Source organism: Molothrus aeneus, chromosome 9, assembly GCF_037042795.1.
Source record: "Molothrus aeneus isolate 106 chromosome 9, BPBGC_Maene_1.0, whole genome shotgun sequence".
In the NCBI taxonomy this organism is placed as follows: Eukaryota; Metazoa; Chordata; class Aves; order Passeriformes; family Icteridae; genus Molothrus; species Molothrus aeneus.
In genome coordinates, this window is record NC_089654.1 from 8,982,009 (window position 1) to 9,114,899 (window position 132,891).

General features: G+C 48.1%; 8 protein-coding genes across 8 annotated transcripts in view; 5 read left to right on the forward strand and 3 right to left on the reverse strand.

Annotated features, from left to right (window-relative positions):
- Nucleotides 1–11,853, forward strand: part of DMBX1 (diencephalon/mesencephalon homeobox 1) — a 20,271-nt gene extending 8,418 nt beyond the window's left edge. The window contains 4 exon segments of the mRNA XM_066556048.1: nucleotides 5,358–5,523; nucleotides 8,916–9,094; nucleotides 10,283–10,637; nucleotides 11,453–11,853. Coding sequence (XP_066412145.1) covers nucleotides 5,358–5,523; nucleotides 8,916–9,094; nucleotides 10,283–10,637; nucleotides 11,453–11,853 — 1,101 coding nt within the window.
- A 31,034-nt stretch (nucleotides 11,854–42,887) lies between these two features.
- Nucleotides 42,888–51,583, forward strand: LOC136559938 (fatty-acid amide hydrolase 1-like). The gene is made up of 15 exons (XM_066555481.1): nucleotides 42,888–43,103; nucleotides 44,430–44,543; nucleotides 45,228–45,371; nucleotides 45,698–45,831; nucleotides 46,854–47,060; nucleotides 47,467–47,507; nucleotides 48,026–48,150; nucleotides 48,412–48,537; nucleotides 48,755–48,852; nucleotides 49,224–49,323; nucleotides 49,602–49,642; nucleotides 50,027–50,066; nucleotides 50,597–50,705; nucleotides 51,001–51,146; nucleotides 51,238–51,583. Exons 1-15 carry the CDS (start codon nucleotides 42,939–42,941, stop codon nucleotides 51,364–51,366), a joined length of 1,719 nt encoding a protein of 572 aa, XP_066411578.1. The 5' UTR covers nucleotides 42,888–42,938; the 3' UTR covers nucleotides 51,367–51,583.
- Nucleotides 51,584–54,337: 2,754 nt separating this feature from the next.
- Nucleotides 54,338–65,640, forward strand: LOC136560131 (vitamin D3 hydroxylase-associated protein-like). The gene is given in 16 exon segments (XM_066555802.1): nucleotides 54,338–54,547; nucleotides 55,526–55,639; nucleotides 55,971–56,114; nucleotides 56,459–56,592; nucleotides 56,867–56,901; nucleotides 56,904–57,072; nucleotides 57,591–57,631; nucleotides 58,226–58,350; nucleotides 59,332–59,457; nucleotides 60,182–60,279; nucleotides 60,758–60,857; nucleotides 61,398–61,441; nucleotides 62,064–62,103; nucleotides 64,179–64,287; nucleotides 65,104–65,249; nucleotides 65,493–65,640. Coding segments are annotated over 16 exon segments (1,764 nt in total). The 3' UTR covers nucleotides 65,622–65,640.
- Nucleotides 65,641–72,892: 7,252 nt separating this feature from the next.
- On the forward strand, nucleotides 72,893–83,835 carry LOC136560139 (vitamin D3 hydroxylase-associated protein-like). Its single transcript, XM_066555813.1, has 15 exons — nucleotides 72,893–73,105; nucleotides 74,906–75,019; nucleotides 75,313–75,456; nucleotides 76,630–76,763; nucleotides 77,131–77,337; nucleotides 78,626–78,666; nucleotides 78,882–79,006; nucleotides 80,638–80,763; nucleotides 81,144–81,241; nucleotides 81,413–81,512; nucleotides 81,613–81,656; nucleotides 82,104–82,143; nucleotides 82,542–82,650; nucleotides 82,900–83,045; nucleotides 83,710–83,835. Exons 1-15 carry the CDS (start codon nucleotides 72,893–72,895, stop codon nucleotides 83,833–83,835), a joined length of 1,767 nt encoding a protein of 588 aa, XP_066411910.1.
- A 980-nt stretch (nucleotides 83,836–84,815) lies between these two features.
- NSUN4 (NOP2/Sun RNA methyltransferase 4) lies at nucleotides 84,816–88,463 on the reverse strand. Its single transcript, XM_066555773.1, has 6 exons — nucleotides 88,326–88,463; nucleotides 87,330–87,751; nucleotides 87,032–87,186; nucleotides 86,715–86,869; nucleotides 85,937–86,061; nucleotides 84,816–85,242 (listed from the first exon to the last, which is right to left on the reverse strand). Exons 1-6 carry the CDS (start codon nucleotides 88,461–88,463, stop codon nucleotides 84,969–84,971), a joined length of 1,269 nt encoding a protein of 422 aa, XP_066411870.1. The 3' UTR covers nucleotides 84,816–84,968.
- A 980-nt stretch (nucleotides 88,464–89,443) lies between these two features.
- On the reverse strand, nucleotides 89,444–90,680 carry UQCRH (ubiquinol-cytochrome c reductase hinge protein). Its single transcript, XM_066555340.1, has 4 exons — nucleotides 90,568–90,680; nucleotides 90,458–90,478; nucleotides 90,065–90,226; nucleotides 89,444–89,704 (listed from the first exon to the last, which is right to left on the reverse strand). Exons 1-4 carry the CDS (start codon nucleotides 90,589–90,591, stop codon nucleotides 89,672–89,674), a joined length of 240 nt encoding a protein of 79 aa, XP_066411437.1. The 5' UTR covers nucleotides 90,592–90,680; the 3' UTR covers nucleotides 89,444–89,671.
- A 226-nt stretch (nucleotides 90,681–90,906) lies between these two features.
- Nucleotides 90,907–99,191, forward strand: LRRC41 (leucine rich repeat containing 41). Its single transcript, XM_066555338.1, has 10 exons — nucleotides 90,907–91,033; nucleotides 91,119–91,205; nucleotides 91,500–91,570; nucleotides 92,347–93,478; nucleotides 93,887–94,132; nucleotides 95,002–95,166; nucleotides 95,507–95,605; nucleotides 96,071–96,193; nucleotides 97,070–97,145; nucleotides 98,274–99,191. Exons 1-10 carry the CDS (start codon nucleotides 90,907–90,909, stop codon nucleotides 98,506–98,508), a joined length of 2,361 nt encoding a protein of 786 aa, XP_066411435.1. The 3' UTR covers nucleotides 98,509–99,191.
- RAD54L (RAD54 like) lies at nucleotides 99,189–117,680 on the reverse strand. The gene is made up of 18 exons (XM_066555339.1): nucleotides 117,602–117,680; nucleotides 117,388–117,477; nucleotides 115,742–115,861; nucleotides 114,951–115,011; nucleotides 113,236–113,371; nucleotides 112,397–112,466; nucleotides 110,044–110,332; nucleotides 109,498–109,622; nucleotides 107,970–108,120; nucleotides 106,682–106,808; nucleotides 104,433–104,507; nucleotides 103,902–104,032; nucleotides 103,690–103,800; nucleotides 103,423–103,546; nucleotides 103,060–103,138; nucleotides 102,775–102,954; nucleotides 101,196–101,359; nucleotides 99,189–100,074 (listed from the first exon to the last, which is right to left on the reverse strand). The coding sequence occupies exons 1-18, from the start codon at nucleotides 117,602–117,604 to the stop codon at nucleotides 99,873–99,875; spliced, it is 2,238 nt and encodes a 745-aa protein (XP_066411436.1). The 5' UTR covers nucleotides 117,605–117,680; the 3' UTR covers nucleotides 99,189–99,872.
- Between the last annotated feature and the right edge of the window lie 15,211 nt (nucleotides 117,681–132,891).

Sequence of the window (132,891 nt, forward strand, 5' to 3'; positions counted from 1 at the left end):
CAGTGGGTTCCTGTGCTTTGCATAAACACCAGCAGTGATTTGTAGCACCTTTGAAGGTGTTCAAGCTGAGGACCATAACTTTCCTTTTACCTGACATGGGGCTATTCCTATTTTTTTCTGTCACCTACAGAACCCTGAACACCAATCAAGTGCACCAGACTTCTGTTTCATGGCTTGATTTTTTTTAAACTGATCTTTTCCTTGTGCTCAAGCTGTGCCTTGTATCAGGGCACAGACCCGAGACTGTGCCACGTTCTTCCAAACTTTAAATGCATTGGTGGTGAATCTCTCCATAAGCAGTGAGTTGTACTGTTGAAATTCCCTTCTGAAAGTGACTTCCCAAAGTCCAGATTTGACTCTTTTTCTCTCTCTCTCTCTTTTTTTTTTTTTTTTTTTTGGTACAGCTTATTTCCCATATTTAAAGAAAGCCTCATATACCTTCTCTCCCATCACCAGCCCTCCCATTTGGGGGACAGCTTTGATGAAGTGATAAAAAAACACCCCATGGTGCCCACCAGTCAAAAGCAGACTGGCATCCACTTCTTGCAATCTCTAGGAATTATTCAGTATTTCTAGCTCATGGATTTTATTACCCTGTTCTTTATGATGGCACCAGAGTGTCTCGTGTAGATCAATGAATTTAGTCTCAGTATTTCTTTGGATTTGGGATGACTCACTTTTTAGAGGGAAAAGAGACAATGGTCCAAAGCCCCTGCAAAGCTGCATGTCCTACATCCAGCCTCATTTCACCTGGCAGAGTTTGCTTGAGAAGGGCAAATGTCTTGTTTGTGATTCTGGTTTTATGATTTGTTGGGTTTTGGGGTTTTTTTTCCTGATAGAAGGAGAAATATGGATGTTTTCTAGCCAGGTATTTTTCAGAAAATTTCAATACTTCATTAAATTGTTCTCAGATATGCCTGAATTCCACATACACAGAAGCCACTAGGAACGGGGTTTTCAGCTGATGAGGAAATGCATGGATCTCTCTTCACATCTTCTCTCAGGACAGAATTACATGCAGAATTATACAAAATTAGTTGCCAGCTAAATAGGGAAACTTAAAGTCTTGTACAAAGCTGAGAATATTAAAACCCAGGGTCAGATCTCCCCTGTATGCCACGCTGTTACGTGGTGCACCATAAATTGCAGCACTTTTGTGCTGCATGGCTTCAGGGGAACCTGAGGTTTTCAAGGCCAGTGATGGAAGGGATGGATGGGAGCCAGGCTGGCTGGAGCAGTGCAGCTCTGCCCTGGGATAACAGGGTTCCTCCTTCTGGCTGGTAAACGTGCAGATTGTTTTGCATCAGACTGAACAGCAGCAGCTGAATACAGAGTGGTGGGGTCCCTGAATTAGTCTGGGATGGGCAGAATCCTGGCCTCAAAGCAATGCAGGAATGGAGAAAGCTGGGTTTCTCATAGACAGCAGCAGCTACAGCTAGGGGAAATCCCACGTGCTGTCTGTGAGGCTGGATCCTGGCAGGACACGGCTCCTGAGGTCTGAGAAGTCTGCAGGCTTGGGAAGAAAAGTAGGCACAGCATCCATGAGCCTTCCATAGTGAAAACACAAGTGAGAGGTGCAAGCCATAGGAGGGATTTTGAGCCTGGGGTAGCAATGATGCCAGGATTGTACAGACAGGAGTGGAGCCCCAGCAGGGTCTGGTGCAGGGCATGTGAGGAGAGCTCACAGCCAGTGCTGAGCAATGTGGGGAGCTGGGAGAGGGCTGGATTGGGATGCTGGGGGTGGGAGAGTCTCTGCTGCTGCCCTGAGGGGCCGTGCAGGGAGAGACCACCAGCCCAGGAGGTGCCAGCCCAGGCACTGCCCACAGCCTCCACCCCCTGTGCTGAGCAAACGCTGCAGCATCAGCCCACAGGCCCCTGCCAGGGGCTTTTTTCTCTCACCTCTTGTTTTCCTGCACCTTTCCTCAGCTTCTACCTCCTTTCTTCACTGCTCCTAACTCTTCATTGATCTCTGATGCACAAAATCAGGATGAGGAATCCCCTGTCTTTCAGGATGGACCCTGTAACCCTCCCAGCTTATCCACAGCTGCTCAAGCTCATGCCCTTCAAGAAAGCAGGAGTTCAAACTTTGCTCTCATCCTGCTCCTGGCTGTGGCTGTTCCTGAGGCCCTCCAGCCATGCAGAGACATAAAAGATGCATTTGTAGATTTTGAAAATTAAAACCATCTATACAGCCAGTGGGAAGGGATCAGCTTATTTGGTTGCTTAATGAAATATAAAGATTATTTTAACCAGTGTAAGCACTATTCGACAGCTTGTGAAACACAGCAGTGGCTTGATGAATGGCTTTCTCCATTAAAAAAAATTGCTGCATGATGTCTTTTAAATATTTAATTTATTGGGGTTGGAGTGAGCTGGGAGCTGCCAGTTAAACAGGAGCTATTTGTGGTCTCAGTTAACTTTGCTTACCCGGCTGAACTGTCTCGCTCAGTAAATTCCCTCATTTTTTACACAGAATCTGGGATGATACATTTGCTGCACAAGTGAGTAGAAGTTCTGCCTGTTGTCTGCACTGCAGCTTAGCAGGCAGTTATCACCAAAGCTGTGATGGGCATTGACTCCCATCCTGAGTCCACACCTACAAGGTCCTTCTCTTTTTTCTTTTTTCTTTTTTTTTTTTAAGTACACTTTCTTCTAGGCCACCCAAAAATGTACACATAAAATCATCTTTTAACAATCAAAACCACCAAAATATTCCTGGAGCAAGTGTTTCAGTGGAAACACTGGGCTCCAGACACACCACCACTGGCAGTGTCCTTGGAAGACTGTATGGTATGGGAAAATTCCCCTCCTCTCCCTCTTCCTTTTTCCTTTAATGTGCCAGCTTGCTGCACAGCCCATGACATGCAAGGGGGATTAGAAAAAAAAAAACAGGCATTTCTGTGAGTTGGGAGTCAAAGACACTTGGCCTCCCACGTATCTCCTGGCAAGGCTGAGCCCCGGTGTGGATTCTCCAGCCTCTATTAGGGACAGAGGCCTGGCAGCAGCCCAGGGCAGTTAATAGGTTTTGTGTCCTCAGATGGTTTTCACGAGACACGCAGGAACTTAATAAGCTTTGAGACCTCTACCCCGCTGGCCAAAGCTGGTGCAGCCAGCCAGCTGGTTCACAAGTGAGGTGGTGAGAGGGGAGGAGGCAGAATGAAGTTGCAGATCTCTGTTTTGCTGCCTGTGTTGTCCAGAAAAGCCAGTCCTGCCCTTGTCTGTGACAGCAGAGCAGTGAACAACTGTGTTGGGTGTCATGATGCTCTTGGGAAATGAACCACACCAAGGACGGGGTGAGGCTGCACCACAGGTCAGTCTTTCCCAGCAGATGGGAGATGTCCTCTGTGGCCATGTCAGTGGTACATGTCCCTTAACATGTGCCACCAGCAGCAAAACTTTGCAGTCCCAGAAAGCAACATCACAGCTGTAATTTCGCTGTGAACCCCGTTGTGAGGAAAATAGATAAGAATGCCAAAAATCTGTTGGTGTGTGAAGTCCATCACCTTGATCAGAGAACCAGCAAACAATTTCATCATTGCTTAAATCTTCCCTAAGCTCCATTAGAGCAGAGCTATGGCATCCTTGTGAGCTTTGGAAAATGTCCATTTTCACATTTTATCTTAGAAGAATGGGGAGCCAGTCCAGAGTGGGTGAACAGGCATGCACAAAGCAGAAGAAGCTGGCATCAGGGTGTGTGTCAGATCTTTGTGATGTCACCATACCTGGACCTACCACCCTCCACTGGCACTCAGTGCTGAAATGATGCAGTGGCAGAGCACGAGGGGCTTGGGGGAACAGGAGTGAAGCAGAGTGCTAAATTCCAAAATTACAGGTTTATAATTTCTGCAGCTTCTTTGAGAAGACAATCCCAGAACCAGAACTCACATTCGTGAGGGTCATCCTTGGGCTGGCAGAGTGTTTGACCAAACTGAGCTGCATGTTTCCTTCCCCTGTTCCTGGGCACCACAGTGCAGAGATGTTTGTGAGGGTGAAGCCATGAGATGCCCCAGAACCTGTTGTACCAAATTCAGCTGCTTTTTAAGGAACTCCTGCTTGGTCTCTGGCTGTTACACAAGGTCACTTCATGTTTGTACTTCTTACATCAAGGTGGAATGAACAGGAGTTCAGAGCAGGAGGGGCAGTGGCACCAACTCATTTCCATCTCTGCCTCTTCACCATGAGTCTGTCTCTCCATGGTATAAATAACTTACAGACAAATACAAAGGTCTTTTCCCAGTACAGAAAATACAGCAGATAATTGCTCTTCCAAATTTTCACTGTTCAATTCATCGCATTCCTCCTAAAACCAAGGGCATTTCTCCTGAAATCATCACCTCCCTGCAGTGTTTAAATTGTTTTCTAAGAGGCTGCCTGAAAAGATGTCTGCTTTCCTTAAGTTAGTCCGGCTGCCCCTCTTTCCCTGAGCGTTTGTTCATTGCACTGACTTTCCAGATGGTGACTTGCTGATGTAAACGGTGGTTTAAAAAATTTATTTTGTGGCTAATGTTTCACAACTTCCTTTCTGATGTCTTACAAACTGCAGAAACGACATCCTGGAGGCCCTCAGTCATTTACAACAGGGATGAATGAAGCATTGCTTGGCTTTTGAGATCAATATTAGCTCAGTTTTACAGATGGTCTGTAAGGAAAAAGAGCTTGAAGTCTCACGCAGACCCCACACTAGAAAAAAAAAGCCATTAGTTTTCTGAAATAATTTCCTTGCTATTGAGCTATGAAGTGTCAGTATTTATTGCAAAACTTATTCCCTCTTTAGCCATAACATTTTTGGTGCTATTATGGTGCAGATTTGTCTTCTTTTTCACCACATGCCCTTCTCCCACCCCCCCTCCCCGTATCCTTTGTGTTTTCTTAAGAAGACCTGTTAGGAAAATAAATAATGAATGGAAACAAATTATAAATGAGTGAGTTCAGATGAGAAACATTATTTGACATTCCAGCACTGGGGTTACAAATAGTCCACTGTAGGCAGTGATAGGGGCAAAATCCCAGCTAGCCCTGGGATAGAGCTAGACAATGCATTAAAAGTCACTGTAATATGATAAACTGTACTGTGGTATACAAAAAAATGAATTTCCCATATTTTGATCAGCATGAGTGAGATACAGTCAGATTCTGGGCTTCAAGTTTGGAAGCTGGACTTGTGTTGATGGTGCTTCAGGTGTACAGAAGATATTTCCATTCCTGTCCCAGAACCTGCTGGAGCTGAGATGTCAGCCACGAGCCTTGCATGCAGCACTTCAGTTCTGATCTCCACATTTCCAAAGCTCTGCTGAGCTACCAGGCAGCTGGAGCAGCAGGTCTCTAAGCCCCTGACTCCCCTGGGTGTTGTTTTTCAGGTTGATGTCAGGATGCAGCACTATGGAGTGAACGGCTACTCGCTGCACGCCATGAACTCGCTGAGCGCCATGTACAACCTGCACCAGCAGGCAGCCCAGCAGGCCCAGCACGCCCCTGACTACCGGCCCTCCGTGCACGCCCTCACCCTGGCTGAGAGACTGGCTGGTAAGAACAACCCATGGCAACTGCCCTTGCCTGGCTCTAAAAACTCCACCCCCCAAAAAAAAACAAAAAAAAAAAACAAACAAAAAAAACCCCAAAAAACAACAACGAAAAAAGCCGCGCGCACAAAGAAACCAAAAAACCCAGCACAAAAAAAGAATCCTTGTTTCTCACATTGAGTGGAACCCTTCTGGAGTGTGAGAGAGCCAAGGGGCATGGTGTGCTCCTCAGTGCTGTCCCTGTGGCCAGGCTCTCAGGTGACACCTGCCCTCCAGTGTGTGCTGGCACCTTGATTCAGACTGGACTCTGGCAGCTGGGAAGCTCAGGGGAGATGGGATGTGGCTCCACTATATGGGATTGAAAAGAGAGGATTAAAAAGACACTGAAATGTCTTTTAACAAGTGAAAAGAAAACAGCAAAGAATTTCCCTTTGTGGTTCGTAAATAAGGGCAGAGTGAACGTGATCACAAAGATTGGAATTATCTCCCCTGACTGTCTGAAAATGTGTATCTGTTCTAAGATAGCTTTCTAGTTGTCTGTTATTAAAGTTTAAAAAAAAAAGTTGTAGAGGGATTCCTTCCAGTATAGAGTAGGTGGGAAAAATTACCTGTCCAGACAGCTTTGGTGGGCTAAATTTCATAAATAACGGCTTAAACCAAAATAAGGATGCAGAAGTTTCAGGAAGGTCCTCCCAGGTGGGCAGTCCACAAAGGCATGATGATAAAGGTCTTGGACTCTTTGGATCAGTGAGCCACAGCTGCCTGTCAGATCTTTGTGCCAGCAATGTTCCTTTACCCAGCTGCTATTTGTGACCTTCTTAGCATGGTTCTAAGTGGCCTGTGGGATCTTTGGGGTAGCACAGGGCAGAGCAGGAGTCACTGTCCTCACCAATAAACGACCAGACTGGAATCAAAGAGACCTGGACTCTTCTCCCTGCTCTGGTGCTGGGCTGCAGAGTGATGAGAAGACCGCTGTCCTTGTCCTGGTCATCCTCCCCTTGTTCCCTGCCCCTTTCCACTATGCAGGTTTTAGATGGGAGCAGATGGCTCTGAGCTCTGCAATGTATCTTGCAGACCCTGGGTCTCAAGGTGGCCCTTTTTTAACTGCAAGAATCTCTTGAAAGATGTTTGTGCTCTCTATCTTTTACAGTAGAGCATGGAGGACTTAATGTCTTTGGCCCTAACTGGGCTAAAGCAGAGGAAGATAAAAAAAAGAATTAAAAACCTATTCTCATATTCTTGACCGGAAGATTCAATTGGTTTCCTGACCTCTTATCTTTAAAATTAATAACCCACGTGGAAGACTTTCCAGATTAAATCCCACAGTCCCCTTGTCTGCTTATCATTGGCAGTGTAGGCATTATATACCTACGAGCTGTTTCCTTTGCAGTTGCCTCACATTCTGTTACTTCTGAATATCTTTCAGTGCAGGTTATAGATCTCATTTGCCTTCCAGGGACAGTCAGAATAAAGCAGCACAAAAGCAAATGACCTTAAGTCAGAAAACAGAGGTTTCTGGTGGTAACTGCAAAGCCTCACCTGCAATTTATATTCTCCTTCTTGCACAAAGCCTGAAAACATAGTTAAAATATTAAGATAATTGCTGGTTGCCTCTCGCTGGAGTGGCCAAACTTAATGCATGAGCTGCTGCCTCTGGGGAGCTGGTAGGTCTAACCTCTACTCTAGAAATTTGGGAATATTCCAGCCTGCAGGTAGGGTGTTTAGGTAGGGTGTTTAACCAGTGCCCTTTCTCCTGTTTCTGTGTACTTGAAACACAAATGTTGGCTTTTTAAAATGTTTTGAGGCTCCTTCAATTTCATTTCTTGTGCTGGAATATCCCTTCTCCTTGCCTGGCTGCTCTGTCAGCTGTGCCTGGATGCACAAGGATGGTCCCTCTGCCTCCCCAGGGGCAGCTTTATCACCAGCATTTGAACTCCCCAAGGAGCTCTGATTCCTCAAACACAAAATTCTCTTGTATGCAACCAGCGCTATATTGTTGAAGACCTTTGGCCTGATCACATCTCTGCCAGGTTGCCAAAACCACGCAGCTTTGTCAATCCCCCAGAAGGGTGCTGCGAGTGCTGACCTAGAATGGAACAGCTGGAAGTTTTGGAAGAGGAATGTTTGAGCAGTGCAAAGCTGATTTGCTACGCTCGTTAGCCAATGGGTCTGGGGCCTGGCTCTGTGGTGCTGGGGGACAGCAGGTTTTTGTTTGTTGTTTGGATTCGTGTCACGACGCTCGTGACAAAAGCACAAACAAACAGCAGCCAGAGCCTTCATCGGGCTCCGTGTGCTGATAGTGCCAGCTTTGCTCCCTGCTCTGTTGTTTTCTTGTGTGTTCATTCCTCCCTTCTACTGGAAGTCACATTCTTAACCGAATTAAAAATGATACCAGACACTGCTCTTTCTGTATTTCCTCTATGAGAGCAAACCTCTTGCCAGACTGTTTCATTCCAGGGCTGTAGCACAGCATGTCCCAACTTGCATAATAAAGGGTGGGTTTTTTTCATTTTCAAGTAACTTATTTTCATTGATTTAAGATCTTTGTACTCCCACTAACTGTTGTGCAATAATAACCCCTCTGGTAAAATAATAAGCCCTTTACGGTTGGCCTCAGATTTTCCCCAGTCTGAATTTCTTCTCTGCCCTCAATTTTCCAAGCTTGGTTTGCAAAGTCAGACCTTGTGAGTAGGTGCTCTGCTGAGAAGAGTTCAGCACATGAGCGCTGGGCTTGCAACCAGTGGGGCTAGACGTGGCCTTGGCTGCTGTTTCCACCCCAGATGCTGGAGAGTGTCCATGCTCAGTAAAGGATGTGCTTTGGAGCAAAATGCACAAAAGCATATGAGATTAAATGCTCTCTGAACTGGAGCCCAGAACAGCTCTCCAATATCATGACTTGAAGACTGCAGCGAGCTACGCAAAGACATTAAAGAAGTACAAGAGTGAATGTTCCCACATAATTTTTAGTTGTGTTTCTTAATGGAAGGTGCTTATGCCATGGTAGGGTCTGGGCATCTGCATGTCCTGCCCCTCTGATGTTGGAGCAGGTTGAGTTATTTCAGCCAAATTCAGCACTGGAGTCTCAACAGCTTTCACAGCTGTCACAGAAAGAGGTTCTCTCTCCAGAACAGGCTTTTAGAATCATAGAATGGTTTGGGCTGGAAGTGATCTCAAAGGTCATCTAGCTTTAACCCCTCTGCTATGATTTTATCTCTTTGGACACCTCAGCTAACCAGTAAAATCCATATGTATGTGTTTCACTAGCTCCAAAGCAATGGAAAAAACATTCCATAGTTTTGTCTGATATTAGCAAGTGCTTTATTCAACTGTCAGCGTACAAATTCCAATAATTAAATTGGCCACTTTCCTTGTCTTCCAACGGCTGTACATTTCAAGACATCATTTTGGAGGCACGTTATGGATCCCAGCACCGCAAACAGAGGCGGAGTCGCACGGCCTTCACGGCCCAGCAGCTGGAGGCCCTGGAGAAGACCTTCCAGAAGACTCACTACCCAGATGTGGTGATGAGAGAGCGGCTGGCCATGTGCACAAACCTGCCTGAAGCCAGAGTCCAGGTACTGATACTCTGGGGGTTTGCCAGCGGGGATGTTTAAAAGAACACAGCCGGGCTCCCAGAGGGCTGACAGCTCCCTTGACTTTCCAGGATTCTTGCAGTGGAAGCGAAGATTTTGGGGCAGTAAAGTTGTGAAAGACAGGGGCAGGGAGGATAAAATTATCCGAAGTCACACATCTGCTTAAGAAACTTCTAATCCACGCGCACATTTTTTAAATTTAGGATTGTCTGAAGTGTACGCTGGTTTTCATTTGTTCTTTCACATTTCTTTGAGGGAAATTTTAAAAACAGCAACAGAAGTCTATTTATTTATTTATTTAATTGTGAGGCTTTTCTGGCTTTCTCAAAAAAGTAGAGACCCAAGTAATTCCAGCTGCTCTTTTCCACCAGTGTCAATATTTGTGACATCTCAGGCCAAGGTTTGGGTTTGCTTTTTGGTTTTGTTTGCTTTTTATTTTCAATTTATGAAATGTGCTTGTTCATAACCTGCTGGCGAAGCAGTTCTTGCCTTTTAAAAGGCAAATATTTTTAACCGTGAAGAGAAAAAGTTATGGAAAAAATTAGTTCTTTTATATAACTATCAAGACATTTTGATCTAAAATATGGTTTGTCCCCTTATCTAACCAAGCAAACAACAAACAAGATTTGCTAATATATTTCTTCTAATACATGTCTACTGATTTAGGTTAAAAAAGTAATAGATTCTCTCCTCCTTTCCTAAATGCAGGTCCTAGACAACAGCTTATACCTGTAATGACTTACTTTGAGTGTTGCCATCGTAGTTTTGATACACTTATAACCAAATGGTTTTAGAAACTTAACAGACTGTGTAGTGTAATCAGACAAGCCAGTGTAATGTCATCAGACATTACAGCTGCAAGACATTCTTTTTGGATGAGGTGCCTAACCAATTTAGGGGAAAAAAACTAAAAAAAAACCCAAAAAAAGCAGTGGAGGCTGTAAAATATAGAGGCTGGATATTTTTTTGTCTGTTTGAAATGCTATTTGTAGATTCACTGAAAACAGTCAAGCTCTAAGGTCCAGCAAAGTGGAATGGCGTTTGGGCACAGTGGGCTCGCAGCAACTCATTATTTGGGATTTCCTGAAGCTCTGAGGCTGAGTGATGTTGAATTTGGCCCTGAGCAGGATTCTCACTGTTTTTTCTCCCTTGCTGTTTGTGGCACGGAAGGTCTGGTTCAAGAACCGGAGAGCCAAATTCCGAAAGAAGCAGCGCAGCCTGCAGAAAGAGCAGCTGCAGAAGCAGAAGGACTGTGAGGGGAGCCACAGCGAGGGAAAGATGGAGCCCCCTGTGCTGGAGACCCAGGCTCCCACCCCGGACACTGAGAAGGTCCAGAGCCTCCCCAGCGAGGTGGGCACTGACCTCAACCTGACCCTGTCAGAGCAGTCTGCCAGCGAGTCGGCACCCGAGGACCAGACGGACAGGGAGGAGGAGTTCAAGAGCACCTTGGATGAGGCCAAAGTGGACAAGAGCCCTGGTGTGGACAGCAAGGCTTTGAACTGCAAGAGAGCGAGCCCAAAAGCAGGTGAGGGGCAGCTTCTTGGTGGAGGTTGGTGTCGGGACCTGGCAGGCTGGTGGTCAGGACCCCTTTCCAAGGGGGATGCTGGTGATTGGGTATGGTCCCATATTCCCTGTGGAGTTGGTGCTCATGGATAGGCTGCCCAGGCTTGTCCTGTTATCCTCAGCACAGAACAGCCCCAGAGAGGGCAGGATGTCCATTTACACCTATGAACATCACACCAAAGTGAGCTTTTAGCTCATGTTGAGTGGGGGGTGTACCCAATGAATAGAGGGTATCAGTGGGTAAAGCCTGCTAGGATTGCAAATACTGCCCCTGTTGACAGTATGTAGTGGAAGCAGGCTACCACATAGTAGGTGTCATGTAGGGCAATGTCTAGTGAGGAGTTTGTTAAGACAATCCTTGTTAATTCTCTGATGTTGAATCAGAAGATGAATCCTCGGGCTCATAGTATTGGGGGATCTCATTTGATTGTGCCTCCATGGAGTGTGGCTAGTCAATTGAACACTTTGATGCCGCACTGAAAGAGCAAAGACCTGCTCCAGTTAGATCTTGGGGATGGAGTGCTGAAAGAGCAAAGAACTGCTCCAGTTAGATCTTGGGGAGAGCAGTGCCCAGCAGCAGAGAGCTCAGCTCCATTTCTACACTCTGAGGTGCCAGGTATAGGAAGGGCACACATTGAGCTCTCGTGAGCTGTCATACCCTCTCTCATTTGCAAGAGACAAGCCCATGCTGCTGCCCAAACCTTTTTGGGGTGTGAATAAGCACCAGCTTATCCAGCCTGCAGGAATAACCCCCATCCCCTCTGTCTCCTGCTGCAGAGTCCCCTCTCAGCACGACTGTGACGCCTTCGTCCAGCAGTGGCCTGGCTCAGACTCACTCCTACTCCTCCTCGCCCCTGAGCCTCTTCCGCCTGCAGGAGCAGTTCCGCCAGCACATGGCAGCCACCAACAACCTGGTCCATTATTCCTCCTTCGAAATGGGGACACCGTCTGCCATGCCCTACTTGGGCATGAACGTCAACATGGCCCCGCTGAGCTCCCTGCACTGTCAGTCCTATTACCAGTCGCTGTCCCACGCTCAGCAGGTCTGGTCCTCCCCCATCCTGCAGGCCTCCAGCTCCCTGCCAAGCCTGAACAGTAAAACCACCAGCATTGAGAACCTGAGGCTCCGGGCGAAGCAGCACGCGGCGTCCCTGGGGCTGGACACCCTCCCCAACTGACTGCCCCTGAGAAGGTGCACCAGGGGCTGGCACCACACCTGGCACTCCTCGGATCCCCATGCACCCCCACCTGTTCCTGGAGTGAGGTGCTCCCTTGCAGGGAAAACTTGGCGTTCATTAACGTCCTTGTTAGCACCACGGTTGTGTCAGACATTGCTACTGGCCTGGTCTTCACTAAATATTTAACGAGGAAAGGGGAGAGGATCTGTGTTTAGACAGATGAACTGTGCTCTGGACCGCCATGAGTTCAGCCTGTAACGTTCAGGAGGAGCCCCCTCTCCTCATCCCCTCGATAAGGTGCCAACTGTGTTTTATTCACCTTTTGTTTTGTTGCTGTTGTTATGTTCTTTGGGGGAAGAAAGAGTCCTGCTTCGTCTTGTATATAGTTTATAATGTTGACAGCACCCATCATCTGTGTGTTACTGTCAGTGTTACAGAACTGTGACCTCTTTTGCTTTTATTCCCCTTTCCTTTCCAATTTTAGTAGCTAGGATCAGAGTTACAAATCAACCATCACCTTGACCTCAGCTGGTAGCTAGTTGCTCTTCTTGGGTCAGCATCCTAAAGGTGTTCATGAGAAAGCGACATGATCGTGCACTTCACCACTCCACTTCTCCCTTCTCTGCTAAAGCTAATTTTTTAACAACTGGGAAATGATCTGAAGGTGAATTTCCTGTTTAAGCACTTCCTATAAGGCAAGAATTTTTCTTTTTCTTTTTAATAGCACTTGCTCGAAGAGGACAAAATATTGGCCAGACGCTGCTGGCTGGGAGAAAACGAAGGCCAAATTTGCAGATTATTTTTATCTATATTGTTTCCTCTTTGATCTTCAGAGAAGTGTAAACTTTATATACAAGTTACAGGGTTTTCTTTTTGGAGAGCATTTTGGTCTTACTTTGATAATAGTTAGTAATAAAAATTTCATATGGACTTATGGTGTGTTCACACACCATGAACTTTATGGTTCTTTGACAGAAAACTTGATAAATGCAAGCTGTGTCCAGGAAAAAAATCTCTGATCACCCAATTCTGTTCTCAAGCCCTCAGTCCAGAAAGTGGTTATCAAGTGAAAATGTAACAAGCGAAAAATGCTGAACTGCTGGAGGCAGAGCAGGTGTAAGCAGGGGCTTTATATTCTCTAGGGAGCTGAGGGGGGATAGATGAACTTGCCAAAAATGCAGAGTTTGCAAGTAACCAAAATTCACCAGCTTCAGAATTACTGCACTGAATAGTTTCAGTCTCATTTCATTGGAATTATCCATCATTCACCCTTGGGTGGTTTTCCTTGTTTAAAAGGAATGTTTCTGCCAATTTAAATCACTTTTTTTTTTTCTTTTTTTGCCTAACCAAATCCAAATAAACAGTTTGGACTCGCTGCTTTTCCTCTGAGCATTGAGGGATGATGTTCAGATTTCATCTCTAATATTTTATTATTTTATTTAGGCAATAAAACTGATTTTATTGCCTAAAATCAAAACATCCACAGTGACTCTGGGGCAGGTGGTATGTTTGTGTCCCAAGAGTGTCGACTGGGGATGTCACTGACAGCCTGGGCAGATCTGTGCTGTCTCTCTGCAAATAACCGAATTGATTTAACCTGAAGTGTAGACCCATAGCCACCCAAGTGTGGCCCCTCTCACTCCCACCTTCTTCATACTGGGGGTCAAATTACCTATTTAAACGTGGAGGGAAATAGTGCTTTCAGCTACATTATTCTTTTTTGAAAAAGCATCCAACTCCCACAAATAGAGACGTAAGAACAGCTGTTTGATGGGAAATAATGGTTTATCCCTCATAAAGTTGTAGCAGGAGCAGACCTCGGGAGGGGGCAGCTCATCAACTGCACCAGCTTCCAAGGAAAATGGAGTGTCTTCCATAAATACTTCTGTTGTGCCAAACACTTCAGTCTGGGGCTTTTCTCTCATGCTTTAGTTTTCCTGACTGTGTCAAATCAGCCACCGTGACCGGCAGAATTCTCCACTTTGCCAAAACCAAATGCATTTGTAGGAAGCAGATTTTTGGCTGCCGCTTTCAAAGGAGCCTGAGCAAATTAAAACCACCAAAGCACATTTACTCTGTCCAGAAAGAAAGTCCCAGCTTTCATTTTTTGCTGTCTGTCACCCAAGCCAGGGACACCCAAACAAAGCTTTAATTTTCCTTCTCCTTCCTTGAAAGGCTTTACTCACCTATATTTTTTCTGTGCCCTGCTGACCTCTGCACTGCTCTAGGCTGTGGAGTTGCTTTACCAGAGCAGGGCAAACACAAATTTAATGAACACCCCTTCTGATGTTGTTCCCTGGTGAACAGTGAGGTAATGGGGTGTGAGATCAGATCTGCACTTGAGCTTTTTTTTAATTAATTAAGATTCCCACGAAACTGCAGCTCATGTCAGTGGGTGTGTCAGGCAGAGAGCACAGGGTTGCAGCCACTCTTGCAGCATCCCAGGTAACACAGGCATCTCTTCTGTGTCCTTGGGGCTGGAAAGGGAGGCATCAGCTCCCACCAGGGCACACACAGCCTTACCCGGGCTCATGATGGTACCACAGCATCTGCCACAGCACAGTCAGAACACCTGGATTTATGGCCTGCTCCTGCAAGGCAAGGGCAGAGAGCACAGGAGATAAGCTTGATCCAGCACTAGATTTGCCATGATCCTCTGGAGGGAGGCAAGACCTTCTCCACTGAGCCAAGGAGTGAAACTCCTCCTTGTGCCTCAGTGCAAAAATTCATTTTAACATTCACAGCCTTCACACATCTCAGCTGACCCTGGAGCCTGACCCCCTTCATCCCTGTGTTCTGCTGATCTCCTTCCTCACAGAGCCTTGGAGCTGCTGCCTGGGACTTCCCCAGTGGAGCATCTCTCACGCCATTCAAAACCAGCATTGGGGTGAGGCCAGCACGGCTCAGGGAGCAAACTGGGAGAGGAGACACCTGGATCTCCATCAGTCCACAGGGGTATTTGTTCAGCACCCTCCTCATCTGCCTCTGCAAGGAGCAGCAGCTGGCTGAGGTGCAGCTGGTCCTGGACCACGGCAAGTGAATCATTCCCACCTGGAGATTATTTCTCTCATTCTGAATCAGGGTGAAAATACCTAAAATTTAAAAATAAACAGAAAAAATAGGAGATTTTCTTAAATACAGATGAGCCCCTGAAGTAATTTTGTGCCAAGTTTGGGGTTTACCTTCTTACAGTCAACTTGAAACATCCATGAGGGGAGTGAGCTGACCTGAAAAGCCAAAATTGATTTGGAAATGCAAAAATGCAAGAATCTAGGCTCTCAGCTTGTAGAAGTATAATAATTAATTATCTGTCAAAACTGAATCTTTCCTGCATATTGCTGTAAGGTGTCTGAGATCTTGGGCTATTTCTGACCAAAAAAAAATTATGAAAAAACATAGGGAGAAACTCCCCCAGCAATATAATCCTGTGTATGTATTGGGAAGGCTGAAAAGACTGATTCTGCATCATTCCTCTTTGAATTTAGCTGGATGTTTCTCCAGGTGGGAAAAAGCCCTGCAAATGTCCTGATGTGGGATGTGAGCTCTGCTTGTCCCCTTTCCTTCCACCAGCCCCAGCTATTTAGGAAAATGAAGTCACTGATATCAGAGTCAGAATCAAAACAGATTGAGGTTCCCCTCCTCACTTCCAGACAGAGATCTGGCACTTCTTAACAAACATCTTAATTGGATATAACTGGCTTCTTCCATCACAGGCATAAAATGATTGGAGTGTAACACAGAGACCCTACAACTGAGCTGTTAGAGGGGAGAAAAAGAGTTTCCCATCCCCTCTGGGTGCTGTGCCAACCTGGTGCAGGGCAGGGCGTTCCTGGGACAGCTCCACCCACGGGGAGGTGAAATGTAGAAAGGGAAGCAACCTTTTGTGTTCTGTGGGGCAGAGGACCAAGTTGATTTTTTAATGTGTGAAAGGAATGCCAGACATGGCACACAGGCCAGGAAAAGAATTTGCCAAATCCTTTAAAAACGGTGGTGGAAAATCTGGCAAAAGTCTCCCTAGTTCTGTTTGGAAACAGGTTCTCCAGATTCAGATACTTCCTCTGCCAATCTTTTACCCTTCTTATGGCTTTTTTTTTGCTTTACCTCTCCTTGGTGAACCAGCTACAGCTCCAAACCCTCCTTAGCAAATTTATAAAGGTTTTATACATGGTTCTTGCAGGACCAAGTCCCAGGAGAAAATCAGTCATGATATTGAGTGCAAAAGTTTGCAGTTAAATGTCTTCTACACTGCAAGACAAGTCTAATAAGTATTAATTAAAGAAAAAAAAAAAAAGGAAATTTTTAAACAGTGCAGGAGAAATGCTAAATGAGAAAGTATCCAGTAATGATGCTGGAAGGCTGAAAGAAAACACCCTTTTTTCCTTTTTTTTTTTGTCTTTTTAATTTTTTTGGCTAAGAAGGGGAAACGTCCTTGATGGCGAATATGGGAATAAAGAGAGATACTTTTCTCCCTCTATTTCCTCCAAGAAAAATCATCATTTTCTGTGTAGGAAACACAAAAAATGCTGCCAAATATGAAAATAACCATCAGCAAACAGATCCCTCCACATCTCCTCTCTCATTTAGATGTTTCACCATGTGAAGAATTTTAATGAGCTCTAGGTATGAGTTGCCACTGCAGCCAGCAAGAGAGATGCTCATTTTTGCTGAAGAAAAACCAATGTGGGAGGACACAGACATGGGAACTGTAATTATTTCTGTCCCTGTGTTCCATGTGCAGTACTTCCACTGACATGACAATTTTGAGCAACATCAGGAGATTTCTGAAGAGTTCATACATAAAAGATTAAATAAACCTCTCTAGAAAAGGAATGCAAATTAAAATCCGCCATATTCTATTAGTTTAATTACAGTAGCTATGAAACATAATTCAATTAAGCTTGAAAAAAGTCAATTACAGAACTTTCCTGCTGGTTTTTACAAGCTGTGTTGATTTTTCTTTTCCTCCCTTCTCAGCCCTCCATGTGCCCCTTGCTGGGTTTTTATGATCTGTTCTAAAGCAGCAAAATACATCTAATTTTTTTTTCTTCTTTTGAGTGAAAAAAACCTACTTCTCTGCGTAGGTCTGCTCTCAGCCCAAATCCGTACTGGAAGGATAAGAAGAGGTTGGTGCAATAAACAACAAAAAGAAAAACCCCCAAAAATGTCAGCAATGCAAGATCAAACAAACAAAAAAAATCCCCTGCTCTGCAACTCTCCCACCGTGTTCCACACCAGCCCACAGGGATGGAGGTTCCCTCCCCTGCTTCCCACAGAATTTGGGGGTGCTCTTTGCTTCCCAGCTGCTCAGGCAGCAGCATCCACACCATCCCTGGCTGTCCCAGGCTCCTGGGGAAGAGATGCGAAAGCTGAGGTGCACAAATTAAGACACTCATCACTTGCCAGAGTGGAATCATTGCACCAGTTTCACTGGGGCACAGCTGGGAACAGCACTCTACCCCCACATTGATTTGTAAAGAATATACAATTTCCTGTATACTAACAAAAAAAATGCCATTATATTTTTAATAGTCTGGGTTCCAGGCTGGAAGCCCTCTTCAAAACCTCTGTAAGACACACATTAAACCCACAGCAAATTAAATGGTGCAGCTGATGCCCTATGAATCGCCAAAGCCTTTCCTAACTGCTCTGTCCATTGAGTGGGGCCATCCCATAAAGCAGAACGTTAGATGTGTCTGTGCAATGGAAAATAACTTTTTTGTTTATTTTGTCATGCCAGGAAGCAGTCCATTTATGTTTTTTTCCCCAGGTTCTGACCCAAGGTATACAGTTAGCTCCAAAGTGTACCTGTGTTTGTATGTCAAACCCATCTTGCAAAGGAACAAAGGCTTTTAAATTGCAAAAAGGAAATCAAAGTAATATACTGTACAGATCGCTGTAAAATTGAGCTGTAGTGTAAGACCTTGTGCTTTAGAATTCACTATTGAGGAACTCAAATGTGTATCATATTTATTTATTCTGGTAGGTAAAAGAAGAAGAAGAAGAAGAAAAAAAAGAGTTTATATTCATTTCTGAAAAGCTGCAGCATGATGCTATGTACCAATTGTGCCAGTCCTGCTTTCTGTAAAATTATTGCCTGTTTTCATACTCCGCTAATAAAAAGGAAAAAAAAAACCAAGAAAAATGCATTTTGTGAATCATTCATTAACCTGAGGCTGGAGCCACACAGAAAAAGCTGCACAAAAAGGTGCTGTATATAAGCTCCTTGCTGTTGGGGTGGCAGGTGAAAATCCCCCCTGGCCACAAGACACCACTGCAGTGGCTGCAGCAGCTCTTGTCACCTTCCTGCACAGCCCAGGGGAAAATTCCCGCCTGGTGAGGTGAAGATAGGAAAGACCTGACCAGACAGCCCATCTCTAAAGACAGTGGAGCACAATAAATGTGACCACTCTCAAACAACTGGGGTTTCTGTGTGATTTTGAGGATGTTTCTGTTCCTTTGGTGGAAAACCTGTCCCCTTTTCTACACCTAGCCGTGGGGGGCTGTGCTCCAGGAGATGGCAGAAAAGCTTCTGCAAACTCCTTCCTGTGCCTCCTGTTCTTTCAGGCTTAGTTTGAACCTAAAAGTTGAAACTACTTCTTGGGCAGGAAGCTGGTAGTGATTTCATGGGCTTTTCACCTTGGGTATAGGCACAATTTGATGCCTGGTAAAGCAGATGGAAAAAAATATTTTTCTGAGTTTATCGATATTTTCCTGAAGTCATCTGATCATCAAGCTCTTTTTAAAAAAATCAGATTGTTCCATTTCAGAATGTCATCCCCCATTAATATGATTTCCCAATTTCTTTTCTCAGCTGTAGAAATAATGTAAAGGGAAACACATAGAAGGGAAAAAGAAATCTGGAAGGAAATGCAAGTGCATTTGTAACAGTGATTAATAAGTTTTTAAACATTCTCAAGAAAAGTGGCTTTTTCTTAAGCCAGGCAGAGAACCAGAACAGTGTGAATGTGGGCAGAGACTGCAAAAATTTTAGTGCTAATAGTTTTGACCCAGTTCCATCAGTGCCTTTGAAGACTGTTTGATCACATGCACCCAAAATATCAGCCAGCCACAACTGCCCTACACTGCAGCCATTGCTATTTTTTTTAATCCACAATAAGGGAAATATTAATCATTAGATCTCCTTTTCCACTACAGTTACAGGTCTGCTTTGAGTATTAAAAACCAAGTGGGTAGGGAGTGTCCGTGACCATCAAGGACACCAAATTGCTCAGTAAATTCCTGCCTTCACAAAGAGGGAAATAAATGGATGAACTACGATCACGTCCTTGCACGTGGTTATCTTCAATTAATAACCCAAATTTTCCCTGACACAAGGTTGATGAGGTAAAGTCAGCCACCAGCTAAAACTGAAACCCAAACTTGCAGGAAGTTTAAGGTGGTGTTTTGGCCTTGAAGACCATGTCCTAAAGTTATCAGGAGGTTTGTTCCAGAAAAATACAATGTGAGGGGAAAAATAAGATTTGAAAGAGCTCCAGAGCTCAGTATTAACTGCACATGTGGCATTTTGATCCATTTCCATAAGGCATAACATAATATTTGCTAAAGAAGGAGGAGGAGGAAGGGGAAAAAAAAAGACCAGAGTTAATATTCTCCTTCAGATTCCCCATTTGCTGATTACTCTGCAAGCTGTGTAATTGGGTGTCTCTGGCAATATGATGAAATGTGCCACAAACATCAAAAAACGGTGCTATATTAAATCTGCTTTTCATAATCTCTTCTCATTTCCCAGACCTGAGACATTTTATTCAATTTTTCCTGACTAAGTTGATATGTAAAGCCATATAAACATATCAATGCAAATAAATACATATATATTTTTCAAATACTCATCGGAATGCACTCATTACAAAGATTTCCATCAAGGCTCTCTCACATGACTGCTAGCCAAAGAAACCGATTTTTTTTTTTTTAACATTGCATTATTTTTAAGAATAGTTTACAAAGGTACAGGCTACTTCTTTGTATTTCATTAACAAACCAAACTCCAGCTATCATCTTTCAGCCTAATCTTACCTGATTAGAAAATCATTCCCCTATTTGCATTAAGGGCAAAAAAATCTATGCAAAGTCACCATAATGTTATTCAAGCCCCAGAACAGCAGTGAAGATCCTATTATACACTGGGGCTGCCTCTGTTTTCAGGAGCTGCAAGTCCAGCAGGGACCGTGCTGGTGTTTTATTTTAACCTGCTGCAAGGCACACGTCAGACAAACCCAGCTGTTAATAGTGCCTAAGTGGCTTAAATACCTGCAGCTTTTGTCTGTACATCACCTGGGGCTCTTGCTTAAGTTTTACCTGGTGTCTCCATGCTTTGCAGCCCCCTTTTGGGTTAAAGCTGCTTTTAGCTCAGCCCTGGCAAATTCTTCAGTGCTGACCCTCCAGTCTCTGCCAGCAGGACCCCCAGGTGAGGATGGAGGATGATGGGGATGATGGGGATGATGAATCCCAGCCTCTCCACTGTCAGACTGCAGCCTGTTCTTTGCCTTTTGCAGCTGATGAAGGAGAATATTTCCTTTCCCATGGTGCAGGGAGAGTGCCCAGCTGCAGGAATTGTAGGATTGCATCTCTCCTGCACCAGGCTCACCAGATTAGACACAGAGCCCAGAAGGTGTTTAACTCTCTGACTCCCATAAAAATCAGCAGATGTCAGGGAAACGGGTTCCTCCAAGTGCTGATTTACCAAAGACCCATCCAGGTGGCTCAGCCAAGTCCAGATGGTCCCAGACTCAGGTCCATGTTGCAGGACTAGGAGCAGGGTGACCCTGCTGCCCCTTGCAGCCCTAATCCTGCTCCTCTTTCACAAACCTGCACCCCAAGTTGTTTTCCTGCTGGGAAACAGGAAAACAACTTGACTTTCCAAGCCAAGTCCATTTCTCAGCTGTGCTTTTGCTGGAAGCCACCAGAGCAGAGATGATGTTTACAGACCTTTGAGCTTCCAGCAGCATCCACTCTTTTCCATGGTTTTCCAAATCACCATCCCAGCAAGTCCTGAACAGGGAATGCAGTGGCCTAAAGCAAAGTTAGTTCACTCACACACAGATGCAAAAAGAGAGGTACAGATTTCCTTCAGCTTGGCTTTCTTTCCAGCACATTCTCTCTGCATGAGTAAGGTGAAATATCAGTGTGGGATTACAACCTGTCCACAGGGAAACACATGGGCAAACTGATGCATGGGATGGTGAGGTTATTTCAGCAGAACACACCACCATCAGGAAGCCCAGCTGAGGCACCTGTGATTCCCAGGCTGGCTTTTTATCCATCATTTTTGTGCAGTAAACTTTACACCACCCCTTATTTCGAAGGCAGCTGCAAGCAGTTTGGTCTGACATGCAATACTTATGCTAATTTTCCAATTTTTTTTTTTTTCTTATGGAGTCAATGAGTAGGTCGTGAGCATCACAAGGGCTCTGTGAGTTAAGCCAAATGTCATCTCAGTGGTTTGGTGGCCATGGCCAGTGTGGCTGCTGGGGACAGGAGACCATCTCTCCAATGACACCATGAGAAGAAGCAGAGAAACACAAAGCAGTTTCAAAGCCACCTTAAAATCTCCATGCAGGTCCTCACAGCTGCCCTGGGAAACATGAGGAAAACTGAAATACACTGTGTTAGCCTGGAAAAACCTTTGCTGATGGATTTTCATGTGTACAGTCTCATTCTTTAGTTAAAAAATGAACTCTCCTATAACAAGATAAATCACTCGCCTGGTGGAAGCAGCTCAGCTCCCTCCAGCTCGGCCTTGGTGAAGACAAAATAAAATACTCAGAAATTATTTGTCAGCTTCAGTTTTGCTTCATGTCACAAAAAAAAAATAAAAAATCTTATCTGATATTTCACATAGTCCAGTCCTCTCTTCCACGGGGACTGGAGCTGTTTAGTAAAAACTTCTTGGGATTACCCTGTGGAGACCACCAGAGGTGAAACTCTTCCCCCAGGAGATTACCTGCATAGAGGGACCCACACGTGGAATCAGTGTCAGGGGAAGAGAGAAGCATCACAGCTTCCTGAAGACCAACCCTGCTTCACCCCAGCAACCCATACACCATATTTACTTAATCTCCCCAAAACAGACACCATAAAGGGAAAAAAAAAAAAAAAAGGCCTCTGATCCACTCTGAAACATGAGATATCTCTCAAACCTTCAATAACATCTTAATTTCCTCTCTTTGCTCCCTGTGCTGGAGATGATTACACAGGCAGGAATGTTTCTGAAGACCAAAAAAAAAAAAATTACATTAGTGGGGAACAATAGAGGGCAGACCTGGTGGAGCAGAAGTGAATTAGTTTTGCCTTCAGAGACACCCATGGAGAAAAGAAAGGTGTCTGAGTTACCTCAAAGTAATTCCTCTGCACACAGAGCTCCTCTAAACAGCTTAGGCAAAGAGAGACGAGAGATGTGCTTTTGATTTCAGCTCCATTTCCCAAATTTTATTTGTTTGCTTTGCTTCCACCTGGGTTTTGAAGTCCCTGCACCTCCCAGGATGTTTGCAGGGCTGTCACCTGCAGGAATGTGTTGTGGGCTCAGCACAGGAGCCGGGAGTGGGAGGGGGCTTCACCTCTGCCCACCTTCCTGCAGCTTTCAGCAAGAACAACTGCACTTTGCAAATAAAATTTATGGACAAATCGACCTGGGGGATCCAAAAACAGCAGGGAGGGATGCAGGGCAAGCAGGGGAAAACAGGAAAGCAAGGAAAGGAGAGGAGCCTTTCACACAGGGAATCTGGAAGGGCTGAAATCCCAAATAGTTGGAATTTTATCTGAATGCATTTTAGGTCCAAACACATTATCACATACTTTTCCCCATTTCACTTCATTTTTAACTTTAAAAAAAATCAACCACATACTTCTTTTTAGCATGAAGTAGAATCTTGCTAGTGGACCAATATTTTTTTGTTTTAATTTCCCAAAAATACCTGCAGAAATCTCTCCCCCCCAAAAAAACCCCAAACCCCAAAACCTAACAACTTGCTTTTCATTCATCTTCACTTGAAAAAAATGCTGAGGTTAAGCCTTCAAAGGTTGAATCAGGACCTGAGCCTAGGCCTTCCAGTTGGCCTTTAAAACACTGCTTTTTTGGCACATTTCTGGGGCCACGAGGGGCTCCTACCTCTGAACTTTCAGGCTGTCAGGCCAAACAAAAGTGAGCACTGCTCTCTTTTTCTTGAGGGGGAAGTGGAACACACACCAGCCAGGACATTGCCTCCTACATTGAAAAATTCCTGTGCTGTCACGCTAACTCATAAATTATCGAGCTGTGTAAACAGGGCCAGGGATGCTCTTTATTTATTTGTTTGTTTGTTTGTTTGTTTGTTTGTTTGTTTGTTTGTTTGTTTAAAGGGGGGGGAATAAAAGGTAGCTTGTCCATGGGTTGCTTGCAAAATTCGTGTCAAGGGGTGGGGGGAGGAAAAATCAACAACAAAGGAGCTTAAAGAGGAAATATTAAGAACCCCAAATTGGGTGAAAATTGCTTTCTGACAGATATCACCTACTGCAAATGAGACAGAAATACAAGTAATCTTGTAAAATGAAAGCCAAGGACAGACTTGTACCTGCCTTAGATGAATAAGTATCCCATTATCTTGAAGAATGAGGGCCCCAGGCTGTGATTATGCCACTATTGTATTCTAAACAGCATGGTTTGTCAAAGGGAATAAATCCTAGCAAAATCAAATAAATAAAAAAAAAAGGGATCCAATTTGAGGGCCAGCACACGATTTATTATTTTGTTTGATGTCACCCTCTCGATGTTACTGATTATTGGGCAAAAAGCGCCGTGTTTAAGCATGTGCTTAGAGCCTGCTGTCCCCCTCACAGGCTCCCTGCTGTCCCCCTGAATGTCACCCAGCACTGGCCTTGTGTTTGCCTCTGCTGATTGCCACCACCCAGCTCAGCAGCCCCAGAATGGCTCCAGATGGCCACAGCCCAGCATCCTGGGGAAGGAAACTCAGTTTTTGGGTTTCTGCTCGGATGAGTCTCGTGGTGACACTGAGGGATGGGGGGAGAGCACTTTGCACCGTGCTGGCAAAACAAGCAGGAGCTAAAGGCAGAGGGTTGCATCAAAAATGTATGAGGTAAAAGGAAATTTCACACCCATCTTCTTGTCCTTTATGGATTTGGGATTACAGTCCATCTCCCACTGTATCTTGAAAAGGCTTCTCCTCTTCCAAAAGTGCCACTTCTTGTTTTATGATGTCTCAAGCTTGATTAAAAAAAAAAAAAAAAGAAAAAAAGAAAGGTGATTAAAAAGACCAAACAGGTTACATATGTTATGAGGTGTTCTGTGAAATTCTTGATGTTGCTTTACCTGCTTGAATCACAGGGAGGACTGGACATGAACCTGCCTCTGCACAAGGGGGAGGCATTGCTGTAAAACTGGGATTATGAGTATTAAGGAGCCAGATCCGGAATCACAGAATCATTTAGGTTGGAAAAGGCCTCTAAGATCACTTGGACCAACCATTGCCAAGTCCAGCCCTGCTTTGCATTCAGCTGACTTCCAAAAGTTGGAGAAAGTTTCTGAAAGTTGGAAAATTCCTCAGAAAGCTGACCCTGACATGTCCCACTTGCACTCAGGAGTGGATGTTCAGGAGAAGATGGTACAATCACAGGCAAATGCAAATAGGAGGGAGGCTCTTGGAAATATTCCTGGGCAGCAGTTTGCTGAGGAAGGAGCATTCCTGTGCCCTGGCTCACTCCAAGGAGTTACTGCAATTTCTTGGCTTTTCTTTGGTGGGGCTCTGATTTCCTCAGCTGTGAGAGGAAGGTTGCAACACTGCCTTTAACAGGCATAATCTATTCACTGTGTATAAACCCCGGGGTTACATAAAAAACACTGAGCCAGGAGCAGAATGGGAGATGGAACATGAAAGTGACCCCTGTGGACATGGACCTCAGAGCCCCCTTTGTCCAAAGAGCCCTTGTGATGATCCCTTCTCCTCCCATAAACCCTATATCCTTCAACTCTCCGTGAATGAGCAGTGGTTGTTCATATTCTGGTTCTTCAAAGGAACAAGGGGGTTTGGAAATGTAAGTTTTAAATCCAAAAATGCAGCAGTTTGTCAGGTCCTTAGGGTAGGAGCTCTTAGGGTGTGAGAGTAGATTGCCCTCACACAACAAGGGCTGATCCCAGCAATGAGTGAGCAGACAAAGTCTAGGAATAATAGCAAGAAATGATGGATTTAAAGAGTCAAAAATAAAGTGGATGCATTTTATTTAGGCAAAGTTACAATTGAAATCAATAAGAACTACAGAATGTTGCCTTGTAATTTGACTTGAAAGCATTATTTGTTAAGGACTACAAAAACCAGAGGAATTTTAAAAGTCTTAATTTATTTTAAGTCATTTTGTGTGGACTATTTAACTTTCCTGAACCTCATTGCTTCTGGTAATGTCACTCAGTCTCTGTTTCTCTCGAGTTTCATGGAATTGCCAGCCACAAGCATAAAGAAAGTTACTCTCAAGTTTCTAAAATAATTAATTAGATTTTGTCATGTACATCAAGGACAACTTGATTTCTGTAGTCAGCTGTCAAATTTCTGTAAACCACGAGGGAAAAACTCATTTAAAAGCAGAGTTGTTTTCATATTCACAGGTGTCCAGGAGCTGAATTTTAACTCCTTTGGCTTTCACTCAGTCCCCAAACAGTGCAAATTCTGGGCAGTGAGTTCCTCTTGCTGGATTTCTACAGCTTCTGCAAAGTTCTTACTCATCAGCAGGTCTCTTGACAAAGTTTTCCTGATGCTTTCAATCAGGCAAGTGCTCTAGAAAAACACAAATCCTCATTATAGAACAGCTACAGGTGGTCATGATCCAGAAGGTGAAAAAGACAGAAGTTGCTCCTTTCCCCAGCTGTTTTGAGCAGCCCAGAAATGACATTACCTGCAGGACTTCCTTTTCCAGCACAAACCAGAAGCAATGGCAAGGTTTCTGTTTGCTTTGTGCAGAACAAGTGAAAAACATTCCACACCCACAGAGTCAAACGAAATCCAGATTTTCCTAAATGGATCTGAATATTTTACCAGAAATGCTTCTTTTCTACTGAAACATACAGGTCTGAGAGGGCTCACACAGGTCCATCCATCATGTTTCAGGCTGGGAAAAGTGAGGACACTGGACCCTTCAAAATCTTCTCCATCACAAGGTTCTAAACTGTAAAAAGACAAAAGCATCTTCCAGGTGGAAACATCAAAAGCCTGTATGTCCTTAGCTTTCTGAAATGAGCACACAGGGGAATTTGATCCTGATTCCATTCCCCAGGAAAGCTCTGTGTCTTTGTGGTTTTTGTTTTATATGAAAGTAGCTTCAAAACTTTCCAAAATTTTTTCTCTTTCGCAACTATTTTTGCCTCTTGGTTTTCAAAACACACTTTGAGTTTTCAAAACACACTTTGAGTTTTCAAAATACACTTTCTGGTTTCTCCCCACACTCCCCTCCTTATTTCAGAATTGTTCTACTTTTCTGGAACTTCTGTTTCCTACCACCTGGAATGTTCAGAAGCAGGCCCCAAATATTTCCAATTAAGTTCTCACCAGGACTCCAATTCCACCTTAAGAAAAGAAGGAGAAAAAGAAGGAAAAAAACCCCAACAACCAAAATGCCCAGTGAAAGCCATGAAATCCCATGCTAAACAAAAAAAAAGAAAGAAAAAAAAAAGAAAAAAAGAAAGAAATCAAGAAACCGAACTTGGAACTTTCAAAAGGGAATATTTTCCTCTTACTATAGAGATTCGCACCTAAAAATCCTCCAGCCATTTCAGCATTACCATTGAGTTTTGCAGGGTTTTTTGGGGTTTTCTGGTGGTTTTTTGGGGGGTTTTTTGTTTGTTTTTGTTGTTGTTTGGTTAGTTTTTTGGGGGTTTTATGGGGTTTTTTTGGGGGTTTTTTTTGGTTTTTTTTTTTAGTTTTTTGTTTGTTTTGGTTTTTTGTTGTGGGGTTTTTTTTTTGTTTGTTTGGGGTTTTTTTTGTTTGGGTTTTGGATTTTTTGGGGGTTTTTTGGTTTGGTTTTTTTTGGTGGGCTTTTTTTTTTTTTTTTTGGGGGGGGGTTTTGGGGTGGGGTTTTTTTTGTTTGTTTTGGTTTGGGTTTGGGATTTTTTTTGTTTGTTTGTTTTTCTTATTTTTCCCAGGCTGCTGCGCTGGCTGCCCATGAGACCCAGCACTGCCCTGAGCCCCTCTGGCAGCTCCTGCGCCATGGGGCGATGCTCCCCAGAGCCCACCTCCCCACTGAGGGCCACGATTGTGCTCTCCCCAGCAGGCCGAGAGCCCCGTGAGGAGGAGGAGGAGGGGAGGGAAAGAGGGGAGAGGAATCCAAAGGCATTCTGGCACCCCGGGCCGATAAGAAACTTTAGCCCCATTCAGCGGCTGACAGGCGCTTGTAGAATATGATCTTAATCCTGTTCCCAACACTCCCTCGCCCCTCGGCCGCCCTAGTCCGGGCTGTATTCTTCTAACGCCGCTCCAGCAAATCCCCCAAAGAGAATTACTGCGGGGAGATAAACATCAAAGGGAAATTCAAGAAATCTACAGTAGGTTCACACACTGGGGGAAAGAGGGGCAGGTGGGGGCTGCTGGAGAGGCTGGCTCTGCCCTCGCCCTGCTCGCATTCCTCTCTGCAGAGCAGCCCCCCAAACCTGCTCAGCAGAGTGCCAGTTTTAGGATTTTGGTGGGGTTGTTTTATCCTGTTTGAGGCTTTTTTTCCCCCCTTTGGGAGTAAGAGAGCCTGGTCATGCAGATCTCTGTACACTGTGTGTAAATCAACACCCCTTCCCCTCTCACCTAAACAGAGAAGATGGAGGTGGGAGGAGGAAGGGACATTTTCCTGGTAGGAAGCAGAAATGGGGAGAACCAATGGATTTGTCCAGCAGCACGTGAGAAGTCTGCTGTAGAAATTAAATGAGTGAACATCATTTGGGAGCTCCCAGTAATGGCCATCAGGTGCAGGAGCCTTCAGCACTCAGAGACACAGCCTCAGGGTCTTCCCTGAAGAGCTTCCAGCAGGTTGCCAGCACCAGCTTGGAAGGAGCTTCCCTCTGAGCCCATGGGAAGCCATTCACATTTATCACAGAACTGTGGGTCTCCTCTGATGTGTAACCTCCAGGACGGAGGAAAAGGTGGGATTTTGAGGACAGTGTCAGTCTTTCCATCCTGTCTCACTTCAGTCCTCCAGAAATCAGGGTGCTGCTCTCTGCTTACTGTGCAGCTGGTGGAGAAGGATGAGCTCCTACCACCCCCAACTTCACATGCTGCCTCATGACCAAGGTGACACCCGGACCAGATGTCCTCCAAAGACCCCTTCCAATCCAAATTACTGCTCTAAACACTGTGATTCAAGAGGAACTGACTTACAACAGGGCACAAAAAAGTCAGATTGTTAAAGAGAGTGCAGAAAATTGAGATGGCTCACTTATTCCCAGCACTGCAAAAGCATCCCCTTACAAACTCCCCTGAGCTCTTTCCTTCCTGCTGGCCCTAGTTCACAGATATGTTCACACAAACTCCACCAGCCCTTTCTAGCAGCTGTGAAACTTGGGTAAACACAGCCTTGACCTGGTGTTGGCAACAGCCTGGCCCTGGGCAGGAGGTGGGTTTGAGTTGCTCACAGGTGCCCTAACCCCACCCAAATGTGCTCCTCAGTTCCCAAATGTTGAAAAAGAGATTTTATCCTGGGGAAAAAAGAAAAAAAAAAAAAGTGCTGTCTCAAGAGGAGCACTCTGAGGCTGTGTAGCAGCTTCCAGGAGGTAAAAATCTGATGAGCTGTAAAATAATAGAGACACCTAAAAACAGAGCTCCCACCACCCAAACGAAAGGATTAACTTTCTCTTAGGAAACAGGACAGCCTTGACCTTGAGCAGGGCAGAGATGCCTGGCTTGCTACTGCTGTCTTTGCTGCCCCATTACATGTGGTTTGGAGAAAAAGCTTCACATTCTTGGTTCTGGTTTTCCTGTTTGTCAAAGGAGGCTGAATGTCCTTGTACATTTATTGATGCTGTAGATTCACAGCTTGTCAGATTTACCCCAGATTTCAAGGGTCTGCCTGGACTGTGATGAATCATCTCCAGTTAACAGGGGAGGAGCAATGGTGGAGTCCTTTCAGCTCTTTTCTCTTGCAATTCTATGTCAAAACCTATTTTATTTGATGCAGAAAACCTTTAGCTGTGGAACAGTGATGAAGACATCCACCTTACAATAGTTATTTTGCTTTCTTATAACTCATTCCGTGGTTTTGGCATCTCACCTTTGCAGAGAAAGTTGGGGGCGGGGGTGGGTGGGAGGAGACACATTCCTCATTTCCATCACATTCAACAGGAAAGAAAAAGTCACAAAAGAGTGTTCCATTTCCAGCCTACACAACCCCTGTCACAGATTTTTGGTGTAACTGCTTGGTTAAAGCCATACAACACCCATGAGGTACTCTTACAGACATGGACAACCCTCAGAGAGGCCTTAGGATATGGGAATGCATCTTCTTTCTGCTCGTCTCTGGTCAAACCTGAGATGGAAAAACATGTCTGGTTCTGAGAACCAGTTCAAGAAAGATGTGTATTAGCTGGAGAAAGTCCAGAGAAAAATAATAAGAATGACTGGAAAACAGCATCCATAAAGGAAAATTAAGATTGTTGATGTTGTGTAACCTGGAAAGAGAAAGCAAAGGGAGTTTCAGATACACAGGTGCTGTAACTATATAAAGGTCTGTTAAGGGCAGGAACTAGTCCCTTTACTATGTTCTCACAGAACAGGGCAAGATCTAGGCATAGAAATACAATATTTGAATTTTGCTGATCAGAATACATCCAGGGCTTTCTGCCCTGTTAGCATTTCCTAGGTCTTCTATCTCCCTGGGATGGTCTCTCTCTCCCTCATGTCATTTAATACTTTGGGAATAGTTATTTACTTCTCACACGTTGTGTGGCCTGAGGACTCAGCTGTTGCTAGATTGGTCCCCAAACCTCTGTTTCAGCCTCATAATCTAGTCTGTCACTGCACATCACAAACAAAAGGACATCAGTGAATTGACTCCCCCTTGAAACAGGGAATCCATCCTCCAGTCTAAAGTCGGCCAACAAGGAGGTACCCCCCACCTCACCCTCAGCAAATAATTACTGTGGTTAATTACCCTCTCAGCCCATGTTAATCTCACTATGAGATCCTGTCTCATCCTAAGGTTCATACCTCCTTCTCGGGTTGCTTGAGATTTCACCCCTGATTGCTGATGGCATCCATGGTCCTGATGGATATGAAAAGCCCAGATAGATCAGTTGCACAGGGAGGCTTAAGTGTTTCCAAGGCCATAATGAAAATTCCTTTCAGTAGAAACTGTGACCCAGACATGAAACCCAACCCTCCCTCAGTGGGAGACTTCTGATTTCACAGGAGACAAAAGCCAAACATGCTAAAAAAAAATTGTCACTCCCTCAGAGAATGGGAATTTATCATTCAGGTGGGAAGTGCTCCATTAGCCTCCACACATTGGTTTACTTAGGCATGTTTTTCTTGGGATTTATTTTAAATCAACAGAATGAGTTTGGGAATACTTGGTGTTTGGCTTGTGTGGACAACAGAACAACCAAAACATTGTGCGGTTTTCAGTGTTCAAGGCTCCTTGAACACAAGGCATCCAGAAGTGTTTATTTGGACTTGAGGACTAGTTTGTTGAAGATTAGGGAGATGGAGTGGTGGCTACACATCACTCACTGAGATGGTGCCACTAGGCAGAGGAAGCAGCAGGGGCAAGCTCATCCTGTCCATAGGGATGGGTAATCCATCCACCTCAGCCTTGAATCCATGGCAACTGCATTCTCCAGAGTCTGCTCTACAAGTCCAAGAACCATATCCATGCCCAGCTTGGTGTCAGGGTGTAGGAGCCCAGATCCAGAAATTCCATCACATGGAAAAGAGTAAAGATATCTGGGTATACACATTGTTATTTGATTTCACTCACAACAATGTTAGCTCTGATTTAGATTTAATAATCCCACAAAATCTGTGCTTAAGGGAAAAAGACCCCATGGAAATCCTCATCTCCATCCCCATGGGCTACCATGGTTTTAACAGAGAGAAGAAGAATCAAGTCAAGGGGTGTGGTGATGCTGTCCCCATATTGGTACAGCAGCTTGGTGATTTAGAATCCCAATTCACTCAATTTCCTTGAATTTGTCTCGTGACCTTTCTGCTTTATCCCTCCTCAAGCAGGGCAAGCAGGAATGTGCCCATGTTCAAAGTGCTGTAGAAATGGGTTACAAATATGGGCATTCTCTGGGTCCAGTTCAAGAGATGCTTCTGTATGGCCAAGCTCAGGATTGATCCTGCATGTTCAGGCTGAGCATCACTTCCATGGCCAGATGAGTGCCAGGATCCCACCATATTCCTGCTCCCCTTTCCCAGGGAATGCTGTTGAAGAGGAGAGAGCTGGAGGGGCAGGATTTGTGAGCTGCAAAGTGCCCGCATGCCACACAATGTGATCACAGCCACAAGGATATGCTCATGCTGGGGAGGCTCTTGCCCTTTCTCCATGCCAGACCATTGCAAAATCAGCTTCTGGGAGGATTCTGCTTCTCATTTATTTCTCCTGGGTCTGTCCATGCTTCCCCCCATTAGCTTTGCCAAGTTTTAGCTCATTCTGCATTCTGAAAACAGTTCCAATTAAATGGCTTTTCAATCAGTTTGATCACAAGCGCACTTGCCAGAAGTGCGGCACGTCCATGAAATCAGGAATTTCCTGCAGGACAGCTACTCTCTGAAAAAAAATATTTGGATTTTTTCTTGGAAAATGATCAGTTCAAAAACTATTTAGCCTCATAGCCAACATTTTTCTTTTTATTTCTTCCAGAATTTGGAGTAGATTCTCCCCCTTCCCCAAAAATTTTGTTCTCAACAAAATATTTCATGGATAAAAAACAAACCAAAAGCACTCTGTCCTGGCTCGGAGTTCAAACAGGCAGGAATTTGCACACAGCCCAGACCTGGGGCTTGGAAATACTCTGGCTTCTTGACAAAACTCATTTGGTAAAGAAGCTCAGAGTGCCCATGTCTGTCCAAGGCACACCTCCAACCAGTTTAACACCAGAGAGGCAAACCCAGTTTGAATAATTCCTAATACAGGCCTGCTGAGACTTCCCTTTCCAGTAAACATTTATTTTTGTTAGCAGCAACTGTGCAAGACACAGACTTTTGGGGTTGACTCTTTCCCTTTTTCTCAGCTTCTTGAGGACCTAGTCATGCTTTTATGTGTTCTTTTCTCCCTCGTTCCACTCTCACCAGTCCAGAGGATCGCTGTGATTTATTCAAGAAACAAGGGAGCACCTGGTGGTTATTCCCTGGACCAGACTGCTGTGAGATAGCAGAGCTGGGCTGTGCTCCCCCCCTGCTCCTGATGAGGAGAGATTAGATGGGGAAGCCTGATAGCCTGGCTCTGGAAGCAAATGAGCAACCCTAAATACCTCTCTGGACCCGCTGACCGTAAGTCCTTGCCGGTGACTGGTCCTTGTGGGATAATGCCAGGAATAGGCATATTAAGCACATGAATGTCAAGTCCTAATTCATCTCTCTAATGTTGTACAGTAGCAGGACTGTACCCCCCTGCTGTGGTGTAATTTCACGCTGAGGAGTCTGATGGGGCTTCCTGCAGACTGATCCTTTATGGATCAGAAAACTCACTTTCTCTTTGTGTTGGAGGGTCCGCAGATTATCTTATTAACCACATCCATGCCAGCTCTGATAAAACACCAGGCTCTGCCTCTGCTGAGGATTCCTTTTCCTGCTGCTTTTCCCTTCCTGTGGGTTCACATCACAGAGGTGAAGAACATTAAACTCAAGCCTCTACCAGCAGCTCTCACACTTGCATCACCAAATGGAATATTTTGCATTTTCTCAGTTTAGATGCAACACTGACCCAGCTTGAACCCTAAACCAGTTTAAGAAGCTTGGTGCATCCACTTTAGGGCTCCTGTATCTCCTTTCCAGGTTCCCTTCACCTCTCCTTTCCCCAGAAAAGTCAATGTTTAAACTACTTTGGGTGATGCCCTGCAGGTACCACCTGCTCCATAGAAGCAAGTTGGAATTCAGGAGTGGGTCCACCTCAAGTACTGCTCTCTGTAGGACCTGGCCACCTGGAGGAAGGGCTTCTCTTCCACCACCTCCATCCACCAGACTGCCTCTTCTCACCCCTCTCCAGACCACGCCATGGGGACAGCAGGACATGGCAGTGAGCAGCTGGGATGCTCTTGTGGCCTCTGAAGGTGTCAGGCACTGCACACAGGTCAGGAAAAGGCTGCAGGAGGGAAGGCAGGACTGCATACATTCTCAGACACTCCTCAGGATGTGGGCTTTTCCAATCTGACAAGACAAAAGCCTTCTGCTTTCAACTCCAGACCACGGCTGCCTCCCCGAATGATGCCAGAGGGCCACCCTGCAGCCACGTCCCAGCGTGTAACAGGGGATGATAGTTTATAATCTCATTTTCTGGGCTGGCTGCCCTTCTGGTGCCCCTCATGCTCCATGTAAATCATCTGGAGTCTGATTTCTTTGGCTTGCAGCGCTGTTCTTTCCTTGTCTGCTTCTAACAGGCTCCTGGCTCGTCAGGGACCTTGTCAGTGAAGACAGTACCAGGACACTCCCACCAGAAAAACTTCAACTCAGTCTTGCTTGGACAAAATGCTGCAGCCAGGGCCAGGCTCCCATCCACATGCAGTTCCAGCAGACTGGGGTGGCTCTGGCATGCTCACATCTCCTGTTCAATGTGTGTACACTTCCCAATCCAACAGCACAACTTCCTGAATCAGGGTTATCCCACTCCTTTTTGCTTCACCTGATGCACTTTGAAAAGGCAGTTCAACAGAGCCCTCAGTGGATCTCAGTTATTTTTATGATTTTGTTCCTCTCTGCTCATGTTCTGTCGAGCTACAGACCTGGTGGCAAGTTTGCCACCACCAACAGCCTTGTGCAGTTAATGAAAAATAACCTGCTTTTTATCTGCAGAAAATAGCATCCCCTGGGTCCTGCCATGGAAAACCATTTAATGGCACTCCAAGAAAAAAAGTCCTTCCCTGTCTATAGGGCTGTGCAAGTCTCCCCCCAGCTGTTATCTTGCTGCATTGCTGAGCACCTCAATTTGCAAATCAGAGCTACAAACTGTCCCATTTCTAGGCAGGGAGGCAGAGTTCCACTTGTTTGTAGAGAAGGGAAAGCCACTGATCCCACCCCAGCACCTTGCACAGAGCCAGAGCATCCTCAGGGGAGCCCAGGGCAGGAGCCCAGCCTGCAGCTGCCTCTGCCACAGAGGTATGGTCAGAAAAAAAGGATCTGTCAGAGGGATGTTGCTCACTCAGGGCTGGTTTTAAGAATTTGATCATTAATAGGGTGATTGGGTTTTCTTCTCTAGTGCAGGGAGAGCAGTGAAGAATTTAATTTGTTTAATTGCAATATTCTTCTTGTTCTTACTTTATTTTCCCATAAGGAAGAAACAAATCCTTCTGTTCTACCCCATCTTCCCTTTACAGCATTATGGCAAATGGACAGTAGTAAGAAATATCATCAAATTCTCCAGGAAGACTGATTTTTGGGCTGGTTTTTTTGGGGGTTTTTTTGTTTGTTTGGTTTTTTGGTGGTTTTGTTTTGTTTTCCTTTCTTTTCCTTTTTCTTTTTTTTTTTTTTTTTTTTTTTGCAAACAACCTACTTAAGAAACACCCTGAGGAAAATTTATTTGAACCCTGTATTTCCATATTTACTCTTGAACCCTGTATTTCCATATTTACTCTTGAACCCTGTATTTCCACATTAACTATTTGGCAACTCTCTCCTTTGCCCACATGAGCTGGGTCAGGTTTGGCTTGGACTTGGGACGTTAAGGCTTTTTCCAGATAAGCTTATAAAGGTGACAGGGAAAGGCTGGGGAAGGTGACAGGGATGGGCTGGGGAAGGTGGTGGGAGAAGGCTTATGAGGTGTATGGGGCCTGAGATTCCTGGATGGGAAGCAGCTGGCAGCTATGAGGAAAGCTCTCCAGCCACAGAAGCAGAGCTGGAGCCATCACTAGCAGAGATCTGGGCAGATCACAGGTGAAGCTGGAAGGGAGGTCCCCAAAGGACATGCCAGAGTGATCTGGAGCATGAAGAGCTGCCCACTTGCTGTGGGACTGGAGCAAAAGCCATGGGAGAACTTTTCCCACCCTGTGCTTTTTCTGCCCACACAGCTGCGGGCAGAGTTAAGGGGACAAGTGGGGATGGAGCATCCCTGTGGCACAGACCAGGGAGAGCCTTCATCCTGCAAAGGGGAAGATTTTCAGCCTGAATAAATGCAAAGCCCCCTATTCTGCCTGGCACAGTAGGTTTCCCTGAGACTCAGCCCATGCCTTACCGAAGGACCTTTTCCAATCCACAAGCCGACAGATCCCAGAGCAGAAGGGAGGACTGTTTGTTTAGACCTATGTGGGTTAGGCAGCTCAGACTTTATTCTTGCACTTTGATAGGTTGCTAAATGAAAATCCAATAATATTTTAAGCAGAACGAGTTCCCATGAAAGTCATTTCTAAATCGCCCGGCTCATCCTACCTGTCGGCTGGATTCTCCATCCCCATGGCCTAAGCCCGGTGTAACTGCTGTCCCTCTGCCAGCACTTTACTCCAGGGGCTGAGTCTGGCCCTGCTGCAGAGAGCAGCACTGCTGCTGCCTTTAATGAACATGTAAATAGACAGGAGGCTTCGGAGCAGAGTCACCCTGCAGTCAGGAAGTTCTCCAAAGCAGCTCGGCAGAAATAATACTTTATTCCTGGCGGTGCAAATAACTGATAGGGACTGGCTAAGAAGGGTTCATGCAAATACTCCTGAATTAAGCTCCGTCTGAAGTTAGAAAGGAAAGATGATAAACACACCCGGCTTTAAAACTGCAAAATATGCTTTGCAGGCATGAAACCGGAGGAGTAACAAAACTATCTGACATCACATTTAACAGCAAAGCATTTCTTATTCTCAGGGATGCAGTTACCTAAACTAGAGTCACACTAAAGAGTCCTACCTATTATTTACATTTCTAAATCTTAAAACCATTAACAAAAGCCACTTAATTCAATTACTTTCCCTGAGCGCTGCTGTTATTACATTATTGTCACGAAGGCGAGTTTTGGCTCTGATTTTTCTCTTTTTTTTTTTTTCCTTTCTTTAAATTCATTCCTCTTTTCTCCACGCCGAGTGGCTCCCCACCACCTCCCCGTCTTTCTCTCCCCCGATGTCATTGTGTAGAACTAATGGGGTAAACTGAAATGGTATCTGTCCTCATTGACACGTTTATGAGAATTTAATAAAGCGTGGCGCGGATAAAATGAGATATTACAAGGCCACACAAAGCTGATTGACTTCTCCACGTCAGCATTTTTATTTGGTTATTTATTTATTTATTTGTTTTCAGCACAGGGCTGATCTCATCAGCCCTTTGGTGGTGCTGGCCCAGGAGGGATGAGAGGGGAAGGGAAGATGCAGGCAATGGGAGGGGCTGATCAATCCATTGAGGTGTTTGCTGTGCCCACCGGCCATGATGCTTTGTGGCTTTCCAATGGCTTTTCCAATGGCTCTGGGAAGATGACAGGGCAGGAGTCACCAGGGGCCTCCCCAGCACTGCCCTGCACATCTCTGCCCCTCGAGCCTCCACGGTGATGGGGTGAGCTCACCAAAACCAGCTCGGCATGGGCAGGGCTCCCCACCACTGCTCCGTCAGGGGGCTGAGCCAGGGACCAGCTGCTGCTTGTACAGACCCTGCAGAGACTCGGCATGGACAGGGCAGGGGGTCCACTCCTGCTGTGCCCTGAGTGTGCCTGCAGAGGTGACATCTGTGGTGATGCTCAATGGACCCGCACAGACCACCTGAGAACCCACCTCAGACCACAGGGATGTTTGCACTGATCCACACAGAGCAACCCCAACCTGCAATGGGGCCCAGGAGGTCAGCACCAAGATGCCACCAACCACATCCCTCCAGGCATGGCCCTGCCCTGTGCCTCAGCTTCCCCTCCTGCCCTGTGCCTGTCTGGCTTGTGTAAATGTAAATTGCAGGTCAGATGAAACCTTCTCCCTCGGAAAACCAGTGTGTATATCCAAAGTGTGCTCCCTTCCATCCCAGGGCAAACAGGGAGAGCTGGAAATCTGGGCTGTGCTGTAACTGACTGCCTGTCTCCCTCTCCTGGCCTGTTCAGAAAGTAGGAATCTCGAAAATGAGAGAAAGAGAAAGAGAAAGAGAAAGAGAAAGAGAAAGAGAAAGAGAAAGAGAAAGAGAAAGAGAAAGAGAAAGAGAAAGAGAAAGAGAAAGAGAAAGAGAAAGAGAGGGAAAGGGAAAGGGAAAGGAAACAGAAGAGGAAGAGGAAAGGGGAAAAGGAAGAGGAAGAGGGAAGAGAAAGAGGAAGAGAAAGAGGAAGAGGAAGAGGAAAAGGAAAAGGAAACCTCAGTGTCTGTGTACTTTTTTTGCCAGGCAAGTAAGCCCACAATGCCAGTGGCCAAGGAGCTTTGGCTTCAGCCCAGTCACTCAGGGCTCAGGACCCTGCTGTGACTCAGGACCCCATTTGAATCCAGACTCCACACTAGAGAATAACATCACTTCTGGGGAAGACAGTCAGGTTTAAACTTGGGGCAGCCCCTGTTAGCCTCAAAACCTGGGCCATGGGGCTTCAAACACAAATAATATCAAGTGTTTCCCCTTCTCTGCAATGTGCATTCAGAGAGGGTGGAGATGCCCTTGCTCATTCAATTCATTCCAGTGTGAACAGGCTGCCCGGGGAAGTGGCTGCATCACAAAACTGGAGGCCCCTAAGAGATGTGCAGATGTGGCACTTGGGGACGTGGATTCGTGGTGTACTTGGCAGTGCTGGGTGAAGGCTTGGGGTCAGTGACACCACAGGTCCCTTCCAACCCAAATGATTCCATGGTTCCCCTCGAAAGGGCAGGCAGCCTGCCAGACTTGAGGCATGGTCCTGGCCACAGCAACAAATCCTGGAAGCAGCAAAGCTGACAATTTGCAGGATCAGGTTCTGCTGGGATGCTCCCCTTAGCAAAAACAACGTGGTCCCAAAGGATCAATGGCAGAACTTCCAGCACTTCATAAGAGCACTTAAAACCACCTGAAATCAAAGTGCTGCTCTCCACAGATGCTCAGGCTGTCTCATCACCCAAACAGCCCAAAAAGGGCTTTCTGCTTTGCACAGTACTCCAAGTTCAAAGCATTTACCACAGGGTTTAGGGTGCAGAAGTCTGTGTACAAGATTTCTGCCAGGCCAGCAGCTCAATCCTGCTCTCTGGTGGCTACAGCCGAGAGGCCAAACGCATCCAGCAGCGATTTCTCCTCGGTGCTGCAAGGAACCTGGTGTTCCCCCAAAGGCCCTTTGCCCTTTATTCATTTGGGTCAAGGCTGAGCTCAGAAGGCAGCTGTGCACAAGGAGATGGAGGCTACGGAAGGTTTCACATTCCCTGCTTGAGCAGAGTCCATCACTGCAGGGGGCCCATGGGCTCTGTAAAGGGGCTGGAACCATCACACTTCTTTTAAAAACCCTTCCAAAGCCTTTGGATCATGGAAAGCATCCTGCTGCTCTGCACACACTGCCCACAGTCCCTGAAACAGCTTTTCCTGAAATGCCCCAGCCTGTAAACATTCCCTTCAGTATCATGATTCCCTTGAAGGGCCACAGTGTGGGGAGCAAGCTGGGGAGCATTTCCTCTGTATTTCTTCACCCACCCCTGCTGAGACATGCCCATGCTCCAGCTCCACAAAAGGGCAGCACAATGGGCTGTCCCAAAGCACATGGCATGAGCAGATGTCCCTTGGGGACAACACCTCTGCCCTTCCCACCATCCCCATCAGTCTCCCAGGGCTGGGCAATGACTGCCTGTGACCCCAGGATTGGTTTTATCAATTGATCACACCATGAAGCAGCATCCTTCAAAGACTGGACTCATCCCTTGATACTCTGAGGAGCATTTAATCATCTTCTCCATACTGGCTTCACCCTGTAAAGTTTTAAACAGCGATTACCCCCACTCTTCACTCTGTAATGCACAATAAAGTAAAAGGATGTGTGAAACTTGTCTCCCTGCTCACCAGCTTTGCTGCCCTGGCTCTGCTCCCCCCTGCCCCAGCTGCTCAGTGTGTCAGTGTGTGTAAATCTGAGGCAGTACACACAACACCCCCACCTCCTGCTCTCCTCCTCTGAGCACACAGAGTAATTACAGTGCAGCAGTGCCAGCACGAGGCATTTCTGCTGATGAATGCACTCAATCTAAGCACAGTTTTATGTATCATTAATTCCTTTAGCATTCAAAAAATAACTTTTTGATGGCAGATAATACTGTAATCACTCATGATTGCCAATAAAATTATCTTCATTGAGCTGTGTAAAACAACTACAGGAGTAAAACAACTGCAGGAGTAATTTTACTCACTTAACTTTTTTTTTCTTATTTATTTTTTAATGCAAAGCTGTTTGGACTCAGATCCCTGTAACATGGAGACACTGTTAGAAATAAGTCCCTACTCCCTCCATTTATATAGAAAGGAGCTTTTCAGAGACAGTTGCTTAAAGTGCCTTCAGCAATATCAGGGATATCCCAAGGGGTCTTTCCCACCTTAGGGATCCCTCTGTTATGATCTCTTCAGCTTTTCCTTCAAGCTACCATGCAACAGCTGCTATGTATACAAGGAGCAAGAGAGTTTGTGCAAATCCTAGTTGGCATGTGCAAGTCATGGTCCTCTCCCAGGGCAGCTCCTCCTCCACTCTGCTGGTGGAGAAAATGCATGAGCACTTCCTAATCTGCTTCAGAACAGAGTCCACAAGGCTGGCAACAAACCATGTGTTCAAACTGATTGGGGTAACTCACACACTCCAGCTTGAAGAAGTTTTGGGAGTAACAGGCCCTCACAGTGATAGAGCTCTGGGGAGCAGGCAGTGAGGAGTTCAAACACCTTTATGTTTTATAACACATCATAATAAAAACATCACCGAGTGAAGAACTTGCTTGAAACATACAGTTTTCTGGCAGGGACAAAAGAAATCACTCCCACAGGGCACTGCCTCTTGCCCAAGCTGCTGAACAACCTTCTTGCAGGGGTTACACAGCTCTGAGTGGAGCTGCTTTACCTTCTTTCTCTTCATGTTGACTAACTCCACTCGAGAGTCAGGAACCAACAAGGAGAGGAGAAATGCAGCAAGAAGGACTGCTGGCTGTTGTAAATGTAGCTTGGATCTTTTTCCAGAGAGCAGGTGACTGGCAACTGGAGGCAGGAACAGGTTGTTAATTTCTGGGAAACAGTCTAAAAGCAGCAGGGTGACCTGGAAGAACAGAAGTGTAAAGTTCCTGGGTGAATAGCAAACAATTTCTTATTTCCTCCTCGGAAACAAGAAGAGTAAATGAAATCAGCTGTGGGAGGCCAACAGGAGATGCTGCTTCCCTACAGCACACAGATAAACCATGGATCTCCCTGCTCCAGGATGCTGGGAGTGTCAGAATCAGATTGCTTCACACAAGAAATATTTGTATGAGCACACAGCTATTAGTCACTCCAATAGAGCCCCTGGCCAAAGGAGCCACAGCATTCCGGATGCTAGGAGACAGTGCTAAGGAAAACACCACTGGGTGTTTACTGGGCTCTGAGCACTGCTCTGGTGTCAGGTGAGCAGGAACAAGCTGGTCCTTCAGCCCCAGCCAGTCTGGCTGACCGTGTGTGATTTGTCACAGACAGAAGATGACAGCTTTGTGCCCCTCCTTTGGTAACTGCAGGGTTCCAGCATCTCGGGGGTGTGGTGGCACCCACCCAGTCACAGCTCTGTGGACAAGGGAGGTGTGTGAGCAATGGGGAAAGAACCCTTCACAGATCCAGCAGATCCTTTCATCTTCCCTTAGCCACAGGCTCCAGCCCTGCCAGGCAGTGGAGGAGGGGCAGGAGTAGGATCAGTTCTCCATTCCAGCTCTCCAAGATTCAAGCAGTAGCATACAAGCAGCCCTGTGGACATAACAGCAGGAAAGTGCTCATCCAGAAAGGAGACACCAGTGTCCCAAAGGGACATCAGGGCATCACTTGGCCCACAGGCCAGCAGCTGGCCACCACCCCAGGCCATGGTGAACAAGAGCAGACCCATTTTAGCTCACTTAGCCAGTGCCAGGCACATCATCCTGGGCAGGGCATCACCAGCCAGCACCTGCACATGCTGGAGCTCCCGTCCTCTGCCCTGGCTCCTGCACTGGCTCGTCTCTGCTGGCAGCTGGGCCGCAGCTGCACCTGCTGCATTTTGGGATTTCCCATGCCCTGAGTCACCCTCCTGGACCTGGCTGGCCCCAGCAGAGAGCCATGCCTTACCACTGCCCTGACTGATGCTTCAACCCCACTTATTCACCCACACACACTTCTCCAGGAAAGGGGAGAAGGCGTCTCCAGCAGCAGCTCCTGGAGGTGCAGGTGCTCCAGGCATAACTCTCCTACTTTGTTTTCTTCCCTTTGCACAAACTGAACTGCAGAAGTTGAAAATTGTTCTTGCATGAGAGATTTTAAGCAGGACTTAAATTAGGGGGAAGAAGCCTGGAGAAGTAATTTTGCCTTCCACAAGAAGTAGTTTTAATTTCTGTTTCTCCAAAGTCCCCCACCTTTCTTGTTCTCATCTTGAAAGACCTCAGTGCACATGGTTTTACAACCTGCCAGGGAACAGCCCCGTTTTGGGATTGGGTTGAGATCAGTGCAGGGGATTGGAGCCTCCAGGGTGAGAAGGAAGGAATGGAGAGATTGGGATCACAGCCATGGTGTGCTCTGCCAGCTTTAAGGTGATTACGTCCTCCTGATTCATGGGAAGGGCACTCCTGCTAACCCATTTCTCTCTTGTGAGCCAACTTCAGTGACCTTGGGAGTTTGCAATCTTGTATAACTCTCTGAGCCCCATAATCTGAAAAAGGGCAGGGAGGGGGAAGGAAAAAAAAAGAAGTTAAAGGGGAAAAAAAACTGCTGGGAAAACTGCTGGTCTTGCATGTGATTTCCTTGACGCAGACAACAGGCAGCTGCTTATTCTCAGAGTAAGACATGGAGTTCATGAGGACTGAGTATTTTTGAGGCTTCAAAACCCTTCAGCAAAGAGCCCCAGGATATGGAGTATGCCCAGCACACCCCAGGACACTGTGGATGCACAGCACAGCAGCTCCCTCCAAGGGTGCCAGGCTCTGTCATGGGTGGCTCAGGTGCTTCCAGAGGAGGCCTGAGACCCTGAAGACTGAAAGAAATAAAGCCAGTGGCCTGAGCAATAATGCCAGGAAAATCAAGTCTGTGTGCATCTAGCTCCATCACATTTTCTAGCTCAGCATCTGCCCAGGGTCGCTTGGGAACACCTCATCCTGCTGGGAAGTGAGAAAACATCCCAGATTCTTCCCAACAGGTTTTCCACAATCCTACAGGCAGTATCTAAACTGCTTGAAATATTTTCCAACAGACTTTTGTAAGTCGTGGAGGGTTTTTTTTAAGGACAGACCCCTTGTGGGGCTGGTGATGAAGAAATTCTTCTGGAGTTTCACTCAGCACGGAGTGCAAGGCCGCAGAGAGCAGGGATGCCAGACAGCGCTGTTGGAAGCCGCGGCGCTTTGCAGAGCACAGGCACACCCGTGCTCTGCCAGCGACAAGTGAACTCCGCGGAGCGAGATTTATCGCTCCTTTTTCCCACGCAGCCGCTTGGCTCCAGGAAATGCAGGAGACTCGGGTACCTTTGGGTGCTGCCTCGCTCCTCCAAGCCAGGACTGTTCCCAGAGGGGCTGAAAAATTACGGGCAGATCAAAGCCTCCCTGGGCGAACGGAAATAAAACCCATAAACCTTATCAGGCAGGGACCACCCAGCGCAGGGAGGAGCGAGCTGTCATCCCGCAGCTTTTCCTGCAGCCGAACCTCCCCCTCGCTGCCCGCCCGGCGGCCAGCCGGTTAAATCCCTGTCCAGCTCCCAATCCCGCCCGGGTTTTGGCTCGCTCTCCCCGCGGGCGGGTGCCCTTGGCCGGCCGGGCGGGGCGGAGCGGGCTGCGGCCGCTCGGGTGCCGCTGCCGCCGGTGCCGCCGCCGGTGCTGCCGGTACCGGTACCGAGCCATGCGGGTGCCGCTGCCCGCCCTGCTGGGCGGCTCGGCGCTGCTGCTGCTGCTGCTGCGATGGCGGCGGCGCCGGGCGCTCTGGAGGAAGGTGGCGGAGGCGCAGGAGCGGCAGGAGCTCAGCCTGGTGCGGATGGAGGCGGCGGCGCGGCGCTTTCGGGAGCAGGTGAGCGCCAGGCCCCGCTCCATCCCCCGGGGGCTCCGCACCTGGGCCCCCTCCCCACGGCCTGCCCCGTGGGTTCCGCACCTGGGCCCCCTCCCCATCGCCTGCCCCGTGGGTTCCTCACCTGGGACCCCTTCCCCATCGCCTGCCCCGTGGGTTCCTCACCTGGGACCCCTTCCCCATCGCCTGCCCCGTGGGTTCCGCACCTGGGACCCCTCCCCATCGCCTGCCCCGTGGGTTCCGCACCTGAGCCCCTTCCCCATCGCCTGCCCCGTGGGTTCCTCACCTGGGACCCCTCCCTATCGCCTGCCCCGTGGGTTCCGCACCTGGGACCCCTCCCCATCGCCTGCCCCGTGGGTTCCTCACCTGGGACCCCTCCCTATCGCCTGCCCCGTGCTGCCCTCCCTGCGAGGGGCGGCTCTCGCCCGCCTGGCAGGTGCTCTGCCGGCTCCTTGTATGGACCCACGGGGATTTAGTGTTGTTGTTATTATTTTCGCTTTCTAAGTCGATGTGTGTGTGTGCAGCCCTCAGCATCGCGGCGATGGGGAGCGGGAGATAACCCGTTATCCCGATAGCAGTCACGGGCAGTGAGGAGGGGAAATCCCTGTCGGGAAGCTCCCCGTGGCCGTGGCGGGAGGCTCAGGCTGGCTGGGGAGGCAGCAGGAGGAGGCGACAGGCGATGTGTCATCAGCAGAGGCCAAAGTGCAGCTGCGGGTAGGGCAGGGATGCAATGCAGCCCCGCGGTCCCGGCCTCGGGCTGGGGCAAAGTCGCTCAGGTTCAGAGTCCAGCTCGGACGCGTGAGGTTTGATACGTTTTCCATGATGGTGAAAAAAACTCTGCTGACCCAAAAATTACCAGCCCAGGGGCCTCCTAGATTTTGCAATTCTATGTGCAAATATCTTATAGTGCTAGGAGAAGAATTGGCTCAGGTTCTGGTTTCATTCCTTGATGGAACCATTTGTATAAGCATGACACCAGCTCCCACTGTAATTCAGCATTGCAGTAAGCTGTTCCCCCAGGCCTGGCCGTGACCTGTCTGAACAAGGCTGTGTGAATGGCTTTATTTTAATTACTAGGTTGTTGGTGTTGCTGTGACTGGTCTGAACAGGAAGAAAGGCTGAGAAAACTAGGGCTAATATTGGCCCTGAGGGTTTCACACGGTGCTCACAGGTGTCAGGTAGGGCAGGATGTGGTCTTGAGGCAGAGACCACCTTCAGTGACTAAATGGCAGATATTTTTTGGGTGAGTTACAGAGGAGACCAAGGAGAAAGGAGGAGCCCATCAGCTGCAGTAGAAGTGTGACATTGCCTGTTCCACATTTCCCGTAGAATCCTTCTGTGAAGGTGGCCTCCATCCTCTCTCTGCCCCTGCCAGAGCTATCCAGGAAGCTCCAAGATGGCTCCCTGCCCCTGGACCACGTCTTCTATGCCTACGTGGGCAAGGTGAGGAGCACGGGCAGCACCTCATCCACGGTGGGGCTGGCTTCTTTTGGGAGGAGCACAACACAAGGTTTAAACCTGGCTCAAGTGCTGCTGAGCTGGCACTGCTCACTGGCCAGTGGTGAGCCCTTCTGTGGCTTTCTGTGAGTGGTTAGAGAGCTGGGTGTCTGGCTGCCATAGCTCCCAGCTTGGTTTGGAGGAAAAAGGAGCAACGAGCAGCATCTGCAGAGCCCATGCCTTCCTGGGAGAGCCCACAGCTTCCCTAGGGCAGGTACACCTGTAGGGAAGTGGCAGAGTGCTGCTGTTGTCTTCCCTCCATCTCCAAATGGATTGTTAAACCTCAAAAAGTCAGTTTTCATGCTCATTCTCTACTTTTGCCCTAATGTTCTGATCACTTCCTGGATTCCCTCTTAGGGACTATCATTTATGCCATCCCAGAAGCTCAACAAGAGAACAGTCTGTGGTATTCATCTGAGCCGAGTACCTCCCTTTAGCACACCCAGACTGGTACTATGGCCCCACTGTGTCCATCTTGGAGTTTGGCTTGCAAAGCAGCAGCAAGGGCTGCCCTGATACCAGCTGTGCAGATGGGGAAGAGGAAAAAGCAGGTGTCCTTTGCAGAACAGAGCTCATTGTGCAGCACCGTGGGCTGTGACTAACCTGTGGGCTTGTCCTGCTCTCGCCAAGGCCCTCCAAATTGCCATAGAAACCAACTGCATCACGGAGTTTCTGCAGGAGAGCGAGACCCAGCTCCGCAGAGCCAAGCTGATGGAGAAGCGGGGTCTGCTCTACGGGGTGCCCGTCAGCATCAAAGATTCCATCGACTTCCAGGTACCCCCAGCACAATTCCACATGTATCCCGAAATCCCTGTGGGTTGAACTTTGGGGAGGGGGGAGCTTTGACCTCAGCACCTGGCTTGACTTTGTCATAGCTGGTGTGGAATGGGCTGCCTGGACAGGGGAGGGGCTGTGCTGCCTGTCTCCCATGTGAGCCAACAGAGGAGTGTGGTCAGGTTTGCCATCAGTGCACCTTTAAATGTGTGTGTGATGGGTGAATTGCTGGAGGTGCAGAACACACTTAAATGTGTAGATAAAAGTGTGGGGGCAGAGAGAATTGCAGTCCTCCAACTGGAAACCTCATTGTCCTCTGTTCCCAGGGTCATGACTCCACACTGGGGTTCATAAAAAACCTCAATAAACCCGCAGCAGAGGACAGCGTGGTGGTGCAGGTGCTCAAGAGACAGGGGGCAATTCCATTTGTCAAAACCAATGTTCCCCAGTCCCTCATCAGGTAGGTGGGTGCTCCATTCGCTCAGCATAGCAGCAGTGCTCTCTTCCTCCTCTCAAGGGAGGGTTTCTATCTGGTCTCATTCTCATTTCCCACTTCTTTTTATATAACAACACCTGGTCTCCATTCTTTGTGTCTATAAATTTCACTTTAAAAAGTAAACACATTTACGCTGAGGATAAAAATTATCTCTAGTTCCACTAGAGAAAAAAAAAATTATCTCTAGTTCCACATGGAATCAAGAAGCAGAAGAGGAGGAGGAGAGGAGAGAAACTGTTTTTATCTTTTTTTAAATTAACCTCTCAGAGATGTCCCTATTAACTCTAAAATGCAAACACATATTCAGGGGAAGGGGAAGCTAGTTAAGCTAATGGCCTTAAATTATTCTGCCCCCAAACTTCCTGCTCTATCTGACAAGACCACCCTTGGTGTCATTGATATGTGGTGTGCTCAGGTGTGCTCTGGTGGACAGCCACCCTTCCAGTGTCCCTCTGTCCTGCCAAGTGACTCTGGCAAAGCTCCTCTGTGGGTGACCGTTGCCCAAGCCCTATGAAATGCCTTCCTTAAGGTTATGTGTTAATGCCTGGCCACAGTTCAAAAAAGCCACAAAAAGAGGTTGCCCCAGGGATTATCAGACTTTGCGCCACTTTCTGGGGAAGTCTAGTGTCAAACATCTCTGCAGTTGGCATTTGGCCTGTGCTCAAGCAGGGGCTCAGCTTTGGGTGACCTGTGGCACTTGGCTACCTGAACAGGAAGACTTTCCAGGAGGGTTGCTGTATTTGTGCTGCCAGAGGTTCTCTCTGGAATAGGTTTAATGTCAGTGAAATAAGCTGTCAGTGAATTCAGGTCCTGGGACCACCAGGAAAAGGCTCATGGTCTTCACAACCACAGTAAACCATGTCAGTGTAACAACTGGTGAATTACCTGATTGCCTTCTCAAGGTCTTTTAGTGGTGACTGGGCTCCACAGCAGCAGATACCTGAATTTTTCATTTGCAATATGTCTCTCTCTCTCTCTCTTTTCAGCTATGACTGCAAGAATTTAATCTTTGGTCAGACCCGCAACCCTCTGATGTTCACCAGAACCCCCGGAGGCTCCTCTGGTGGGGAAGGAGCACTTGTAGGAGGTGGTGGGTCCATCTTGGGCATCGGGACAGATGTAGGAGGGAGCCTGCGTTTTCCTGCTGCCTTCTGTGGGATCTGTGCAATCAAAACCACAGGGAAGAGACTCAGGTACTGTGAGAAATGCAGCGACGTCTCTGGGTGACACCCACTCTACCAGCCACTGTGCTGGGATGCTCCTGCTCCTGTGGGCAAGGGAAACTTGGGAAGATCTGGGAAGAGCTCGTTTATCCCTCCTGCCTGGGCAGTATCTGAGGCCTATATGGAGGGAAGCATTGGTTCCCCCAGAATGGAGGTGGGGAAGCCCCTTCATCTGCATGCTGAGGGGATGGTTCTTCCTGGCTGACATGGCCTCAATCACTTAGGCCTAGACTTTGTCTCTTGAGCTTTTTCTTGGCCCTTCCTTCATCCAACCTTCATATCTGCAATTTTAATTAATACTTGCTTCTGCTTAAAGCCTTTCCCTTCAAAGCAAACCACTCAGCTGCTGTATTTCATGTGTCTCTTTTCTCTACAGCAAAAGAGGAGTAATGGCTGGAGTCGTTGGGCAGAAGGCAGGTAGGAGCTGATGTCTGTCCCCCAGCAGCAGGGCAGGGGTGAGAAGGACCCTCAGCTGGTTATGGGGCACTTTCTCCATTACCTTTAGGGAGAAGCATGTTCCCTTTCAGGGATTTTTTTTTTTACATGAGCTGAGAGGAGCTGTTTGTTAGCATAAACCACAATAGAGCTGTTACCCACAGGGTGTGGCCTTGTCTGTCACTGCATTGTGAGGGTGGCATTAGCAGCCAAAGGGAGTGTGTGATGTTGTCCTCATGTCATGATTGACAAATCTTTTTGTTTATTTTTTTAAAGTCATGAAATGGAGATGTCAGGGTGCACATTAATGGATAGCAGCTCAGTCCATAATGATGGACCTGTGGGTGGGAAGACACTTGTGGGCGTCCCCTGCCCAATTCTTAAAGAGGAACTGTTGTCAACACTGCATTAAGACAAAACAATGCCAAGAGGTCCTGGTTGTGCAGAACATGCCCTTGAAGGACCCTCAGCCATGAATGCTCTCTTGTGGTCTCTTCCAGTGGCTGCAGCAGTGGGACCACTAGCAAAAGACGTGGAGAGCCTGGCGCTGTGCCTGCGGGCGCTCCTGAGCGAGGACATGTTCAGCCTGGACAGCACAGTGCCACCCCTTCCCTTCAATGAAGAGGTACAGAGCCTACAGAGATCTCTGGGGGGAGCTGCCATGTTCAGCCATGGACAGCACAGTGCCACCCCTCCCCTTCAATGAAGAGGTGCAGAGCCTCCAAGGGGCCAGAGATCTCTGGGGAGAGCTGCAGGCTGAAAACACCTGGCCCACGGGTGGGCGCCTGGGCAGAGCCAAGTGCTGCTTTCCAGACTCACCCCATGGCATGGCTGTGCTGCTGGCTGCCCTGGCACCCTTCCAGCCAGCATCTCCCTCTCCCTGCAGGTGTATTCCAGCACAAAACCCCTCCGCATAGGCTACTATGAGACAGATTTCTTCACCATGCCCAGCCCGGCCATGAGACGCGCCGTCCGCGAGACCAAGCAGCTCCTGGAGGAGGCTGGCCACACGGTAGGGGATAATGGATGTCTCCTGCTTGGACAGGGGACAAGCCCATCCCGTGTCTCTTGACTCAGCAGTTGTTGCTCAAAGGGAAAACATTGTTCTCAGGGAAGAATGGAGGTTTTCCTGTGGGCTTGTCAGGAAATCCTCGGCCTGCTTCAAGCCCTCTGTGGCTTCTCCCAAGCAGTGCCTGTGCCACTGATACCCTCCTCCATTGTCCCTCCAGCTGGTGCCCTTTGAACTCACAAATGTGGACTACGTGATGTTTAACTACTGCGTCAGGGGAATGTTCTCAGATGGAGGCAGCTCCTTCGTCAGGAAATTGTAAGTGTGGCCTGGAATGGTTTGGTGGGATTGGTGCCTGGCTATAAAAATCCTCCCTGGGGTCTGGCTGGGCTCGGGATACAGGTAGCAGATCTAGTGGATGTAGGTAGTGGCTGGTAGGCACTGGGGGAGGCTTAACATTAAGTGATTCAGCTGTACCTTAGTTCTCTTTGGGATTGTTACCAGCCTTGGAAGGAGGCTGGGAGCTGTTAGCCTGTAAATGCTGTGAGAATCAAGTGTTGCCTAGCAGAATGGAGCAAACCTCTTTTTGTCACTTAGATATGCTGTTCAGAAGGGTTGGCCTGGGAAAAGCTGATCTGCTGTGATTGCTTCCTACCACTGCTCAGCTAAACCCTCCCTCTCCCTTTCAGCAAAGGAGAGATGGAGAAAGGCAGCTCAGGGCTGTTCTTCTGGCTGGCAAAGACACCACACTGGCTGAAAACTCTCCTCTCCTGGATTTCCAAACCTTTCGTAAGGTCCATTTCTTTCTAGTGTAGACAGAGTTAAGCTGTATGTGAATAACTTGTCTCCCATTGCAGTAAGGCTTTCTCATAGAGAAGTCTCTGGGCATTGTTTTCTGGCTGTGGTCAGACACATCTCCAAACTGGAGTGATGCTATTTCTGTTCCTTTTCTTCCCACTTTGGGGAAAATCCAGCCTGAACACTGAGGAAACAGCTTCTATTTGTGACTGAGCTGTCTCAGGATAGAGCTGGGATTAATTTTTTTTTTTTCACTTTCTCCTGCTCAGGTGCCTCGATTTTCAAGTATCATAAGAAGTATGAAAGAAAAGTGAGTAAATCTGAGCCTGAGCAAATGTGTGAAGATTTGTTTTGCAGCAGCGCTTGCTACGTTATTGATATTGCTGCAGCTGCATGTGCCTGAGAGAATGCAAGGCGGAAAATGCAAGGGTGGGAGCAAACAGAGCAATTTGTGTCAGCACCATAACCCTGCTGGGTTTGGAAGACTTTGGAAATTGAGGGTGGGAATGGGAGCAGGGTCATAGCCTTTTGCTTAGGAAGAGGATGAAGCCTGTGGGAATGAAATATGGTGTTGGCTTCAGCAGTGGTTCATGCATCCATCATGCTGAGAGGTAGGGATGCCATAAGGCAGAAAGAAGGGGTGCACAGGGAAGGATGCCTTTCTGCCTTTCATTGGGTTTGTTTCCTTTTACAGCACAGTGGATGAAGTCTGGAGCCTTCATCATGAAATCGAGGTAAAGTATTATGGTTTGGGGTTAAATAGTTTTTGTTTGCGTTCTCTTTGGGGAGAGGCAGATTCAGCACTCACAAGGTTAGGAGATGATCAGGTCTCTGGTGATGTAAGACAGGAACACATCACTCCTCAACAGACCTCACTTGGGTGTGCAAGTTCTCAGCACATTTAAACACATAGGCAAGTTTATGATGCCAAATCACACCTGAATTTTTGACACCTGCATATAAAAATGTACATCATCAGACATGCCTTTATTTCCCTTCTGGTCTTCCGAAAGTCACCACGTGCCTGTGCACTCATTCTTTGCCCGCCTCCAGTTTACCAGGAAGAGGGTGCTTTGTGAGCTGGGAGGAATGTTGTCCAGGCAGCAAAGCATTGCTGGATTTTAGCAGGATCAGGCCTGATGTAGCCTGTTGGCTGCTACCAGAGAAGAGCCAAGAGCCCAGCTGGATGCCCAAGGAGAGCCTCAGCCAGCAGCTGTGGGACAGTACATCCACCCCACTGACCACCAGCACATTTCCTCCTCAGGACTTTTGCCACCAGTTCATTGCCCAGTGGAAGCAGCTGAATCTGGATGTGATGCTGTGCCCCATGCTGGGCCCGGCTCTCGGCATCGGCTACCCTGCCAAGCTCTCAGGTAGGGCACTGCCCTTTGCTGTGGCGCTGTGCCAGTGCCCATGAGCAGCCTTCCTGCTTCCCTCACATGCCCAGGGTGCTGGCCAGCAGCAGGAAGAGCTCAGCTCTTGGGACAGCTGCAGCCCAGCCCAGGGGGGGCACCTGGAGCAGCCCCCGGTGCAGTGGGAGCCAAAGGGCCGATCTCCATCCCTCAGCCCCTGAGCTCCCAGCACCCCATTAGCTGCAATCCTGCATACACAGAGGGGTGAAGGCTCTCCCTGTGCTGGCTGGCACTGGAAACTCCCATTCTCCCCCAGTGGCAGTCAGCTACACCATGCTCTACAACGCCTTGGACTTCCCCGCTGGCGTTGTCCCTGTCACGCTGGTGACGGACGAGGATGAGGAGCAGCTCAAGGGCTACAAGGGATACTACCAGGACTGGTGGGACCGGACCCTGGCGAAGGTGAGCAGTGCCAGGCTCTGCAGGGGCACCAGCTCCCCCATCTGTCCTTCCTCTGGCCATGCCCAAGCCTCTCCCTGTCTCTGTGCCCCAGGCTTTCCGTGGCAGCGTGGGGATGCCCGTGGCCGTGCAGTGCGTGGCCCTGCCCTGGCAGGAGGAGCTGTGCCTGCGCTTCATGAAGGAGGTGGAGACCCTCAGCCTGAAGAAGAACAGCTTCTTCTGAGCCCCAGGTGCTCAGAAGCCAGAGCAGGATGCCAGCTAACAGCAGCGTGGGCCATCCTTTGGTGTGACCCAGAGGACTCTCGTGCCCCTCGGGGAGGACGGATGCAGTGGTGGCTGGGCTGGCTGCTGGATTTGGGAGCAAGGGGAAAGCAAGGCGAGCTCTGATGTGGTGGAGCTCTTCCAATAATTGTCCTAACATAGTACTTTTTATTATCTGAGTTATGTCTGTTATTTCAAGTCCGTGTTTGTGTTTGGGGTTGGGGTGGGTTTTAATGACCCCAGGGAAATACAAGAACGTGAGCTGTCTCTTACAAATGGGGAAACTGGGGCACAGGCACTGGTTCTGTCTGAGATGCTCAGACTACTCCTTGGAGCACTGTAGGAGCAGGGATTTTCCCCTCTGTTCTCAGCTCCCTGGGGATGAAATCTGGCATTTTCCCTAGCACAGACCAGCAGAGAGAAGGGAAAGCTGAGCCTCCATGCAGACTCTGGCAAGCAGGGATGGAGCTGGCCCACTTCCCACAGGGCTGCTAGCACCCTGCACAGCATGAAGGAGGAATCATGGAATTGCAGAACAGTTTGTGTTGGAAGGATCCTTAGAGATATCTCCTTCCAGTCCCTTTCCACGGGCAGGGACACCTTCCACTAGGAGCAGTTTGCTCAGACCCTCACCCAGCCAGGTCCTGAACACTGCCAGGAATGAGGCATCCACAGCTTCTCTGGGCAACCTGTGCCAGGGCCTCACAACCCCCAAGGAAAGAATTTCTTATATCTTACCTAAATCCACCCCCTTTCAGTTTGAAGCCTGTATTGAGCAGCATGCCAAGGTCAGATGGAGAGCAGACAGCCTGCCCTGCACATCTTCTCCTCCCCTTTGGCCCATCCCAGGTTTTCCAGCAGGATTTTCCAGCCACTGGCAGCCCCTGTCGCTGGGGTTGGCAGCACTGGCTGTTCCCAGCAGATTTCCAAGTGTGTTCCAAAAGGAATACCACAGTGCAAAAGCGTTTTCCCAATGTGGGAATGCCAAAAGCAAATTGCTCTGGCAGGATTAATGTTTGGGTTTTTAATGATTGTCGTAGTTTAAACCATGCAAAAGCATGGAGTGTTTTCAAGGGCTTGGGATAGTGTTTATCACAGCCAAGGAGAAAGCAGCCCCCAAGGACCCCCATTCTTTATCAGCAGGCTTAGGAGGGAGGGAGCTCCAGGCATCCCATGACTGAATGCTATGTAAAGCCAAGCCCAGAAGAGCCTGGGTGGGGTTACAGGTGCTTTCTTCCCCCACGGAAAATGCTGGGTGAGGTTATGAGTTTGTTTTAAAATTCAAGCCTGGAGGACTTGTCCCAGGAAAGGCAGTGCCACCTGCACCCCTGCTCCTGGAGCCAAGCACCACGTCATTGTTAGCTTAACCCCTCTCTCTGTGGCATGGAGGTGGGCAGGGGGCAGGAGTCCAAACCATGGAGCACCAGTGAACCTGAAGCTGTAATTATTCCTCACTGGAAGCCCTGAGCAAAGACCTCCAGCAAGCCATGCCCATGGGACAGTGCACCAGGCAGGGATGGAGCTGCTGGGGGGCTTTGGGGACTTGAGGCTGCCACACAGGCCAGCTTGGAGGCTGCTCCCAGCCCAGCCTGGGCAGCAAGAGGTTGGTGTGAGTGGCAGCACTGAAGCACTGAAGGCTGGGGTGGGCCAGTGAGGACCAGTCAGTGGGGAGAGGTTGGTGACATCCCCACTGAGCTGTTTGGCTCATTTTGCTGCCTGCCCTGTCCAAATGGGGAGGATCCTCCTCAGTTTTCCTGTCAGCAGTTTCTCTGCAGGGTCTCATGTCTTCCTCAACTTCCTCCCTGCTGCCACAGGAATAATCCCACAGGACATGTCTGTAACAGGCAAGCAGGTAACATGATATAGCAGCACAACCACTGGCTTCAGTTCCAAATGAGACCCCTCCTCCAGAGAGCAGTGGTTACTCTGGATGCTCTCCCCTTACAAGCTGTGCTACCCTGCTGACTGGAGCAGAGCCAGCATCTCTCCAGAATTAGGGAGGTTGCCTTCCATCTTGGCAATGAGCTCTCAGAGGCATGCCCTGTCCCTTCCCTGTGGGCTTGCAGGTGCTTGAGAGCTGAAAGAAGTTAATTAATTTTTTTCAGCCTCTCCTTTTTGCACTAAGCCACAGAACAGTCCCGGGCAGGGGAGCACCCATGGCTGGGTAAGGGGCCACTGGTCTGGCTACATGGTCCAGCTCCTTGGCATTCTGCTGGCTGGAGGATGGGTTAGAAACAGGAGAGCAGACTCTGAATCCATCAGAGGGGATTTCCCAACACTGCTTGCCCTCTGATTCAGGTTGCCAAAATGCTTTTCAAAGGGGCTTTTCTTGAAAATGATACAGAGCAGTCACTCCTTGAAGGCACCTTCAGAGAGTTCCTCCCACACTGCACTTCCAGAGTCACTGTTGCACCTCTCTTGCGTCTCCTGAGCTCCCATCTCTCCACAGGGACCCTTTGGCTCCCTACATGAGGCTCCCAGGACAAGCAGAACACTTTCCCAGGCTCACGGGGCTGCGGGTGATGCTGCCTGAGGGACAGGGATGATGGCTGAGCACTGCTTGCTATTGGGCTCATTAATTAAGTGCTCATTAATTACTACACGTGGGTATAGCAGGGCCAGCCCAGAGCTGGGCTGTGCTGGCATTCAGCTCTGTGTGTATCCAGGTACAGCCACAGCCACTGGCTGGGGGGACACAGCCTTGGGGAGCTCCCCAAGTGAGTAAGCTGAGCACACAGCTCTGCAGCCTGACCCTCAGTGCTGCTCCAGCAGCCAGACCCTTTCAAAGTCCACACTTTGCAAAGTCCATTCCTGGACTTTGTTAAAGCAACTCTGATGCTGCCCAGTAGGCGAGCGCAGTCTGCATTCATCAGCCCTCCGAGGAGTAGGTGGGAGAGCCAGGTGTCTGCAGCTGGGCTGAAGAGACACAAGCCATGACCCAAGAGCGACTGTGGCAGGTCCTGGATCCGTCCTGGGGAGACCTCGGTGCCCTCTCGGCTCTGCTGTGCAGCTCAGCTGCAGCTGTGGTGCTCCTGAGATGGCTGGGAAGGAGGCAGGTCCAGCAGAAGATGGATGAGGCGAGGAGGTCTCGGCACCTGGCCCTGGAGAGAATGGAGAAGGCAGCTCGCAGGCTCAAACAAGAGGTAAATTTGGGGTATGTGCAAGGAAGGGATTCTAATTTGGGTAACCAAGGAAATGGGGGAGCTCTGATCAATCCCTCTGTGAATGGTGGCTGGGGCACGGGCATGTTTTGTAGCATCACCAACCCAAGGTTTTGTGAGGGTCATCACCCTCCATTGCCTCAGAAGGCCTCCAACAAAACACTGTGTAAATTAAGTATTTCTCAATACAGACCCATTGAGGAAATCCTGAGGATGAAAGAAAAGTTGGAGCTCGGGACCTTCTCAGTCAGGTCGCCATCCCAGACCTCCACACCCATTCTCCTCATGCATCCCTACTGCCAAGCCTTTCCTCTCCCATCCTCTTTCCTCTGCCCCTCCATAGGGATCTGTCTGCCCCATCATCCTCTAAGTACGAGGAGGTTCCACATCCTTCCAACATCTGCACATCAGCAACCAAAAGCCATTTCCTCCTGCCCATTCCCAGGTAAAGAAGCACCTGGATTTTAGGAGGTCAAGCCTGTGGTACTGTCTTAAACCCAGAAGAAATACCTCTTGCAATTATTTTCTTGGAAGGGAGGTTGCAAACAGCCCACACGCTTTTTTTCCCCCCTTGTTAATGATAAATTTTGTAAAACTTTAGCTGGTTGAACTGCTCTTCAGTGAGTTAGAGTTAGAAGGGGAGTGAAGGCTGTAAGAGAGTAAACAGAGACAGGTCTAACCACTCTTACAGGTTCATACAACTCTCCAGCCAAGGTGCAGCTTTCTGCCTGTTTTGGTTCCAGTTTTATGAACTAAGACTCAGCAAATTCCCCATCTGTGAATTCCCCACTCCAGCACACACAGTGCTCTGTGGGAGGTCTGCATGTTTACAGGGCATATATCCTAGAATTTTCCACTCAAGGTGACTGCTGGGCAGATGTTAGAATTGGGTATTTGCAGACTTAACCAACCTTTTCTGTCTTTTTCTTCCCTCTGCATCCAATTCTCCACCCTTTGCAGAACCCAGGCATCCAGAGCTCCCAAATCCTCTCTCTGACAATGGTGGAGCTGGCAGAGAAGCTGAAGGAGGGGTCCCTGTCCCCAGAAAGTGTCCTCTACTCCTACATGGACAAGGTGGGTGACACCTCCAGCATGGCAGAGATGCTACAGGGCTCTCCTACAGTGGGACTTTCAAATCAAAAATCAGCTCATTTGCTGAGAGAGCCAGCAATGCTGGGGATTACAATTTATGGTACTGTTATGTCTGAAGGGGGGCTTACAGGCAAACAAGCATGGCAGAATCCAGGGCAGAAAAATACCTCAGAAAGAAATATATTAAATTTATAGGTAAAATCTCAATAATGCCAAAGCTTTGAGAAGGTTAAAAATTCAGCTTGAAAACTCAGTATGTAATGTCTCCTTCCATCCATTCCTCTGTCTTGCTGCTCTTCTGTGTTCTGGAGAGGCTTTGGAGGTGAATCGGGAGGTGAACTGTGTGACAGACTTCATTCATGGGTGTGAGGATCAGCTCCAGAAACTGAAGCAGCAAAAGGAGAAGGGGCTGCTCTATGGCATTCCCATCAGCATCAAGGACCACATTAATTGCAAGGTACATCCCCAGTTCCTCTGCCTTTTGCCGTGGGTCTGGGAACAGGCCAGGATGTCCCATCCTCATCAGGACTGGCTAAGAGTTCCCTCAGACAAAGATGTTCTGGGTCCAATATTGTGGGACCAGCAAACCTGCCTTTCTTATGATTAAAATTTTGGTTTCTCCAGAAACTTGTAACCCGTTCTGATCTGGTTTTCCCTGGGATAGTCAGGTCCTGTTCTGCCTCTGAGAAAAGTTAGGTGGGAGCTTTGCCACAAGAGGCATGATGAATTAGGTCTGGTTTTGTCACAGCTCCAAGCAGCATCTCTCCTGCACTAAAAAGAGCTTTGTTTCCCATGCCCAAGGGCCACATCTCCTCTGGAGGGATGGTGAAATTTCTGGGCCAAGTGAAGGAAGAAGATAGCGTCATTGTCCAGGTCCTAAAGCACCAGGGGGGAATCCCCTTTGTGAAAACCAACATCCCACAGACCATGATAAAGTAATGCCATGTTTGCCTTCATGGAAACACTGCGACACGTGCCTCTTGCTATCCAAGCTAATTGCACATATTAATTGCCTCCTTACTTTGATCTAAAATGATTTCTCTTGTATTTGATGCCTCTTCCTTCTTAAATTCAGCTGTCTCAACAAATCTATTTCGTGCCAATTCCACCTTAATTCCACACGCATCCCCACACGGTGCTCCATGCCCTGCATTTATGGCTTGCAGAGGCAGAAGAACCTCACTCACCTGCTGATCTTCCTCTCCCCAGCTACGACTGCAGCAACCTCATCTTTGGGCAGACCTTGAACCTCTGAACCCCCAGAAGAGCCCCGGGGGCTCCTCAGGAGGGGAGGGAGCTCTGATTGCAGGGGGAGGCTCCATCCTGGGCATGGGCTCGGATATCGCTGGCAGCATCCGCCTGCCCTCCAGCTTCTGCGGGCTCTGCGGCCTCAAACCCACCGGCAACAGGATCAGGTACACCCCAGCTCCTCTCCTCTTCTTCCACACTCTGTGGAGGCTGCAAGGTGTCCCCCACAGTGCATCAAACTGTGGTAGTGCCCATGGTTTCCTCCAGGGTTAAGTTAGCATTGAACTTGCTCTGTTAATAACACAAGATGACTTCAATGTGTAACACAACAAAGACTTATTCAGTTTTTAATAGCTCTGGCCAAGAAGCTGAAAGCAAATACTACAGGGTGATCTCCTTTTCAGATGTTTGCCAGCCCTTGCTTTTCTTGTAAGAGTTTTCTGTTTATCAGAGGTAGCTTACCCATAGATAAGGAGTTAGTTGCAGCAGGGAAAAGAGATTAATAAATACCGTCCTTAGCATCTTCCAGACCATGTAAGTCTTCTTCATAGCCTAGGAAGTGTCAAGTCTTTGCAGGAACTTTTGCCCTCCTAGATTTGGTTGAGGGCAAATGGGAAGTTTGCAGCTCAGCACGGTGGCCTGCCCTACAGCCTGCTGCTAATCTGCTTTCCCATTATATTCCCAGCAAACAGGGAGTCATTGGTGCTCTCATGGGAATGCAGTCAGGTAAGTCCATGATGGCATGTTCCTACATCAAACCTTTGCCTCTTACATCTCCAACTGCTGAAATGCCAGCAAGTGTGCTTGTCCTGCTCTGTGCCTCACAGCCAGCCAAAGCAGTGATTATTAAAGCAGCCTCCTGCTACGACATTTTGCACCATTTTGTTCTGCTCTGTGTGGTGGCTGGTGTTGGCTGAACCTGAGCAGGATGAAATCAGTGCAATGATGGAATGGAACCAGGCAGTGCAATGCCTGGCAGGAGGAGTGTGAGATGTGCATGCCAAAGGCCTGGGATGCCTCACTGGAGATGCTGCCAGGAGGCTCTGACAGCTTCAGCTCCCCCCAGGCATTGGTGGGAAGGCTGCAGCCCTCTCTCCTCAGGACTGCAGAAGCCTGGCCCAGGAGGTCATCAAGCTCATTAGGCTGCCTCTGCTCTGAGACTGACAGATTATTCCTGCTGGACCTCCTTGCTCATTACCCTCCTTCCCCACTTCTTTTCCCTGACCTGAAACTCTCCCATGCTGGAGCCCCACCAGCAGCTCTGTGCCAGCACCAGCCCACCTGGCAGCAGTGCAGGTGACAGGCCCTTTGTGCTCGCAGTGGCAGGGGTGCTGGGGCCCATGGCACGGGATGTGGACAGCCTGGCCCTGTGCATGAAGGCTCTGCTCTGCCAGGAGATGTTCCAGCTGGACCCCAGCGTGCCCCCCATCCCCTTCAATGAGCAGGTAAGGCTCAGAGCCGCTCCCATGTCTCCACCTGCCCAGCAACAGAGAACCATCTCCAGAAATTCCTAGATTTCCAAGATAGCAAAGAACCCAGGGAAGCACACACCTTTGTGGACAGAGGACACCCAGCATGAGTGACCCCAGGAGCAGCCTTACAGCAGGTTTGGCAGGCAGGAGGTGGTGTGAAACGACCACACCAAGGACACTGCTGCAGACCTGTGTTCTGGACAGCACTGCTTTTCACCAGCCCTGCTCCTCCCATCCTTCCCCCAACCCAGGAGAGCTCACCTGGTGCCTCCCCAATGTCGGGGTCTCTCGCTGGTCAGAGTGACCCCGAGAAAAGTTGGAAAGTCTCTTTTCCCAGCCTGGTGCTCGAAGAAGGGGTCAGAGCTCTTCAGTTCTTGGTCTCAAGGTTGTTTATTGTATCTTATCTATAAAATTCTTTCTCCTGTCCTGCCGAGGTCCGTCCAGCAGGACAGTTCCAGGCACTCTGCCTGCCCTGGGGCAGTGTTATCTCTTTATACTAAAAGCTACATGTACAATATTTACAATTACTTTCCAATACCTATCACCTATGTTAGACAGTGAGCTTCTACTCTAAACCAATCTAAAAGTGCCAACATCACAGCAGAAGATGGAGGTCAAGAAGAAGAAGAAGAAAGGCTGGACACGCCCAGATCCCTCCATCTTGCCCCGCTGAATCCCCATTCTAAAAACCCCAAAATCTACTTTTTCACCTTGTGATAAATTCATTCTACTTAATTTGTCATGACTTACAGATCTTCATCTAAGGTTGGTAACTTGCTCCACGGGTCATAATCAAACCCACAGGTGTTTGGGCTCTGTGCCAGAGTGTCTGAGCCCTCTGGCAGGGGTCTTGGCTGCTCGGGACAGCCAGAGGGATGTCCTGACACCCTGAGCCCTGGGAGCAGCCCAGTCGGGCTCTTCTCCTGGATGCAGTCGTGGCTCCCCCTCTCCCAGGTTTACAGCAGCTCGGGGCCTCTTCGTGTCGGGTTCTACGAAGGGGATGGTTACTTCCAGCCCTCGCCCAGCATGAGACGGGCTGTGCAGCTCACCAGGGAGCTCCTCCAGGATGCAGGCCACACGGTGGGTGTCCATGCCTGGGGTTGCCTGGAGCTGTTACCCTGCTCCTAACAAACTCTGGATAAATCACTTTCCGTCTCCATTTTTGCTCCTGGTAAAAGAGAAAGGCAAATGCAACAGCTTGTTTTCTAAACTGGAGTGATCTTGTTTATATTTCTGGCCTAGCAGACATAATGATTATGTTTAGATATTTCCACGTCACCCCAAGCAGTGTTGTTTCCGTCATGCTTGGTGTTCCCATAAATGTGAAACTCAAAACAGTTTCAGTGATCCCTCAGCTGTTAAACACAGCTTGTAGATTTCCTAGTGGGTAAGTGGGAAGGAAGTTGGAGCAGTTGACCCTCCAGGGACTTATTTTAGCCTACGTTTTTCTGTGGTTCCACCAGTGGAAATTTCTATGTGGTAGCTGTTCCAATGATGCAAAATAATTTTAAGAAAATTTAAAACCGGTGGTTTGAAGTTTCTAAGAATTCTTCTCTAAGAATGTGGAGGAGTGGAGCCTGTGCCAGGTCCCAATATGCATTAATGCCTTGTGTGGGGCTAATGGGAAAGGACAGCAGGCAGATGAAAATGAGGCCTTGCTGTCCTGGAGCAGCAAAGGAAGGTGTAAGCCTCCCACCACTTCCCACTGACCCCTGGTGAGGGTTGATGAGGCAGGGAGGCTCACAGAGGGCTCTCTGAGTCATTCACCCTTGCTGCCTCTTGGACAGGGATGGTTTTCTTGCAGCTCGTTCCCTTTGCCCCACCAAAGATTGACTACGTGGTGGATGAGCTGTTCACCAGAGGGATTTTCTCGGATGGGGCCGCCCACCTGGTGGACTGCTTGTGAGTAAAACCCATTGCTGTGTGGGCTGCAGTGAAACCTGCAACTGTGAGGCCACTGGCTGCATCCAGAGCGTTGATATTGTGTGTACAGACTGAGCAATGAGCAGCAGAGGAGCAGTTTCTGGCAGGGTGACTCTAGCACGAGCAGCAAGCTGTTCACACACACAGCTGACACCCAGACACTCTCTCACCTCAGCATGCCCAGGGCTGTGCATGGCCCCACCACTGCAAAGCCCCCCACAACTTTTATGGCCCTGATGACACAGGCAGTAAAGTGATGATTTATCTGTCACTTTTGCCATGACCATTACATGTTTACCTCAGCATTTATTGCTCAGTGTTTTCTGTTGAAGTGGGCAGATTTTTTCTTCTAGCAGCTCCCCTCCAAGACAAACCCTGCCTTGGGAGCAGCACTGTTGTTCCTATTGCTCGGTCTACAGGTGACTTGTCCTGACTTTTTCACTCTCTGCTCTTCCAGCAAAGGAGACATCGTGGATCCCAACCTGAAATCCCAGTACAATACTTACAGGCTTCCTGCTCTGGTGAAAAGGATCTTGGCTATCATTCTGAAACCCATAGTAAGTGTGTGGGGGTGTCTCACCTGTGGTATAGGAGACCTGCGAGGTGGGGAGGCTTCCTTGTGCAGGGAGGTAAATTGTACCACCCAGGAATTCTTGGCTGCTTCATGTTAATTGCCTGATAGGCTTCATAATGAAATACATTTAATTTTTAAACCCAAGATGAACTTATCAAGTGAGTCTGACAGCTTTTTGTGGGAGTTTTGCATGGGGAGCTTGAAATATGATGGGCTGTGAGCATACAGCCCGCCCTTCCAGCAATGAGCTCCAGGAGAAAGAATATCACTAGCAAGGATCTAAGCAGCATTCCCACATACAGAAGATGATTTCCAGGACTACTAGTGTGGTCTAGAGCCTTATTTGTAAGAGCTGTAGTGATTAAATGTGTAAATTACTGTGGGAATAAACCCTCTTCACTGGAACTGGCCCGTCCTTCAGCGCCAGGAGAAGACAGATGCCCAAAATGCAGTCCCAGGGCAGCCAGCTATTCCAGCTGCATTGCTGTTGACTAATCCCAAGTTTTTCTCTTCCCTCCAAAAGTACCCACGCATTGCTCGGGATCTCGGCGCTCTCTGTGGAGTGGGGTAAGGCACCCTGGGGTAGCTCTGGAGAAAGGGGATGTACCTGCCTGTGCCCACCTGCTCATGCAGGTAGATGCCAGCTGTGCAAAGCCCTGCCATGGTGGCACAGGCTGAGCCAGGTGGGGCGTGCTGCCTCTGCACCACCCAGGCTCAGCACCGCCTAATCCAGGGATTCTCAGCCGGGGGTGTTTAAGGGCTTAAGGATCCTCAGAGTAGCAGGGCTGGGATGGCTCCCTGGAGATCAGCACAGGGAGATAAGGGCTGTTTTCCCTGTCTGGGTGGTACCCAGAGCATCACGTGCCAAGTTAATGCAGAGGTCTCTGCCTGCACATGCAGTGTGGTGTGAGGCACCTGCACCTCCAAGAGAGGCACAGACACACACAACTGGTAGCTAATGAATTTAGAACACTGATTTTTATCCAGGTCTTCTGGCATGCTTTAACAAAAGCTCTTTTGATGTACTTCTAAGGGGATCAGCTGGGTGGTACCATTGCTTGTTCCCAGAAGGGAAACATTCTTAAGGGAATGTTAACATTCCCTTAACATTCTTAAAAATGGGCTGTCTGTGCATTTTATTAACTATTTTCTGTTGCCACAAAGCTCATTAATTCTGTCACCTTTCCAGGTCTGCCAAAAACCTCTGGGATCAGCATAGGGCAGTGGCGGTAATGTGATTTTAACTTTATTTTTCTTACTGTAGTGAGAGGTCTCCAAAATTTCTAAGCAGTTACTTTGCACTCAGTGATGGACTTGGGGTTGGAAATTATTCACCATACTTTGCCCTGCACTGTTTAAGCAAAAACAGCATAGGAACAGCCACTAAAGATGAGGTTTCATTTTGTCTTTTCTGTCTCTTGTTGTGAATTCTTCGTTTCAATTATTAGGTGTTACTGTTCTGACCTAAGGCCATACTTGAACTATCAAGCAGAGACATTAGGAGTCAAAAATTTTCTACATGAACTCTGTGACTTAGGTAGCTTCCTTATGAACTCATTTGAGATCAGGAACCTCAGACAGGAAGCTTTTTCCTGGACAACCGCATCCAGTGCTGCCACAAGCTGACCAGGTTCCTCTTTTAAACCAGCTAAGTTTTATGCTTCAATTTGGTTTTATTGACTGCCTCCTCTTGTCTCTTCTCTGATGGTTGGAAAACCACCATGTTTCCTTTGCTCTTTACTCCCTTCCAGTTTATCCTTATTTTATTTTTGTCCTTGGGTTTAAATAGCACCTCTCCTCACTGGTATTTTCCACTGCCTCTGTCTATTTATAGGGAGTATCCTCTTTCAGCTGGTGTTTTGCAACGCTGAGGAGGCTGTTTTGGTGTCCTCCCACAAGGCAGGATCTGTGTTCCCTGGGACACCCTCACAACCCTCCCCGAGGAGCAGCATCCCCCCAGCCTGCACCACCAGCCTCTATCAGTGCCACTCACTCCATGGATGTGTGCACTGTGGTCTGACAAATTATAGGGCAGAGGAAAAACTCCTAAAAAGCTGCCTGGTCACTGGTGGGAGTGTTTGAAATGAAATGGGCATGGGTTTTTTTTTTAAGGTGAAAACAGATTCCTCTCCCATTCCTGAAAAACACCCCACAGAAAACCAAACCAAATAAATAAACATAAAAAATCCAAGACAGACAAACCAACAAAACACACACAAAAAAGAGCCACCACAAAAACAAACAAACAAACAAAAAAGCCAAAAAGAAAACACTTCAGAAGATTTGATGGCTTCAGAGATATTTTGAATTGTTACAGCTTAGTGAAACCATATTCACATGTTTTCATCTACTGCAAACAAGAGCCGATTCAAAACTTTTGGCTAGTGACCAGCTTTTCTCTCAGAAAAAGAAAAAAAATTCAGGTTAGCTGCAGTGACTGTATTTCCTGGAAACACATCTCATTTGTTGAACTTTCAGCAGGAAGGATCTCAGACTGCAGGTGGAAATTGAGGTCAGATTAAAAATAGCCCCAAGGCCAGGCCTTTTGTGAGAGAGCTGGAAGACTCTTGTACAGAAAACTTGCTGTGAAAGGGTTGTGCAGGACAGGGGCTGGGCCATGGCACAGATGTGTCCCTGTAGCCAGAAAATGGCTGCAGAAACGACTGTGGTTCCATCTGTGTCTGTTTGCTATGACAAAGTGGGACCTCTCTTTGGGGATGGATTCATTGCCTGATGTTCAGCAAAGCTGTGCTAAACCAGACTTCAGATCTGGATTTCTCTTGGAGCTGCAGTACAAGCCTGAAGCTGTGCCTCCTGTGTTTTGGGGGATGTCCTGGGGCTTGCCCAAATGTCCTCTCCTTACCTGTATCCTCATGTAGAATGAATGAAGGTTTTTTGGAAGTATTTTGGCTTCGTGTTTTTTAATACTTATACCAGAATAACGAAAGCTTTTAGGAAATGTGACTTTTTAGTCATCCAAACAAACTGCTGTTGATCTCCATTCAATATAATTCTAAAACAAAGCTGTTCATGGAAAAGATTGGGTAAATACTCAAATAAATCAGTTCTGAATCACGCACCTAGCATTAATGTCTAGGTCTGGGCAGCACATGGTATTCTGACAGGAAACCTAAAAATGGAAGAACAAACTCCCTTGACCCTTTCAAAGCACAGTTCAGATTTTTTCTTAAATAATTTTTTTGCTGTATCCAGCAAGACTTTCTCCCTCCTTTTCCTGTGTCAGCACTGATCTGCCACTGCTGTCCAACAGACACCCCAACATCTTCTGTTCCTTTCCCTCCAGGCTTACCGCACAGAGTTCATCACCAAATGGAGGCAGCTGAGGCTGGATGTGATCCTTTGTCCCGTGCTGGGGCCAGCCTTCAACCATGGCTATGCTGGGAAGCTCTTTGGTAACGTCCCTGAGGACACACAGGGCACACAAGTGTCCCTGCACACACCCAGGGTGTGTCTGTGGGCAGAGCTGCAGCAGGACACTTGAGTCCATGGACATTCCCCAAACCATGCTGGCTCTGCCCTTGGGGAGAAGGCAAAGGAGAGGCTCTGGGTGGGTCTTCTCCCACCCCACCTCATCTGAGCTGAAGATGTGTGGGTAATTCTGGGGCAGCCATAAGTGGTCCCTCTGTCCCAGCTGTTCATGGGTGAGTTTTCCCTGTTTTTCTGCCCCAGAGCTGCTCCTGCAGCAGAAGGTGGCAGTGAGGACAGCTGTGGCAGATTTTGGTACAGGACCAGGCTCTTTTGGATGCAGCTGTCTCACATTTCCCAAAACTCTGCAAACAGCAGGAAGGCTCATTGCATGTGACTTGCAGAAAAAGGCCTTTTTTTATAGCTTCCACCAAGTCAGGGTCCTCCACCCCTCTAGCAATGACCTTTTGGGATCCAAAATCCCCACGGTGATGTTGCATAACTGGACATCAGGAATATCTTGAAAAGGTAGCTGGGATTTTCCCCTAGGGATAGATGCAGACTCTGAATTGGTCCCTCACAGAGCACATCTAATCTCCCCACGAGTGACAGGTAAATGCACAGGTCACTGCTCTCTGTCACTCAAACCTCTCCATTAAAGGTCCCTTTGGGGCAGCACGTTTTCAGGGCCTCCTCTGGACCAGCAACTCCAGCCTGCAATTCCTGCAACTCAGGTTACCATCTGGAGGTCATTGCTGACCCAGCACATTAAATTTTGCCATTTTGCATGCTCTGTGTCCCAGCTGCAACCTCCTACACCCATCTGTACAACGTGCTGGACTTCCCTGCCGGGGTGGTGCCGGTCAGCACGGTCACGAGAGCCGACGAGGAGGAGCTGAAGCACTACCGAGGGCACTATGGGGACCCCTGGGACAAGAGGCTGAGAGAGGTCAGCAGCAAAAGAGCTCAGGTCTTGGAACCAGCAGAGTGACACCCCTGGGACGTGGTCCCAAGGCTTGTCTACCTCTCCTAGTGGGAGTTGAGCAGCGCAGCTGGAGCTGGTTTAGCGGCGCGGTTTGCAGTTTGGCAGCCTGGCAGCTGTGCCCTCGCTGGCCCTTCCTCTGCCCTCCCTCCCTGCCCTGTCCCGTGCCTGCCCTGCGGCCCTGACTCAGCATTCCCTGACCTCTTGCAGGCCGTGTCAGGAGCCGTGGGGATGCCCGTGGCCGTGCAGTGCGTGGCCCTGCCCTGGCAGGAAGAGCTGTGCCTGCGCTTCATGAAGGAGGTGGAGGCTCTTGCCCGTGGCACAAAGAGAAGTGTGTGATTTCTGGGAGCCAGCCTTGTCACTGACATATTTTATGAAAAATCCTTTCATCTGGATCTTTTCTCCTGAGAAGCTGAGAAGCCTCAGCTTCTCCGTGTTTTGCTGCTTTGGAATGTGATTTGGAGAATTGTTTACCCAGCATGTGAAATTGTTTTTGCTTGATGACCAAACAGCCACCTGTGTTGAGGCTGTGAGCAGTTACAAGATTTTATTGAAATTCTTTTCTATTCCTTGCTAGGCTTCTGATGAAATCCTTTCTTCTATTCTTTTAGTAACTTTTAATATATCATTTTCTTTTAATATAATATATATCATAAAATAATAAATCAGCCTTCTGAAATATGGAGTCAAGATTCCCATCTCTTTACTTGTCCTTGGACCCCTGCAAACACCACCACACAGCCTCCAGTGGGATGGCTTTTCACTCCCTGCTCTTCACTCCAGCCACCTTCTACCTGATATGAAGCAAAGTAGATAGTGAGTTGAAAACTCTGAGCTAATGTTTTAATAAAGTGGCACTAAATTCTGTTTAAAAATAGCCAGCAGAAATCTCATCTCTGTCTAAATTGTCCTTTGTTGTTAGAGTTTAACTGAGTCAAAAAAACAAAAGAAAGGAGTTAATGCTGGACCAAAGGGATCCAATAACAACAGTTTAATATTATTTATTGTATGGTGTGAGACCAAAGAGCTGTTTATTGCAATATTTTACTTCCAACAGTGGGCAGGAGCAGATGTTTGTGGGAGAGTATAACCTGGTAAGTGCAGGATTCCCCCTCTGGCTGTGCCATTGTTTTGCCAAGAGACTTTTTGGCAAAGACTTGCAGTCAGCCCATGGGTTTAAATAGCTGCCAAGAGAGCTCTCCTCCACAGACTTGTCCCCTTCCTGAACTCATTTGCTGTCTAGATCTCCACACCATCCAGCAGTTTAGCTGTGCAGGGAGTCCTGCAAAACTTCATGTTCTCTGTTTAGCCATAAGCTGAGAGAAATGTTAGCTGGTCTGTCATCACCCCTGTTCCTCATTATTTCTTCCAGTTAAGCAATGGGAAAATATGGGAGTTTATTGCCCACAAACACTACAGGGAAAACTGAGAAAGCATTTCTGTGGCTACACTTAGGCCATTCCACTGCTCGGCGCTTCCAGCACCGCCCTGACAATCATGTGCTGTTTCTTGACCCATCCTTCACTCTCAAGGTGGAAGAAGAGGCTGGAGGACAAAGGGGGAGTGATGAAGGAGATGCTTTGAATAAGCACGTGTGTGTTGAAATAAGGCACTATCACTAGCAATGATCATCAGGGTGATTCCTTCCCCAAGCGTGCCGGGACAGAGAAGGGGTGACACAGCCCTTGGTACTCATCTGCCTCCCCGGGGCTGTGCAGGGATGCTGCAGTCATCCAGCAGCAGCTCTGAGTCACACGGGGAGTGTGACAGTCACGAAGCCTGAGTCACCCCCCTCTGACCCGTGGGGAGCCAGAGAAGCTCCATGGCACACCCTGCCCTGAGGAGATGCTCTGCCCCTGCAGGATTGCTGCTGGGGACAGCCTGTGGAGTGACTGTGACCCTCTCAGGCCTGCAGCAAAGGGTCTCTAGCTGTCCTCTCAAAGGGAAGGTGGTGGGAGCTCTCCATTAAATAAGAAATCTGCCCAGGTAGCATCCCTGGCTGGACCGGAGCAAGCACAGACCTTGTTTTGCAAGGAAAGGTCTGTGTCCTTCACTCCTGTATCCCTCCATATCTTTGCAAGGCTGAACCAAGTGAAAAAGTCCTGTTTCTAAAAGCAATTTTTGTGGCTATTGAGTAAGAAAGTGCACAGACTCACCAGAAGGCTGGTTTGCACAGCAGCAGCTTTAATACCAAAATTCTCTCTTTTATAGACTGTTCCAATACATACAGAGCAGACTGGTCAATCAATCAATACCTGACTGACTAATTAACAAAAACACCTTTCTTATGAACAATCTCTGAGAAAAACAGGAAAACAGAGAGTAGGAAAACACCACCTGCAGGTTGTTCACAGTAACAAGCTATCATCATTTCTCTACAATTCCCTAAAGTCTCACAAGTCAGCCATGAGAAAACTTATCTGATTTTCTCACTCTCTGACCAGGCTGTCACATCCACAAATTTCTCCAGGCATACTTGTGCTCTGCATTCCAGCTGCTCCTTGTGGGTGGCTCTGGAAGGGGTTTGCTGTTCCTCCTGCTCTCCTGCCTCCAGCCAGTCACTAGATCTCAGGATCCTGCAGCACTCACTCCCAGACCCAGCAGCCAAAGGGAATTTCTCCCTGCGATCCAGCAGATGCTGCAGTAGAGAGTGTGGATGCTCAGATAACACTCTCCTGGCACTGAAGTGGGTGAGGTAGTGAAGAAGTCCAGAAGAATGTTGGAAAAGTGTGAGGGAAATAAGATACATGTTTGGACCTGATTTAGGGGTCTGTTCAGTAATTTACAGATCAGGTAAATGCCTCAGCTGGGCAGACAGCAAAGCACATTTCCTGGGTAAAATTTAGGGCCCTTCTCCAGCCAGGTTGTTCATGACATCAGTTGCCATTGCTGCACTGATGTGGGGAAAGTGGGGAGGGTGATGCTGAGAGCACTCTGGTGAGGCCAGGTGCTGCTGAAACACTGGCAGAGAAAAGCCTTTAGCAGGGCATAACTTCAAGTTTTCAGCAGAGTTCTTCCTCCAGGCCTCCTCCAAGCTGGAAAAAGAATGTCAGCCCCTTCCACAGCCACCAGCACAGGGCTGCTGTGTGCAGGCTCGGGCTGTGCAGCCCCTGCAGCCCTGCACTGTGTGTTTGCAGAGTGCTTGTCCAGCTGCCTAGCACTGACCAAAGTCCAGGTTTGGTCTGTCCCAAAGAATTATGTGCAAATGCTGACTGGGACAAAAGGGCTTTGTTTTTACTAGTTTCTTTCATCTTCAGCACAATATCCTGGTTGTGGTCTTTGATCCTTTCTCCTCCTCCCTCTTGATTTTAATAATTTAAATCTGCCCTCCTTAACCCACATTTCATTCTGTGACCAGATAAATTACCAAACAAGGCTGAGAGATTGAGGCATCATAAAATCCAGGGGTTTTATTTGGTTTTACTTTATTTTGCAGGACTTCTTCTTTAGTTTGCAGTTCACATTGTTGCATAATCACAACACCAGGAGCAAATAAAATAGAACAAGAGTGGTTAGAAGGGGTCAGGTGTCCTCTTACAGAATCCAAAATACACAGAGCTCTCTACATAGCAGGCAGTGGCAGAGAAAATTAGGGACACAAACATTCCCAGGATCCCAGATATTCGCTTCAAGGAAGGTGGTAGTTGAAGAAGCTTAAAGCAAATGTTCAAAAAGCAGGTGAAACAAAACACCTGAACATAACAAGGCTCACCCTTGAAACACACACAAAAAAGGCAATAATTAGGGTTGGTAAATCTTTCACTCTGAAACAGCTATTTGCTGCAGAAATCCTCACCCCTGCAAGCAGGGTCTGCTCACTCTTTGTTTTGTTTTCTTTCCTGTCACTGTTCTGCAGCTTCCTACATTCCCTGCTCGCCCCTGGGAAGCCAGTGACAGCCAGGTTCCTGCTGTAAGATTTGTGCCCAGTCATGGAGCAGCTGGGAACATCCCAGCCCCTCACCAGCAGGGCACTGAAGCCACAGCTGTCACTCAGTGGGGACAGACCTGCGCCAGACACCAGACATGATGGACAAAATAGGAATGCTCCTGGACTGCTGGTGAAGAGCAAACAGCTCTCTGCAGAACCCTTTCTGATCATGACTCTGCCTTGCTGGACAAGTTCTAAGTAGGATTCATACAACTTGGCCGTGGAAAATCTGGAGGAAAATAGTGCAATACCCATAAAGTGGGAAAAATGTAGGGATGGTCAGGAGAGGAAGCAGCCTCTGCTGTCAGAGGTCCAAGGGCTGCTGTGGGGCTTCTCTCTTGCCATCCTAACACAGTTTATTCAGGAAAAGCCAACAGGGTCCTGGCTGGGCAACATGAAAAAGGGTTATAAGGGACAGACCCTCACCTCTCTACTGATGTCCTTGGTGTTTGGAAAGTTGCAGCTTGGGTAGGGGAAAGTTTCTTAGCAGCTGTTCTGTGAGTGCTGGTGGAGTTAGACTGGAACTGAGGAAAGTGTTATGCTTCCAATGGATATTCCAGGCTGAAATGAGTCAGAAACTGGAGAGCTCCCAGAAAACATTTATTCAGCCCTCTGAGCCAACTTGAACAAGTTCCCCAGAGTGGTCCAGCCCATTTCACTATGATTTCAGTATTTTGTAAAATGTCTTTAAAATTCTTTCAGAGCAGCATAGTTAACGTGCCTCATCTTGTAAATAGTTTTAAAAGAAGCATCAGAGTGTTTGGTTACAAATACATGCACTCAAGACACAGCTGTCAGGATTTATTCTTTGTCATTTCAACCAAAATGAGGTCAAAGCTGGCAAAAATGTTTCTTACCAATTTAGGGAAAAACCAGTTCAGTTATAGGAATTTCAGAAAAGACCCAGCCTGCCCGAGAGCTGAACCTGCTGAGAATGAATCAGTGCATTTTTGCTCTTGCAAGCAAAGATGGTGCAGGTCTTGCTGGGGACAGGAGGGGACTCTCTGACTTGGTTTAAGTGCCTTTTTCTGGGATGGTCAAGGTGAAGGGCATGTTGTGGATGCCACCATGAAATCCCAGACCAGCTGTTACAGGCTGACTCTCCTTGTGAAAAGGGTCATGGCTTTCATCTGAACTCCACCAGTGGGTTTGACCTTGGTCTTGGATCAGTTCAGGTGACAAAATCAATGTGGAGAAGTGAATATTGACCTGTGAGTCAGGCTGGTCTGTCTCCTCTGCTGTGGAGATTTGGCCTGGGACATCCCTCTCCTTCCTTCCTTTAGGTTCCCTTGGATTTGTGGCCTTTTGGTGGCAGGAGGAGCCACACCTCAGATTCATGAAGGATGTGGAGATGCTGGCACATTGATAGGAGAAGGGTTTTCCCCAGCAGCATCCAGCCATCTGGAAATGCAGCTGTGCCTGCTGAAAAATGTGCCCTTTGAAATGCCAAGTGAGTCCAGGCACAGCTGTGTCTGTCTGGGTTAAACATTTACCAAGTGTCTAAAGGGCAGGATCAGGGCACAGATCCCAGAGCCCAGGAGGATGTGGGAGGATGTGGGAGGCTGATGCCCTGATACTTCCTAGCACAGGGAGAAAACCCTCCCACATCTGCTCAGCCCATCACAGAGCTTGTGGTGCTGTCACACAGGCAAAGAACCCACCTCTGCCTCAGGAAGTGCTTGCATGGATTCCTGGAGGCTGGATGAGGACTGGGAGAGGGCTGGGCACTGCTGCATGCTGGCTCTGCTCATGTGCATCACTCTGCACCTTCTGGAAGCTCCTGCTGCAGCCAGAACCATGGAGCAGGAGCAGGATGAGCAGCAGCTCTTCTCACACCAGCAGTGCCAGAGCTGAGGAGGCTCCCCAAGGAAGGGTGCCACTGGAATGGACACAGGAAAAGGCCAGCTCAATTTGTTACCACATTGCTGCCAGCTCCAGACTGTTTTCTTGAGGACCCCAAAGCCAGATTTGTTCAGAATCCATAAACTTCTCTAGTTAAGAACTAAGATAAGAACATTCCCAGCTGACACAAATTGTGACAGAAAGCAGTAGTAAACACTTACAACTGCTGAGAAGGCATGTGGCAATGGAAAACTGAGCACTTAGGACCACTTAGCCCTGAAGAGAGAGGGCTCTTCAGCCTCCATTCCATATCCAGTTCCACACTCTGCTGGAAGCTTGCAAAGCTGTGTAATGCACAATCCATAGCTGCCCAAACACTTTTCCCACGGAGGGGACCCATAGGGAGGATCCACCATCCAAAAGCAACAGAGGAGACTGCAGACAGACCATGGCTGATGTTGGCTGGGCTGTGGCCTTCAGCTCAGTGTGTTGTTCTTGGTGCTGGTAGTGGGAGCCATCTGTGCTGGAAAGACCTCACACACCGGCTGTAGGAGTGTCAGGGGTGGGACGGTCGGGACGGACGGAGACAAGAGATCTCTGCAGCCAGGTTGTGGAACTTGGGGTTTATTGCAAAGGGCCTGGGGGCAGGGCCCTGCTGGGAGCTGCCAGCCACAGCTCAGAGCAGGCCCCAGAGAAGAGAGGGGTAGAGAGGATGAGAGGGTGAGAGAGTAAAAGGGTTAAGAGCGTAAAAGGGTAAGAGAGTAAGAGAGGCAAGAGAGTGAAGTTCCTGTTACAATACAATAAATCTTCTTCTGTGTTGAATATTCTGATTCTCACTAACCAATCCAGTACAATATACAAATCCTACAGCATTTACATACAGCCTATAAGAATCACTACATTACCATACTGTGTTACATTTTACAGAAGGGGTCTACTATTTAGACCCCTTCTGCCAAGTTACACCCCAAGCTAGTAGGGTCTGCTCAGACCCTTAGACTTGCCTGCAAGGAGAAGGTCTTGTTTCATCAAAAAGAGATTACCTTCAGTCAGCCACACCATTGTTTTCCCATTGTTCAGTAACTAAAAAAATCTCAAAGCTTGCTTTGATTTCAATCTCGCTTATAGTTTCTATATTCTCAAAATCTTTTGCCAGAAAATCATATTTATAAGGCTTTCCTGTTTCATCTTCTCCAACAACCAGCCTTTCCACTGTCAGTTTACTCCTGCCCTGCAAGCCTGTGGGATTTTCCACTCAATACAACGTGCTTTGTCACAGGGTGGAACAGCCTCTCCTTCTGGTGCATGAGGACACCACAGCAGTGCCAAAACATCCTCTGGTCACCATGGCAGCAGCAGGAGGGACTTGGTGAGCCCAGGCTCCCCCACAGCCATGCATTCCCTCAGCATGCCACTCCCCAGCCCTGTGCAGGGAAACCTTGTTATTTCAAGCTGTTTTTTCCTCTTCTCCCATTGTCCTCTCAGGCTTCACAGGAAATAGGAGAGCAGCAATTTCCTTGCTGCATTTGTTCCGTTGATCCTACCGTTCTCCTCAGCAGAGAACTTCCCACAGCCCAGAAACCCCCTATAAACCGAACACCCCAAAGAACACAAGGTTCATTGGCCAAACTTCACCTTCCCCATGTCATGGTTAATCATTCTCACTGCACACTCCACCTACACCTGCTTTGCAGGGGCAGCTTTAGCCTGAACTATCTGAGGTGTTTGCTGACTCGGGACAGGGGGGAGGGATGAGCCTGGGGAGCCAGGGAAGGTCTCCTGCACCTGCCTTGCTTTTGCTTCTCACCGTGTCCTTCCTCAGAGACCAGAGGTACACGTGATGATCCAGCAGCAGCAGCTGAGGCAGCTCCTGCCAGAGGGGAAGGGGGACACCTGTGCTGCCCTCGCCCTGCTCGGTGGCTCTGTGGCAGCCCTGGGGCTCTGGAAATGGCTGGGCAAAAAGAGGATCCAAAAGAAAATGGAAGAGGCTCGGAGGACCCGGGATGAGGGCATGAAGAAGATGGCAAAGGCTGTGCAGCAGTTCAGGGAGCAGGTAAGCCATCCTCCCTGGGGTCTGAGTCCCACTGGGGTGTCTGCTGATGCTGTTCTTCACATCCTCCTTCCAGCTCATGGCCCCATAGCTTTATAAGGAGCAGATGTGCCAGCAGCCCTCAGCAAGAGGAAAGGCTGCCCTGGGAGAAAGGCAGATCACTGCCCTCCTCAAGCTGGATGAGGTGTGGTGGGAGTCTACACCTTGGGGAATGTGAATTACTCACTGAGAAGAGGTTTTTGAACAACACAGGTTATGATGCACTGCATCTTCATTGATCCAAACCCCAATTCTTTAATGATCTGGAAATGTCTCTTGCCAATAATGGGTGGAAGCAAGAAAGCCTTTTTTCCTCTGCTTTACTCTAAGTTTGCACATCTGTTCACACCCCTCTACCTTTGGCTCTAAAACTTGGCTTCTGGACAGCTCTAGGGGTGTCTCCAAAAGCAGCATTCTCAGCCAGGGGCACCTCCCATCAGGCTGCCCAGAAAGTGCCTGCTCTAACCTTACACTGTGAGGGTTTTCAGTGTCCCCTGGGAGCAACCAGGACGTGACATGGGGCTGATTGAGCCAGGCATCCACCCAGCACAGCCCTGAATTCTACTGCAACATCATTTCTAACCCCCTTTCCTTTCTGCTCCGTTCACTTCTGAATACACACTGGGTAAACCAGCTCATGCTTATACAGGTAACACACCTGGAGGTAAAGCATACCAGCTACAAGTAATACATATATTCTTAAATATAGATCTATATAAATATATGATATAAAACCTCTAAAACTCTGGTGGCACTGAGAACTGCCAATCTTCTTTACCCAAGTTGACCACCTGTGAGTCCCTGCTGACTTCTTGCAGTTTGATGGGCTCGAGCTGTTCAGCCCTGAGAGCCCTGCTCTCAGCCCAGGCTGTCCTGCACTGCCTGTGTCTGTTTTGAGGGATGAAAGGACAGCCTGAGACTCGTGTGCAAGGACACAAGTACCTTGTGCCCCAGGCAGTGTTTGCTCAGCTGAGGTTATGTCTTGGCCAGTGGCTAAGTCCCACTGTGCCAGGAGGAAGGCACTGCCATGTCTTCTGCTGCAGTGGATGGACAAAGCCCTTCAGCACCTGGGTTCCTGTGTTTGCATCCTGTTTGTGATATGCAAACTTGGGATAAAACACTTGGCAGCTCAAGGTCAGAGCCCTCACATGCAGGATCTGCCTTTCCAGCAAGCTCTGGTGATAATGATGACAAAACTAAACAGCCTTTATCCCCTGAGCCAAAGGGTAACTGTGGGGAGGCCTTTGAGCCTTTTAGGTGAACTTCTAGGGTAATGTCCTGGAAGAATTTGCCACAGGTTTAGAGTTTGCCTCAGTGCTTGGGGTGAACAAACGGGGCATCTGCAGCACTGTGTTGATCTGCCCTTTCTGCAGCACTGTGTTGATCTGCCCTTTCTGCAGTACTGCCCTTTCCCTGTAGGACATTGCCCTTTGCCCTGCCCTGGTACTGCCCCTGTGCCCATTGGCCCTGACCCCACAATTAACCCAGGACATTGCACTGTTTCTCATCTTCTGTCCCTGTACTCCTTCAGCATGGCTCTATAATAAACCCTGCTGGAACTCTTACAGAGACCCTTTCTGTCCTTCTTGCTGACCTAGCTGTGGTGTGAGTGTGGATTGAGTGACTGTGCCTGCCTGAGCAGCTTTCTCAGAAGACGCTTTCAGGAGGTAGCAGCAAACACCATCCATTTTCCACATTGCTACATAACTGGGGGCTCTGGATAACATAGAGGGGGCTCTGGATCCCCCTCCCTTCCCTCTGCAGGTTCCCAGTGTCCAGAGAGATGCCATTCTGTCCCTGCCCCTGCTGGAACTCACTGGAAGACTCCAGGAAGGGTCTCTGTCCCCCAGGACTGTCCTCTACACCTACTTAGAGAAGGTGAGTGTCCATCCACAGTGAGATGGACAAAGCAAATCTTTGACGTTCTCCATGCCATGGTGTGTGTGCTGGTGGCTGAAAAGGCTCGTTGGAGCTGGATTATGGCCAGCCTTTAATACAGGAAATATTGAGAGAAAAACATGCTCTGTCTCCTGGGTCAGATCCTCTGAGGTGGCTTGAGCTGGGATGCTCTGGGGAGGGGCTTATTCAGTCTGTATTTTGTAAATCAAGGTAGCTGCTGAATGCAGCTGTGCAATGATGCTGTTCTTATCCATCCCCTGTTCCCAACAAAGGCCCTGGAAGTGACCCAGCAGACAAACTGCTTGCGCCACTTTATCCCAGAGTGTGAGGAGCAGCTCCAGGAAATCGAGCGGCGCAAGGAGAAAGGGCTGCTCTACGGCATCCCCGTCAGCATCAAGGACCACATCGGCCACAAGGTTCTTCCCTTTGTGCTTCTGGATGTCCCAGCGTGGGTGGGGAAGTGGTGGGAGATGGACAATGGGGAAGGGGCCCAATCCCTCCCTGCTTGCACCACAGGAAACCTGGCTGTGTCTGAGGCAGCTGCAGTGGGCACTCACTCACTCACTCCCCCCACACCCAGCGTGATGTGGGAGAGAGAATAGAAAGGGTTAAAGTGAGAAAACTTGTGGGTTGAGATAAAGACAGTTTATTAGGTAAACTCTGCACACAAGCAAAGCAAAACAAGTAACTCGTTCACCACATCCCTTGGGCAGGCAGGTGTTCAGCCACCCCCGGGACAGCAGGGCTCCATCATGTCTGATGGTAACTGGGAAACCCCAGATTTCCCAGTTACCATCACCACAAACATCACCCAAACATCTCCCCTTCCTTCTTCTTCCCCCAGCTTTATATGCTGAGCATGACTCCACATGGCATGGAATGTCCCCCTGGTCACTTGGGGTCAGCTGTCCTGACTGTCCCTTCCCTGTCCTCAACCCCAGCCTGCTCACTGGTGAGGCAGTGTGAGCTCTGTGCAAGCCCTGCTCAGTGATAACAATAACAACTTTGTGTTATCAACACTGTTTACAGCACAAAATCCAAAACACAGCCCTGTAGTTGCTACTGTGAAGAAAATAAACTCTAGCCCAGCCTAAAAGCAGCCAAAAGCAGCAGAGAAAAGCCAGGGATGAATAGTTATAGGCACAAATGATTTCTCCTGTGATACATGACACAGTACAGGCTGCACTAGAGCTAAGCCCCAAACACCAAAGGCTAACTGAAAAAGGCTCACACATTTTGGTTACCTGGGAATATTCATTCCCTGAACATCCACTGGTGGATTCACTTGCACAGCAGGATGCTGGGTTTGATCCTGAGCTGGTGCACCTGTGGAGTCTGGAGCTGCATTTGGGTCAGGGGAGAAAAGGAGCAAGGAAAAGAGCAAGGAGAGCTTCAGGAGAAGCTTTAACCCAATGAGTGCTTGGCAGCCCTCTGCCAGGGATGGAAGGAGAGGGAGTCCTTCAAGCAAGGGCTCTCAAGGGAGTGAATTGGTACCAAACACACAACCCCTGAAGGAATGCCAGAGGATCCTTCCAAAAGAGCAAGGGAACTGCATTGGCCATGTCCCTTGTCCTTCCTCCTCTCTGCAGGGGCACTTGGCAACCTGTGGGCTCACACAGTGCCTGGACACTGTGATGGAGGAGGACAGTGTCCTGGTGAAGGTCCTGAAGAAACAAGGAGCCATCCCATTTGCAATGACCAATGTGCCACAATCCCTCTTCAGGTGACATACATCATCAAAAATCTGGTTGTGCTTCTGAAGGAAAATCCCAGCCTGCAGGACCCTGGACAGGCTCCTGAGACGTGTCCTGGAGAGTCCCTTTTCCATTATCTGGCAACAATCTCAAGTGGAAAAGCTGTCAGATAAAAGATAAAGAGGGGGAAAAGCCTCTCATGAGTTAAGAGGAATCGAGTGCACTTGTGCATGGGAGGGAGAGCAGAGTTTTGTGGGAATGAGCTGTGTCCTGAGGGATTTACAGGATGAAAGGATGGGGTTGGCTGTGCCCCACAGGCTCTCTGCAAAGGAAAACAAACAAACCCAAGGCACTGGCTGCTCCTCACAGCCTCTTTCCTTTCTTTCTTCTCCCCAGCTACGAATGCAGCAACCCCATCTTTGGGCAGACCTTGAACCCCCTGGACCCCCAGAGGAGCCCTGGGGGCTCCTCGGGAGGGGAGGGAGCTCTGATTGCAGGGGGAGGCTCCATCCTGGGCATGGGCTCGGACGTGGGCGGCAGCATCCGCCTGCCCTCCAGCTTCTGCGGGCTCTGCGGCCTCAAACCCACCGCTGAGAGACTCAGGTATTCTTTAAGTAGTCCCCAGCTGCAAATAAAATCTTTAATAAGAGTTTGCATTAAATAAAGGAACTTACTTATTTTCTAAAAAAAAAAATAAGAAGAAATGAGACGGAGTAGAAATTCTCCAGAGTAAAAATCCGTTTTGATTTAGGTGGAATGTACATCTTTGAGTTAAGACTGTAGTTTGAAAACATAGCTATTTAGTCTGACTGCAAAAAGCCTAAGCTCAGAGAAACTGCTTCAGTGAAAGACAAAGATAAAGGAAGAAGAAACAGAGGGTGATAGAGAGAGACAGAGAGACTGCTGTGAGACCAGGTCAACCTGACCTAGAGAATTTCTACTCTGTCTCACTGGGGCTGCCCTCCACCCTGCTCATGGTCAGGCTGGGCTGAAGGGGAAAGTACTGGGTGGGTACTTGGAGGGAGGAGAGAGGGTGGCTTTGCTCCAAACCTCTCCCAGGAGATGGCACGGTTAGGTTTAGTGGGAAATGGGCAGGTTTTCATTGTAAATCTAGCCTGGAGTTCAAGGTAAAAGGGAGTTAAAAGGGTTAAATAATGCCAAAATGGAACACTTTTGGTTAAACCAAAACTAAGATCTGTTGGGGTTTATATTTGCTTATTTTGGCCAAAATTTCCTGGTTTGAACTATTCTGTGGTGTTGATGGGTCCCCAGGATGAGGTGAGAGATGAGAATTTGACTCTAAGTTCTCAGAAGGCTGATATTATATTATATTATATTATATTATATTATATTATATTATATTATATTATATTATATTATATTATATTATATTATATTATATTATATTATATTATATTATATTATATTATATTATATTACATTACATTATATTACATTACATTATATTACATTACATTATATTACATTATATTATATTGATATACTAAAACTATACTAAAGAAAGAGAAAAGATATATCAGAAAGCTAAAAAGGAATGAATAATAAAAACTTGTGACAGACTCAGAGTCTGACACAGCTGGCTGTGATTGGCTATTAATTAAAAACAATTTACATGTTTGGTAAACAATTCTCCAAATCACATTCTAAAGCATCTAAACAGGGAGAAGCTGAAGTTTCTCAGCTTCCCAGGAGAAGAAATCTTAACGAAGAGATTTTTCATAAAATATCACAGTAACACTACTCAATTCAAATTTTTGAAATCATTTCCTTCTGTTTCTGGTCCTGAGCTGGAGACCCCACATGCTTTTCAAACACATTGTGAATATTTCCCCATTACTGAAATGACAATGTGCTTCTTCTTTTCCCATAGCCTGTCTGGAGTGACTGGCCCTGTCAATGGCATCCTGGCAGGTATGTGAATTTTAAATTCCTTTTCCCTACATCCTGTGAAGAGCCTGATGTTCTCCTGTAGGCCAGGAGAGAACCTGAGACAGAGAAGTCCTGTCTGGAGTCCATCTGAAACGCCCCTCATTGCCTGCCCACCCCGACAGGGCTGTGCAGAGGGGTGGGCTGGGCTTTGGCACATCCTTCTGCTCAGTGTGGGTGTTTGCTCTTGTCCCATGCAGTCCCTTGTGCCCTGGGGCCCATGGCACGGGATGTGGACAGCCTGGCCCTGTGCATGAAGGCTCTGCTGTGCCAGGAGATGTTCCAGCTGGACCCCAGCGTGCCCCCCATCCCCTTCAACGAGGAGGTGAGGCCCTCACTCAGCAAGCCCTGGCTCCTTCCAGGGTGCCACATGCCCTCCTGAAGGGTCCAGTTATCTTTACAGGACTGGTTTTCAGTGAAACAGCTCTCTTTGAGGGCACAATTCATAATTCCCATAAAAAAAAAAAGCCAAATCAGTAGTTATCCTGGCTGTCTTCTCAGCTGGAATGCTGCTTATTGAATGGTGAGGATCCAGGAAGAGCAGGGAAGAAGGCAACACTGGGAGCAAATGGCTGGAGAACTTCACGGGAAGATGAGACAGGATCAGAAACTGCTGCAGCAAATCTCTTAACTGAGGGGGTGTTCCCTTCCTCTCTGCAGCAGACCAGCTTCAGGAGGTTTTTATACCTCCACACTTTTTATCAGTGCTTGAATCCCCTGGTCTGGAGTGGCTGTGCTCCTCCTGAAGGAGGGCCTGGAGAAAAAGGCAGGGGTAGACATTGGAAAGGGTACCTATAAACAGCAAACAAGAGTATTAGTCACTCCTTAGCATTTGGAGCTCTTCTGCAGTGGGTGTCAGCGTGGATCAGACCTTCCCCCAGCAGGGTGGGTGTCACAAATGAGAGATTGAGGTCACCTAAAGAATCACTGTCAAAGGCACTGCAAAAAGCAGGTTTTAATACAAATTTGCAAAAGGGTGACAAAGTTCAATGACAGGGTTCACTCTGTTACTTATTCTGAAGATGGAGCACACAAAGGAAAATCAGCTTAGTGTCACTTTGGAATGATTTGCCTAGAGACTAGGGGTGCAAAGGACAGGGGTGCAAAGAGCAGGGATGACCCTCCCATTGAGTCACAAGGTTCAGAGACTTTCTAAACTCCTGAGAGAGCCTAGGTAGAGCTGAGTCCAATCCTAGTCCCAGACTGGCCAACAGTTCAGATCTAAGAATTTAATAGGGAAATACAAAGAGTAGGGGAGACCCTCCCACTGCATCCAGTCTTAGTCCCAGACCTGGTCAATGGTGTATGTCTAAAGGATTTTCACAGCAATCCATTAGGAATAGTGTGAGGGTCTCAGTTGTGGGTTTCTCTGGGTCTGGATTGAAGGCATTTGAGATGGTTGTTCATGTTCAGACTCGGGTGTTTATTATTTCTTATCAGTAAAACAGTCTCACTGCTGTGAGTTCAGCAGCTTTTCATTAGAAGGCACAAAATGGCCAACAATCTCTTGTTTTAAGACTAAACTATCCAATTAAGAACAGACACCTGGATTATTTTCCCTTTTAACCCAATAACTGATCCCACAGAGCTGCAATGGGGACTTTTCTGCCCAATTACAAATGCCACCCAAACCCATGAAGAAGGAGGAAGAAGAAGCATGAAGAAGAAACCCAGGGCAACACCCTGTGCCCTCCATCTTGCTTCCATCCACAACACACTAAAAATCCCAAAACCTAAATTTCTCACCAAGTGATACACCTACACTGCTCTCTATAATCTATTTCACATTTTTGTGGATTCCAGTCTATCTTGAAGTCTGGGAAACTTTCTCCATGAGTGAGGGTCAAAGTCAGTGCTGCCCTGGGGGTCAGGGCACCCCAGAGCAAACAGAGAAACATCCCTGGTGCCCTGGGTTTCCACAGAATAGGAAAAATAACTGGTGTCTCCTTGCTCCAGGTGTACTCCAGCTCCACTCCCCTGCGGGTCGGGTACTACGACACCGACGGCTACTTCCCTCTGCCCCCCTGCATGAGGAGGGCAGTGAAGGAAACCAGGAGTGCTCTGCAGGCAGCTGGGCACCAGGTGAGCACCACCAGCCCCTGCCCTTCTCCCCAGGGTGTCCCTGCCTCGCTCCTCGCTGAGGCAATCACCCTTCAGGAACCAGGCACGGCTCCCAAGCACACCTGTGGGGAAAATGACCTGGCTGAGGTATGGGATTATGGTTCTCCAGCCACAGAACACCAGGCAGAGACCCCCCTGCCTAAGGGAGAAGTGCATCCCATGGGCAACCAGCAGGAATAATCTCATGGGGAGATTGTTGGATGGAAAATGGTTGAACCAGGGCTTCTCTTGGCACATGGAGCCCAGGGAGGTGCTTCTCTGCCTCTGAGGATTATCCACATTTGGGTCTTGGAAGCTATTCACATCCCCAGGCTGCCACATAATCTTGTGTTTTGGTGCAGCTGGTGCCCTTCTCTCCCCCTCGGATCCCCTATGTCATGAATGAACTGTTTATGAAGACGTTTTTTGCTGATGGAGGCCGTGCCTTCTTGGATGTGTTGTAAGTAGGAGCCCTCTGGCAGCAGTGCTGCCAACACCTCCATCCCCATGCCATGGGCATGGCACAGGCACAAGAAGCCCAGCTCTCCCACCCCAAACAGGCAACACTCAGGTCTCTGAGAAAGGGCAAACAGCTTCTCTGAAATCACCCCATCCTCCTGTCATCTCTCAGCACAGGAAATATTGTAGATCCAGGCTTGAAACCACAGGTGAATTCCTGCAAGATGCCAAGGCTGGTGAAGAAGCTGCTGGCTCTGCTTCTTAAACCTCTGGTGAGTGCCTGTCCCTCAGGAGAGGAACAGGGGCTCCCTGGGGTGACCCCAGTTAGTGCAGCCCCATGTCACGTCCCTAAGGAACCTCGTGCCTTTCCAGTTTCCCCGCCTGGCTGACTACCTGAGCTCCATGGTTGGAATGAGGTAAGATGGAATTGTCCCCAGGGATGTCCCTGGAAATGGGTGATACCTTCTCCTCCAGGTGTCCTTGGCTGGGGGGGACTGGATTCACAACACAGGCTGTGAACTGCCCTCTGCAGGGGCTGTCCCTCATTGCTGGACATGGCTTCACTGTCCCTAGCAATATCCTGACAGGAATGGGCACTGGAATGGATAAGGTCATTACAGGAAGCCTGTGGAAGAGATGAGTATTTAATCCAGGCCCATCAGGAAAACCTTCCCTCCAGCACTTCCAGACATGTGCTGCTTAACTGGTTGGGCAGATGCCAAAGGAAACTTTAGGAAGATTGTGAAAGCTGTATTGTTTCAAGCAATTGCTAAAATCACCAGGGCTTATCAACCCAGAGGACTATTAAAGCAATTCCTCCTCCTCTTACAGCTTAAAGATGTTGCTATAATTTCCACTCGCAGGTCAGTGCAGGAGATGTGGGATCATCACCATCAAATACAGGTTTGTTTTGAGGACTTTCCTCCTTGGCATCATGCTGCAAGTTGAGGCTTTGTGGCAAGCACCGGGTCAGAGAGAGTCATCGGTTTGGAAAGGGATTGTGCAGGGGAGGGGCTGCTGGGGAGGAGGCAGGATGGAGGGAAAGGCACCAAGAATGATAGGAATGGGGTGGATGGGCTTTGAGTCACCCCAGACAGAGCTTCAGTGGTTGCCTGCAGTGCTCCTGCCCAGGCACACTGAAGGCTCTCCTGGGAGTGGGCATGGCCAGAGTGGGACCTTTCAAATTCCTGGCCACACGCAGGGGAGGCAAACACAGGCCCCTCTGCCTGCTGCTGCCTCCTCAGCTGTGCCTGGAGAGGCCGAGAGGCTGCAGGCACGGCCATGGCCCCTCTCCTCCCCAGGTGTACCGCTCCCAGGTCATCAGCCAGTGGCAGGAACTCCAGCTGGACGTGGTGCTGTGCCCTGTCCTGGGGCCTGCCTTAACCACGGGATACCCCAGGAAACTCCTCGGTGAGTGAGTCTGGGGCCTTCCCAGGAGGGCAGAGAAACACTGGCCGAGACTGGAGGGAAACATCCACGGCCATGGAGCTTCACTGCCCACCCAAGCATTTCAGGGGAATTAAGGAGGAAAAGTAACTACACAGAGCTCTCTGAGCAGGTGGAGACAGACACAGTTCTCGGGGGCTTCAGTGAATAGGGAATGTGTAAGTTTGAAGGCAGGAGGCTGTGACTGCCTGCATCCTCTCCTGCTTCTCTCAGGTGCCATCTCCTCCACGATGCTGTACAATGTCTTGAACTTCCCCGCCGGGGTTGTCCCTGTCAGCACCGTGACAGAGGCGGATGAGGAAGAGCTAAAGCTTTACAAAGGATGCTGTGATGACCCCTGGGACCGGACACTGAAACAGGTAGGGCAAGTGGTGGAGCAGACAGTGCTGATGTGTGTTCAGGTAACAGTTTCCATGATATGAGGGGCTCCTAAATATCTCCATCAGTATGGGAACAAAAAAATTCATATCTTTATACACCCCTTGCTAATCCCCAAACCCACCTTGAACACACCCTTTGCTGTTCTCCCAAGCCCCCAACAGGTAAGTCACTAAGTTTTGGGGGGACTAAAGGATCTCCCACAGGCTGGGCAGGCTGAAGCAGCAAGGAGTCATGCAGCAAAGTTTCTGGGAGCAGGTCCTTGCAACAGCCATAGCCCACAGCACTGCACTGCACTTTCCTCCTGCTCCACATTGCCTTCAACCAGGCTCAGGCTGTCAGTGGAGCATGGGTCAGGAATGAGGATGCTGAAGGAAAAGGGATCTGCCTACAAGACAGCCCAAGGCAGAGCTGGCTGGGGTGTGTGTGGGGAAGAAGGCGTCCCAAACACATTACCCAAGATTTGGCAACCATTTCTATCAGAGAAGAGCAAGAGCCTTCCCTCTGCCCAGCACACTAACAGGGCTCAAACTCCAACCTCCCCAGGCTGTGGGATGAGCCACAGGCCTAAACCAAGCTCCCAAAACCTGCTGGAGGTGCGAGGGGTCCCTGGGTGGCCCCTGACCGCTGGTGCCCCCGCTGCAGGCCGTGTCAGGAGCCGTGGGGATGCCCGTGGCCGTGCAGTGCGTGGCCCTGCCCTGGCAGGAGGAGCTGTGCCTGCGCTTCATGAAGGAGGTGGAGACCCTCAGCCGTGGCAGGAGAGTGGCATAGTCACCATGGGCACCGAGGAGAAGGGACAGTGCTGCACGACTGCCACCAGCAGTGCAGAGACTGCACTGGGGAAGGGAGGAGGAAGGAAATGACACCTCCTGACCCCTCTCCTCGCCAATAAACACAGATCCTGTAAGGAACCCTGCAGGAGTGGCTTAGGATAGGTTCAAACAGTGGTGAATCTAGGAACTGCACTTCCAGCAAGGATGGATGGCCCTGGATGTGGGCTCATCACCCCTATTTCCACCAGTGCTGCCTCCTGCAGAAGCAGGGTGGTGCTGAGAGGAAAGGATGACAGAAGTTCAACAGTATTTTCTTGCTGGCAGTGGAGTAACTTCATATGGATGGAACTATGGGCTGCCCCATGAGGAATACAGCCATGTCCATCACTTCTCACCACTGTAATTTGGTCACAAAAATAAAAATGTAACTATTAAGCAACTCCCATGATAAATTCCAGTAATCCTTCACTGATGGTGATGAACGTATGAACAAAGTTACTACTCAAAATCATACAAATACCTGCTCACTGGACATTAAATGGCATCTAGCATGGGAATATTCACACTTATCCACAGCCTTGCTAGCTGTGAGGGATAGCAACAGTCACTGGCCTCTGCACAGCACCAGATCTCCAGCATCCCAAGCACATTTCCAACTCCACAGGAGGGGCACTCTTAGCAGCCTTAGGTTTCAGGACCTCAGGCTTCTCTCTCTGAAGGCAGGAGATAAGCACAGACAGATGCAACTCATTTATGCAGATGGTGAGATCTGGGACAGAAAGGCTGAGATCCCCAGATGGTGTTTGTTAACCCAAACCTGCTCATGCAGGATCAAAGCAGTCAGACAGGAGGAAGAGAGCAGGGCCATTTATCCCATCCCACAAAGATGGAAAAATTGCTCCCTCTGATAAGACCTCTCTCTCTTTCCTAGATTAAACACCTCAGTCTCAAAGAGATAAGTATCCAGGAAACACCACAGCAGGTCTTTCTCATTTATTCCCCATGTCTGCAGTAAAAAAGCAGGTTTCCTTTGGGACATTTTAGAAAGAAAAATAAATATAAAGCAGCTCTGCTTTCCCTTAAATATCAGGCTATTTCCTGACAGCAGACAGACAGACTCTGCTGCCCCTTCTACTCCCGACGTAATTTGCAGAAATACATGGGCCCAAAGTTGGCTGTGAGGTGAGGCAGGACAAGCTCCCCGAGCCGGCACTCCGAGAAGAAGGAAAAGGTGTCCTGGAAGAGCGTCCTGAAGTGGCTCAGGTCCTCCAGGTGGAGGCTGATGTTGAAGTGGGCTCGTGCCACCTCCAGAGCCCTCTCCACCACGCACTCGTTCTGCAGTGGGGACAGCGAGCACGTGGAATACACCACAGCTCCTCCCGGCCTGGCCGCCAGGATCCCAGCCCTGCAGCACAGGGAGCACACACACGGTCACCAGGAGGGACACCAAGGGACATCCCCACCCACCGACCCTGGGAAACCAAAAGGGAACTCATAGGAAGTGACAGACAGCCCCCACTGAACTCCGCAGGCTCAGCAGTCTGTGTCACTGCAACATGAGGAGTGTAAGAGTCAAACAGTACTTATATTGACAAAGGATTTAATGTGGGAGATGCTGCTGCAGAGCAGCTGGAAGGTGTAATTCTGCAGTCACATCCAAAGGAATGGGATATATGTACAGGGGAAGAGATTCCTGCAGTTCAAGTGCTGCCATGGGGCTCTCTAATCTGCCTCCTCGTTGCCACAGCACACAGTGATAAGCTGTGGCCCTTCCCAGCACCACATGTCCTCCCGTGTCCTGGGATAGGTGGGCACTCAGGAATCCTCCAGGGCTGACTGCCAGGACCCAGGAGATCACCACCCAAAACAACTGTGCCCATCCTGCTCCTTAGACCTTCTTCCCTATATCCTACAGCTACTGCTGGGGACAGAAGGACAAGGGGGTCAGACCTTGGTGATCTGACCAAGAACATCTGCACTTTCTTACACTAACTGTGATTTCACCCATTCCAGAAAACTACACATGGTTTCCACGTTTTCCAGCTGGGGACAGAGTAAGGAGAGGTTTCAGGGAACACAACACAACCGAGCTCACTCACATCAGCAGCTGCAGCTGCAGCATGGGCAGCATCTGACGCTCTTTGGTTCGCCTCTTGTGGAAGATGTTGTTGTCCTCCTCCATGGCAGAGTGTCTGTCTGTCGTGCAGGGCACATCCACCAGCACCTGCAGCAGCAGAGGTCCCACCTCAGCCCCCTGCACAGGTCAAGCTCAGCGAGTCCCCTCCTGCAGCGAGCCCCACACCCACCTCCTACACCCCTGCCAGCAGCTCTCAGTGCCCAAACACAGGTGTGCACCACACTGAACTGTAACCATCTGGCTGCTCTGGCATTTTGGGAATGTGCAAAAATGGTGGAAAACATCCTGCACTAACTCATTTCCTCATTTAATGTCCCTGCTCTGTGTGTGTCCCTGGCAATGCTCCTGCAGCACACACGAGCATTGCTGCTGCAGCCTGCCAGAGTACTCAACCCAGCCCCTGGAACACCAAACCCATCTCCTGTGGCTGAACATGGCTGAGAAGCCAGAATTATCTAATCTTCACATTTAACCCCTTCCAGGTGATGGACAAGAACAGGACTTCTAAAGGGTGTTACACAGGCAAGTAAAGGTACAACTCTAGATGCACATATGAACCAAATCCTGCAGGAAGGGATAGCAGGAGGAAATATTACTCCTTATGTGGCTTGGTCTTCCCTCTCTTCATTTATGATTACAAAAAACTACGCAATTATATGGAAGGATAACCTGCTGTCTTCCTCAAAAAGAGGAGGGAAGTGAACTTGATGGGTTTATCTTCACTAGTTCCCAACACATACCTTATGGAAAGTGCCTCCTTTCACCTGGTCCCAGTCCCTTCCATCGTAGGACGTGACACTCACAGTGTCCCTGACTTCTCTGGGGACATAGCTCTGGAGAATCTGGTACAGCCTCTTTGTCCGGGAAACGGAGACATCGTTGGCTGCCAGATGCCCTGATAGGAGAGAACAGGCACACTGGAATGTCACCTCTGCAGAAACACACCTGATTCCAGCTCTTACACACAGAAATCATTAATGGTCAGGCATGAATGCGTGCAGTACACTGCTCCAGCCCTGTTTAACACAGGAACAAGGGAACACCCATCCCCACTCACCACAAAACCCAGTCTGCAGCAGAGCCAGAGTCTTCCCACCTGGAGCAGCACAGAGGTCGAGGACAAAGTCATCTGGCTGCACGTCGAGCGCCAGCACAGGCAGGAGAGATGCTGCATCCATGAGGTAATAGTCGAGGAGCCCCAGACCATCCGGCCTGGAAATCATCAGTTTGCACAACAAAAGCAAATGTTGGAGGTGAAAAGAAAGTAAAAGAGCAGTTGGAAGTGAGGATGGTGACACATGGAAGCAGCCCCTGGGGCTGGCAGAGACCAGGGCGGTCAGTCAGGGATGTCTCACCGTGCAGGGCGAAAGCGCGTGATGTCACCCCTGGGGAAGGTGTAACACTTGATTTTGGAGCTGATGGACATGCAAAGTGGCGGGGACATCCCTGCCTGTGCCACCATTTCTGCCTGCATCCCAGTCCTGCCCTCACCAGGGCCCTCCTGGCACCCTGTGGCCACTTCCCCCACAGCTGCACCGCGCTGCCATTGCTGCACCTTCTGGAGGGCCTCGGAAATGAAATCGGTGGCGTTGAGCAGCTCCAGCTCTTCAGGAACATGGTCAGCAGCAGCAAAGTTGTTGAGGAGGGCCCCGTACTTCTGCTCACAGAGCAGGCCAGCACGGACCGAGGGCCACAGGGCCCCCAGGTGCAGGCTGTAGCTCGTGTCGAAGTGGTGCAGCGCCAGCCGCGTGGACGGGATGCGTGGGGCCGTGGCAGCCTGGTGGGGAAAAACAACAGAAGTGTTAAAATACCTCGATACCGCCACACCCGGCCTCCCCACCCAGCCTTCATGTTCTTCTGGGAGAATCCAGCACTGGGTTCCCTGCTGCCAGAAGTCCATGAGGCCTTTCTGGAGCGTGAGTGTGACAGGACCGGAGGGAATGGCATGAAGCTGTGACAGGGGGGCCTCTGCTGTATGACAGGAAAAGGCTCCCCAGGGAAGGGGTCCCACACCAAGCCTGTCTGAGCTCAAGAAGCATTTGGACAATGCTCTCAGGCACAGGGCGGGACTGCTGGGAGTGTCCTGAGCAGAGGCAGGAGCTGCATCCTGGTGCATCCCTTCCAAATCGGCACATTCAGTGATTCCAGGACTCTGTGAATGGCCGAAATGTGGCTGCGGGCCCAGGGTGGGCACGGCCGCACACAGAGCGGCGGCAGGAGGGTGCAGGGTGAAACGGGGGCACGAGAAGGGGATTTGCACCGGATTTAGCACGGGATTTAGCGGGGACAAGAGCGGGGTGCAAGCAGCGCCGCGGGGTGCGGTGCTCTGGTCCCGCCCCGGCCCGGCTCACCCATTTCTCCTTGTGCCGGTGCCGACGCGACCCGGCTCCCGGTGCCGCTCCCGGTACCGCTCCCGGTGCCGCTCCCGTCCCCGGTGCCCGGCGCAGCAGCGCGGCCGCCGCACGCCCGCGCCCGCCCAGCGCCGCCATCGCCGCTCGCCTTCCGGGGCGGGACCGGGGAGCGCTTGGAAACGGCTGCGGGCAGCCGGGCTCGGGGAGCGGGGCTGTACTCAATGGTCTTAAGGTTCCTTCCAACCTAAACCGGTTGGAAGGGACGGCCCCGTTGCGGTCATCACTGAGCTGCGTTTGGGCATCAGCTACTGAGAAGGATCCGGCACCAAACGCGCTTTGCATAGGCACAGCTCAACCCTGCCCTGTGCCACAGGGAAAAAACAATAACCAAAACCTACTGGAACTTATGTGGTACCCTTAACCCAATAAAAGTCTAAGATCCATCAGCAAAAGGACAATGAACCACTAAATGGATAAAGAACAGCCAAATTTATAGGGTGGTGGCTTTCATTCCACTTTGAAGAATAGCTGTGAGATACCCTAGTTTTCCTCCTAACATTCTTTATAGGGAAAGGAGCAGGCAGAGCACGGATAGGGCAGTCCCAGGGTGAGCAGAACGGGCTGGTAACTCACACAGAAAGGCTTTAGCTCCCGCCCGGTGACCCTGACCAGGGTTTGAGTAGGTGAACCACCCCCATGCACCTCCACAGCCACGTGGCTGGTTTTGTAGGCAAGGAGGCAGAGCTGGCTGCTGCCAGGAGGCTCTGCCAGCCGCTGGCAGAAGTAGGGGACAGTGAGGGACAGGTGACAGCATTCCCCTGAGGGTGTGACAAAGTTCTCTCTCCTAGAAAAGGGTCACTCCCTTCAGCCTAACTTAGTCAGAACATACTGTGTGAACAACCCTGGTCTTGAGGGGCTTAGGAATAATATTTGTGGCTTCAAGACACAAATTCTTCCCCATGGCATTGGTCTGTAGCAGCTTTCCATCTTGCACAAAAACGACATTCCCACAAGTGAGGAAAACTCTCCTGACCTTAACTGGGCTCTGACACCCACTGATTTCATCTTAACCCAGGACAAGTCAGAAGCATGACAATTAGGAAATAAACACAGGGCACTTCCACAGGAACTCTCAATGTTTAATATGGAAAATTACAGAACATCAACACGTTGTTTGTTTTGTTTTTGCACAGCTGCACATCTTCCATGAGCACAGAGGCAGTGACAGGCTGCCAGGAAGCCTTTTCATTCATGCTCAGCATGGAGGATGGACTGCAGGAAGCAGAACTGTGATCCAGGAACCGCTGGCACCGGCTGTGGAAGCAGATGGACAACCATGCCCCATTTCACTTCAGCTTACTGAAAAGCTTGTGAGCAACCTGGAAAGAGAGAGAGTCCTCAGTAACTCATAATTTAGAGATGGAAAACAGCAAGGTGTCACCTCTTGGTTTTCTGGGCCAACAATGCACACAGCTCCACAACCCTGGCTTTTGCTCTAAAAAAAGTCATTCAAGAAAGCTGCTGAGATGCCTTACAAAGCTTCAGCTCAGGTTCAAAAGGTTTAACTTTAAAATGGCAAGTACAAGACAAAAATTTGCAGGGTACAAACGCTGGGTTTGAGTTATTTAATTCTTTAGTAACGTACCGAATCCCGCCGAGATCTGTTGTAACAAGGAGGAACCAAACATTAACAAGACAGCGGGACTGAAGGCAGCTCTGCTCAGGGGCGCTGCACTTACACAGTGGTCCCTGGCGTGCAGGAAGTCGAAGAGCTCCTCAGTGCACTGCTCCTCCGTCTCGGAGCGGGAGGACACTCGCTCGTTACACAGCTCCAGCCGCTCCCGCGCCTTCACGCATTTCTCGATCTGCTCGCACTGCTCCCGCAGCGTGGTCAGGGGGTCCTGCGGACACGGGGCTGCGGTGAGCACAGGGACAGCCCCGCACGCCGCTTCCCCCGAGCCCCTTCAAGAGAGAGCCCCGCGTGCACACCGCAGCCCGGCCTCCCCACGGAGCTCCAGACCGCGGGCCCAGCGCGGCACCGCCCGAGCCCCCCGAGCCTCTTCGGCGGCGCTGATGGCCCCGGGCAGCCGCGCCTGGCAGCTGCAAGTCTCCGCCGCAGCTCCCCGTCTTACCACGAGCTCTTCTTCTTCCTCCTGCGGAAAGACAAGAGAGCACAGCGTTACTGCCCGCCCTCCCTGCCGGCCGGGGGAGGGGAGCGGGCCCCGCGGCGCCCCGCGCTCACCTCGGGCTCGCCGCGCTGCCCCATTGCGCTCCCGCCTCACAGAAGGACTCGCCAGGGTCACCCGCCGGAAGCGCTGCTGCCCGCGCCGGAAGCGGAAGCGCTCCCTCCGCGGGGCGGTGCTTCGGCCCGGGGCACGGCCCTTCCAAAGATGGCAGGAGGCTGCGCCCGTGCTTGTGGCCGCGCCAAAGCGGGCATTGCTGCGCTCCCGCCTTTCCTCTCCCTTTTCCCGGTGTGTCTCGGCCTCGGAGCCGGCTCGGTGAGCTGCTACCGCCGGTCCGTCCTCCCCAGTGCTCGGCACGACCTCCCCAACATGGCTGCCCGCTCTAGCCGCTCCCCAAGATGGCGGCGCGGTGCGGGCGGTCCGTGCCCGAGGCGATGATGGCGGCCGAGCGGCCGCGCAGCCTGTTCGCGCTGAGCGCGGCCGCTGTGAGCCGCAGCATGGCCGCCCTGGAGCGGGACGTCTGGGGTAAGGCGCGGGCGGCGCGGGGCGGCGGGGCGCGGGGCCCAGGCCTGCCCGCACCCTGCCGCCATCTCCCTCTGGCTCTCCGCAGCGTTGCCCGGGCACCTCCTGCGGGGGCTCCTGCCGCTCCTCACCATCTTCCATCTCGAGCGGGCCGAGGACGCCGCGCGGAGAGCAGGTGACACCGGCGGGGACGGCGGCGAACTCGTGGGGACAGCCCCGGGCGGGAGGGACGGGCCCCTCAAAGTGATGGGGTGAGAGAATGGAGGGATGGCCCCGAGCCCGGCGGGAGAAGCCCACAGCGCAGGGACCCTCGGCTGGAGAGAGGAGCCCCGAGCCAGAGCGGTCCCAGGGACGCCGCCTCTATCCCACACCTGGACGGGCTCGGGCTGTGCCCCGGCATCCCATCGAGCTCCGGAGCAGGACACTGGGAGAGGGGTGAAAGCGCCCGGTTGATGATTCTTCCCCCCAGGCCTCTCGACACAGCCCATCTGGCGCAAGCTGTGGGACGATGTGATGAAAACCAGGCCGCCCAACTCGGAGGTGAGGAAACGCTCTGGTGGGAGAAGGGGCTCGACACGGGAGCTCTGTTTCTGCTGTTTTCCATGAGGTTTTCTTTCTGGCTGCCTCCAAGAAATTCCTGGCACCTGTTTATAAGCGTTCCTAGCGTTCCGGACCAAGGCATGACCCTGGTAATACAAACATTTTGGGAAATGGGATTTATAAAGGAAGCAGTAGTGCACAGCCACACCCTTCATCTCCCAACAATGAATTTGCCAAAAGAGCAAATCTTTGTCTTCAGAGATTCTCACAGAAACAGAAGATAAAACCAGTATATTCTATCACATTTACACCTACACTGGCAAAAAAAAAATATGCTGATGTCTTAGAAAGCATGAGAAAAAATAGAGAAGACTGTGAGTTTGGAGAATGGTTTTATGTAGAAAAACGGAAGCAGCTTCATTGCTTCATCATCGTAGAAGAATCGTTAACAAACAACTTAATGACAGCCAGTAAATAGATGCTGGAAGAAAATTGCTGGTGATGTGGTTTTTAATAGGGAAAAACAATGGCCCATCTCCAAACCACTGAGTGTTTAAATTAGGCCAGAAGGAGGATGAAGAGAGCAATGGGATTCACTCAGGTTTTCAAGGAGTACACTGAGGAGGGATGCTGAGAACTAGAGAGGTGGTCTCAGTGGAGCTAGAAGGAGGGGTTTTTTGGACACCAGGTTAGCAGACAGCAATAATTTAACTTAAAAAGAACAAGAAAAACGGGTGCTGACTTTTTGTTCCTATGGCTGTGTTGTTCAACTGCAGAGCATAACATGCTGGAGGAAGAAGTTCCTTGAAACATTCTTCTCCAACGTCCTCCATGGTGTCCTGGACGTTTCCTCTGACTGGCGCCTCCATGACCGTCACTTCTCACCGCTGCTGCACAGCTCCCCGCACGTTTCCCAGCTCACCCTCTGCAACATGCTGCAGGGGGCCGTGGAACTCACTGCTGAGCACAACCACGAGGTGCTGGAAAACCTGGCTGCCTCCCTGCGGGTCCTGAAGTTCCAGCACCTCCTCTCCTGTGACCAGTCCATCAGGCGCTCGCTGGTTTTACTCCTTCACCGGCTGATCCACCACGGCTCTGTCAGCCAGGTGTCCATGTGCTCCTGGCCTGTTCCTGACACGGTTCTTCTCGTCCTCATCCTGACCATGAGCGCTGGGTTTTGGCGCTCGGGAAATGCCCTCACCTGTCACAGCAGCCCGTGTGGCCTTTGCAGAGAGGAGGACAAAGCCCAAAGCCAGCAGTCAGCACAGGAGGGAGCAGAGAGGAGCTGTAATGCTGAGCGGGAGGGGAGCGGTGCTGAGAAGCAGAAGAGATCCCCAAAAGAGGCTGATGCCTGCATGACCTCTGTCCTCTCTGGCCCCAGAAGTCCTTCCCTGCAAAACCCAGCATGTGAAGAGACAAGCAGTGAGGTGCCCTCTGGCCACCCCAACATTCATGGGGGCTCTTCCCCTCATTCCAGCTCAGAGCAGCTGTCCTGTCACCCCATTCCTCGAAAGACATGCAGATGGCAGAAACCTGCAGTGGGGAGGAAACGTCGCTGCCTCAGACGGAGCAGGGGACACTATGCTGACCCAGAAGATCTCTATGATTTTGTTTTTACTGTTGCTAGAGAGGATAACTCAGGGTTACTGGAAAAAAACAGGACCACAGAGGGAGAGAACACTGAGAACTGGACTAGTTCCTCCTCAAGATCTCCATGCACTGGCCATGCTGGCTGTAAGAAAAGAGGAGGAGCTGCTGGAATCCTTTCTCTGAAAGCTGCTCACCGCTTCCGAAGTGTCTCCACGCTGGAGTTGTTCTCCATTCCTTTGACTGGGGAGACATGTCGGACTCTGAGTAACCTGCTGAGCTCCTGGGTGTCTTTAGAAAACCTGGTTCTATCCTACAATGGTTAGTGCCATGAATAGTACACTTCCTTCTAGCCCTGCTCTAACGGCCTGGCTTACTGCTTGGGTTTACCCTGTGTTAGTTTTCACAGGAAGGGGCATTGTAGGAGTATCAGTGCCCCATCTCGAGAAAGCTGTTGGGTGAGATGTTTAATGAGTGTGAGGACTTCAGGGAGAGAATGGGATCCCTCTGTCCCAGAGCAGTCCCTGGCTTTGTGCCTAAACACCCTTCAGAGAGAGCAAAGGGAAGAGCCAGATCTGCATCTCCCACGCACAGAGCGTAGCTTAAGGATGCGTGGATAAAGCAGTCTGTGGGTTTAGCCCTTGACTCGGGCTGCCATTGCTGCAGCTCCTACACTGTGTCAGTGCCTGCACACACAGCTGACCCTTTTCTGTACAAATGCTGTTCCAGGCCTGAATGCCAACATCTCCTGCATCCTCTCCGGGCTCCGGGCCCTGTCCCGGCACCCCGAGTGCCGCTTCCGCGTGCTCCGCGTGAGCGACATGTTCTCGCACATGCCCTGCATGGAGCTCGTCCGCTGCACCCTGAGCGCCCTGCCCCAGCTCCACACGCTCTCCGTCAGCTTCGACCTCAAAAACCAGCTGGAGGGCACCAGGCCAGAGGCGAGTCCGAGCTGCAGTGAGGCAGAAATCCCAGGTAGGAATCATTCTGAGTGATGGCCAGGACTTGGCAGGCAGGTAGAGCTGTAAAGGCTTGCTACAGGCTTCACTCCACACTATTATGGTGGTTTGTTCTTAGGCAATTACAGCCTTACCTTTCTGATTTAGCTGCTGCTGCTGTTTGTCCCTTCCAGTCTAAGGTGTTCTGTGGAGCCGGAATCTTGGAGAAAATGTTCTATTGCTGTATCCCAGCATGCTGCAACATCAGCTTTGTGCAGGGCCAGTCACAACCTGCTACCTGTGATTGTCCATGGGGATCCTATCCCACCAGATCTTTAAATTGACTGGGAGCTTCCACTTTGTCCATCCCATTGACTGTGAAGCTTTAAGCCTTAGACACATCCTTAAGCAGAGGGAAACCATCCTTTGATCATCACATTACCACAGGAGATGGCAAAGCACTGCCCAAGCCTTTGGATTACAGCCTGGGAGCTACAGAAGTGAGTGCTCAGCTCACAGGTCTCCCATCACCTTATTAGCCCTTGAATTGCCAGAAAAGCAGTGAGCAAAGCCTGAGTGAGTTAGGAGTGGGGTCAGTAAAGACCTATGCTCTGGGAAGGCACTGACTGGCTTGTGCCTTAAAGGGTGACCTTTCTCAAGCATTGGTGAGCTCAGTAGAAATTGGTGGTCCTGTGGTCTGGCAGGAATCCTGGAGTGAGCTGTAAGTGATTGACATGCCTGCCCCAGGTCTGAGCTGCCAGAGCTCCTCAGGGCAGGGCATGGTGCATAGGCAGTTTCCACCAACCTTAAGGATGGTGGTGTTGGGCATCCAGGCTTCCTACTTGCTGTAGCTATACTGGAGACAGGCACTCCAGAGCAAACTCTTTCATTGTTTTTCTTCCTTAGAAAGCTGCCTGGAGGTGCTGGAGATCCGATTCCCCAGGGAACCTCTGCACACTGCGTTCCTGCTGCCGGTGCTCAAGGCGTCCAAGTCCCTCCAGCAGCTGTCCCTTGACAGTGCCACCCTGCCCTGCCCCCAGGAGCTGGGGCTCCTTTTGGAGGTGCTCAAAGGTACTCTGCTCACCCATAGGCAGCATCATGGGGCACACACACTGTAGCTTCCATGCTGTGGTCTTCCATCCTCTAGCATGAAGCAGCTTAGGTGGGTCCATCTGTTCAGCGCGGACATCCTTGAAGTCTCCCGAGAAAAGGAAATGGGTGTCAGGCATCCCATGTGCTGTGTTATGTGGGTGATCCTGCACAGCACAATGATTCCTATTTAATTATCCACAATCCAGCACAAATTACCCACAGTCTAAGTCAGTTTCTGGGTGTTAGCTGGTAGCTGGGTCAGGGTCTTTTTATCCCCAAGATGTGCAGTGCTTTACCTGAGAACTTGTTTTGCTTTTAGAGTGTACTCCAAATTTGAAGAAACTGAGCTTTCATGATGTGAATCTGGCTGAGCACCAGAAAGAAGTTCTGCTTCTGCTTCAGGATCCTGGCCTACAAGGTACAGCCAGCTCCTGGGTGCTATTGCTTGGAAAGGTGCTGTGAATGGCTGCTTTTGGCTGGCTGGCATTTAGGAGGGGATCTTTGGGTGTGTAAGGTTTAGCCAAACGTCACAGACATTTGGAGCAGATCTGCAGGTGTTGTCAGAGTGGGAACATGCCTTTGTGCCAATGGAGCAGAGGAGCTGCTGGCAAATCCTGCATGGAAGTGTTTGCAGTCTCAGCTGTAAAACAGTTTCTAACCTGCAGAGCACCTCAGCCTTTAACTGGGTGAGCTGGCAGAGCCACTTGCCTGGGTGTGATCTGGCTCTCCTCCTGACACAGCAGAAGTGCTGTTATATGCAATCCACTGCTGGGGGAGCTTGGTTCTTGCATGTGGATTAGGGGCTGGAGCTGTCTGCAGAATGCAGTTATGGAATATTGAAGCACAGGGAGTACTCATGTACTGTAAATCCATTTCTTCACAGAAATCACCTTTTCCTTCTGCCGGCTGTTTGAAAGTTCTACTGCTGAGTTTTTGTCAGAAATAATCAATACAGTGAAAAGAAATTCATCACTCAAGAGCCTCAAGCTGCCTGGGAACCGCCTTGGTACGTACACTGTGTGTGCCTGTGGGGCCTTAGAGCAGCTCTCTGCAGGGAACTCTGGGGCTGGAGTCAGCACCACTGAAAGCTGCTGACTGTAGTGCTGAACTTACCCTCTGCAGGAACACTGGGATTTAGTGCACCAAATAAGGAGCACTGGATCCATTTTTAAAGGCAGAATTTCAGTTGCATTCAGCAGCATACCAAGGTACTGTGCAGGAATTATGGCTGCTTTTCTCTGCAGCAAATGCAAGTTCCAGCAGATCTCCAGATTTGACTGAACACTGATCTGCTTCAGACTTTACAGGAGCAGATCCAGCATCACATGCACTGCCTCTGATTCAGAGGCACAGATTTTGCCCAAGTTTGGGCAGTTTGTGTCTCAACAGCTGTTGGCAGCCACTGGAGGGATGAACAAGTAAAGGAGGATTTAAGTCCAAGAATTGGAACTGAATTTATAGAAGTGATAGGCTTTTTGAATCACAGGCCAAGTAGAAATGTTTGAGAAATTAATTGCTGATAGATCCAGAATATTGTTTTCTGTTATTTTAACAAAGTAAAACAGGAAAGCTTGGGATAACCTGAATACACTTAATTTCTAAAACAAAGCTGCATCTGGACTTCTCAAACAAAACTATGATTTTTCTAGGGAAACAAGCTACCCTATCAGTAAATGTTTTCATTGCCTCAAACATTGTGCTCAGGGGGATGAACTCACTTGATGTCACTGAGGGGGACACACTGAGGGTCCAGAGGTGGGCTCTTTGTATTGCATTCATGTGCTTACAGACTCCTTTTCTGCACTATTATCCCAGCCCTATGACAATTTAAATGTTAAGATCATTTCCAATTTGCATCTAATAGTGCATTTCTCCCTTTCAGGGAATCACAGGCTGGTTGCCCTTGCAGACATTTTCTCTGAAGATTCCTCCTCTTCTCTCTGCCAGCTGGATGTCAGGTATTCTGCTTCTCTAAACACTGAATTCCTTGTTTTGGGAGGGAGAGAGCTGAACTGGGCTCTGACAGCAGGAGAACCTGAGTATGGCTTTGTTCCTTGAGAGAATGTGTGCCCAGGAAAAGCTGAGAATGCTGCAATGGGCACATACACCCTTAGAGACCACCAGGACCTCTGAGACATTTCACCTTTAGGAGTCAAGCTCCATCTCTAAAGCAGCTTTGATTTGCTGCTCCCTTGGGAGCTTCCTGAGCTGTAGGTTGGGACTAACATCCCTTCTTTTATTCTTAGGCATCAGTGTGAACAGCTCTGTTCCCACTGCCCTTCAAAGCAAGAGAATGTTGTCACTGTTCCTGGCACATCCTCAGAATGCCTCTGCATTCCTTTCCTGGGTCTTCAGTCAGAACTGCTGCTCTCTTCTTGACCCAGTGGCCTTACAGATAGGCAGCAACCTTCATGAAGCACATGGGCGTGGCATTTCTGCAATACTAACAACTGCTTTGCTTGATTCTGCCCCCTCTTTACATCCTCATGGCTCAGGTTGCTCAGAGTACATAAGCTTGACAATTTATTCAGCCATGGCCACACTCCTTCAGCAGGCTTGAAGCGTGATTGTTACTGCACCTCTGACAAGATTTAAATCCAGCATGCAACTTGATATTTATTTACAGATCTCTACATGGGAATTGACCTTTTAATCTCCTAGAAATAACAGGATCTGACACATGCCCTTCAGGTTTTCTCTGCAGGAAGAGATAATGATCACTTACTGCTGAGTCTTGCACTGGGACCTGTAGGTTGGGCCAGGTCCCTTGGTCCAGAGAGTTGACAGCTGCAACATTTTAAGGCCAGAGCTAGGAGTGCTTAAATCAGTAGTAAGAGGTCTGGATAATGAGTTTAACTTGGTAGTTGTTACGCTTATGGTTTAAAAAGGTTTCCAGCCCTTCATAATCAGTTTTGTTTTTCATGAGAAACACTTAGATTTTGTACTGCTGAAAAAGGTGCAGCTGGCCTTGAAACCTCCTCGTACCTGCACTGGCATTTACTAGAAGGAACGGTAATTTAAATTGCTTGAATTATAGCCTAAACTCTTAATGTCTATTTTTTTCTTTTTCTTCTTTCCCTGGAAAGCTCAAATTGCATCAAACCTGATGGGCTCCTGGAGTTCACCAAGAAGCTGGAAGGCCACATCCAGCAGAGAGGGGGACAGCTTCCATTCACACAGCTCCGCCTGTTCCAGAACTGGCTGGACCAGGATGCAGAGACAGCGCAGGAGGCGCTGCGGCGCCTCAGAGCCCTGTGCAGTGTGGTCAACGACGCCTGGGACTCCTCCCAGGCCTTCGCTGACTACATCAGTGTCATGTAGGACACAGGAGCAGGGGAAACCCATCACCACCTCCTTTCACAGCACAGCTGGGGGTTCTTGCCCCATTCAAGCAGCACAGAGTTGTTCTTTTCACTCTGCTGTTCATTTGAAGGGGTGTGACACTGCCATGACACACCAGAGCACGTGGGCCAACTGCTGTATTTCCAGGTGATCTAACTCTGCCATCTTTTGTGTTTTATAAATGGGACATACATCAAATGAGCTTCTGAACAAACAGCTGTTTACATCACTGGGTGTTGTGACAAATTTCATGTTGTTTCAGCTAATGTCTCACCAATAACCATCTCCAGCATAGGAGAGACTCAAAAGCCATCGGGTTGTGGTCCTTGGCAACCAGGTCTAGGTGCTCTTGTTTCTGAGGAGAGGTATTGGACAGAAGCACCTGACATCCCTTCCAACTTCTTCATTCTGTGGACTGTGAAGTAGGAACTCCTCCCTCCACTAAAGGGAGGAGAAAACAAGCTAACAAAGCCCCCAGACTTGACCTTTTTCCACTTGGAAAGTTGTACTTTACACCAAAAACTTCTTTCTGTACCAAATAGCTTGCTGTTTATTTGCAATCACACTGCCCTTTTCCAGTGTCTGCAGTCATTTTACAGAGGTTTTGAATAGTATGTTATTTTGTAACATTTTTGTAATAAAATTACAATTAAGAATCATAATGTACCAAAGTGAATTTTATTACTGTCATGTAATGTGATCTCATTAAAACACTGCTAGATCAGGGGATCCTGCCCATAACAAAGCAAGTGGTTTTAGAAATGGAGTTACTGGAATAGAGCCTGATTTCCTACTGCTTTCATGATCTTTTTCAGGCCAGATGTTCAACATATGAGGTAAAATTTTTCCCCCCTGTACAAAATCCTCCTCTTCCCAAGTAATCAGCAAGTTTGACATTTCACAGCAAAAATGGATCCTGCAAGTTTTGATCAGCAACTGTAAGGCAGAGCTGTCAAAGAAAAAAACCTGACTGCACATCAAGTGCTATAAAACTCCTGGCTCAACTTAAACCTGAAGACAAAATCTGGCTGAGTAGAAGGCACAAACACCAAAGGCAGGAGAACCAGTGCTAAATCTGATCAAGCATGCAAGGTCCCGTTATTCCCAGTTCCCAAGGGGCTGTTTTTCAGGCACACAATTCAACAGCAAATAAAAAGCCACGGACTCTTTGCTGCAGCAGACTGAACACTGCCAAGGGCCTTTGCAGCCACACTGTTCTGTATCCCACAGCCACACAACAGTCCAGCATGCACAGCTGCCCACTGCCCCTTTCCTTGAAAGGGATCAGAGTGGGGCAGGCTGCCACAGAGCCTGCCCTTGCCCCCACGGGGGACAGTAACCTGTCAGGGAATCCCTCGCTGCTCCTCATGGGAGTGGTGATGGAAGGTGAAGGTGACAGCAGCGTCCCAAGCCGCCCTCAGCACGGGGTCCTGCAGGCCGCGCCTGTCCGCGCAGTGCTGCCACTGCGACAGGTCCGAGGTGCAGTCGGAGCCATCGGGAGGGGGCCGCACCTGGTGCCCGTTCACACAGCGCCGACACTTGATCCTGCCAAGGTCACAGCAACATCAGTGCAAGGCTCCTCTGCTGCTTCTGCCTGAGGGCTGCTCAAAACTGCAGCCCAGGAACATGAGGAGTAACTCCCCTGGATTTTCAGTTTCTGAATTACTACTGCATAACTACCTTCTGGTGGGTGTGTGACAGGTAAGGAATGACTCACACATTTTGAAAAGATGGGGGTTCTGTTGCCAGTGGCAGTCCCTCTTCATGTTTAACCATTTGGGAATGGTCCAGCAAGACCCTGAGGAAGTTCAGGAGGAGTTTCCCTTGAAAGGTGTGGGATGTTGCTTAAGGCAGATCTCAAGCGACTGCTGCTAACACCTTATTAGTATTGCATCAGGACTCCTAAATTCAAAGAGCACACCATGCTCCAAAACACTCCATCCTGGCTCGCACCACAGCCACCAGGTTGTGCTCAGGCTGTTTTGGAGATGCCCCACTGAGCTGTCACTTAAGGAGACAAAGAGCAGCAGCAGTCAGGCCAGCAAGGGCTGTTGCCATGCAGAATGGATACCTACATTGAGCTAAGCCTTGATACAGCTTAAAACTAATCCTCTTCACTTCTTGCCTGAATTAAGAGTCTTCATTTTCACAGTGAAGCATTTTCCCTGCACTCCCTGTCCTCTTTCTGGTGGCTGTAATACCACAGGTCTCTGGGCTGGGAGAGAAGGGCAGACAATGGAGAAGAGTATTCTTTTAGTTGCCAGAACAGCACCAGGACTGGCTTCATGAATTCTTAGCCAATGGAGAAGCCCTAGTATGGAAGCAGCTCAGCATTTGTTCACCAGGAGGAGAGCAGTAAGGAAGGGCCAAGTTAGGCTCCACCTTGAACAGCTCTGATCAGTTTTTCTCTTTTCATTAGCTGCAGTATTTCAGTCTCCAAAACAGGTAGCTACAAGGTAGTTTGCTCACTGATCCAGCCAGCACAGCTTTTCTAGATAGTAAAAAGGGAGGACAGCAAGGAAGTGCTCATGTCTAGGTGGTTAACAGCTTCAGAAGCAGCAACACTTGAGGCTCACTCTCTGGACACCTTCCTGTTGCCTGGGAGATCTCTGAATTACACAACCAAACTTCTGCTATCCCAGCCATGAGTCATTCAGAATACTCACTTGTCATGGGTGTCACTGGTGGTGGTCTCATTCAGTGTGAAGAGCTCCTTCAGCTCCCCAAGTGAGAAATGCCTTTCTACATCCTGCTCTTCATCCACCACGCAGCTGCTCAGGGCCTTCTTGTGGGTCTGGCGCTGGAATATCTTCTCCTCTATAGTCCCTGTCTACAGGCAAGTCAGAGATAAAGCACAGTTGGAACACTGGTGTTAAAGGAGCTCTACATGGAGAAGGTGTCACAGATCAAATGGCACTAAGCTGTCAGGACCACTCAGTGCCTCACCAGTTCAGGTGACAGGCAAGTTTTAGTAGCTGCACTCCAACCACATGTGTTTTGTTGCAGATCTAACTCAACTCTGCTTCTCTTTCCCTATGGCTGCAGGAGTGGATCCAGTGGAGACACAGATAAGGAAGAGGGAGAACTGCCATTCATGGCTAAAGTTCACACACTGCACCAGAATGTACTGACAGGAAGGAAGGGAAAGGAGGTGAGCAGCTACAACTGCTCCCTGGCAAAAAATCCCAACTACAATCTCCCCAAGAAGCAGAAACAAGTTGTAGCCCTGGGTGACATGAGCATCAGCACTATTTTCTGGTTCACCCACACACAGATCAATCACATCCTGCCTGGAGGGAGATGTCTGCTTCCAGAACAGATGTGCAGAAAGCCCAGCATGCTGTATTTCTAAGGTAAAAATCTAAGAGCAAAATGTCTGTTTTGCAAACAAATGTAACACCAAGGAGGGGGGTAATTAGTCATGATTTGCAGACTGATTTTCTGTTTCTAAAAGCAAAGGAGCTCCCTGCTTCCAAGTGCAGCAAGGTCAGAGAAGAACTTCATCAAGAAAAGATGGGCAAAGAAGGCCTGTTTTCTCAAAGTAAAAATAGTAATTGACCAAGGAACTAAGCTTATACAATAAATCCCCAAACAAAACAAAAAACCACACACATTAAAACCACCCAACAACTTCCCCCTCACCCCCACCAAAACAAAAATCCCAACAGTCTGAACTAACAAGAGGTGAACAAGGGCACAGGAGACACTTTGAAACACCAAACACTACTGGCACTGCTGGACCAAGTGTTAGAGTAGTCTGAAAAGAGCAGTCTCCTTCATGGTCTTCTTCTACAGAGCAGCTATCCCATCTGCTCACTGGCAGCTCCATTCCAAATGGTGCTGGTAATTCCAGGAACATATTTGCTGTTTCTAAAGTACACGTACAACCAACTAAAACAGACTGCAGCCTGACTGAAAAACAGCAACTTCTGCATCAGACACCCCATGAAATTAAAGAAGTCAGATGCCTAAATGACTTCAAAGGAACATCTTATCTGCAAAGCCACACTTGTTTCTATTTCTCAGAAGCCAGCCACTGCTAGAAACCAAGGGCTGCAGTAATGACCCTCCAGCTAGAACCTTCATGGTTTTCCATGGCAACACATCTAAGGGTAGGAAGCAATTAAGTTCCAATCAATTCTGGTCACTAACACAGAAGAGTTCTCTCCCTTCTGGCCCCAATCACAGCAGCTGCAGTCTGGGCTGGCACCCAGAGCCCCATGCTGAGGAGAGGAGTTTTCTCACCGAGAGCAGTCGGTAGATGAAGCACATCTTCTTCTGGCCGTCCCTCCACACGCGAGCCATGGCCTGCTCGTCGTTGGCCGGGTTCCAGTCGGGGTCGAACATCACCAGCCTGTTGGCCCCGATCAGGTTCAAACCACAGCCACCTGCTTTGCTGCTTAACATGAAGATGAACTCAGGGCTCTGCAAAAAGGCAGGCTTGGATTAGACTGCAGAGGCAGCCATGCTTTTACTCCCAGTACTCAGAGCTGGCAAGAGAGTTGCTCACATCTGGCAGGTTCTACTCACCGAGGGGCTGTTGAACCGCTCCACAATCTTTGCTCGCTTTTTAATGGACATGGTGCCATCCAGCCTCACGTACAGATACCTGGAACACACAGCATTTACTGCTATTAAAGGAGAAAATTGTCATCAGCAGCCTTGTAACAACAGAATGGGCTCTAGAAATGTTAGCAGAGGGACGGAGATTTTCTGCTGAGTGACCCCAGCAGACAAAGCACAACCTACATTGGTTCCAATTCAGGAACACCTGAGCTAAAAGACAAATCACAAGTTCCTGCTGAAAGAAAGCGTAGGAATAGCCAGTTCTTTTACAGCACAGGCAACAAGTACAGTCTAGCAGGATTAAAGCAGTGAAACCCAAAGACAAACCTTCTGCTCCGGCAGAGCTTTTCAAATAGATCCAGTGTCTGAGTGTAGTTAGACACTAAAACCACCTTGTCATTACTGGTGCTTTTGGTAACAGCAAGGATGTAATCCAAAACCAGCATCTTTCCTAGATAAAAAGGAAAAGAAAGAAAAAGTTAGAGCAAAATTCCCAAATTGCAGACCCTGGAGGGGCACTTGGTAAGGTGCTAAATACGGTCTTGGGGTTGCCTGTGTTAGGCAGCTCATCTGTACTGCTGAGTTCCACCATACCTGAAAGTTGGGGCTCCACAGATTTGGTGCTGTAGCCAGAAGGGAACAAACCCAGGGCTCCAATAAATCCTTCTTCCTCTTCTACACACTTATCATAGATAAGAGCAGGATCTGAAGAATAAACAGAGCTCAGAGACTGTTTAGAGTGCACAAGGGAGACCCAAAAAACCTCCAGCAACAGTGCAAAACCCAAACCCATATGAACAACTCACGATTACAAAGCTTCTTCAAAGACGTGATGGAAGAGAGAGATGAAACACTGATTTTGCCCTCCTTCAGCTCCTCCACTGGCTTGGCTTGCTTCAGGAAGTTCTTGTACAGCTCAGTCTGCAGAGGTGTCAGTCTGAAACACAACAAGAGCTCTGCAGTCCAACAAAAGCCCTGCTCCATCTACACAGAGTGCTCCTTTCAGCTCAGTTTTTCTAGTTATAGCACAGACAGCTTAGAACTGCCCCCAAGGCTGCTGGTAGAGTATTGCTATCTTCCAGAGCTGGAACAGAAGCTTGCAGAGACTGCACAGCCCAGGACTCTGCTCTACACAGCTGCCCAGAGCTCACCAGCTGGCTGGCAGAACCACCAATACTGGGTTGTAACTTCAGAAGGAAAAGCAACATATTGCCAATGGCTACAACACCATTCCTAGAGGGAAGAAGTCACCACAAGAATTGAAGGGCTTATTGCAATTTTTCAGTCCTTCCCGTTGCTTCCACTATTTCCCAGACACAGCAGATGCTTTTTGGTACCTGCAGCAGACCACCTGTTCAATCTTCACTGGCAGGTATTTGGACAGGATGTCTGAAGTTCTCCGAATTAAACACCTGCAGGGAGAGAAATTAAGATCAGATGCTTGGATGACTCTTATGTCTGTTGACCATCTGAGGAATCATAGTGATAAAACTCTGTTTTATCACTATGATTCCTCAGATGGTCAACAGACAATCCCTCTGATATTTTCCCTCCAAAGGTCTGTGACAGTCCAACACATGGCAGAGGCCAGACACTCACAGTCCACATTGTGTACAGAGCCCAATATAACCCATTGTCTTTGCAAGGCTTCCAATGTGGTTCATGAGATGTGGAGGGATCAGACATGATGCCACCTACACAGAGAGAGCTCAGTCACAAGAGAAACTCTGCTCTCCCTCAGACTACCAACAGCATTTGCAATTTGAGCTACAACAGAGCAGCAGCATAGACAGCAAACAAGTACAGGGATCAACCACCACAAACTGTGGGTATAAACCAAAGTACAGGCAGGCAACTCCCCATTTAGTAACACAGTAGCCATCCTCACCCAAGATGGGCTCATGGCCTGGCCCAAGATTCCAGCAATGGACATATCCTCTGGCCTCTGGAAATGCCCCATGGAGCAGTTTTGCCACACTTCAGAAAAGGTGGAATGGACTAGAAAAAGTGCTGAGCTGAGCAACCAGAGTAAGAGGTGCAGAAACCCAGTTCTGCCAGGAAGCTTTAAAAGTCTGTTACAAAACCTATACAAGAAAGACAGCAGGGATATATGACAACCCAAAAATCAGTCAAAGGCTGGTAAATAAAAGAATAATCTGGTCTCCGAACCCATAAGCAGCAGGATGAAAAGTAATAGGCTTAAACTGCAGTAAGGAAGATTTATGTTACACATTAAGAGCCTCTTCTAACTGCAAAGACAGCGGTGCCCTGGAAAAGGTGTCCTAGGAAAACTGCAAGGTCTTCATGCTGGGTGGGGGTTTAAGAGATGGGTTAGGTCTTCAGTTCTAACACCTTCTACCTTAGGACAGCAAGGCTGATTAGATGCCTTCTCCAGGGCCCTTCCAGCCTTACCTCTATGATTCCATATGTCTTTGCATCAATGGCCCTTTTGCAATTCCTACCAAATTCCACAGACTCATCTATTACTACTTTTGCGCTTTGTCTTCCCTATTTGTGTATCATGACTGTTGCACAATAAAGGAAAGGACAAAGACCTCAACAGAGCCAGGCACAGGCATTCCTGAACACATTTTTACATCCATTCTTCATCAACTATAAAAAGAAATAAATGCACCTTGAGAAGGAATAAGCTTTTCTCCTCCCAACCTTTCCTTTTTCTTAGGCTTCTGCAAGCTGATCTGAGTCAAGGTCAGGACTGTCTCTATGGAGTGACTCTTAGTGTGAAATTTAATTTACCATTACTGTGAACTGCAGGATTGTATTTGTGATGGCTACAAAAAGATCAGATTAAAAAACCAAAACAAAACCAGCAATCTAAAACCATCAAATAAAACCCATAAAACAACAAACAATCAGAAAAAAAAACCCTGAAGACACCAGCAATGCTGAGAATTCAACAGTCTTTTCTAGAAAGTTCTTAAGGAGAGCCAAGCAATTGCCAGCAGATATGGATAAACTGATTGTATTCATGAAGAGCAAACAAGTTTGAACAGGTAACACAAATCAACCAAAGATAAAGACAGCATTTCACATCACAGAGGTGCTTCTTGAGGATCAGAAGTCCCATCTCTGACACTTGTAGTCTGTCCTATCAGCCCTACAGAGCCAACAAAACTGTGTAAGTGTGAGCTATTCTGTGACTTGGGCAATCAACAGCAGAATGGAGTGACATTCCTTATACTCCTTCTGCTCCTCAACATCTGGGTCAGATGGATCTCAAGTCTAATCCAGCCCACATTTATAGATAAAATAAATAAAAGGATACTGCCTGATTATTCAGATCCCAGGAAAAAACAAACATAGGAGTCGTATAATAATCCAGTACCTGGGAGTACTGCTTGGGGGTTACTGCAGCTGGCTGTGCCATGTCAGTTCCATTTATCAGACTAAAGCTCCATCCTATGTGGATTTCTTTGGCAATAAATACTTGCACAATCACTTGCTGTATAGATGTAACAAGCAAGAGAATTCATTACAGCTACAACTGTAATTTGGAAATATAGCAGGGTTTATGCAAAGGGCTTATAGGCAAATGCTCTGCAAAGAGAAGAGGGATGAAGTTCACCTGTTCACAATACTGATTAGCTCTTTAAGCCTCTCTTCCCCCTTGTGTCGTTCAGCTTCACTTGCATCTGCATCTCTTCCTTTCAAGATGGGCATTTCAAAATGTCTTTTAAATTCCTGTGCAGTTCCTGTATAAAACAGAAGTGAAAAGGTGACAACTACTACCAAAGAATCTTTGATCAGCATCCCACAGCCAACTCAAACACTGGGCCCAGCAGATAAAACAAACCCTCATCCATCCCATCCATAAGATTGGTTTTTTTTCTCCCTAGCCAAGAAAGACTCACACAAGGCAGACAAATCAATTTAACAGATAATCATTTTGAACTCCAACAACAGTGCAAAGCCGAAGGTCACAGAATTTTACTTAAACAGTCCCACACATACTGCTTTTGCTCACATTCCAGCTATACTTTTATTCCCAGATTTTGTTCTTGCAAACAACAGCACAGGCATTATCTGTGCCTACTCCAAAATTATCTGTAATCAGTTGCTTATTACTGGCCACAGGCTGAAAGTGAGAAAAATGCCTACTGAGTGCATGCAGCTTTGCTGCAGTACTTACACCATTAACCTCATCTCAGAAAGAACGAACTGCAAGTACAGGGAGAGTAATCTTGCCCAAAGTACAGGTCAAGGGGGGCAGCTGAAAATCCCATCAGCTCCCTGTAATTACTACACAAAATTGAAGCACACAGAAAAAGCAGATGTAGAACATCTACCAGCCCATTCCATCCTTTCCTTGAGAACTCCTGGGGGAAAAACAGCTGAACAGAAAAAGATACAGCCCAAATTCTGCTTGCAAGACTAAGAATCTGATGAATTGTGTTTAACTAGAGTTAGGCATGCACTAGAATTAATGAGAAGCCTCTTGGACTGGATGCCCAACAACCTGAGACAATCATGGGAGATGAAAAAAGAAATAATTGACATTAGCACTCAGTTTCACATATTTGTTTTACCTTAACTGATTCCCCTTCCAAAACACCTGTTTGACTGGTGTAGTTTGCATTAGAATCTTGTTTAAACAGAGCTCAGATGACACATAGTCCCTAGAACAGGGCACCCTGACCTAGGCTTTCTGGATACAAACTGAAAGAGTTTGTATCCAGAGCAGTCTCATAGAATCACAGAGTTGTGTGAAGTAGAAAAGACCTTAAGAGATCATCTAGTTACAAACCCCTGACATCATTTTTCAGCAACGTCTCAGTTGTTGCTTTTGCTGGCATCAAGGGAAGCCTGGCCAGCACCTTCCCCTGCCTCCCATCTCCCACACATTCATCTCTTACCCAGGATGCCTGAATTGACAAAGTGCACCAGGCTGAAATACTCCAGCAGGTCATTCTGTATAGGGGTGCCTGAGATAAGGACTCGTCGAGGTGTGTTTAAGCTGTTGAGAGCCTGGTAAGTTTGGTTTTCAGAGTTCTTCAGTCTATGGCCCTGTAAAAAAACAGAGAAAAGGAATAAGGCTGATAAATCCAGTGGCCCTGTAAGGAAGCAGCTTGAAGAGCCATATCAGCACTGATAAAAGGCATCTCACCACTCTTCCCATTCCTAGTAGTGGAGTAAGTGTTGCAACAAACTTGTCTTAAGGACAAGGATCTACTGAAAAACCTTTAGCCATTATGTGAGGAAACAAGACTTTACAAACTTCCCAAACCAGGAATATCCGAGCTCCACCCAGGCAAGAAAGCCTATCATGAAAACAACAACCATCACACAATATAACTTATAACTCTGAGAACTGTTTCCTGTTCTAAGATGGGAATGTTTTCAGCTACCAACACAAGCACTGAACTCTGGACCAGTAAAATTGCCTCATTCAAGGTCAAGACCACAAACCACCCACCTGTACAGAGGACTGCCAGACCTTGCACACTAATAAAAAGAGGCTCTTCATCTCTTACAGTGGTAATCTGAACACAGGCCCCATTTCTCATGCCTGGGAAAAGCAACTTTATTAGCATCTGAGTGCTGGGTAGGACAAAGCACAAGTGATGAGATGCTTTTCATGAGTGCTAGACTGCAGCAGAGGTGAGTATTTTTTGGAAATGCATAGAAGCCACAAGGCCAAGGACATGGGTTCCCAGATTTCCTAGGTGCTAGCCTCATTCCGGGCACTGAGAGGTGAGGGCAGTCACGGACTTGTAGATAAAACGTTTATGGGAGCTACACTCCTGAGGACACTCACTCTTTTTAAGCCCCTCTCGGCACTGCTTTGGCAAATACAAAGCCAAACCACTGGGTGGCACCCATATTAAATAAATTCCTTCTACCCAGCAGCAGAGGATACCTCAACCCCTGCAGGTCCCAGCCTGATCGTTTCAAGGAGGCAGAGGACACTTGTTTTATTTTGTCCTTCAAAGCATCTCTGGCTCTCACTATCTATAACCACAAATAGGGAATGACAAATGAAAAAACAACTCAATTTTGGCCACGTGAAAGCAGAGCTTGACACACACCAATGCATGAAAACCAGTAAGCCAGGGCACTACCAACAGAGCCAGGCATGAACCTTCCTTCTGGCACATATTTCACATGGAGAGGGCCCTAGTAGGGACCCATCAGGGACCTACAAGTGGATGCAGTTACCACCAGCTGGCATTTCTTCATATCTTGGCTCATGAAGACACCTCTCCCATTCAGGCTCACACAGTAAGGCTGATCTTACTTAGAGCCTCTGAAACACCAGAATGGGTGCTGTCGATAGCTAAGTCTTGTATCCCATTGTCCACTCTCCTTTAAGAAAGCAGATCCAGTTTCACCCAGGTGTTGAGAAAACAGCAGGAATGGATTCCCTTAAAGGTGCCCCCATACCTCATCACATATGACCAGCCCAACAGTGCCTTTCTGCAGCACCTCAGCATGCAGTCGGAAGGTCTCATAGGAGATAATCAGGATGGGTGAAGGCACTCGCCGGCCATGCTGGTTCATAAAGCCAGCTGCAGATGGGAAGGGGAAAAAGGAAAAGAAAGACCAAAAAAAAAAAAAAAAAAAAAAAAAAAAAGATGAGGAAAACTAATAGAAAACAGGTCAAATGGGCAAAACATTTGCCTTAAAAATTTATGAAAACTCTTCCACCCATATATACCCATTCTCCTTTCCCCACAACTATTCCCATTTCCATGTCCATTCTGCCTCCATTTCCTGGACTACCCCAACACCTGACTAGATTTGGATTATGGCAAAAGATCAACTATTACCAAACATGCAAGATCTAAACATGTTGGTGGAGAGGCAGCCATCAGTCTGCAGAGATCCAGTGACTGCTCAGAGATGTTCACATGAGCTGCTGCAGCCTCCTTCCAATGCAAGACTTTGACCCCAACCAGCCGAACACCCAGATTGCAAACATTTCTGTACCTAGTTTACGGTCAATCTCTTCTTTGGAGCCTCCATCAATGGCCAGTGGCTGGATCCTTCCCCCCAGCCATTTCTCTACTTCATTGTACCAGTTTCTCACCAGGCTGGAGGGAGACACCACCACGGCTTTCTCGATTTCAGGCTTGCAGTCCGGGCTTTGCCGGAGAAGCGTCCACATGAGTGTGATGCACTGCAGAGTTTTGCCCAGCCCCATTTCATCTGCCATGATGCAGCCGTGGCTCCCAGGGATCCGCCGGCTCGTCACACAGTCCCAGAGGAATTTCACCCCCTGCCAAAAAATTGTTCTCTCAGAGCCGGATGGGGACATCAGCAGAGTGACAAGTTCATTACCACAATGCACAGGGCTGATAGCACAGCAAACAGCAGATCCGTGTAGCACGCACGTCCCTGGGGACAGGCAGTGCTCTAATGAGACAGAGGGAAACCATCTGAGGCACAGCTAAAATGCTGCCACATCTGGAGTGAAACAGCACTACTGGTGCCAGCATGTACCTCACAACATGCACAAAATCTTGCTACATTTTTCTTCTACAATTCTAACCAGCTTCTGAACATGAATTCCCAGAAATTTCTACCCTTGGCTGCATTAGACAGGGCCTGACCATGAACTAACATGCATCAATCATTTCAAAGAGGTTTATCATCTTAACACCACCAAATCAGGTAATTTCAAAGAATCAGAGTGAGTAGAGTTGTTTCTGCTACCTGAATAATTCCTAGAACACCATTATCAGCCCTCATAATTTCTGCCCAGAAGCAGTGACTCACCTGGGGGCTCAAGGACCAAAGCAGATTTAGCTTTAGAGAAGACACAGGGCTGAGGTTTTAACCCATGTCACATGGTGGGAGAAGAGCTCAGCTCTGCATTAGGCCCCGACACATCACTGAGAGAGATAAAGGGGAGGTGTCGGGGGGAAGAGACAAACTTCAAAATGTTCTTGTACCATAGGATGATAACAGAGTCAAAGAAAACCAGGGCATTGTGCTGGGAATGTACAAGCTAAACACACCTGCAATGGTTCATCCTCTCTACTCCACTACTTAGGACTTGAAGATGGAGCACCTTTACCTGCACTTTCAAGTCCTTTTCTTTCTTTCTTAGACTTTTAGTAACAGGCTAATGGAATTTGTTTAAGCCAGTTGAACAATTTTGAACTACATTACTGACTATAAGACTGCATTTTGCTGCAGAACCAGCATCTGGGCAAAAGTCACAACAAAGCTGGAGCAGAACTGTACAGCTATGTAGGAGCATCAGCTGAATACAGCAGTATAGGAATCCTAGCAGGCAGAGACTTATTAGTCAGGCTAAAGCAGAACCTGCTGTATCATTGACATTTACCTGCCAAAACCCAGTGTGCCCAGGACACCGACATAACTCTGATTACTTGACAAAAGCACCAGCAGGCAGCAGCTTACCCAAAACCAGAGTGCCTCCAGCTATGTAGCCAGAGATGAGCATTACACTGGGCCACAGGTTCACTACCAGATCTGAGATAAAACTACAAGCCATGAGCAGCCTACTATGCTCTCACTGTCATCTGAAGTTCTCCCATGCAGGGACACATCTAGCTTTACCTGCTTAGCCTGCAAGATCAGCAATCACAGCTTCCATCTGTGTTCCCTGCAGGCTTAAATGATAATATATTGCACCTGGGATGAACTTCGAGCTGTCCAGAAGCCACATCAGGTATTTGGAGAGTTGTAGCCACTGCTGCCATGTTACAAAGTTGCACATTTTTACAACATAAAACGGTTTTGGCAGTCTCCACCATCAAATTTCAAGTCTGCATAGGTCAGGCACCGCTCACACCTACCAAGGGCAGCCCCCAAACAAAGCACAATGAAGCAGGAGCCTGCTGTACACTTTGTTAGGAACCATGGTATCAGAAATTGGAGCCTCAGTGTTTCCTGGCTCAGGGACTGCAGATCTGATCTATTCTGCTGAGCAGTAAAACAGTGGTGGACAGTTTGCCCTGCCTGACTCAAAACTGGGCTGCAATATAGTTTATTGCAACTATATCCCATCACCTTCCACACTGAATTCCACCCAGCAGAGCTACATCTCCAGACTTCAAGGTAAGTAAAAGCAAGACTTTCAGCCCTGACTCTTTGCTTGAAAAGGGACAGGAAGTATTGTCAGCATTCAGGCCTCTCAGAGGATGCTTAGAACAAATGCTTCACTTGGTATTTGCCACAGACTAGAGTCCGTTGGACTGTCAGTCTGTGAGGTCTATGCAGACCTCACAGACAACTCCAACAGAGGAAATGTGGCTTTTTGAAATGGAACAAATCCTCCAGCCACACTCTCAGGTCCCAGTGGAAAACTTACTTCTCTCTGATGGGGTCGTAAAACACGGCTGAGGACAGGATCCACCACAACATGGACAGGTGCCTTGTCCCTGCAGGAGGACGTCAAGGAAGAAGAGAGTGTGATTGAGGAATTTGGCACATGTTTAGGCTTTGTTAAATCTCACTGCTATACTGAGGACTCTCCTGTGGCACAGGGAAAGCAACTTCAAACAAGAAAGTGAAAAATTGATTAATTCAGCTTTGAGAATGAAGTTAGAGACCTGCCCACAGTCTGAAACATCATTGAAACCATGTATGTGGGCCGTGGTTAAAACAAGGGCAGAATGTGGTTCAGAAACACAGTTAAAAAGTCAGTATTGTTCTTCTTGTTTCTATAACAATAACTAAATTTCTGGAGAAAGAAACCCCTCCCTCTATCCATGAAGATCCACTTGACAGCTTTTTAAAGTTGTAACAATAGCACAAAAGAAACTACTTCAGAATACAAACCAGTAGGCAGCCTAACATTTGACAGTCATCTCCCTTTGCTTGTCCTTAGATGCTGATGTTTCCTGACTAATGACTAAGCCATGAGATTTTCTAAGCAGTTTCTCCATGCGCGTATGCTCATTCCCTGCAACAGGTTTAAATTTTTGATGCATGAGAGATGGAACAGTCAGTGAAAGAACACAAACAATCTAGCATGGGTATATTCCTTCTTTGACTGTAGCCATACCTGAACCAATTCAGGCAGAATACTTGGAATCGAAATCCCCTTGATGTTCAGACCCCAGCTCAAACACATTTGGGAGAAAAGCACATAAACCTACACCCAGAAAGAGGTCAGAGCTGCAGCATTCATGCCAGGTGATGACTCACTTGTCTATTTTCAGCTGGTCATGGGCACTCAGCACAGGGGGCTCGTACAGAACCAGAGCTCCCTCCTCAAATGGGTCATGGAGAGGACCCCTCAGTCCTGCCCGTTTGACTCCCAGTGAGCGCAAGCCCAGGGGCCCTGAAACGGAACAAAGGCACAGCTCAAACAACAGCATCTTCCTGGAAGCAAGCAGAGCCTGGCAGCAGAGTCTGATTACACTTAGGAACAGTGAATTAATTGGGTGCTGGAGTGGAGGTGCATGCTCAGCTGGTGCACACAGCAAACCTAAGCAGGGCCGTTGTTTGGCAGCGCTCTGGCAGCACAGTGGGAAGCGCTGCAGCAGGAAAACACAGAACCAAGGAACAGAGGCAAAGAGGGAGCAATGGCACTGCTTACCCAAGTGGTGGTTCTAGTTTTTTGAAAGCCAAGGAGGGTTCCAGAATGTACATGTCAACAGCCCAACAAATACCCTCCTACATACAAAATATGCTGGGTGAAATTCTCTTTTGGGGTCACCTAACCCAGACTTAGCTAGAGTTATATCTTTGATGCAAGGTCAGGAACTGATCTTTAACAGTGATGAAGTTCTACAGCACCACAGCCAATTTCATATTGTGACTACCTTCTCTGGGGTATTATTTTCTCTCTGCTGAGCAATAGTAGATGTTTGGCCTTGGAGCCAATTTCTGTGAAAAGCAGAAACCAAGCATGAGTCCCTTTTCCTAGTACTGTGTTTTGATGTCAGAGTTTTGAAATAGAGATGAACACAAGAACATACATAAGAATCCCTTTTCCCATCAAAACTCAGGCAACTGTGCTCCCAGGATTGATTTTGCTCAAAAAAGACTCAATAAGTCTATTTGTCCACTGTTTACTAAAGCTCCTTGCAAAACAGGAGTGTACCACAAGCTGAGGCAGCAATGCACAAGCAAGAAGAAAGAAAGAACACAAGAAACATCCCTTTTTCCCCAATTAAGAGAGCAAGGTAACAGACACAGAAAGCAGCTTTCCCAGTTACAGTTCTGTTTGAGCCTTCTGACAAATCTGCTTCTCCAGAAGGCAAGCTTTGCCAAACTCTTCTGGGGCTTGTCATTCCATATTCAGTGGCTGCTTACAGACATTTTTATAACTAAAGTTTGAGTGAAATTGGTTGCTCTGCATTCAAGTTTTTCAGCTGGAGGGTGAAGGGGAAGCAGGGGACAGGAACAGGCCCATTTGTTTCTGAGATCTTATGTTTCACTGATTCAAACCAGCTGAGGCTTTGAACTTCAAAACAATCTCGTTTTGAAGATCACCTTGAGGCTCAACACTCCAAGCCAAGTAGAAAGAAAACTGGCATATACAATCTTTTTCACCACAGCCTTCTGTCTGTTAGCATCATTATTTAAATGATAAACCTTCGTGGCTTGGAATTCATTTTGCTTTTGTATTTGTGATACAGTGTAAAATCTCCTGGCACTACATCAAATACATAGCACTAAGACTATAAAATCCAATTCTGAAATGTAGGATTATCCAAACTAAACACTAGTAAGAAATATGAAGACTTTGCTAATATGCCAGTATTTTTCTTTCAAAATTAAGTCAGGATATCTGGAACATATGCATCAGTGCAAAAAATAACAATAATCCCCACAGATATATTTGACAGGCCTAAGCATCATCTGTTTTACCCGAGTCAGCCAACACAGACAATCCTTAAACCTCCTCATCTTACCTTTATAATTTGGAATGGGGACTTTGAAGGGTTTGGACAAAATACTGCGGATAAAAGCCTCCTAGGAATTCAGAAAGAAAACACATTTCAAAAGGCTGAAATCAGAGATTGCTCAAGAATGCAAGTCCAGGACATTTTTTGAGAACTCATTTTTGCCAAGTACTCAGAGTCCCTCTATTTAATCTACTCAAGCTTCAACTCCAACTACTTTCAAGACTATCCAAAAGGAAGAAAGTCACAATTCAGCACAATTTCCTCCACCACTTCTGCTTTTCAAACTATTTTCATTTGGGTTTTCTAATACATGAAATTGATTTTTCATAGCTCCCATCTTCCTAAATCCACTAGCTTTTTTCACTTCTTTAAAACGTATTGCTGCCCCCGCCTTGGTAATTTAGTCAGGGAGCTCATTTCCCGTAAAGGAGCTGGGTTACCACTGCAGGGACATCCATGCTGGATGAGCAAGCACCCAGCTAGTCCAGCACCTGCTCTCCAGCAGTGGAAGCCAAGAGAACTGGGCAGGCAGTCAGCATTTGACCCACCTGGGTGTAAAGCAATTGACACCTCTGGGTACTGTCCTTCACCTGGGTCTCACAGAACTCCCTCATTCAGGATTTCCACTACAGCAAGCTCACTCAGCACAGCTCCTTCAACAATAAAGGGCTGGACCTGGCAAAAAGCCTCTCCAAAAGACTTTGTGTCTGCATAATGCCTTAGTCTAAAAGGGGCCACGGAGGGACTGGGAATTCCTTGCTGAGTGAGCAGTGTGTAGCAGCAGCAAGCCCACTCACGTGCTGACTGCTGTCCAGGCACTGGGGTCTGTTGGTCAGTGGAGCCAAGGGTTTGCGGAAAGGAGACCGGTAACACTCTGCACTCTCTGCCTCAGCAGCTGCCTTCTGCCTCTTCCGGCCCTGGAACACAGAACAGAACCAAACAGCTCAGGGGGAGCAGGGGGGAGCAAGATGCTCTGCAGCCATGCTCAGAGGATGCTCTGCAGCCACGCCCAGTAAGCACCAAAGCACACAGACCATCACCCAGGCAGTGGAGCAGCACAGCCACCACTCACCCCCGCTGCCACAGGACTCACACAGCAAGGTCACTGAACCTTGAAGTTTGATTTACATGAAGCTTAAAACATTGTCCTAATTAAGAAAATAACTACCACTTTCTGACCTGTAAAAGGGCAGGCTTGTGCGCACTAAGACTTGTGCTGTCCCGCCACTCAGCAGCAAAAGTAGAATTAAGAAAAGGAAGGGTCAGTAGCATGGAACAAACTACACCAGAGTCCCCAGAGGCTCCATGGCACCTGGTGTTATGCAGGTGGAAGGCCTCACACTGAACCCTTCATTTCAAACACTTAGAAAAACATGAAAATAAATAAGTTATTGATCTGTTTCCTGATTTAACAGAGTCCTCTTCAGTGTGAGGCATGGTCTCAACCACCCGCTGGCACAGAAAAATGGATCTGACACAGAAAACATTACATGAGACTCTTTAACCTGTATGACATAGAACATTACTGTAAATTAGGATTAGGGCTGGGACTCCTGTTATTATAAATGCCTAAACGAGGTCTTTTATAGATAATCGGTGAAACTGATCCTTCCCCTGTCCTGTTACAAAAATATGTAACATTCTGTCTTGAACAGCCTAGTTACTGAGAAGAATAGCAGATTTGTCTTTCCAAACAAGCTGTGGGTCTGCTGGTAGATAAAACTAGCACTGGGAGATAAAAGAAACAATGGGAAGGATTCCACTGATTGATGAATAGAAAAAGATATTTGCCTTTACAAATAAACCTTAGGTTGGCTGATAAACGAAATTAGACATTGAGAGATGAAAGAAACAACGGGGAAGAAAAAACCCTAAATTCCGTAAGAATTAAAAATTAAAAGGGAGTGTTATACATTAGAGGGAAATCTTTGGTATCAGGTGTATTGGAGAGTCTGTACCTCTCAAGTACCTCAGCCAATAGGGAAAGAGAGAAGGGAAATGCGGCCGGGAAATTAAGATAAAAAAGAGGCTGCGTCCTCCACAAATTTGAGAGATTCCAGGGGAATGCCCCATGGCCTCTCCCTTTATTCGAATAAAGCCAGAAAAGACTCCTCTGTCTCCTTTTTGGACATAAACCTCTGGTGTTTGTAGATTAATTTTCTTAACATTACCCTTCCTTTCACACAGCACTCAAGGCTCCCAGAGGGATAAGTTTTTCCACAACCACGAAGCACCATCTGTACACAATGAAGTTCTTCCACCAACCACACGCCGAGACACAAAGTTTCACGGCAGCACAAACGCGATGCCCACAGGATGGGGATGCTCAGGCACGGGGAGTGACTCGGCCGCAGCGCCGCCCCTCATCCCCCTGCCTACGGCTGCGGCGGGCTCGCACGGGGCCGGGAACACAGGGGGCCACGTCCCGGCACCCCTCGCTCACCGTCGGGGGTTTCCAGTCCTCCTCCTCCTCTTCCTCATCTTCATCGCCCGCCTTCCTCTTGGCCAGCTGGCTGGGGGCCAGGCTCCTCCTCTGGAATAGAGGGACAGCACACACAGTGAGGGACTTGGAGGTTCCTGGCACAGACACAGACACAAGGAAAGGCACAGGCACAGATCCCCGGTCCGGTCCGGTCCGGTCCCCCCCCGGCACCCACCATCGCCTCACGGGAGCGCGCGGACGCGGTAACGGCCCGCGCGCGCCGCTGGCGGGAAAACCTCCGAGCCGGCTCCGCCCCGCGCCCCCGCGCCCGCAGGCGTGGCCAAGCGAGCGCCGAGCGGCACCAGAGCCGCATCATCGACCTGCTCGGGGCTCCGTGGAGGGAGCGTGTGGAGAAGAAATGCAATCTACTGATTATATATATATATATATATATATATATATATATATATATATAAAATAGCAATAAGAGGACTTGAGATTTGTCATGAATTTCTGTGTCAAGTAGAGGTGCTGAGAGGGAAAAAGGGGAAAAAAAAGTGAATTATTTTTCTGTCCAAAGAAAGGTCCTGTCCTCTTCAAGCAGGAGTAGCGCTGGCCCACAGAAGCTGCGCCACAAAAGAATCAGGGTGTGAGACTGTAGCAGGAATCAGTACAAGGAATAAGCAACTGAGCCATCGGTACAAGGAATAACTGAGCCATTTCTTTTGGCTCTTCAGCAGCTCGGGTGCTGGCAGTCAGGTGAAGGGAGCCATGTCCACACAAAGGTGTGAAGGCCAGAGCGGGGCCCTGGCTGCAGTGAATGCTGGCAGCAGGAATTACAGCCCTGGCTCTTGTGGTGGGCACCCAGGAAAGAGCAGTGCAGAGGGGGAAGCTGTCCCTTTACAATTTTGCCTCAATTTGGCACAATCTTAGGTTATTTTGTGTGGAAAATGCATATTTTATGATTGGCTTTTCGCAAATATTAAAATGAATATTATATGTGTTGTGTTAGAAAGTAATGTTGTATTAATTCTCTTATGTAGTGTGTTAAATATAGTTTTAGGTTATAACATAATGTTAAAATAGAAACTATGCTATGTAGGATACTTTTTTTTTTCTAAAGAAAGGACTCGCACTGAGATAGCAGTCACAGGATGCCTAAATCTTTCAGAGAAAAAAAATTTATTGCTCCATTATCAGGAGAAACGAACTTCTTCTTGCCTCGCTCGGGCAGGATGATGCTGTTAGGATTATGAGGAAGAAGTTGACGATGACCAGACAGAATCCTGTGTTTGAATGGAATTTATGCATCCTGTATGAGATATATGACTATGCAACAGGCTGTTGTTTTTAAGGGCTAATCCTCTGTTAATGGGTGTCCTTTTTCAGGCTTATGCTGCCCAGAAAAAGGTACCTGGTACAGACCGGAGGTCTGTAACTCTTTGTTTCTATTGTCTCATATTGTCCTAATTCAAATTGTCCAAATTATTATTACTCCAATTGTATTACTATTTTTATAACCATTTTATTACTATTAAACTTCTAAAATTTTAAAAACAAGTGATTGGTGTTTTTCACATTTTGCGAGCTTCCCTGTTCTGACAGGTTTGACATTACCTGTATCGTGTATGACATGATGGCTGACCCAAAACCTCTGATTATGGGCCAGCATTGTATTCTGCACCCATGGAACAAAGAGAAAATCCCTCTGGAGCATTCTAAAGGGGATTTGTGAGGGTTCAGGGCAAAAAAGCAAACTCAGGGCAGCAGCAATTTCAGCGTGGATTTGTTTTCGTTCCAAGAGAAGGGCGGCTGGTCCTCAGGAAGGAGCGAGGCTGTGGCTGCTGCAGGAATCACAGCTGACATGATAAATGAGGGCTGGTGCTCAGCAAACAATTTTTACGGGGTGCAAAACCTCAGCGTTTTGGAGACACACAGCTAAATTATCCTTCTGGCTACACAGGGAAAACCCCAAACAATGAGCCAAGTCCTCTGACACATACAGTTAACCCTTCCATTGCCGGATAGGAAAGGCAGCTCCTCAGGGTGAGATTCCCACACAGCTTGTGGGGAAGAGGTGCTGCTGGCAGGCCTTGGAGCACATCCCCCAGAGCCTGTGGGTTCCTAGAGGCTTCAGCAGCTGTGAAAGCATTAATAGATCTTGGGAAACCTGACACATCTCCAGACATTGTCCATGGATCACCTTGGGGGCAGGCCTTGGTGGCCTTTAGTGCAGTCCAGCAGAGCAAACATATCCAACACCCTGCAGCTCTTGACCGGACTTTGTCTTTTCTTCCTCCTCCAAGGAGGAAAACAAGAAAGGGGAAGATGGAGTTCCCCTTTGTTGTTTGTTTCACTGGTAAACCTGGGAAATAAATGCAAGAAATTACCGATGCCACAGCTGCCCAGCTGTATTCTTAAACATCAAGAAAGAACCTTTGGTAGAGTTCCCACCTCAGTTACAGCCTATTTCACTATTCAATTTATTAAACATCTACACTAATACTGTTATGTACCTTTAAAACATAAAATAAAGTGGATATTAGACAAAGCCAAATTCTTGCATCTGTAGGACTTTAGGTGTAAGTGGGCATCGATCACCCCCTGAATATCTAGGGGTGATAGGGTTAAGGGCCTTAACTTTACTTTTTTCCCCTGTCTTTTTCAAGTCCATCCATTTACCAGTATTTTATTCCCAAAGCTCTTTCAGAGCTCCATGATGAATGTCAGATATTGCAATTACTGGCTCACTGGGCAGAGAGTGGTTTTATAGGAAGGTAATTGGCTATTTTTCCTGGCATGAATAATATTCACAATAATAGCCTCCCTCTCCATGGCTCTGAGAGCAGCTCTGCTGTGTGCTTTTTTTCCCTGCAATGGGAGCAGACACACTTTATGGCCCAGGCCAGGCTGGGTCAATAATAAAGGGAAGGGGAGGCAAAATTCCTGCTCCATGTAGAGCAGCAGGAAAGGTCTTAGTCATCTTACACCCAACATAGAACTGCTGTGGGTTCCATCCTGCAATGGCTTTTCTCTTCTAACCATTCATGACAAGTCCCAGAGGGAAATTTGTGGTGATGCCAATGTCTGAGTGCAGCCAGTTCCCTCGTAAGGCAACCATACTGTAGGCCTGGGGCAGGGTGGACATGCAAGAAGGACTTTCTTCACAAATAAACTGACCAAGAGGTCCAGCAGAAACTAATAATTTGTTCTTTTTCCAGAAGGGAAGATCGAAGGTCTTGCACAAAGCAACAGGAGCAGCCAGGACCAGGTCAGGGCTGTGGGTCCCAGGACAGCCACTGCTCAGCTTCTCTTTCCCACTCTCCTCTCCAAACCAGCACCTTCAGGCAGAGGTTAAGTCCTCCCCTCTTCCCTTCTCTAATTACACAATTTACTCCTTTTCTACTGTAATCAGCTCCTATTTATACAGCCCTGAGAGATCACAGGATAATCACCATGGGGAATAATCCTGTCATTTCCCTTGCTGTCTCTGCAGGATACTGAGTCCCTCCAGTACAAGCAAGGAGAGGGGAGGATGCCAAATATCTTCCTCAGAGACTCTAGAATTAGGCAAAAAAGCAGTTAAAAATATTTATTGTTTATATTGTTTGTCCACATCAAACAGAGCCTGTCTTCCAGTCACCATCATGGTATGAGCTCATGGCACTCCCTGGGACCAGCCACCACCACATTTCCCTGAGACCACTGTTACACTCACATCCTGTGGATGCTGTGGCACTCCATGACCTCCTTGACCCATGGGATCTCCCTTCTTTTACACCTCCCCCTTTTTTTCTTTTATTTTTGAGGCTCCTTCCTTTTCTATGGAATGCAGGCCTTCCCCTGCATTCCCCAGAAAAGTTCTTCACAGAAACTTTAAGAAATGTTTTGGAAGAACTGGGGCTTCTAACCCAGCTCCTCACAGGCGAGAGAACTTGTGACCTTTGTAGCAGGGAGAAAACAGCATGAGGAGAGATACTCTAAGAAAATATCTCCTAAGGGAAGGACACCTCAGACCTTGTCTAACAGCTCCAGCCACTCTGCAATGAAAAGGAGAGGCGAAAATCTGTAATTATGACCAGAAGGGCAGAGCTACAGCCTTAACAAAATTCAGCAGTGCCACCTGGATCTTCTCAGGTGAAGCTCTGAAGGGACCAGGACTGCAGGATGCACCAGCATGGCTTGACCATATTCACTTGAGAAAGTAATTAAATATCCTTCCAGTTAATTCCTTTGCAAGCCACGAGAGGGAAACTGACTATGATCATACAAAGTTACTGCCAGCTGGAGTTGTGATCCCATCTCATCACCACCAGAGACAGCTCATCTGCCCTTCCAACAGAGCCACTTACTGAGAGGGAAAACACCGAGTGCTTTGAAAACATTCACTCCAGGGAGAGAAATCCTTTTCCTTTCTGGAGACCAGGTGCCATTCTACACCCAGGCAGGTCACAGGCTGGAAGGAGGCAGGAGATCCCAGCACTGCTCCTGGCACGTTGGCATGTTACACCCAGCAGAGCACAGTCAGGAGCCCAGAGCGATGTGAGTCAGCGCTGATCCACATCCCACCCCCAGCCAGTCTGGGTGCTGAGCTGGCACAGCCTCCAGCTCTTACAGCTGTGCCTGGCAGGGAAGGGCTGACCTTCATCCCACCTCTCACCCCTCCATCACCCACTGCAGCCAGGCACAGCCAGGCACAGCTCTGTGTGTCCCTCGGCAGGGTGGCACAGCTGGGTGACCCTGTCCCAGTCTCTCTGGGGGCTCCTCACCTTCAAACATTACTGTTTCTTTTGGTTCATTTGACTCCTGTCCCTTTAGCTCCTCCTTATTACTGTTAGAAGAGAAAAATATTAATCTTTGCTAACTGTGTTTATTTACAAAAAAGGCAGGCAGGAAGGAAGATGTGCAAAATCCTATTTCCTTAAAGCAGCAAAGGCAAAAGGAGCAGGGGAAAATCTCTCTAGTGAGCTCTGAGCCCCAGAAATGCTGCAAGCTCACTTTCTTCCTCATGGGTTTGCTTCATCCCTCTCCAAATACCTCCTTGTCCCTGTGCTGGAAATGGAGGACAGAGACCTGCACACCATGCTGAGCCACAGGCCATGGCTTGAGAGTCATGAGGGAGAAGGGACCAGCGGCACAGAGACAGCAGGAGAACGTGGGAGCAGTGGGACAGCAGGAAGAGGGATGGCCTCCAGGTAGTGCAACAACTTCCTCCAGAGGCAAAGCCCTGGGCTTCCTCCTCTGCCACTGCTCCTGCATCCACCATTAATCACAGTCTCTGGCACTAATTGCACATTAATCAGCTGATTCCTCTTCAGGCTTGTGACACTGGCTGAAAAGTACCTGTAAACAGAGGCTCACCCACCGAGTGATATCCCCTCACTCAGAGAAAAACCATCAGCAGCTTGAGTGCTTCAGGCATTTTCCCACTAGCCAGGACTGCTTTCAGGAGCCAGCCCTTTATTCAAGAGGAAGGCAATCCCCACAGGGTATTTTCCCCTGCACCACCTTTCTGTCTAATTTAATTTTTTTTTTTTGCCAGAATGTTTTTAAACATGCATAAGTCTGACTCAGCAACCCAAAATACTTCATTTGATGCAAAGCAAAATGTTCTATTTTGTTTACAGCTAATTAGCCAGTCTTATCTCGCTCACCTTTATAAGCACATGCAAGCCAAAACACAACCTGTGAATATGAAAAAGCCTGGATGTAGGAAACATCAGAATCAAGCTATATTGGCACTTCCAAAAACACATCCCTCCTTTCTTATGGGGAGGATGGAAGGCTGAAATTACTTCCCAAATTCAGCTTGATTTTGCAAATTGGTTTAGCCCTGCTGAAGGTCCATTTTTGAAGAAATTTACAATCAGTTACAATTTTCCTTGCCAAGCTCAGACACTTTGAGAGCACTCAGAGAGCTGCAGAGCAAATCCAAGGGCAGATCTCAGCCTTATGGATCCTGGACAGCTCCTGATCCTGCTGGGCCCTCACCAGGTAACAAGGGATGTGTCACCTCTAACCACGTGGGACTGCTGTCCATAACCCTTTTGTCTTTGTTAGAGAGCCCTCCCTCTAGCAGGAGGAAAAATATTATTCTCTCTGCCCCTTTGATTAAATCTCAATATAAAAATAAAAAAGTCTGGCTTCTATAAGTAATGGCTCAGGACAGAGGAAACGTCATTTCACTGGGGCAATTAGAGCAGTCTAATTAAACCCAAGTCTTCCAATCAGGCTCTGCTGATTAACTGGGTTACAGGCACTCTGGATTATATTAACGAAATGAATCAGTTAATTATATGACAATCAATAAGAAGCAAAAAGTAGGACAAGCAATTTGCCTTTAAATGACCATCTAAATTCATCAACATGATACATGTTTGTAAGTGTTAAGGGAAGGGGCAGGCATGACAGATCTCTTAGGCACTAAGACTTCATTTCTGATAGCTGCAATTCCTGAAAAGCAAAGAACTGACAGCATCTCCCTGAAAAAACAATTGCTTTTTTATAATAGCTTGGAAAACAAACAGGGCATCAGTGAACAAGGCTACTGGGGAAAAAAACCCAAACAAACAAACAAACAAAAACCAAAAAAACCCCATCAAACTTAGGGCTTTAATAAACTGAAAGTCTTAGTTTAGAGTTGTGAGCTCAAATAGTCAGCACTGCTTTGAACCAGAGACATTGTGGTCTTGAATGATTATCTGACTTAGAGCTCCCATCCAAATTGAAAACCTTGGTGAAGTGGGAGCTGGAAAATGACATTGTTAAAGAGGCAATTTTTGCCCTGAAAAGCTCACAGCCTGAATGGAAAGACTTAAAAAAATACAGAGGAAGAACGATTTCATGAAAAATACAGAACTATCTGTTGTTCTCATTTTGCTGGGTTCAAAACAGGCAGACTGTGAGGGGTTTTTCAGCATTTGTAATGAGGGCTTTTAATCATTTGGGGTTTTTAAAAAAACAACAGAAAGCATTACCAAGCTGACTATTGAGAAGTTCTCTCTGAAAGGAGGGGTTTTCAGTCAAAAAGCAATAACATTTTCAGGAAAAAAAATCAGTGAAAATGTCAAAAAAAATGAAATGTCTGACAAGCACAACAATCTTTCAAGCCTTGAAAAAAGGCATTGGGTATTTTATTTTTGACTTTCCGCTTTGTGATTTCAGCTGGATGGGTAATGCAGAATCAGGAAGGTGACTTTCCCTCCACTGGAGATGGAGACCTCAGGTCCAGAAGGATGAGTTTTACCTCAAACCATGCCTGCAATCACAGACTCATTTAGGTAAGGAGGAACCTCTGGCAGTCTCTGGTCCAACTTCACATTCCAGTTTCCAAGGACCAGCTTCAAAGATTAAATCAGTTTGCTCTGGGCATTTTCTGGTCAAGCTTTGAAGATCTATGAGGATGGGTGCCCCAACCCTTTGTCCCACTCACACTAACTCAAGTTTTCAGCTTTCTGGTTAAGTACCCCAATGAAAAATGTCCTAATGCCTCTCAATGCCCTGGGATTGTCATGGAAGAAGATCTGGGATGTGCAGTGGCATCTACAGTCATGAGGGAAGTAGCCTCTGAAAGGAAGAGATGTGGGCCAGAACCTTTTGAAACCTTCAGGCTCTGTGCACAGCAGGGACAGGAATAATTGAGTGTGCATGCCTCATCCAAGGCAGCTGTGCTGGACACACCAAGCCCCACCACAACACAGACTTCAAGATTCTGACACCTTGTTTTCTCCTTCTGTATGAGAATGTTTACGAGTCTCTGCAGCAAAAAAAACCAAACCAAACAAAAAACAAAAAACAAACAAACAAACAAACAAACAAAACTAAAAAGGAAGAACCTCAATGCCACAGCCTGGAGTGCCAGGCAAGGAATTGACTTGCCAGCTGTGGGCAATCACTTGTCATCTTGTACAGGAAGTGGATCAAGCTACTGGGGGACTTTCAGCTCAAAGAAAACACTATAAAAAAGCTGAAACTGCCAGGAAGCAGAGGAAAGCGGATTGCAGTGAGATGGCTTTGCTGTCCCAGTGGCAGGTTTTACTGACAGTAAGAGCTCCAGGCTCCTGGAATTGCTTTCCCAAATTCTCTCCAGCTGGCTGCCGAGTTAGAGCCTACAGAGAGTGAAGGCAAATACCTTTCATCTTTTTTAAGCTTTATTTTTGAAGGAAGCAGAATTATTCTGCTGTTCTCTTTATTTTTTTTTTCTTTTTCCTTATAACTTTTAAATCCTTTGGCTGCTTGCACCAAATTTTTCACAGGGGAACCAGATATGCCATTCTGACAGGTCTGGAGTAAACAGGCAACTGGGGAGAGGAGAGAGAAACTCTGCTAGTGCAAAATGCCTCTTGACAGCCACACCGGAGCATGAAACATCTCATTTACAGGACACCACAGACTCCAAGCAGAACTCAGCCTTCAGGAGTAACTCCATGGGAAACAGGCTGTGCCACCTACCATTCCCAAGTAACTTGTCCTGCTTTACAGCAGGGTTTTGCAATTTGCTCTGAGCAATACCTGTGTGCAAGCAGCAATAATTTCTAGCACAGATGGAGGTTGTGCTCAGGGCTCCTTTAGTCCTCAGCTGCTGGAGCCACCACACGTGCAGCTGTTAAAGAGCTCTGCTGAATCCTGGACTGTATCATCAGGCATAAACCATCAGATGCCACACAGCATCCTTTCACTCAACACTGCAGTTCCATGCCCAGTTCTGGGTACCCAGTCTCAGTGTGTTAAGAGGTGAGAAGTGACTGGCATTATCAAAACCCTTGAAAATAGGAAGTGCAGAGGGAAACTGAAAAGGAGTGATTGTTTTAAACTCAGGAAAGGGGAAAATGAGATCAATCTGCAAATTTATAAGAAGTTCTTGCGAAGTAGGGCATCTTCTGTGTGATGGGAAGTAAGAAAGCAAAGTGGTAGGCACCAGTGGCAGCTCAAGAGGATATGTATGGGTCAGGAATTAGGGAAAACCTTGTCTGGACAGGGATCAACTGCTGCAGTTTTTAAGAGGAGACAGTACACCCTTCAGCTGGCTTTATGCTTTGGATAAAAGTGACCCCTGGACCTCCCTCTTGACTTAATTTCTAGTTTTCCATAAGAAACCACCCTCTCTGAGGAGACCACCAGCAGCTTAATGCTCTGCTTGAAATAGATGGGCAGGACAGCGATGGAGAAGAGAGGATGTCATTTTTTCAGGCTGCCTGGTGTGCTCAGTGCTGCACAAAGCCCAAGGACAACTCCTGCTCCATTGCTTCAGACAATAAGAATGCTGCAAATTCCAGATTATCATTCATGCCTAAACATCCTATGTGTGTTCAGGAAAACCTTAGGACTTGCCTCCATGCCACAACTAAACTACAGTGGATTGACATTTTAAAAGCTCCACTGAATCCATATTCAGTAAGAACGATGTGATTTTTTGCCAATTTAAACTCAGTCAAACCACTATGCCACTATGCAGTGGTCTGGATCTGGACATTGGCATTTCAATCCAGGACATTTAAGTGTCTGCAGTAAATCAGCCCTTGCAGCTTGAACTGAAAAAGGTCACTCACACAGGAGGCACCTATCACACAGCCCCCAAACCTCTCTGCTTGCAGGTGCAAAGAAGCCACGCACACATCCAGGATAGATGTGCAGTGCAGTGCATGTGGATGCTCATGCTGGACACTGCTGATGCCCCTCTGAAGATTAGGAAGAAGGCTTTTCCCCTTCAAAGGCCATTCACTGACTTGTTCTTCTTGGAGGGTCTCTTTGAAGGCACAAGGGCTCTGATTGTGCCACACAGTCTGATCAGCAAACCTGGCACGTCTCTGAGCAGGAAAGGAAATAACAACCACCTTGATCACTACTTGCCTTTTACCTTAACCAAGCCTGCCTTGATCTCACAAAACCCAGGGTGCTTGGAGTACAGAGGCACAGGTTCAAAGAGACAGCAAGAAGTTAATCTGAAAGCAAAAGGTGCTCTTCAGGCAGGTGGGAAGAAGTAATTAGAAAGCACAGCTATTCCAAAGCTTCAATAAATGACATCAAGGCAGCCATTATACACTCACTAAAGCATGAGGGTCCTTCACTCTTGTCAATCAAGGAAAAAGAAATGCACAAATGTAGACATTTGGGCCAGACTGCAAAGGCAGGAGCTCTAGGGCTCCTCATCACCCTACTGTGCTCGAGGCAGAAACTCTGCAGGAAACAAGCAGTGTCAGGAGCCCCACTCCTTCAAAACACTTTTTTTTTGCTTAGTTGTGTATCTCCTATCCCCTCTGCCATCAATATTTACTCTGCTTCATGAGTTCTGTGGTGCTCCATGAGGTTCAGCTTTCCATGGGCAATGTCCCATTTGGTATTACCCATCAAGATGTACTGCTTTTTTACTTCAGCATTTTAGTTATTATTTAATTCACCTTCAGAAACTGTAGCCTGTCCCACACTGAAGCCTGGTGGCAAATCAAAGGGCACTTATACTTCTGAGACTCCCAGCCCCAGGCAAATGTAGCCCTGGATTCAGAATTCTGTTGCTTCAAAACTGCAGTTGCAGAGGGAGATTCCTTCCTTCCTAGCTCTTCCATCTCTAGCTCCTTGTCTGTAAAACACAGCTGATCACTGCACAGCTTTTGTCTGTGTAGGCTGTGAGCTCTTGGGGGCTGTCCAAGGACACCGCAGGCAAGCAGCCCCTCTGTCAGACAACAGAGGATGACCTGCATGAGCTGAACACAACAGGCAGGTTGGCAGAGAGAGATTGCATCTTTTATCAGAAAAATTGATTCACAAAAGCTGAGAGGAGCAGTTTTCTCTCTGTGAGCAACATCAATACACACATACAGATCCACAGTTAGTGTTTTTCCAAAGCATTTCACCACCCTGTTCCAACATCCCTTTCTATCCTGACTGACATTCAGACAACTGCTTCCCAACTCAAGCTTTTCACACCCCACAGCTAGGCCTGAATCACATGTGGCAGGGATGCAGACCCAAACCCTCTGTTCTACACCAGATGTGTGCCAGCTGCAGCAGAGCAGCACGAGCTGCAATCCTCTGCTCAGCTGCCCCTGGCTGAAGGAGCAGGCAGAGGTTGTGGTACCCAGGAAGGGAAGTGGTGCCCCTGGGAAGCACAGCACATCCCTTCTGCAGGCCAGCAGCTCCTCCCTCCTTCTCCCCCAAGCCCAGGAGGCACCAGCCACATTTTACAGCATGATGCTGCTTCTGATCCTTGAGGGCCCAGGGAATTGCCTGGACACTGAGTCCTGCTGGACTCGGGAAGGTGCCCATGTGAGTCTGTGATTGCAGCCTCTGCTGTCAGCTCTGCTCACAGGCAGATCCCTCTGAGCCACCCAAGCCACTGTGGAGCTGGGGCTGCCAGCAGCAGTAGGAGCCCTTTCCCGTGCTGAAAGCACTGATCCCTCCTAAAACCTGAAGCGATCACATTAATCAGTTTGCTTCGAAGTAGGCCATGTGCAATGTGTTTGAGCCTGGCTGATAAAATGGGGAGAGGAAGAAGTGCAAGGAGATTAGAAAGGAATCGTGCTTAATTTGGGAACATCTCTGAAGATTTATTCCAAAGCATGAAAGCCATGGAGAATGCTCCCGCCCAGAGATTAAAGATGCTGTGACTCACATCTCTGAGGCCTGACAATGGCTTATTCTGGAGAGCTGCCTGTAGCCACGAGACAGAGGATACTGTTTTCCCAAGGCATTTCAATTTTCAAAAGGAAAAAAAAAAATTAGACTTCATTAATTTCACCATATAACATGAGACACCATCAGCCCCATCTCTCCCAAATGGGCTGTAGATCTCCAAGCTTTGGTCAGTCTGAGAAAAACCAGAGCCACCAGTTGGAGACAACTTCTACCTTCTGGTATTTCCTATTGCATTTGGCCTCCAAACAAAAGCAGAGAGAAGAAGCCAATGCAAAGCCCTTGCTGCTCATGGGGACAACCATTGCTTGCCTATGTCTCCTTCTTCCACAGAAATTAAATCCAGGGGCCAAAGGTGTTCAGCTGTATTACCATGTCCTACCTGCTGCACATCCAACTGTGTGAGGATCACACAACTCCTGAGCAGGTGTCCCCATTCTCTGGGAAGGGCTACTAAACACTGGATGAGTGGATGGTGCCAGGACCTCAGCATCTCTTTCCCCATGAGCTCATGATGGTCCCACTGTCCATGCCAACTCCAGGTGAGCCTTCAAAGGAAAGAAGGTGGCACCTGCAAGAGGCTGTGTGTAAGAATTAGTCTTGTGGTTTCTGCTTTGCTTCTCTCATTAGGTGCAGAAGGGAAGGGGATGGGGAGTTTGGGAGAGGGGAGATGCAGGCACAGGGAAGAGTGGCAGAGCAGCCATGGCACTGCATTGCTGGTGCACAAGAGGCTTCCCTGCCTGACTGTGCACCAGATCATCTTTGGTACAGCATTAGAGATGGTCCTTGCTGAGTAGCTGCCACTGCTGCTCCTTGTTCTGTTCTCCAACATAGCAGGAGCAGAGACAAGCCCAGCCCCATAAGAGGCTTTGGAGACTTTGTTTTGATCTTCCTGCTGATGGGAAAGGACAGCCAGAGTCTGCTGAACCTAAAAGGCTGTGTACCAGCTTTAGGCATGCAGGTAATTGTACTCATCTCCCATACATCATCCTGGGAACAGCAGCCTCTCTTGCCAGATCTAATGCTGTTTATACCATTTCTCTTGTGGAACCAGCTTGAAATTGATTTTGAAACAGAAGCAAGAGGCTGTATCAGTTTTCCCCGTGGAGGTGTGACAGCCTGCCTGCTTCCTGCCAGGTTAGGTTATTTCTGTTCTCTGCTGCATGTGTGTGTGTTCCCCTGGCTCTGTTCAGGATCTCATCTTTCCCAAGTCAGGTTGGTGGGGAGAGGAGATGACTGATGACATGATGTGGCAGAATGACAGCCACCCCCCACACTTCACGCTGTGTCCATCTCCTGCTTTTTGTTTGACAGGAGAAGAGTTCAAGGCAGAGATCTGAGGGACATCCATTCTCTACAGCTTATTCAGATCTTTCCAAATCATGAAATTCATCTGCCAAGCTCTGGAAGAAAACTGAGCTTAAGGGTTAATGCACAAGGTTGCCTCACCTGTGGCAAAAGGATGCCATCAAAAGGCATCCCCAGATTTCTAAGCAGTGAAACGTCATAGGATTGTTTCATGTCTTTTTCTTGAAAATTTGTCTCTGTAACTCAAACCTGTAGCACCAAGAACATGCAAAGAGGTGACAGCCGTGCCCACAGGTGCCCCTCTTCTGTAGCTATGCAGCAACATTACAATCTTCTGACTGGAGATGGAATTGCAGAAGAAAACCCAAAATCAGAAAGAGTGTGCAATGGCTTTTTTTTTCCCACACAGCTTTCAGTTAAAATATTAACAAAGCAGTCAAGATTTCCCCCATTCCTAAACAAAAATCTTCTAGCACCATCTGTTCTTGAAGGTTCCTGCTAAGAGCACAGTGTCACTGAGCAAACACAGCTGCTAGATGTGGGCTGGGGGCAGTCAGAGACACTGCCAGCTGGTATAGACCTGGTGTGAAGATCCTCTCAACCCCAGCCAGAACCCAGGCAGGACTGGGGGAGCCTTCACAAGGTTAGTCCATCCTCCCAAAAGAGTCTGACCATATACTTGTTCACCCTCCCCTTTAAAACCTCCTCAGAATAGCAGAGTTACAGAATGGTTGAGGCTGTCAGGACCTGAAGGTCAGCTCTCTGCAGGCTCAAGCAGGGCCACCTGGAGCTGTTTGTCCAGGACCATGTCCAGTCAATTTTTGAATCTCTCCAAGGGTGGAGACTCTACTCTGGGCAGCCTGTACCAGTGCTGAACCACCAGAGTGTACTGGTGGTGCCTGGGGCAGTCCCTCAGGTGCAGGACTTTTCATTCTTGCTGAACTTCACGAGGTTCCTGTCAGCCCATTTGTCCAGCATGTCAAGGTCCCTCTGGATGGCAGTAAGACCCTTGGGTGTATCAGCCACTTCTCATGTCTTGTATGATCAGCAAACTTACTGGGGCTAAGCAGACTGGCACTCTTACCCCATCATCCCCATGGTTAATAAAGTTGTTGAAGAGGATTGGGTCCAGTACTGACCCCTGGGACACACTGTTACCTGCTGGATTCCAACTAGACCTTGTGCTCATGATGGGCACCCCCTGGAATGACCCTTCAGACAGTTTTCAATGCATTTCACTCTCTGTTCAACACAGAGGTCTTGCTTTTGTCTGCAAATCTGTTGTTATGCTTCACTCCTGGTGCTTTTTCCCTTCCTCAATGCCTTTTGAAGCTGACTTTCAAGCAGTGCCTCCTCACACCTGGCTAAGCCTTGGTGCCACATCCAGGGGCAGGTGGGAGAGGTGCTGCTCTTCACAATGTGCCCTGTCACTGGGGTGGGCCTGGTTTGTAGCACAGGCTCATCCAGCAACGTTTCATGTCTGTGCATCTGAGCCTCTTGTTTTCAAATTACTCCAGGGCTGGTTTTATTAGTGGTTGATTGAGTGGTCTCAGCATGGTTCTCATGGAATACCCACATTTTCCACTCACCATGGAGCAGATGGAAATGTTCTCAGTGAGACACTCATGCATGTGCATTATCTACAGAGGAAATATCCACATCTCAGGTCTTATTGCTGCTGCCAACAATGCCCCCTGTCAGCTCCTGGGGAAATTTGACTGATATTTATTTGGGCTCTATCAGAATGGAGCACTGGCAGAAAATTCCCCAACTCATGTAAAAATGCCATTGATTCTCCTGGTAGAAAATCTTCAAATGATGTAAATACCCTATTGAAATTGCTTTTTTTTGTCACTGTGTGTTGAAATCTTGACAAAAAGCTTGGGGAAAAAAAGTTCCTTGTAAATTTTTTGACCACTGTGTCAAAGACAGTGTGATTAATAAACACAATGGGCTTTTTTTTTTCCACTTGGCCAGCTCTTTATACCTGCTGGAGTCTTCTGGGTGAACAAGATTAAGGTATGAAAGATTTAAGGAAGCAAAAACACCAACAGATCTGGAAAAGATAGATCATTGAAAAGAAGCACCAGACTCCCATTTAGGGTATTCTGGAACTGACATTAAGCCATTTTTTGTGCTGCCCAGGGGTTATATGGCTTAAAAAAGGACACACAAAGCCAGCCCTATGATTGGAATTGTAATTTTGGCACCCTCATGTTAGGAGGAACAAGGGAGCAAGGAAACAAGTGGAACAGTGCTCTCAGCTGCTGGAAATGGATGCTGTGGTTGACGCACCTGCACAGCACAAACACATTCAGATTTATATGTATGGCTGAGTGAATGATGATGACCCTGCATATTCCTGCTTGTCTGCAGTACTGCAGACCATCTTTCCTCTCCCACCTACCATTCCTAATTACTGTTGGTTTGGGATTTTTAATGTTAAAAAGAGTCATGCTCATTCTCTAACCATTGTCCTGGATCCAGACTGTCCCTCTATGACCAAAAATATCCTACAGTCAAAACTCCAACGTTCTCAACAGAACACAAGAGGTATAAATGTTTCATATTAGTAGAAACTGAGTTTTT

Coding starts and splice junctions, on each gene's coding strand:
- RAD54L (XM_066555339.1), bottom strand. Junction 115,012..115,741: donor GCCTGGACAGCAGTCAGCAC/GTGAGTGGGCTT, acceptor CTGAATTCCTAG/GAGGCTTTTATCCGCAGTAT. Junction 113,372..114,950: donor CCCCATTCCAAATTATAAAG/GTAAGATGAGGA, acceptor GTTCCGTTTCAG/GGCCCCTGGGCTTGCGCTCA.
- LOC136559938 (XM_066555481.1), top strand. CDS start 42,939: ATGCGGGTGCCGCTGCCCGCCCTGCTGGGCGGCTCGGCGCTGCTGCTG. Junction 47,508..48,025: donor AGTCGTTGGGCAGAAGGCAG/GTAGGAGCTGAT, acceptor GGTCTCTTCCAG/TGGCTGCAGCAGTGGGACCA. Junction 50,706..51,000: donor CTACCCTGCCAAGCTCTCAG/GTAGGGCACTGC, acceptor ATTCTCCCCCAG/TGGCAGTCAGCTACACCATG.
- LOC136560139 (XM_066555813.1), top strand. CDS start 72,893: ATGATCCAGCAGCAGCAGCTGAGGCAGCTCCTGCCAGAGGGGAAGGGG. Junction 75,020..75,312: donor TCTACACCTACTTAGAGAAG/GTGAGTGTCCAT, acceptor TTCCCAACAAAG/GCCCTGGAAGTGACCCAGCA. Junction 83,046..83,709: donor GGGACCGGACACTGAAACAG/GTAGGGCAAGTG, acceptor CCCCCGCTGCAG/GCCGTGTCAGGAGCCGTGGG.
- NSUN4 (XM_066555773.1), bottom strand. CDS start 88,463: ATGGCGGCGCTGGGCGGGCGCGGGCGTGCGGCGGCCGCGCTGCTGCGC. Junction 87,187..87,329: donor ACGCGCTTTCGCCCTGCACG/GTGAGACATCCC, acceptor GATGATTTCCAG/GCCGGATGGTCTGGGGCTCC. Junction 86,870..87,031: donor GCTGCAGACTGGGTTTTGTG/GTGAGTGGGGAT, acceptor CTCTCCTATCAG/GGCATCTGGCAGCCAACGAT.
- LRRC41 (XM_066555338.1), top strand. CDS start 90,907: ATGGCGGCGCGGTGCGGGCGGTCCGTGCCCGAGGCGATGATGGCGGCC. Junction 91,571..92,346: donor CCAGGCCGCCCAACTCGGAG/GTGAGGAAACGC, acceptor GTTCAACTGCAG/AGCATAACATGCTGGAGGAA. Junction 94,133..95,001: donor CAGTGAGGCAGAAATCCCAG/GTAGGAATCATT, acceptor TTTCTTCCTTAG/AAAGCTGCCTGGAGGTGCTG.
- UQCRH (XM_066555340.1), bottom strand. CDS start 90,591: ATGGGGCAGCGCGGCGAGCCCGAG. Junction 90,479..90,567: donor GGCAGCGCGGCGAGCCCGAG/GTGAGCGCGGGG, acceptor GTCTTTCCGCAG/GAGGAAGAAGAAGAGCTCGT. Junction 90,227..90,457: donor AGGAAGAAGAAGAGCTCGTG/GTAAGACGGGGA, acceptor CCGTGTCCGCAG/GACCCCCTGACCACGCTGCG.